This window comes from Liolophura sinensis, chromosome 6, assembly GCF_032854445.1.
Source record: "Liolophura sinensis isolate JHLJ2023 chromosome 6, CUHK_Ljap_v2, whole genome shotgun sequence".
Classification (NCBI taxonomy): domain Eukaryota; kingdom Metazoa; phylum Mollusca; class Polyplacophora; order Chitonida; family Chitonidae; genus Liolophura; species Liolophura sinensis.
Window position 1 is genome coordinate 46166553 of NC_088300.1, and position 119488 is coordinate 46286040.

The 119488-nt window shown below is 39.4% G+C and overlaps 4 protein-coding genes across 7 annotated transcripts; 2 read left to right on the plus strand and 2 right to left on the minus strand.

Moving 5' to 3' along the window:
• Positions 1-1073: 1073 nt before the first annotated feature.
• On the minus strand, positions 1074-63870 carry LOC135466472 (rho GTPase-activating protein 39-like). 4 transcript variants are annotated; one of them, XM_064743966.1, is made up of 17 exons: positions 63753-63832; positions 62520-62582; positions 59047-59148; positions 27711-27849; positions 21994-22113; positions 17943-18020; positions 14496-15792; positions 11772-12076; positions 11319-11354; positions 9554-9667; positions 8797-8869; positions 8251-8398; positions 7760-7889; positions 7369-7482; positions 6744-6901; positions 5700-5961; positions 1074-5061 (listed from the first exon to the last, which is right to left on the minus strand). In XM_064743966.1, exons 1-17 carry the CDS (start codon positions 63767-63769, stop codon positions 4867-4869), a joined length of 3351 nt encoding a protein of 1116 aa, XP_064600036.1. In that variant the 5' UTR covers positions 63770-63832; the 3' UTR covers positions 1074-4866. The 4 variants fall into 4 exon arrangements, with proteins under 4 accessions (XP_064600036.1, XP_064600035.1, XP_064600037.1 ...); XM_064743965.1 differs by lacking the exon at positions 11319-11354 and having other exon boundaries at positions 9554-9724; XM_064743967.1 differs by lacking the exons at positions 11319-11354; positions 62520-62582 and having other exon boundaries at positions 9554-9724; positions 63753-63870.
• Positions 63871-64067: 197 nt separating this feature from the next.
• LOC135468238 (glucose-induced degradation protein 8 homolog) lies at positions 64068-71126 on the plus strand. Its single transcript, XM_064746380.1, has 5 exons — positions 64068-64145; positions 66016-66142; positions 67291-67487; positions 68706-68903; positions 69292-71126. Exons 2-5 carry the CDS (start codon positions 66022-66024, stop codon positions 69454-69456), a joined length of 681 nt encoding a protein of 226 aa, XP_064602450.1. The 5' UTR covers positions 64068-64145; positions 66016-66021; the 3' UTR covers positions 69457-71126.
• A 5803-nt stretch (positions 71127-76929) lies between these two features.
• Positions 76930-81601, minus strand: LOC135468715 (dual specificity protein phosphatase 2-like). The gene is made up of 4 exons (XM_064747112.1): positions 81004-81601; positions 79079-79194; positions 78088-78316; positions 76930-77581 (listed from the first exon to the last, which is right to left on the minus strand). The coding sequence occupies exons 1-4, from the start codon at positions 81419-81421 to the stop codon at positions 77187-77189; spliced, it is 1158 nt and encodes a 385-aa protein (XP_064603182.1). The 5' UTR covers positions 81422-81601; the 3' UTR covers positions 76930-77186.
• Positions 81602-105018: 23417 nt separating this feature from the next.
• LOC135466694 (dual specificity protein phosphatase 1-like) lies at positions 105019-115687 on the plus strand. Its single transcript, XM_064744338.1, has 4 exons — positions 105019-105511; positions 109267-109403; positions 111226-111445; positions 112375-115687. The coding sequence occupies exons 1-4, from the start codon at positions 105148-105150 to the stop codon at positions 112770-112772; spliced, it is 1119 nt and encodes a 372-aa protein (XP_064600408.1). The 5' UTR covers positions 105019-105147; the 3' UTR covers positions 112773-115687.
• The last annotated feature ends 3801 nt before the right edge of the window (positions 115688-119488 follow it).

The following is a 119488-nucleotide window of genomic DNA, read 5'->3' on the forward strand; positions in this document are numbered from 1 at the left end:
CCGATATTCACTGAAGGGCAATCATTTGAGCTACCCTAATACTTCAACCTTTTTTAACCGCCTCTGCAACCAATACTTTGAAACAATTTCAGAGAGCTATAGGGTGTAGAGAACTAATTTGAACATCTTTATGAAGCTTGCAAAGGTGACAAAGGCGAACCATTTTGGTATCATTTTGATAATAATTGTATGCTTAAATTCCACTGAAAAACTAGCGCTTTAGTGGTAGAAAGGGTTGGAGATTTACGGTATTCCTCTTAAAAATATAAGAATTGATTTAATTAGCGAGTACGTCTTTTTTACCAAAAATCTGCAGTAAAATATGGGGCAAAAGTTTTCACATTAAGGCTTGTTAGCCATTAAAAATGGCAGACTTTTCAGTCCCATCATTTTTTCAACCTGGGTAAAACTTAAATCAATAGATTTGTATGTTTGCTTTCAATCTAGTAACGTGAGAGTGTCTTCTTCTTGTAGGCCTTTTCCAGTGTTGAATATTTGTAGTTATGCTTCAATGGCATCCCAGACACGTAACACAATTAGATACTGGCACTGTTCAGGTTGTGCTTTGGTAAAACTTTTGTAGCTTTCTCAAAAATCCTGTTCACTTGTGGCACAACCTAGATAACCTCTGATACAAAAAGTTAGAATACATATACATTAAAGTAAAGTACTGTCAAAACCCTGTAAAAGATTAAATGGCATCTACAATGTATATGGAAAATTTAGTAAACTTTTCATAATTTTCCAGGAAATTAAGACTTTTTATATGGTACAAAACATCCTTAAGTCCAGGTTATCCTGAAAACAATCATCAGTGATTTAACACTAAAGTTTTATTAAAGTGACCCTGACCAGCACCTTTGCCACACTAGAAAATACTGCAATTGTCCGATTTATGGTCTTTATGGCCTGTGATAAATTAAAAAGTCTCAAATCTATATTATAAGCCAATTATAAGCTTGTAGAATCACCTGTCAACTGTTGGCCACGTACCAATAACGACATAAAAACACCTCAACTCCAGCCAATGTGGATTAACAAGTTCATAACAAACAACAAAATGCCCAACAGCATACTGTAATTACCAAATGTATTTATTTGCATTCAGCTACTACAAGTTGGAAGTTTTAATAGGCCTGGGTCCTGGGGCATGCCAAAATGAGGATGAAGGAGGAAGCGAGAGCAGAAGATAAGACAGAATTCAAAGAAATGACTTGGAGAAACAGAAAATAGCTAAAAGAATGGCCATACAGAAGCAAGTCAAAGCATAACAAGCAATGGCGCGGAAAAGCACTAAGAGAGACTCAATGTTGATCAACAGTGCAAGAGGGTAGTGGGGAATATGCAATGCCGAAAATCATACCTTAATGGATCTAATGATGTTTCACACTAAACTCAAAGAGTAACTGTTCAATAGTTTTATACTTTTTGTCGAAAATTAAGGTGTCAGCACCAATATGAGTGACTTAAAACAGTTGAAACAAAGGGCATGTACATACATAGTTATGTACAGAACAAAAAGCGTACATTTCATGATACGCTCACACTTAAAAAAGAATGGAAAGAAAAGATTTGTCATAGGTGGGTAAAGATTCTTTGTGGTAGGGTAGGAGGGTACACGGGGCTTGAGGCTGACAGAATGGTTGACAAGCTCGTCTCAGATTAATAGAATGGTTGACAAGAGCATGACTGTTTGGCATTTACATAATGGTCGACAAAATCTGCTATATGGGGTTAACAAAATGGCTGCCAACATCTCATTTTGGGGACCTATTTTATCGGGTTAACAGAGTGGTTTACAAGATCTGGTTTATGGGCATATCAAACATGGTTGACGAGCTGTGCTGCAAGAGCTGTATTATATGTTTACCAGAATAGCTGACAAGATCTGGTGTGTTGTGATATCAGAACCGTTGAAAAGAGCTGTTGTGTGGGATTAACATTGTAATGATTTATTTATTTAATTGTGTTTTACAGCATACTCAAGAATGTTTCACTTATACGGCAGCCAGCATTATGGTGGGGGGGGGGGGGGGGAACTGGGTAGAACCCTGGGGAAACCCACAACCATCCGCAGGCTGATAGGTGTTGTAATGGGATATGGAGATTGGAGCATTCAGAGTAAGCCAGTGTATTAGGTTAGGAAAAAGGTTCACAACTTGTATACTGGGGTAAAATGGGTGAATGTGCAATAGGGAAAGGGGTGTAAAATAGTGGCATACCTCAGTTCCACAGCCATGACGCTGATCTGTCATACACACTAACCTCACAAATAAATTAGTACAATAATTATGAATAAAGATCTGCGTGGTATACACAGCCTCCCCCCCACCCCCCTCCTGCACACATGTTATCTTACAGAGTAACAACAAAACATACATACTTACTTACATACATCATACCGCTTGTAAGCGCAGGAGAGAGCCTACAGATGGGCGTCTCTGTCTTGGTTACAACTATATCAGTGATTCTAACGATACAATGTGTGGCCAAGTTTAATGCATGAGAGGGTGAAGATATACTGATGTGTACGTATAAATATACATTAACTATACAGTGAAATATACAGTATATACAATAATAAACAGTGGATAATATTTTTACACCTATATACATGCCATGTAAAGCTTAGCAAAACAAGATAAAGAACACGGTAGCAAACGGTAGCTCAAGCAGGATAAAGCAGTAATTACCATCAGCCAATCAAAGCACTAAAGAGTTGCAGCAGCCAATAAATAGAACTCGACCAGCTTAAATTATATGTATATGTAAGTTACATACATGATTGATTAAGCTTAGCAGATTAAAGCTGGTACAATAAACAGTTGTACTGATAAAGCTAGGAGCGTAGATACAGTTAATAATTCTGAGAAAAACAAGTGATACAAGTTTCTGTTTGCATATACCTTAGCAGAGTATATCAAGAGACAGTTTTCAGGACTTGCCTTGCTACAAGGTAGACTGGGCAACACATACGTACTGGACAGAGAAATAAACACGATGCACCTGTTATAAAGGTATAATCCAAACAATCAAGAAAATATGGATTTCTAAAAAAAAAAAAAATTATAGTCAGATATCACTTTCATGTTTTCTTGAGATCATATATATTTGGCTATTGCGTAGCTGAAGAATAAAACTGTCAGGTGATAATGATTTTAATAATATCAATAATACATGGAACAGAACCCTGATGTAACCCTACTAAACTAACAGCAACCACACGGATCTGTAAGCAACCACACAGAATTATGTGTAAGCAACATACAGATCTGCCAGTAACTAGGTGCTTAAACATTACTCAGCCCTCAGAAAAAATTCTGCAAAAAACAAAAAAAAAAGTCCAGTTACGTACATGCACTTGTTCCGTCATGTAAGCTGTGTTTAGTCGGTAAGCCATTAGTTTTTATGATGACACTTCTGTTTTGCAATTGCCAATTTAGCTAATTAAGCTAACAACCAATAATTAAGCAGAAGATGACTTAATTGATTCCTGGTTCATGCCATTCGTTAACACTGCCATCTAGTGTGACTAGGGCCTGGATTACACACCAGGTGTCTTTTCCAATAAACTCTGATACAGATTCGCTAATCTTCATGTTTGGAAGTCAGTGACATGACATGGTACAGCAAGAGAAACAGCTTGTCAAACCTAAAGGGGAGATAACCATGTTTGATTAAAAAACTACTGTATGGCAAAAGATAGCCTGCCAGATGGTGTGAAAATACTGATGGTGTCTGTCGAAGCCACATTAATGACACATTTACTGACCACTTTATGCCATTTCTTCTCTCTCACTGTTGTAACTGTGTTTAGCCAAGCTTAAGAGAAATACCTATATAAGCAGTTTCTTCTTGTTCAAATTGAGACTGTATAAGGTACAGTGCATCTGCCAAGCTACAGCCCAAGATTTAATTCTTTTCTAAATGACATTTTGTTTCGTGAATATGCTTGCTGTAAATTAGGCTAAGAAAGATTTCCTTTCTGAAAAAACAAAGAAACAAAATAAATAATGTCAATAAGGAACAAATTGTTAGGATATATCTTCAGCTACAGCACACTGCTTTAGTTATGCCATGTAAATATCTCATCCAAAGTTGAAAGTCACCGTGTCTCTACAAGCAAACTAAGCCTTTCCTTTATAATGCAAATTTTATAACATTTATAACAATTTATAAACTTTAGATACATTTACAGTATCTTGCACCTTAGGCTGATAATGGCGTACCAGTTAATATGATGAAAAACTAGGATTCTTTGTGATGTGGGGCTTGGCCTACTTAAGTTATCAGCTTTTGCTGTTTCATGTTAATTCAATTCACAACCATACTTTTATGCATGCCACTCAAAACACATATACAACACTCTCTTGTTATACTGTAGGCAGTAAATATGTGTCGGTATTCTCTACAGTACCACAGCGAGTTAATAACACAATAACCTTACATTGGCATAAATAATTCTCACATTCAACAACTGATGATATACTTCACACAAGAGACAGTACAGCCTGTTTTATGTTCCAGTGCACTTTTTAACATATAACACATGGGTTGTTTCCCTTTGATTATATTTGTAATATAAAATTTGCAGCCCCAAAGCCTGTAACTTGCCAACATGATCGGATGTTCCTGAGAACACTTGTGCTTAATAATTGATAATATTCCACACTACCGTAATCACACTGCACTTTATGCCTAAAAATTTTCCCACATCGTCCAAAGCAGTCAAGGATAATGATAATTACACGGTAGCAAGACTTTCAGATGCCAGTCATCCAACACATATGAGTTATGCATACACATCATATAAGACTCGGTAAAAATCTTTGCGCAGCAACAGTTCTCTATAACATTCAGCTCCTATCATACAATCCCGTCCATAAAACTGGTGTCCAAATGTTGGATAAGAGTTCTGATGAATCCCATTTCTTTCCGTGTATTCTCAAAGATAATTTTGGGATCTTCACTTTCACAACGCAGACAGTTGGGTGCCATTACCATGGCTAAATTATTCACGTCCATTTTTGTGACGCTGGCATTTTCTGTAGCAGCAAATACCTGCAAAAGATGATAAACATAGCATAACATAGTGACAAAGGCAAAATCTCTACATGTAGATAAGCAAGATCAGTATTTTCCTCCCTTAATGAGGGTAATGCAAACTCTCACTGGAAATATAACCTCCTTTACCACATGATAGAAGTTAAGCCGATCAGCCTGGGTGAGCCAGGTTATGCTCCAAGAGACATTTTTACAAGGTTTAGCCATTACCAAGTGCTAGTCCACATGGTGTAATATTAACTATACCACTTCTTTGAGTCATGGACAGTAAATAAGATTTCCTTAATCAGTGTTTTTTCCCCATCCACCTGAGAATACTTTTAATGATTTATCAAAGGTATAAAAAAAATCCTCCACGAGAAGTTTATTTAGCTACTGTTTGCACTGCTTTGCGGTACATGCTTATGTGGAGGACTCAATAGTAAGCACTGTTGAAGTCTCCCTAATTTCTCAACAAATTTGACTACGTTCTTCAGCATATTGGAAGAATTTCTCAGATCCACTTACTCATAATATCTTTGATGTTCATACATGACAATCTCTGATTTCAAAATCAGATTTCAAATCTGATTTCAAAAGTTTTCACTTTTGGTCAAATCTGTTCAGGATTTAGGGTGTACTTGAAATAGTCTTACCTGTAAAAATCTAATTAAGTATGATAATACAAGTCTGTTGATTTCTGGGAGCTGATTGATGACAGCTATGGCGGCCTCAGGGTTTGCATAGCTCTCTATACAGCTGTCATAGAAGGCTGGGGGTATGAGGGGGACGTAGAGCTCGCGATACCACAGCTTGAGCAGGGAGGCTGGGATGTGAGGGTCCGGGCAGTCGTTAGGCGGGATCCACTGGTCACAGCGTAACTTCAGGGCATTCACCTCGTCTATATCACCCGGTACCCTGCCAACAAAAACGATGACCTTGTCAACACAAAAATGTCAACAGCTTACCAACCCGGACAGATTCTATTTTCATAAAACTTCCTAAAGAAAAGACAAATCTAGAACAAATAAGTGTATATATTGATAATATATCCGACATAAGGCTTATAAAGTATACCTTTCTAGTTTTGTGATGTTTCATAACTGAGATATTCCATTTCAAAGTAAACAAGATCAAGCAAATTGAAATAGTTGAAAGCATGGCATGCTATCAGCTTTATCTAATCAGTGGTGAATGATTTCTGTAACATGCGATCGGAATGCAGCTGTTTCCCGAATACTGTTCTCACATTTAGCCACATGAACATGGGGTACAAATGACATTGTGTTTCCGGTTTCTCTAACACGGTGCATCCCATGGACTCGTAAGAATTTCGGATTTATAGAGGTAAGAAGTAAGTCAGCAACAAATAATTTTGGCCCATTAGGGCTGTTCTCAATCAATGTGTAAATCACAAAGGTTAAATTATTTGTTGTCTTTTCTTTTAACACTTTGTGTAAACGACAAAGTCTGGGTTGTGGTGCCATATGGTGACATGCGTTGCAAGAAAAGTTATGCAAAATTGATTTTTTTTAGTTTTGTTAAAGTGGACCCAGTCTTGTAAACCTGTTCAATTAATCTTTTTATTTTTAGGGCATATGTTTCAATTTATAAATGCACTAAGAACCTTTGAATTAATAAAAACACTGAGAATGTGTAGTTACAAGCAAAATATGTAGTAGGTATATGTATAGACTGACCTGAATATGCCTTCTGTCTGAGCACCATTAAGCTTGAGCACTTCTTCAGAGAGTATTGTTTGTATCCATGGTAACCGTCTGTCTGGGAACTTGTCGCTTTGCATCAAGAGTATATCATCAAGTGTGTTGCCAAACATTGATGGGTGAAATATAGACTTCTGTAACACAAACAACGTGAAAAACATTTAAATAGTTATCGGATCAGGGCATTATGCCATATGCGAACAAATTTCATTCACATGTAATATATTTACACAGGAGGTCAACTTTCTGGATGGAGAAAATCCACCATAACACTGACAAAACCACAGCCTTCTACTAGGAGCTGGTAGTCATGAACCATGGCCTAATGTTTAGAAACACTGATTCTGAATTGCTAGGAAACACAAGGTTCAAACTCAGTCCCACTGATTGAGGGTTTATTTATGTATTTATTTACTTGATTGGTGTTTTAGGCCATACTCAAGAATATTTCACTTATACGACAGCGGCCAGCATTATGGTGGCAGGAGAACGGGCAGAACCCGGGGGAAACCCACGACCATCCGCTAACTGAGAATGCCTTGGTGTCCCTTTACCCCATGCTCACCAGCCCATATATAGACTGAAAGAACTCTAGACAAACCTTGGCCTGCTCTATTTCATCCATTGTAGGTTTGCGCACTCCTCGTTTGGCTCCTGTGGCCTGAGCTCGCTCTAGCCTACGATGACAGTGATCTGCAAAATGACTAATTGGCACCTGAAATATAATACAAGCAATACATCATTAATCTTTTTCAGTTTACTAAAATCCTTGATGAATTGTACAGTAATGAGCCATTTTGATACAATACAGTAGCCATGGTGATCTAGAAACAGATGTGCTTGTTGCAGAAATGATAGGGCCCCCCCCGTTTCACATACACAAACATTTTTGTACTGCTTCCCGAAAATTCTTTCACCTCCAACACAAGGCCATATATAACTTAACCAAACTGAAGGCTGGTGGTTGAACAAGGAGTATTGCCTCTACTTACATTGGGTAAATCACAGTTTGGGTCAGTATGTCGTGATATGTAACCCTCCAGGTAGGAATGGAATTTCAAAGATGGTGGGAAAAACGACAAACAGATGGCCAACAACTCCCAGCCTTTCTGTAAGCTTTCCCTGCAAAACAGGAGACAAAGAACAATAATTCAGACCCAGAGATCTATAGTTTCAGGCATGGAGAGCACTGAGTGAAATAAACATCTGTTAATACTAAATTTATCTAGGATTTCTCTGATTTTCCTTTGTTCCTGCAATCATGTCAACAAGAAAAATTGCCAAGAGCAGTCTACATTTTCCACAAATTAGATGATCTTCAAGTTTTATTTCCACGCCTTTCTCCACCATTAGAAAAGGAACTATTCTGTTCACAAAATAAAAATTTATATTGCCGTGGCCTAGAAGATTTTTGACACTGTGAGGTGCAGGTATTTCATCGATACTACAAGAAATCAAGAAGGTATATCTGATACCGACTTACTCTTTTTTGTTCTCAGTTGTCTGACGACACAGCTGGATGAAGATTTCGTCTCTGATGATTGGAGTGCTCCACCCCTTGGTAACTATCTCTAAAGCTGTGTTTATCGTTGGAGACTTGTTCTTACGATCTCCCATATAAACCTGAATCAGTGCTAAAAAGTCAAGGGAAATAACCAGGCAGACAAAAAACAGGACATAATATATGCACATTTTATGGTTTGTACTCTTGAAGAATTTATTAATGTATAATGGATTCATTCACTTTTCCATCAAGGTTTGTTACTTTTGCAGATCTCTCTCAAAAGCAATATATAAAAGTACCAGAGTTATACTGACTGCAGATAAGGCACAAACATCATGTTGATCATTAGCAATCAACAGGTTTATTCACAACAAATGGAATTTCCAGGGAAACTGACTTTCACAGATGTACAATACTCATTTCTCGTTTCATTAATATCCAAGCTGATCACTTTCCTTTCTGCGCATAAGTGTGCAATACAATAATTTACAGGTTATTCTCATTCAGTACATTAAGAAAGGATATTTTTGAAGATTTCACAGGCATCTTTTTTCACGGCCTTATCATTTGTTCGAATCATTGGCTTCTGTATTGGGTCCTGCGAACAGACAATATATAGCATGTGAGTTTTTGGCTGCAGTTAGAGGTCACTTACACTTCAATGATCTATCTTTTAAATGGTTTATGACTTATACAAGAATTTCCACATTCATAATACCTGTAAAGACTGTCTATGAAGAAAACATAGCTGGAAGAGATCATTATGCATGACCAGCAACCTGACAAATCTACTGACACAAAGCCGGCAGTTCTAACACTGACAACCTGGAATTACACCACTGAGCCAAGAAGAACCTTCAGGTATGCATACTACTGGTCCACTTGTACATTCAAACACACATGTACATGTATTTGCTTATGGCGCCGTCTATAGCCACTGCCCTACAAAGACACTGCTGTTAGGCCATAAAAGAATGTTGGCAGAGGATGAGCCTTTCCCCTAAGCTTAACCCACACCAAGTATGGTCAAGGACCTGAACTACTCATTTTGCCTGGTTGTTCTATTGATCTTTGAAGGGTGTTTTGAGGTTTGTTTAGAAAAAATAAACAATACTCCAGTGACAAACTGTAAGATATGGCACCAAAAGAAAGGTTCATACCATTTATTTCACTCTAAAAGTGCATTTCTGTATGGCAAAATCTTAGGTGATTTTACCAAAGCATATTTGGCTGTAAGGCACATGTGCCTCCTTCCCCAATGTCTCCTTGTAGAGAAGCTCACCTTAGACCAAGCCAGCATGTTGGCCAACGATACCTTCTTCCCAAAAAGACCCTTCTTGTGACGATTCAGGTTCTGCTGTGCGTAGTTTTCAATATCACTATCTGAGTGAAGCTTCTGATGGGTCAAAAACAGGCTGACAGACCTCGGAGACGAGTTCGTCCCCGATCGGTTCTGCCAGCAAAACAAGCAAACACTTGTCAGTGAACAGGTACATTTTGACCTTGTAGTATACATATATATTTATAAATTAAACCACCACTTAGAATAACTGTGTCTGCACAGAGGCATCCTTCAGTTTATTGGAAATAAAACTCTGTCTTAATTGAAAAATCACTTATACCTTATACGCTCAGTTGTGGAGTAAGACTTCTATACAATCTGTTAGAGGTATGGAATGTTGCAGAATTACTAGTACAGGTAAATCATGAAGTGTTTGCACAAAGTTTAGAGTATAAATACAGGCACAAAAGGAAATAAACACAAAACCAAAATACACACACACACACAAAAAAAATGCTTGAAATCAGGGAATGAGTTTAAGTAAGTCTTTATGTGACATGCATATTTTAAGTATCTCTCTCATAGCCCCCGCACATGTAAATGCATGTCAAGTAACAATCTCAGAATCAAATGCACATCAAGCAAAACTATCCTACCCACATTCACAGGTCAATTAACTCCTTCCTACTAACATCCAAAAGTCAAGCAACTCTCCCATACTTGCATCCAAAAGTCAAGCAACTCTCCCATACTTGCATCCAAAAGTCAAGCAACTCTCCCATACTTGCAACCAAAAGTCAAGCAACTCTCCCATACTTGCATCCAAAAGTCAAACAACTCTCCCATACTTGCATCCAAAAGTCAAGCAACTCTCCCATACTTGCAACCAAAAGTCAAGCAACTCTCCCATACTTGCTTCCAAAAGTCAAAGAACTCTCTTATCCTTACATGCCCAGATCAACAAACTCTCTCATACATGCACAGGTCAAGCAACTCTCCCAAACTTGTACCCACGGGTCAAGCAACTCTACCAAATTTGTATCCAACTCATTCACACTAGCATCCACCAATGAAGCAACTCTTTCATCCTTACATTCACAGACCAAGCCACTCCTATATTCGTACATTTACTCAATTCATTCACATCAAGTCCCACAACCAGTCACAAAGAACTAGTCTCTCTCTTAAGTAAATGTCATTTCAGCTATCCAATACCAATTTACTTCCCCAAATAAAATTTATACGAGAAAATCATAACAAGCATAGCTCAACAAATAAATCAATTATTTTTAAAAAACTCTTCCGCAAGAATTTACATAAATGAGAGAGTATACAGTATGCTGTACTTACACAGTGCATGATTGAGACAAAAAAATAGTGAGTCACTGGAGACTAAACTACCATGCGTCAATCCAGAAATCATTTATCTTCTAAATCGACTGAGTACATATGCATATAAAGGGAAATAAATGTAAGGCATGAGACAGAAAACAGATGGCAAAAACAAGGGCATGAATGGACAGTTATGTATGGAGAAGGGACTGGCTTATTGTCCAGTGGGACATTGCTGTCTTGACTATACTCACGGCTGAGGGAACAATGAAAGCATTGGAAAGCGAAAAAACACCACATTCCCAAGAAATGTACACTGAACAGAGGAAAACACTGGTAACAAGCACACGTATGACAAACCACTCCCACATATCGAAGCGAAGTACAATCAGCCAAGCTGACAACAACATTACTCAAGTCAAAATATACTTGCAAGCAACAAATCCAAGTCGATAGACTGCTCAAGGATCTAAGCAGAAAAACGAAGAGGAAACAAAATGAAGACGTTTCACTGATGAATTCATTGGAAAGCTGCTATGAATGGAAACAATATAAGACGATCACTTCAAAATAATGAAAAAGTACAAAAACTAGTGGCCAAAGGCTAAGATGTCAGCAATACTGCGAATCCCAAAAGGACACTGATGGGGTACGGAAACATACCACCAAAAGCGAACAAAAACCAACAGCCAAACACAACCTGATGTGATGTAACAACGCTGGGGCAACCATGTTGACTGGAACTTTTAAAAGGAAATTCATATTCTTTTCAAGGTGATGTTTAAAAAGCACAATGGTTGAAAGAGTTGAGAAAGTTTGACAATATATCATTAGCAGAAGAGCGATGAACCAGAATTAAGTTGGAGTGACATGATGTCTCTCTTACCTGTCGATGGAGGGAGCCTGTGCTAGGTGACCCCGCCATGTTCACCTCTGACTGTGATGCCACCACCATGGACAGAGGGCGCTGCTGAGCTATATCCTGTTGCAGTGATTGGCTCTTCTCCAGCACGGGTGTACATACTGGCTCTGCCACTTTAGCGTACGCCTCTGGTTTGCGCCGCTTGAGTGAGGCGTGCTGCGTCTCAATGGGTAGGGGTGGTGGTGGAGGTGGCTTGCTGTGAGATTTAGGGGAGGAGGTGGAGAAGACACTGCTGCTGTCCGACTCCCCATAACCCTGGTCAGGCGCCACTGGCAACAGAGACAGTCGATAAGATTAGTAAATCCTTGCCACAATCTGAATACACTGTTAATGTAGGCCTAATGTACATGTACTGATCTACATGTCTAGTATGGTCCCATAACAACATGATAATCACCAAAACACTCAAGAAGCCAGCACCTTATGTAGTATGGAGTATCTAGAAACCGTTTCAAATTTCCTATACTCCCATATCAGTTAAATACTGCAATCTTTTGGTACTATTTTATCCCTGACGCATGTAGTACTTTTTAAAATATACTTTGTAATTTTTTTTTCATAGCTACATGTACAAGAGATCCAAAATGAACTAAGTTACATGTAAATAATCATTAAATGAGAAGAATTCATTCACTTCAAGATGTGACATATGGCTCTTTAAGGCCTAATGCTTGTAAAATCGAAGTGGAGTTAATGAAAAAATTAATACATACAAGCCACCATACCAAGCATATAAACATGTATCTAAAACTTACTGACATAGATCTATAGGACAGAAACAGAGACTTGATTCAATCAGTACATGTAATTGTAATTCTAACATACTGTACCTCTACATATACACATGAGTACACATGTTTTTCTTCAATCTGGAAGTGTTTACAATTTTTAGAAAAACAATCAACAGACACTAAAGCAAAAATGTATGATCCAACAAAAGCATTATTAATATCTTGATTACATGTATCTTTTTAACTTGCACAAATATCAAAACTGTCAAAAAGTAAGATGATTTACTGATGATACCTGATGGCCTACAGCTGTATCTGACATTTGAGTCCCAATGAAGGACACCACAAACCCATGTCAACATCAGTACTGTTAGCTTACATATACTTGCCAGGTTTTTTTTTTTGGCAATATAATAGGTAAAATTGAAGGCAATTTATGGCACAAATAATCTGATTAAGAAGATAACATGTAGGCTTTGTTGGTACATGCATACTTAAGGGCTTCATGGAGAGAAAAATTGCACAGTCTAGACAGTCATAATATGTTTAAATAAACATTGTGTTAGCATGTGAAAAGGTTGAAGCATTTCAGTCCATGAAGCTGTTTCAAATGGCAGAATAGACTCACTCACCGTTGTGTTTAACAGTACCCACACATACATGTACACAGTATCAAATCAGATCACACATGTAGATCAAAAATGTCCCCAATGCCCTACAGCATGCTCTCAGTAACAGAGTCAATACAGCAAGTATGCTTGAACATGAGGTACTGAGGTGTACAATTAAATGTGGTATATCCAAAACTACCAGTACATGTATGTCTGCTCAGACTTTGTTGATAATAGGGAGGACACTGACGACGCAAATGACAAGGGATAAATGCATCTCAGCAAACAATCTACATGTACATGTATGAAATAATATGAGATGCCAGATATATGGCTATATTAGACACTTGTACATGTAACTATTGTTATCTACACTGACACTCCTGTTATCATAAAGTCAGGTCACTAAACAGGTCCTCATCACAAGTATGCAACCTGCCATGCTGCACATTGCAGTGTAACAGCAAATACAGACACAGAAAACTCTGTACTTACTAACTGGCTGAAATGATAACAGCCAACAGTTGGATTTGGCCATTTTATCTTGCCAGTATTAACAATTTCTCTTTCTGCTTGTGCTCTGTACCTGTACGCCTGTATACCTTGTACTTCGAACTGTTCTTCTGACCCATAAGCTACACCATGCCTCTGACAACAGGAGCTTTTCATACATCAACAGGTGGCCAGCCTTCACCAGAGTGTAAGTACATGGTGTACAAGTACATAGCCAGATCTCTAGGCATTATACTTCAATTTATAGTGGGCTATTTACAACACAAAATGTAAAAATCTGTATCAAAAAGTACTTTAAAGTGCCCGTACCAGTGTTTGGGTCCACGGTACATTAATATGCCAAATAAAATATACATGTATCAAATGTAATTCATGTATCAATATACCTATAACTGTAACCACTACACTGAAAGCATGGAAATGAGCCTAATGATGGTGGTCAAAACTAGACAAAAGTGGGTAAGCTTGCCAAGTTAAGGCAGTGTACATTTCAACTGGAACTTAACTCATTTCTCATACCTCTACTATGCTGCACATCCAAGTAGAAACTATTAAAGAGTACATGACTATTTCAAATACATACAGTACTGCTATATGAACATCCACAAAAAACACGTAATAGGGCAAAAATGCAAGTAAGTTTAAGTTACTCTTTTCAGCCAACATTTTATATCTGATATCACTCAATGCATTTATTTTGCACCAACCGTTGGTCTACAGGTATAGTGTAGTGCACTGATGACCAAACTCCCTAGAGGCCAGTCAACAAGTGTAGCACGAAATGCAGCACATAACTAACTTGTCTTAATTTCCCAGTTGTCCTCTGTACTCACCTTCAGAGTGGAAGCTGGCTGTCTGATTAGTTATAGACTGTCCATTGAGAGGTAAATTTTGCCTATTGTAATACTCCTCGCCCCTACGCACACTGTCAATGTAGCGGTCATCACGGTCCGTAATCTGGCCCTCTTTTGACCGCTGCTTCTCCTTGATCAGGCTGCTGAGGTGGTCCTGTTCGTGGGTGGAAGGAAGGTTAGCGTACTCGGGTTCCGAGTTGGAGACAGATGCAGAGCGGTGAGACATTTGACTACCCGCCCGCTCCAGTGGGAGATCGTGTTCGTTACTAGTCCTACTCGAGCCTTTGGAAGATAAACTGTCATGAACAGACACAGCACTGTCCTGCATGTTTCGTAAAGAACCCTGTGAAGAGTGAGTGTCAGACATATTGCGCAGGGACCCTTGGGAAGAGTGGCTGTCCGAGTGCTCCCGGTTCCGCGAGGAGGAGTGCGACGTTTGACTGTCCGTCCTGTCATGTCTGTAGCCACGGTTTGACGAGTGTGACGTGTCACTGTCAGACCGTTCGTGACGGAAGTAGTGTCCATACATCTCGGGGTACTCTCCCATATTTGAGGCCTGCACCCCTTGGTGAGACACACCCTGATCTCCCTGCCCTCCCGACTCATACCCTAAACTCTGCTGGTCCACATTAATCCTCTTGTAGGCCGTCTGTCCATCCCGTCGGTGGACCCCAACATAAGCCGGGTTAGTTCGCGGGAAGGACCGTAACTTTGGCTTCGAGAGCAGACTGTGAGGGATAGGGCTGACATCCCCCTGTTGGTGGACAATGTCCTGACTAAACGCGATATACTCCTCAGGGCGGTAAGGTTCACGCGCAGGGCCATATGTCTCTGAGCCACTAGTGGATGTGTACATGTCTTGCCCGTAACTGTCTTGCCGCCCATGGCTGAGCTGACTGGTGAAGCTACCCTGCATGGAGTAGTTATCAGGGGGAGGGAAGCCACCCATAGGATCACTAAAACTACCGCCACGTACATGGACAGGTCCATACTCCTCCCCTGATGACTGCTGGCTGTGCCGCAGGTAACCATCCTGTCGCCGTGGCACGGGGCTGTCTAGGGTAGCCGACTGGACAGACTTGGCCCTCTGTGGCCGCGGAGATTCTAGCGCTCGTCGCGGCGATTCGAACGACTCCCGCCTCAAGTTACCCGAAGGCTGTGGTGATGGCTGACTCCCTCTCCTTCTATGAACTCTATCCCCATTGGCCAGATCATAGTTGTCATGGCGACCAGAACTGCTATGGGATGAGGTAGAGTCTTGTCTTTGATAATGCCTCTGGAAAATGTAGACAAAAACTTATCAACTCTGTATTAAACAAGAACACATAATGGCCTAATGATAATTTCACCATAGTTCTTGTTCAAATTCTAATAAAACTTCATATGACATATTTTCCTTTAATATTCTGCAAAAAAATATTCTGTGATTACAAAACACATAAACGTTGGTCTAAATTTAAACAGAAGACTTTTCCTTTGTACCTACTATGCAAACTGCTAAATAACTGAAATAATTACACTTGTGATAATTGCTGATAATTATGATTCAGATCTGCCAAATAGAGATGATAATTGCTTTCACATGAACACACTGTCCGCAGTCTATAGCTTTCAATGACCCAACAATTAATATTACATAAGAGTACATCTAAATCGGTGGATAGACAACATAACAAATTAGCACAACCTACAACATGGCTGAGGACAGCTGACTGGTCCATGGCGAGAGATAAACAACAGAGATAAATAGCTCACATTACCATGTGGACTAAATGAACTCTATTTTGTGGGTAATGTGTTTTGTATATCTGATATCTCCTCATTGAAGACAAACCATCGTTTTGCAAACAGCAATTCAGCATGCTAATAATTTTCTTGATATCAGATACCAGTATCACATATGAAATTGTCTGAACAGTGAGACTAACCAGGCATATTTTGTCCCAGGAAACTGTCTATTTGGTTGTCAACCAGTGCAATACGGACTAATACCCAGCAAGTTATCTGAACAAACTGAACTTATCTTTTTTTTAACAACACAATTCAAATGCCTTTCCCAATGGTTTTTGTTGTTTTTTTTTAAATTAAGAATTTATTCCCTAACAAGATTCATTTTTGTATAAAAATAGAGTATTCATAAGGACAAGCATATAAATTTTAGGGTCATTTTTGGTATTAATTTGCCAGCTTCCAGTGGCTGCACAGTCAAACATTGTATCTCCACACTACCACTAAAGCTCCCTAACTGACACAAGACATGGTGCATGTAACAAACATTAGATAAACAACTCCATAGCAACCTTCTATTCATCGGAATGATTGTCATGGTAACAGTTACATGCATGTAACCCTATACATGTATGTGCTCTGCGATAAGGGCCCCTCTGTGGTAACTTTACCTGTTTATTATACAGTGAAAAACTGCCATCAATACTAAAAGTCCTTGTTATTAAGCTTGTAAATCTTATACGGAAACTAAGCTTGATAAGCTTCTATAATAACATCCTCCTCATATTTTGACGCTAGAGTTCTAACCACATGTATTACACAGAAGCACATTATCGTGGAAAATACAGAAAACTGAATTATATTCATCCAGAACCAAAAGCAGCTAGTATAAAAACCAGACAAAAACCCTGCAGTCAGTGAATACCGGTACAGCAGGTGCTGTAAGTCTAGTTCAGCTGTCACCTATCATTTATACATCAACTGTTTAACTGTTTGTACAACTGGCTACCCTGCAGACAATGAGTCTGCTGCTCAGCTGGTATACACTGGTGGGACATGTACAGTGTTATTATATCATCTGACCTTACAGTGCAGCAGGATAAGGGATGTGGAATATTACAGTTCACACCTTCTGTGTACATGACATTTAACCCCTCTAAAAGTTGGATTCCTCCACCTTAACCCAGATGGATCCAGCTGTAGGTATATATACCCTCTACATTCTGCTTCATACAGCTGAATAACAACTTATGCTGTTCCATATTATGTTCCTATTATATAATTCTCCAAACGCCCCACAATGTCAGCCTACTCAGATAATTCATGTACATGTATACTGTATACATGTAACTGTTACTTGTGATACACAGTGCATTAATACAATTTACATGATTTCCAAATCATAATCCTAAAATGCTAGATTTTTAGATGCCTTTATAGATGTTTCATGAGAATTTATTTGAAATAATCATTACATATAATTCAGACATATTTGTTAATAAACTGTAATTGAGCTGACATTCTGCACTTGAACTAAAAAAGTGAAAAATAAAATTTTATTTGCTTGGAGTTTTACGTTGTACTGAAGAATATGTCACTTTTATGATGGCGACCAGAATTACGGTGGGAGGAAACTGGAGTAAAATGTTAGCTTATGAGGTCTTACTGTACACATGCAAATGTTAGGATTCTACTCACATGTCTTCTGGAGGTGTGTGGACTGGTCTGAGACTGGTGTGGAGACTTGAGGGATCCGTGCCGCACATGCTCCCGTCGCTTCAGGAAAAACACAAATAAGCCATAGATTAATGGAAGGGTAGAATCAGGGCCACGATGAGGAGCAGGAACTCGGTGAGAGGGGTGGGCAGTGGGGGAGGGACGACAGGGCTGTAAAAGCCCGTCAGGTAGAGGGCCGCGTTTTGGATGACATCCATGACAACTGTCAACTGTGTCGTCATCCTCACACAGGGACGTCTGTCAGTGTCATTGTCTGCTTACGCAGGTCCCTGTTGTTACCCAGCTGGCGCCCCCAACAACTAGTGCTGCTACACCCAGACTTCCCTCCTAGCTACAGGTGGCTGCTTAACCCGCATTGTTCACCAACAGCTGTACACAAGTCTATCTGCCCCACAACAAATAGTCATCAGACTGGGCCATGCGGCGCAAAATTTCCTGTTCCAAATTGTCCAGAAATGTCGAGCGTGGTCGCAGTCAAGGCTACAACTTCACACACAACAAGCTAAGCACAGGGTGACCTGCACACTCAAGACAAGTCACCACAGACTGTTCACACAGGCTGTACACTTGCCTCCTGGGTTCCTGTTGGTGTATTTTATGCAGCCACTTGCTAGTATGGTACTGCAGATAGTGATGAGGCCAGGCTTGAGTTGTACAAGTCGTCCACTAGGACATCCTGGTCACTAGGTGTCCTCAACAGATAGAAAGCACGATCTAGCTACAACAGGACTAACTTAGTTCAGGCCACAGCACCTCAGCTGCTCCATGATCAATAATTCTCAAGTCAGGGACAGAATCATGCAATGTGACAGCAACTGACAATTGGGTCAGCTTTATTAACAGGACGGCAGAACTGAAGTGCTGTGTGGGGAGGACTGGGTAGGGGGATGGGGTTGCACGATGGGTGTCACTTTCTTCTAATTGGCAGAGTAATTATGCATGGGCCTCTAGCAGATGGTTCATGGATTTAGTGAGCTATGCACTGAATTATTCCATACTCCACATACATGTATCTATGATAAGCCACACATTATCACTTGGTAGTGTACAGGATAAAGGGCAGCTGGTGATGTGAGACTAGCAGCATGCAGAACCATCACATTTATCATTTTAACCACACTAATTGCTTCTGTCATAATGCAACATGCTAAACACTACTTCTGGGTATCTTAAACCTCACTTTGCTTAATTTATTATTATTCCAATATCAGAGAGAAGCTATTCTTTGTGTTAACAACAGGCAAAACAGCAGCTAAAAAACGTTTTATGCTAAATTTGCTAATGTGGTCATATCAATTTGTCAATTTCCCTCATATACTTTACACCGCGCTTTTTTCAAAGATTTAGTCCAGAAATCCACTCTTTAACTAATCACACGGTAAATTTTTTTAGTTGTTACGATTTTAAATTTGATTTTTAATAGTTTGGGTTTATAATTTTATGTTCATTAGTGTGTAGGTGTAGAAGCAGATCCATTTGCCTGTGATTTGCGCTTTAATCTGTGAAGTGTGTGGTGATCACGACATCCCTTAACTCACTTCCTGAGTCATAGCTGAGGGAAATCCCAGCCCCTGAGCTTCATAGCCTATGCCAGGAGACGAAATCTGCACGAACTAGATTAGGTTTATATGTACCATACCACCACATGTAGTCTGCTGATTTAAACATGTGTTGTGTACATGTACGTGCAGGACAGAATAAAAATACAAGTGCAATGAATAAGCTGTATGTTTTAAGCTTTGTTTCTGTCATACATGTATTTCAGCAGGCCTGTCTCAAGCTGTCGTCCCTCAACTATATGTCCATGGCTATAGTGCAGTGCTGATCTAAATGGAACTACACTACATACCTATAACAAATCAACATCAGAAAATTGTGGAACGCAGATGATGTATCTAGTAATTAGTATTTTATCAATTACAGATTTGAGCTAATCTGGGTGATTTACTCTATACCCGAGGCAGGGGTCAGGTTTATGGGTGGTATAAACTGGCATTAATCATGGCACCTCATGGGTCAGCAGCCTGTTAACTACAGCTACACACCAAACAAATGAGGAAATAAATATAGCTATGGATGAGTGTTTGGTGTTTAAGGTTGAAATTAACAATTTTTAAGTCATATGATGAGTCATTAGGTGCGTGTACATATATTATGTCCTCTTATGGCAGGGTGAGTCCATCCTGCCGAAGTCCTGCCTCCACTGAAGTATCACACTGAAGACACCAGATATTACACCCACCCAGTCAAATTATACGGACACCAAGCTAACCAGTCATGTTTCCTTATTCTAACCTCTCACCGCTGAGAACCAAGCGAGGCAGCAGCAGGTACCATGTTTTTTAACGTTTTTGGCATGACCTGATCAAATTTTGATCCTGGGGGTCTCATGACTTCAAAGTGGACGCTCTAACCAGTAGGTCATGATATCTGACACATTGTAGTAATGGGCCAATGCTGTTATTAATCAAAATACATGCATAGTAATTATTAACGATCTAAATGAACATCTATATGTAGATGTACCACCCTTTTTAAACTGCGATCCTTACAATGGGGCACCATCTGTGAGGATTTGAAACGGGCCAGGTACAGTATGGTGGATTGGCATTTTGAGGAGGGTGAGGAAAGAGATAATAAGAAATAATATTGTCATGACTGCAGGTTAGGGTGGGATGAAACAACTTCTGTGAGATGTTGGATGTAATACTTTCCTTTAAAAAAATTTTCTTGGGTAAACCTGGCCCGTCAGTTGGGCCATTTTCAGAAGGTCGTTCAAGTTATGTCCAACAAATATATTTTAAAGCTGATCTAAGTCTATGAAAAATGTGAGTTACAAGATAACTTCCAGCCAAAGTCTTTTTATAAATCTCTGAAACCGTGGAGAAGAGTGAACTTTCCATTCACAGCTTTCAATACATGTACTTTAAGTGTAAAGAAATCACTCAGGCAAGAGAACAGACTATTATTAAATAGTCCATTATTCTACCACCAAAAAACTGGAAACAAAAGACATGCAGCTTCAATTAATGGTCCTTTTATGTGAATTTGAATAGTTTTCAATTTCTTTAACTAAAAAATTTGTCTTTAGACTGAACATTCCCCAGATCACAAATCACATGTATCTTTACACTTGATAATTAATCCAATCACACAAAGAAATGTGTATAAAAAAGTAAAATGTATTGCGATTTTAACACAAATCTACAAACGTACTTCACTTGTGTTTATGTGACCTACGTCAAACCATATGAGCTTGCAGCAAATCTGTCAAGGAGATTAAAGTGTCATTAATCAATTACTCCCGGCCCATACTATGTTACTTGGAAAATGATATAAAGTGATACACTGTATGCTTTACCTTCAGCCTGGAGCAAACTAGGCTGTTTACCAAAAGGATCTATCTACATGTACTTCCATCAGCACATTTAAAACACTAGGACTACTGAATTCAAAAGTGCAATTTTTGTAATGGTAATTCGAAGAAATGAAATCCATTTGTAAAACAAGTGAATCACAAAATGTATGATTTGATGATAATAATCTGTAAAAGCTGAACGAGTTTCTGATTGCAAAAGTGAAGAAGGAACTCGATAACACATCTGGAGGGGTACAGGGGAAGTAATTCAGGAATTATTTTCATGCTGCAAGAGTTAATTCCCTTGTCTTGTTTATGAAAAACTGCTGTAAGAACAACATCTTGTATGCTTTATAAATACTGTTATACTAAAGTCATTTCAAGTCCTGCTTTCACAAAAACAAAATTTTAAAATAGGTGTATAAAACCGATTAAAAAAAGTAGAATTAAAATTCATTAAAATTAGTGTAACTTACACATATATATAAATTCAAAGCTAAAGTTTGAAAAATGTCAACGTACAGCGGCACACACTCTGAACACTCTGGTCAGGGATTATATAGATGAGAAACTCCTTGAGTATGTTTTAAACACCAATGAAATAAAGCCATAAATACAACTGAGCAGTATGGCAGTGTCAGTAAGCAGACTCACCACACTGGAGGGAGTTCTGTTGGCAGACTGTAGGGTGGCTGTCTGTGTGGAAATTTCACGCTTACAATGTGGCACCGATTTATCACCATCTTCTCGCACTTCTGTGTTCTGTTTCAGAGTCTGCAGAGACATAAGTAAATTATCCAAACTAGAATTACACACAGCTCATAACATTACTTTTATTTATTTACATATATACCAGACTGTGTTTTAACACCCAACAATGGCAGTCAGATATGTGAAGAAAATACATGTACATGTAGGAATGCCAGAAGTATACCATTGACCTTTGGCAAGCCAGTAAGAATCTTTCCTATTTGTGACATACAGATTCTAACCCTCAGATCGATCTAAATTTGTGTACTATATTGATGGCAGGCAAGTACTCTCAAGTACTCTCGGTTATCTTCAAGAATACTTCCCTTCTATCACTTCGACAAAGGAACCAGCAAGGATCACTTGATGGATGCATACAGTAAGACCATCACCTTCTTGGGCATTGTAAACAGTAAACAATATCACTTAATATAGTTACTATGTTAACAATCTGTTGTATTATACAAAAAAAGGGGCCTCCGTGGCTCATTCGGTTAGTGCGCTAGCGCAGCGTAATGACCCAGGAGCCTCTCACCAAGTCCAGCTCATGCTGGCTTCCTCTCCGGCCGTAAGTGGGAAGGTCTGTCAGCAACCTGCGGATGGTCGTGGGTTTCCCCCGGGCTGTGCCCAGTTTCCACCCACCATAATGCTGGCCGCCGTCGTATAAGTGAAATATTCTTGAGTACGGCGTAAAACACAATCAAATAAATAAATAAATAAATATACAAAAAAAAAAACACTGTAAATTTCCAAACATTTGGATATCTGAACATTTGAGTTACAATTGCTTTGGAGCGCAGGATTCCCATAATGTAGCAATATATGAATCCTACAACGATCAATCACCCAAGCAGGATTCCCATAATGTAGCAATATATGAATCCTACAACGATCAATCACCCAATATACATGTACGCATTACTCAGGCAAGCTTCAGCCTTCACCCAGTCCATGACCTTACAGATATGTTCATTTAGGAATGATGCAGGTGCAACACCACATTAGCATTGTTTCCGTCATACTGTGGTGAGAACAAGTTGGAGCCAGGCAACCTGTTACGGTGTTCAACATGGGAGGAAAAAAAAGGAGACAGGCGCTTTGTTCATCTAGGATAGAAACTATATTCATGAACAAAGTTCCTGATGCAGATGGCACACATTTTGTAGCCCTTGTTGAAAAGTAAATAAATAAATTAATAAACAACATACTGTGTGTGTGCTCTTTTCAGACTTGTGCAACAGAACAGCGGGTCTATGATGTCTGACTGAAATAAGCCTATAAAATGACATGGACAGCTGTGCAGATGGCTATATGTAGATCCTTGTTGAAGTTGAAACCTAAAATTTGGCGCATCCCTTGGTGTCACAACACCATTTGAAAAGATCTGAATATTTATCACTTTATATGTTATCCACATAAAACAGTAAACAGTACCGGGGAAAGAACAATCAGCTAAATCAATTCACTATTATACTCTAGACATTCTACAGTTTTCTTGGCAAAAAAACTCACGTCAGAAGCACTGCAATGTTCTGACTATGTACAGATTAAACATGGACGAAACACCTGGTATTCTGTGCCACTCGTGGTTAACTTGTTAAGCTACATGTATTTCCAGATAACAATAAAATCGGCAGATCTTAGATTACACACGAATGACCAGCTCCAGTCAGCAGATGGCGCCGCACTGAATATGATGCAGTTTCAAATCTAAGCCGATCTGCCGCAATTTGCCGAGACCCGAGTGGGATCATGTTTAAATGGCTGCTGGAGAAGAAGCCATTCCCTGCTGCTGATTCACACGTGTTATTAATGCACACTGATCCTGCTCTATTAACTCATCGCTCATTCAATTGCAAATCCCATCCGGACGTAGCCTTGTATTTCTCTGCACTGGCTGAATAGTGCTGGTTTAAGCTAGGCCCAGCTCTTGAGACAGCACTTTACTCTCGTTTCTGATTGTTTCTGATGCAGCTGCAATACATAGTCCTGCAATGCTAATAACACTTAATTCGAAGAATAGCGTCACAAGAATCTCAACAGATTTTCACTTTAAATGTCCCAATACCACATTTACTTTTTTCATCCAACTTTTCAGGAATAGACATTAAAATGGCCCCATTCGTGAAAAGTTATGAACACTTGTCTTTGTAATAGTTTACGCGATGTTTTGTTCGTGAACTGTAGCAATATTAACCTCAAACTTGGCCAGTGGGACAACAAAATTCCGAAGCCATCAGACTGGATACGCGTACAGCACGCGTGGGAGCTTTAGAAACAACATAAAATAGTCTTCATGGTCAGCCAGAGGTATGACCCAATCAGACCAGAACAATACAAAAACTGAAAGCACATCAGCCTGCCAAAATGAGAATTAGAGGCAGTCAATGGGGACGAGACAGATCAAGCAAGCCCTCGAACCTTAACGACCAAACAAATGACTTGCCAGGCTGTCAAACCTGCTTCTATTGCCATCAATATCTCTCTTTAACATGGCATATGAGACAGAACAAATCCAATTCTCTTCATCTAAGTAGTCAAAAAGAGCAACGACAGGGCATTCCTTTACCAAAGCGACTCAAGTACTCAAGTGCTTGAAGATAAAATAGGAATAAGGTACATGTACATCATATCACAATTATATGGAATAATAATTAAAGCTAATTGATTTACTGGACTAAAATGTATAAAAAGACAAAATTTTCTATGTGTACATGTATGTACCTCACTTCCTCACAGGAATAAATGAATGAACGCATGATTTGAAGTTTATTGTCACAATAGCAGCATTAACAATATGTGGAATAGCTAAACCAAATTCTTCATTGCAATAAAATGTATGTAAACATTAGAAGACTTTTATATGACAACCTTACTTAAACATCCCAGAAAATGACATGCATTTTCATTCAACAGCTTTTTATTTCCCTGGAGACACATTTTTACTCTATTCTCCAAAAAAAAAAAATAAATTAAAATAAAAAAAATAACTAAAGATAAAGATTAATTGTTCGCTACTTACATTATCGGGGAACATAAACGGCCTTACTGTTGGGTGGTGGAATGCAGACTTCCTGTGAGATTTTTCACTACTACATGTATCAAAGGAGGAGATTGAAATCTAAAGAGGGTCAGTGTTTAACCACAGAATGCCATTTACCCCTTAACTACCCTCTTTAGAAAAACTCATTTCCTGGGGTGTCGGCCTGTGCGCTGGGCAGCCCAGTCAGCTGTAATGGCCTGAGTCATGTGGTCAGCCATAACTGGACAGTCATAGACAGGCTAATTCAAATACAAGCAGCCTAACAGCCTGTAACAGCCTGACTGGCGCCAAGTCTTGTCACTGACTAGCTGTTACAGGAGCTGCACTCACTCCTGCGTTAAAAAAATTGGTATTTGACATGACAACTTGAACACTCCCCTGCACAACCATATACTTGGAGCAATAACGTTAAATATTCCACTTCCTCTCAAAATGGCAAGATTATCAATTTTGGTACCAGTCTGTACTTTAGATCTGCCTGCATCTCAATATCCTTTTCAGGAGGCCACAGTGCAACTGAGCAACAAGAGTGAGTGAGTGTTTGGGATTTGACTTCGTACTTAACAATTTGTCAGTCATATGACGACGAGGGAGTCCTAAGAGTGCATGTAATGTGCCTCCTTATTGCAGGGTAGATTTCAACCACTTTTTTATCTAGTGCTGCTTCACTGAGACCACTTACCCAAGGCAAGTAAGTCGTCCCACCCCAGTCTTTGTACTATCCCCTTTATGCTGAGCACCAAGTGAAGAAGTTACAAATTCCTCTTGTAAGGTCTTAGGTGTGACTTGACCCAGGACTGACCCTGGGTCTACTCTTCCCGAAGTGGATGCCCTACCAACTGTGTTATCGGAGAGGTATGAGCCATAAGATATAACAAGTACAAATATTTGTAGGGAAAGTGAGTTTATCATCAATGTAGGTGACAGGGCACATCATTGATCACAGTAGGCTGTATCTAAACTAGATTGTGAAGTCACCTTCAGGGATCTGCTAGCTGCAGCTGGCAGCATTTTGGTGGCAGGGGGAGAGCCAAAGATGAGAAAAGCCTGTCACTGTGACAGAATTTCTAGGGAGTGATAAAGCTGTCAGCAAGCTGTGATAGATAACCCCTGACAGTGTAGGGCAATCATGGGCTCACCTCGGAGACGATCACTGTATTAAACCTGATCAATACACTCCGATTACTCATCATTCAATGTTTATTGGCCAGCTTTAGAATACTGATGCTGGTCAAATCTTGACGTAAATTTGGACACATTCTAATTCTTGCCTCTTGAAACCTGCATCAGCCTGAGTTAACTAATAGTCAAAGACCAGCCTGTAGTAAATGAAGAGTGCCTGGCCTGAACACCTAGATGTACTTTACATCTCAATCCTACACCATAACCACTCCTCATAAAGTTCCATGTAAAAAATAAAAATAAGTCTCTAAGTGCTGAAATCAGACATTTCAAAATTTCAAACCTCCATTAATTCCTCCATAAACTCCTACATTAAGCCAATCACTGCCAGCCTTACAAAGCCAGTGGGTTGGATTTTATAACGAATATCAACATACAATTTATGTGATGACTTATTCCAACTTTAAAGCAGTTTATTACAGTTAAACACTGGCCAATCTCAAAAAGAATGCTTTGTGAATTTTAGTTTAGCTTTCATAATATGACTATGTTTGATATCTGAGTGTAACCTGCTAAAAGTAATACTGGTCAAAATAGCAACTTCCTTCTGAAAACTTTTTTTGTCCTGCAAAAATATTGGATTATTTCTCACATTTATTTCCTGAACAGCTTGCTGATTTCTGGTCCCTTTATTCACTGCCAGTGTGCTTCAGTTGTAAACTGACATGCTCCCTGATAAAAACTCATCAACACATGAACTGAGAGCCTGTCATGGTAACAAGGGGAAGTAATTGTCTCTTACCAGCCAAATCAGCCAGAAAATATATTCAACCCTTTATGAGATCTGCTCCCAGGATAAAACTTTCCCAGAAACAAGAAAATGCAATACTGAAGGCATAGATGCCTAATCTTTTCACAAACTGCATTTAAAGGAAAAGATATCTAAAGATTGAAGTAGGCATCACTAAATAGACCACTTAAAAGTATGGATAAATATACTTTTATTTATTTTTATAGATTTTTGTGAGGAGAGTTAAAGGCGTTCAAACATTTGAATTCTAAGATGGGCTTTGCCATACTGTCAATATAGCTCATAAAGCCCACCATAGCTTTCAAATATTTGAATGCCTTTCAACACTCAAAAAAAAAAAAAAAAAAAAAATCTGAAAAAATAACTCAAAGTCTTTTTACACATAGTTTTCAGTTGTCTATATGATGAACCTTACTTCATATTCTGGCTTTCAGAAAACTGGTCTGTTATATATATACATTATGGGGAAATCCTCCCACATGTATATTTTAACCTTCAAAAGAGATCTTATGCCCAACATCCAAACAGAAAGGTATCTTCAAGATATGACAATAATTAGATATGGTAGGTCATGTAGGGGAAATACGTGTTACTCCTTACCAACACAGAACCTCTTCCTTATCTAAGATGAACATGAAGGTTTACCTGTAATTTAGCGAGGGGGATGATGTCACAGTTCTGGGGGCGGTGCCAAACTGTCTTCTGACTGGTGGCATTGTAATAGTAAAACCTTGATGTGTTAGGGTCAAACAGCTCCCACCACTGGTTGTCATCGGTCTTCTTACTGTAAACAACAACAACACACATTCTAGATAAATTCCATCATGTATAAAGAAATAAAGAATGGCATGTGACCTGACATGTGTATACCAGCAAATAAACGCTGGTATAGGTTAACTTGCAAAGGGGAATAATGCCAAACTACAAGCACACAACTGAAATTATTGTACTGATATTAAGGGTCTAATACCTAGATTTATCCAGATTTTAAAATCAGTTGTCTGATTCCTAATTCTTCTAACTCAGAAAATCCCCTCTTCCTCCCCATCCTTACTCAGATGGCTAAAAACTATGGTTCAAAACATAAAAAATACACATTTAAGAATGTATGCATATCTTCTTACTTTTATATATAAATACATCTTTACACCATTTCAATTCATGAACTGAGGCATACTACTTGATCATGGAATCAAATTACAGGTACATGTAGTATATCATGCCAGCCACCAGGATACAACTACATGAGGCTGCATAATATGTCATTCTTTAAGACTACATGATAACTGTATCCCTCATATTGTTTTGCACTTGACCACTGTCAATATTCAAGGCTTCAGCTGTCAAGGGAGGTCACCCTTTCCACATTCGGCTACAAGAGAACTCAATTACAGCCAGCCAGCATCAAACAAATTACACATGGGTCATCTGATAAAGTGTCCCAAACTTTGTGGACTGGAAAAAGGGCTGGCAATGGGTTCCCAACAGAAAAAAAGCCCACTGAGTCCAGCGCCTGTGTTTGCCAACCAGTAAATTGGTTTTGCACTGTCCGCACAGCCCTATTAATAGTGAGCGTCCTTATTAATAGTACTTGAATGACTAGTCCTATCCAGCCTAGACACCACGCAGTCTGAATGATAATAGTGATCCTCAGTAAGCCTGCCACTCAACTGTCTTCCTCACACAGTCTATAACATGTACATACAAATCAACATAAAGTTCAAACTGTTCTGCAATTTTACCATTCATAAAAATGTTAGGAACTGAATAATTGTGAAGACCATAAAAATTATAATTCCATGAAGGTATAATAACAATTCAGTGCTAAAACAAGAATTCAATTACATGAACAGTGAAGTGAAGTAATTACCCAGAAATGTTTTTATTTTTTATCCACACAACCACTACATTACCACACATAAAAAAAATCATCTAATTTATCTCTGGGCTGAATTTCCTCAACTCGTTGCATCTTTCACCCAAAAACACTACCTCCCCCCCACCCCCTCTTATAGACCCTTGTGATAATAACTTAATCAAAGTCTTCATGGCTAGATGAATAAACACCAGTATTGCCATTACAGTCATAAATAGAAGTTCTCAATATGGAAAAAATAAAATGAGCAAGTTACTCAACAACGAATAAAAAAAAATAAATATCCTTCATAGTCATAAAAAATATATTGCTAGGCAATAAATGAGTTTTCTGTACAGCCTTGGAATGAACAAAGCCATGTTGATGTAATTCTGTGTGGTAGACGAAGCTATAATTGACGCATAGTCTGACATGGGGCTATAATAGCCCTAAATAAGCCAGCCTATTAACAGCATTCCACAGCAGGATTATTTCAATACTGAATTGATACGCATCACGTGGCTTTCCCTGATCAGGATTCCTGGGACAGATCCATCAGTAGTTACAGTGAGGGAAGATGTTATCCTGTGTTGGGATAGTTCAACTAAAGATACCCAAGGATGACATGGAAGAAGGGTGCAGCACTGGGGCAGGGGGCAGCTATCAGAGTCCATAATCTGCTGTAATTGTGTTAGCCCTGAGCTCCTGCTTAGATTAACTCCCTTCATAGACTTCATCATCCAGTGGGTACCAGTTTATCTAACCAAGTATCAGACACAGCTGTATGATCCATAGCTGTCAATCTCCTTCCATCTGTAAGCTCACTTCATATCCTTACACCCCATACCACTAGCCCTCGTAGCCAATAACACATTTATTAATATCTTTGCACAACACAACACATTAAACAAAAATCTCACTTGACATACATCTGTAACACTTATGGTTGAGGCTATTCTAAATGTATCACCACAAGTGCCTGCATATACTTGCATGTACTATGTAAAGTAAACCAATGCCAGAACATGGCAATTACATATGAATAACAACTTCTTACTTATTCAGATAACAAAAGTTTTGATAACGATACTAATATAATTACCCAACGAAGCTTCTTGTGTTTCATGTGCAGTTTATTTACTGGTTATTTAATTAGATACATGTATATATCTACAGTATGCATACATGCACAACTACTGTAAATCATCACTCTTTTCAATGGAGTTTTTTTCCAGTGGAATTTATGCATGCATTCATGAAAATGACGCAAAAAATGATTTGCTTGTGTCATTAAATAAATATGCAAAGCTTCATAAAACTGTGCAGATTATTTCCCTATGCCCCATAGTTCTCTCAGAATCTTTCAAAATGTTGATTGCACAGGCTGTTGAAAAGGTTGCTTTGGTTATTCTGCACTGTCTTTCTGGTTATAACAGAACATGCATTTTAGCAATGCACTTCCACCCTACACATATTAGTCTATAAGTCATTATATTGTCAGGGCAACAGAACATGTACATACAATAGCCTACATTCACCATATTTTCAGCCCTAAGGGTTAAGCCAATATAGTACAGTACATCCACCATATGCTTGGCTGTCTAAGTCATCATAAAGTGGTCACAAAAGCACATGCAATAAGTGGATTAATTCTCCAAAGGCTACACCATAACCTGGTTTGAGTTTGGGACCAGGTGTTGGCAGAAGGTTTAAATGACTGGTCAGTACCAAGTGGACAGCAGATTTATTGACCATAGCTATGGTCAGCATTCATCACTCTGACCACAGCTGTTCCCTCAGGATGGTGATCAGACTGGTTACCATGGCACCCGCCTCTGAACTGGGGAGATCAGTACTTTAGCCAAGGTGTTTAATACTTGTACACAAGTCCAGGACAATAGCATCATGGAGACCTTTTATTGCTGTCACCTACATGTACACCCTGCACAGCTGCTAAGATCTATGTATGTCCAGGGGGCAAACCCAGTAGGGGCTCTGTGATGTTGGGTTACTAGGCCACATGAAGATAAAAACTCTATCCCAATGGCTTACTGGTTCACAAAGTTTACAGTAAATCCTCCTCCCCCAATAGAGCCCCCCACATCCTCCTTCCCGAAATGGAGGCACAACATTTCAAATGTACATCTCACTGTCAATAAATACTGAATGTGAAGGACTTTCCACAAGAAGCTACACTTAAACAAGAATGTCTTTCTTGTCCCTTTCACATGTAGGAATAAGCAGGTAAGTGTGAAAACAGAAACTGCACACCCTGTACATGTTCAAAATATCCAGGAACAAGTATGTTTGCCTCCATTCTGTATTTCTCAAGGTGTGTATACATGTACATGTACTTGTAAATTAGACTTACTTCAGCAAAGCACATTCTGCTCATGTTAAGGACAGACAATTATTTTCTACATGGCTATCCCCCAGCTGTTCAGGAATGGAACCAGAAGTCAATATTTTATAAGCAGTGATGATTAATCTACCTTAATAGTCTGCATGTGAAGAGAATTGACGACGGTTCTCAACCTTATTAAACTTTTTCTAAACCTTTTTTCATGATTTTTATTGTCTTACATATACATGTATTTAATTTATTATACTGTTCATCGAAAACTACAGCTTAAATGTAAATTAAAACCATTTCTAACATCAGAAGTTTACACATACTCATCCCTGTCTAGCAGTCCTCTACTTTGTGACACCTTAACCAATGAGCCATCACAGTGAAATGTGATATAGTTTGGACATACGTACAATGTACTGCTAGGATTTCCGTGAACTATACTAATCACACAAAATGAAAGCATGTGTGTCATAATATGAAGGAATGACATCTACTAAATTTAATTTCAAATAAGCTCTGAAAGAATGCTCTTCACAGCCTGCCATAGGTTTTAACCACACATGTAATATTTTTTGGCTAGGGCTCCTCTTAAAGTGAACATAACGTCAGCCACTAAAGCTGAATTAATTAATTAAGTGGTATTCCAGAAATGTTCTTAAAATATTTACAAAATTCCACACCACTTATCAACAAAATATATATAGCAAACAATCGCCAGTACCTAGCCACTCATTTGGTGATGCCATTTTGCCATGTTACAGCTATCTAGAGTGACGTCACAAAACCCTGGAGCTTTCACGTAACTTTGGTATTAGCCAATGTGACAATGAGAAAATACAAACAAAAACAACTTTTAAAAGAAAAAAAAAACAACCAACCATCCAAAGAGTGTCACCTCTGTGTTAAAAGGGCCGATGTTTCTTTCAGTTTGGCGCTCAGTCAGGGCAATGTTCGTGGACATAGGTGTCCTGTTTTAGCGGTCCTGTTCTTCCTCGACCTGCATGGGTGTAAGCATTTGGCCTAGCTGGCTGAACCGACTTCACAGAATTTACCTAACATAGCAGGGGCTTCTAATTGATAACAGTCCCCTTCATTCTGATTTTGGGAAGATATTTTCATAAAAAAAATCTGACTTTGCTAAGGAAAAATAATGCAAAGTCACAATATTTTTCTTCAAGCAATGACTCTCCCAAGGTAGTTTTCTTGCCCTGACCAGTTCCTGCAGTATTCTGCCATTCTCAGTTCCCTGCTCCTAAATGTGTGGTTCAAAATGCATCAGTTTAACCCTTAAACTAACAACAAAATTCAATTTAGTGCATTGGTATCTGTCTATCCATTATAAGAAACCACACTGACAATCGAGAGCTAATAGGTTTTTTGACATGACAGCCAATTATGAAGTGATGCTTTCAGTGCTAATGATTGGACAAGTTCATAAGGGCTTCTACAACATGGCTACTTGGAGTGAATTGTCTGTCAATGCCATATTCCCAATGCTGAACTTCATCTTCTCTGTTTTCAAAACTTTAAATCATTTTCTTACATATTTTTCTTTGATAACTGTGTCCTATATCATTTTTTTTATGTATACATAGACTTGGCAGACTTTAAGAGTCACATACACTATACAATCATAGTGCATAAATGGCTGTAGGTGACTTTGTTAGGATAACTCCAGGGCCAGGGGGTTATTGAATAGATAAGAAGGCAGCCAAATGGAAAACACAAAAATGTAGTGTCTAGTCATGCCTAAGCACAGTAAACAGCTGCAAAGAGCCCTCATGCAAACCTTAGGTGCAAACTCTTAACAGAGCTACCTTTGTGCCTGTCACTGTAACTCCTAATACTTTCAGGCTAGGCAGTGTTCACTCAAAGCTTTAGCACACTGTAAATCGTGGAACACATCTGGTTTTTACACACTGTCACAATAAAAGGAACAATATCTACACCATAATTATGCACTACTCACAATACAATATAATTGACCACTTGTGGTCATACGATATGTCATGCGGTTTTGCTTTGTATACAGCACACCATCAGTTACAAGTACCACAATAACAAGACTCTAAACCAATGGCTGAGTGGGTTTTCTAAAGCCATGAGCCTCTCACCAATGCAGTCGCTCATGCTGGTTTCCTCTCTGGCTGTACCTAGAAAGGCCTCTCAGCAACCTGCGGATGGTCATGGGCTCAGCCAGGTTTTGTCCCACCTTAATGCCGCCGTTGTACGAGTGAAATATTCTTGAGTACAGGTATATAACACCAATCAAATAAATAAATAAAGATAAATAAAGATTTCAATAAAAATAACATTAAATGAAGCAAGCAGACCTGATAATGGTGTCAGTTTGGTACATTATAAATGAAGTGCTATAAACAAAAAAAAATTAAAATTCATAAAAATTACCTTGCCCAGTGCCTGCTCAGAAAACACAGCCATGGGTCCTAGGATGCTACAATTGTATTGGTGAGTTTGCTTTAACAATTATTTTTCAGCTAGAAGTTAACATACCTAAAAAATAGAACTAAATCTGGTAAAAGCATCTTCAAAGGGTTATGGGTTACCTTTTTTCCAAAACATTCCCCTTAGAAGTTATGGCTCCACTGCAATTCATCAAAACCTTAACAAGGAATTGCCTGCAGGCTTCAAAAAGAAAATCAGCCTCTCTACCCCCCTTTGATGTCCACAATATAACCAACATCAGAGAGTGTAGATTTTCAGGTACATTGATACAAGGAGGCAGGCTGTTCAGACCCTGACAGCTCAACATGGACATGTAACATGGCCACAGGGCCAACACAAATGTGTTCCAACCTAGTCCACCCGGGTTTTTGGTCATCAGATTTTCCATGTACCTCGTAAGGGGCAATGGTTTCTTGCCACCACATGCCACCCCACATCCCTTTCTTGAGTTCACAAATTTAATAAATATGTAAAGATATTACATGAATTATCCATAGTTACATATGACAGAACAGCTATACCACAAAGATACTTTCACACTTTGACTAAATGTAGTATCTATAGGCTTTAAAGACAGCCTCCGATCTTGAATATCAGGAAAACCACCGGGCCAGTGTGTCATTAAGATGTATGAGTATCTATCTACATTAACATCTGTTCAGTACAGCCAAATGCAAACTGGAGCTACACCATTTACAAACGAAATAGCTGAAGATCACAGTTTGTCCATAAACCTTTTAAAGTGGTCCGAAGAAGTCAGTGCTGTCATGGATGTAAATCAAACTTCAGGGGAGTATAACCCTTTCTAAACTGTGAGCACCTTTGAACTCTGGCCTATCACACTCGAGACCACGGCTCAAGAGTACCTTGCTACTCTTATAACTAGACACTGCCACTTGTAAGCTGCCACTCTGCGTTTCTGTCACACAACACACTTAACTTCACCAGAGCTTCCACCCCAAATTAACCTGGGTTAACTGATATAAAACATGTGTTCTGTTTGCCATCAACTTGTCTGTACTGTACACACGTACATGTATGCATGCTGGTTAAAACTCAGCTTTACACTGATGCCTCTGTGAAACATTATAAGGGTGGTCCACAGTAAACATGCACACAAAAAGTCTTTTGACTTGTAGAGTTTTCTACATTCTCAGCGAGTATGATGTTCCAGTTCAGCTGAACGTACCGTGCATATAACCAGTAATTAACCTAAGACAGGAGGACTCACTATGAACTCCTCAGAGCTGCCAACATCGGCCCAGTGACACTGTCATCCTTAATTGCTGCACACTGGAATGCACCATCCAAATTGTGCAGACAAGAAAAGGATCTCAAGGTAGCTGTTTGCATGTTCAATCACCTTAATTCCTGAAATGTTTACTGAAAAAGATCCACTTTTGACAAGACCACATGGTTCAACCAAACATGTTTACAAGTTTTTGCAAATGTTTCACTACAGGTACTGTATAGAGAGATCTACAGGTATGCTTTCCACAAGACAGGGGGAAAAAATGCAGTTAAACATTCTTGAATCCAACGCTGGTTTTTCTGTCCCCTTTACATGGTCTGTCAGATAGCTGATAAAGGGTAACAGTTACCTCCACACACTCACAGACCTGAACACAGTTGCCAAGGTAAAACTTGTTCTGTATAACCTTATACCCCACTGAAACAAATATACATATCATCCAACGATCTTTATTTCCACTCAATTTTGTGGCCTTTATATGTAAGATTTCATCCTATTTTATTGTGGTCTATCCACCTTCTATACCTTACACACATTTATTCATATATGTAAGAAAACAGAGCTGCCTACATGTAACATGTCCGCATTTTATGTATTCAATTTATTTGGTTGGTGTTTCATGCCATACTCAAGAATATTTTATTTAACAAAAATCTAAATGAGTCACTTTAATGGTCAGACGACTGATTTAAGAAGATATCTAAAACTAAGAGTACATGTACATGCAGAGTCATAAGGGCTCAAGCTTGCTGAATGATATATGTTCTTCATCATGTGCACATCTTTAAGTGCACTCCAATGAGGTTGCCTGTACATGCCGAGAGACTTTCCACAGGATCTGTATGGAATTATTCATGATGGGAACAAGCAAAAGTCTTCAGCTCAACACAAGCCTCTAATTTTGGCCTGTGATCAATTGAGCGGTTAGCATTTTAAGCAAATGAAAACTGTTTGATTTGGAATTCTTTACAGATCCCCAATATGTCATGGTATCAGTATCAAAACCACTTTGGTAACAGGCCCACGCTACACTGACAGAACGTCTTCCATCTAGACAACTGAGATTGATTTGTTCAGTCTTCCCTTCGTCTCTGAGACCAAGATATCTTCCGCATTTCTGTAAATAAAATATGGTCCCTGGCCAACTGATGCGAGCTTATCTACGGAATAGTCTGCCACGTCCTCCTCTCGAAACCCAGATCAACATGTACAGTCTCCAGATACTCTCCCCAATTACATCCACAGTTAATATACTGAAGGGAGATTAGAGAAAGGAAAGCACCCAAGATTAAACCCAACACCAACTTCTTACAAGTGGTGGCCAGTTTTTTTTTGTACAGTGCCAGACACTGCGCAGTTCCCATTACAGATCCACCTTTCATACCGATTTCACTGCCACAAAGAATTCTATTCACCACCCATGCCACGCCAGATATTGTACACCCAAAAACACTGTAGGTATCTAAAAAGTACACCCTAGCCATGGCACAAGTCAGTCACCTGTAGGGAGGGGTGCAACACAGCCATGGCAGGAATAAGACAAGAAACAGACCTGAACTGATACCACCCCACAGGAAGTTAATACTAGCTAGTAACTTAATGATTGCCACAACAGCCAATAAGTTGTATAAACATTAAGTCATTCAGTTTAATGTCTTAAATTATTCCTAAACATCCTCAAAGCACAAGAGCACACAGTGTATGCCCAAATACTGAAGAAATAATAGACTCCTTTTATCTATTAAGGCAAACCTATTTCTATATGGAATGTATGTATGGAAACGAACCATTCCTAAGAATATAAACTAAAATCTTGTGTACATGCACAAGAAAGCTTAAACACTATATTGTCACTGCTCTGCAGCATCTGCACAGAGTACATATCATTTTACCAGACAGACACATCCACTGGAAAACAACCTGGTTTTCTCACTGTAAGACGTCAGGTAAACAAACACAATATTATTACTTTCTCCAAAGTAAGCAAGTTTTTGCAATACACACAACCATATAGAACCTACATGTATATTACACGGGGCATGCTTTTGTCAGAAGGGGTGGTGCACAAACCATAAGGGAGACAAACATGTTTTTTTCTGCAAGATAAATTTTACATGTATTCCAACTCTGTGCTATTAGCATTTCATCAGTTCCAAAAGTACAGAGTTCAGTAGGCAATCTAGGATTAAATGAGAAGATATGAAAAACAATGCTTAAAATCTTTACAAACTTTGAGTCCAGTACACATTTGTTTTCATAAGAGTGTTTTCAAATATAAAAAGACAATGTAATTTATGTTACAATATTGAATTCAAAAGATATAAAGTACACTGACAGATCTCTGAACATAAGTACAGAATACAATAGCCATGTTATCAATGTCTCTTAAAAGTTAGTGTAACTTCAGCCAAAAATCTGTTACACTTGCTTCACACTGTTACAATTTGGGAGAGACGCTGTAGGAATGATAAGACCTCTGAGTATTTGCACCTGTAATGTTACACACCTGGAGCTGGTCTAATCAATGCCCCCTAGGACCCAAACAGCCCTAGGGCATCAACTCTACAAAAGGTTACCCTCTACCGGGAACCCTTTTGCAAAAGGTTATAGCAATAAACATGTCAGGCCCATTCTACCCCAGGGCACTGCAATATCTGAAGACGACCCTTTCTTACCAAAGAGGAAGTATTCAACTTTGTAAGAAACAACTGGCCTGCGTGTATCATACTATCCATCATATCCACACAATTGCTGAATTTGATGCTCCCAGTTTCAACAAAAATCACCATCAGTTTCAAATTATTTTGCAATAGCAGGTTAAATCACAAATTCGTGCTCTGACAAGCAGCTCTGTAAATTGGCTCTGTCTATTTTTGTAAGTGTTTTGCATATATGTGTACAGACTTTGTGCAGATTTTTGTTGGGCTGACTGCGATACTTTGCCAGCATATCTCTATATGCCCATGTACATTAATGTTCATATATACGTACATGTATCTTGTCAAGACTTGTCATAAGCACACTAACATTGGCAAGGCATGCTATGCATCCTCAGTTATAGCAAAAGACAGACGTGCAGCTCATATACATGTACCATCACCCCCAGGTGACAACACATCTATTTCAGAACATTGGTGCAGAGCCTGGCGAAGGTGCAGACATCTGCAGACAGGTTAGAATTGAGCAATACTTGAGGTGATGCCAGATGAAGATACATGATAACGGATGAGGCACTACTACATGTGAGGGCGCTAAAAGAGGGAAGCGAGAGAGATTTAGAGAGGGTGTGGAGCAAAAGGAAAGGGGCACAGATGAAACCTTATTGGGTCACATCAGGTACTTCCTCACTGTCACACTTTGGAGGCTCTGGACTCCCCAGTGACAGCTGCTCTTCCTGAACGCTTCCACAGGCTCGCTACAGTGTACATGTATCATATCCACAACAATGAAACTAGTCAAAAAACATGATGCCTTGACACAACCAAGAAAGGAAAGTCTAAATATAGCTTCCATCAGACCTTTTTTTTTTGTACATCTTTTTTTTTTTTATCTCGCATTGAGTTTCAGTACCTGCAGAATCTGGTGTATGGTTATGTGCTAATAGAGATGTGTATGTACTTGAACATTTTCCATACACATCAAATACTTTATATCATTTAATCTCATCAAAATCAAGAGCACCATCTTTCCTAATTTTTTTTCCGTGCCAGAAAAGCACTTCATCACTGTAACTGACAACCCTTGTACTCATATTCTGTCTCAGTTATATAAAATACAGTTTGCCTTGCCTTCTATATCTAATAATCTACAAAAGATCTGTGCCCCATCAGCCCTTTCAATCCAGAAGAGATACATATATATGTACCATACAATACCTACATGTAATAGACTAGCTACTATCCATGTGACTTACTTATGACAAACAGGGATGAGAGGCTATGCTGTTAGACAAGGTTCTTACAGCACAAATCCCATTATCAGACAACAGCAACAGGGGGTAATACCTCCACAGGTCTTACTACACAGAACAACATCTTGGTGGCGTTTGTGAACAAAGTACGCAAACCACTCTTCTCTAAAAAAGAAATTTTTTTTACAGTACATGCATTGTTTGTTAAAAGACAATGTCTAAGAAAGCACATACATGTATACATTTCATATTATGTACAGCAATGGTATTCACAGTTGTTTTGTTTGAGTAAGTACATTTATCAGCTCAGAGTGACCCAACAAACCTGAGAAGATATCCTGTGTATAAGTAAAGCGAATGGACAAGCTTATTAAGCCCACTCAGTTTTTATGCTGATTGGTTTCTGCTTGGGAAAAAGAGCAGTCTGGGGATCGAGCACCTTGTACCAGCTGGGAGAGCCAACAGAGAAATCATTAGAAAACTTACCAGGGTAAATTGCATCAGGGCAATTTAATAACGATGTAAGCTTCTAATTAAGCTACAAATGTCTGCTTTAAATATAGTCTAGGGAACGACAAACGAGCCTCCATACAATGGATCACTCTATTGCATGCACCCTGATAACTAACTTTGTGCAACAGCCATTGCTCTCTGTAACCTGTTCTTACTCAGCCTCGAACTGGTTTTTTGGAGATCAGCTCACTCTTCAGGTATCTGCTACTTTAACAAGATTGTTTCCACACACCTTGGTTTTCTGATTACCTACACAGCAGGTGAAAGAGAGAGTGGTGGGAACATATACAGAAGCATTAGAAAAACTCCCCATGTTTTGATGCCTGAACAGAAGAACTCCACATATGATCTGAGCGTTATGAGAGACGCCCTGATAATGTTGACTTCGGCAAAGAAAGAAAATGTGCCTTCTGGAATATGATGGATTATATGCAAGTGTAACACTATGTGCTAACTGTACATGAATAAACAACACAGTACAGCAATTTTACTTGAAACGAAGCCAACCAAATTGCTTGAATACATAATGTAAAATGTTCACCAATAGTTACAAGTACAAGTTTATATATACTGCAGTTTAACTTGTGTGTATTCTATATTATAAGATATTGCTGTCTAATTTGCAACATTCCTTTGATTGCAATCACTATACATACATGTACAAATGCATCAAAGTCTGAGAAAGTTTATCAAACCTTCATGTAGGCCCACAGTATGTGAACTAATAGTTTACAAGTTATTGGTAACATTATGCTGATGAAGCTGTGCGAAAATTAGACCAGAGGCTTACTGCCGTAAATTGGGGTCTCACAAGACACATAATTTATTTCCATAACTTCCAGATAAATTTCACTAAAAAGTCGAAACTGAAGCAATTCATGTATTAATATGACGCATCAGCATCAATGATATGTCTTCTCCGAAATTAAACTAATTGTAGAATACTGCCACTAAATGGCTGCGGGGACTTAAGATAGCTTACTGAGAATGTCTGTATACTGATGGCATGTACATCCAGTTAAGAACACTTACCGCCCCAGACTGTTAAAGCGAACAGTGCTGCGACTGTTGTAAGTCTGGTACTGGACAGACACCTCAGAGAAATACCAGTACTGGTTGAGAGGAACAGTACTCCCCATTGTCCTCGAGCCTACTTTGATCAGTAATTACAACGGTAGTCTCAGGTCAGTGCCTGTTCTGGGAGGTAGGCCGAATTGACCAGTGTACCAATGTGGTTTGAGTTATCCAGGAATTAGCTCAGATCCCTTCACAAGCCAAGTTCATCCTCTTGGTCACAGACACTGAATTCCTGGATGATGGATAGCTTCAACGATGTTGGCCCTTTGTCCCTGCAGCCATCTCCCCACTTCAGTTTACAAGATTCTAACCTGGCCAATTAACCAGGTGTAGCACCTGATTTCCTCGAAAGTCTGTCGGAAGTCCTTATGGTTACCTTCCCTGGCAGGGAGACAGGAATAGATGCAAAGTTAGCACATGGCAGGTCTGTATGTCAGATCTGACCAGCACATGGCACTACTTCCTTACACTTCAGTCATATCTTACATTATAAACTCACTATCATCTTCAGGCCTGGTCCTTTGGTTGTAGTCTGGGAAACCTTAGCCCAGAAAACTTAACGAGTTGAGCACACCTTCGGTGACATAAGAGAACTCAACCAGTCTGACTCAGACTTCAATTGGCATAAGAACAGTTGGACCAAAGAAATTCATATATACCTCGATCATAATGAGGCTTGGGTGTGTGGGAGCTCCTTTGTGCTTTTAAGTCAGCATTTACACCCATGTATATCACAAATGATTACCTAATCTGAGTCTTTCACCTGACCTAATACTTGCAACTGAAAACTTACAATGATCTTGCAAGTGAAGTAACTTTGAACAGAATCAAGAAACTATTGTCTTTCTATATGCGAGCACCCTACTACAGAGCCTCTTAAATCCAAACCAGTCTAGCTGTTGATGGGAGAGGGACAGTTCACATCTGGCTGGGAGTCTTCAGTAATTTCCAGTAACTTGAACATGAGCTATCAGGCTAAGATTTCCTTCCTCCAGGCTTAACACATCATCCTATTGCTAAGAGATGCTCACTCAGTATACAAATCACCAGGGGGAAAAAAAAAATACAGAGACAGACAACCAAAAATAAATGTTCTTTGAGACCTTTCTTGGTATAAACATACACACCACAGCAATTGCCATGGTAACAATTGGCAAAATGACATCAACCTTGGTGAACGGAAAAAAGCATCATGAAGATTGTAGATTTGGGTGTACATGTACCTCTACATTCAAAAATCGGAAGGAATTAACAGAAAATACAAAAATTAAACCTTCACAATATATGTGAATGTATTCAATTTTTTAAAAAAATTTCAATTCGATTCATTTATTTGATTGGTGTTTTACGCCATACTAAAAAATATTTTACTTATACAACTGCAGCCAGCATTATGGTGCGAGAAAACCGGGTTTTCAATTTGAGACTGCTCATATATGAATATAGAAGTGAATAGTAACCTCCTTACATGTAAACTCTGGCTTGACAAATTATTGTTTTTCATTATCGATTTTGGATACAAATATATTCACATTGCACAACCACTTTGCAAAGTATTTGTGGCATACAATTGTTTTTGTGTAAAAATGATATGGAAACCTTGGTAAAATACAGTAAAATGCAAATTATTAGGACATTTTCTTGGTCTAATGAATGAAAGGATTGTCACATCATTATGTATGTAAAATGTTCTCAACAGGTCTAATTACTGTAAAAAATTATTTCACCCTGTAGGCCTGTTGTGGTGTCCATAAGATTTTCTGTTTTCACCTAACCACATTCCAACAAATCTCTACCACGTTTCATATTGACTCCCAGCTAACACAGCCCCAAAGCTGAACCGTGCTCAGCTTTAGAACTGTAAACACAAGCACAGGTGCTTCATCCGCAGGGACGACTCCGTGGAGCTGGGTTTTACCTGTTTACAGCGGTTCACAGCATGAGGTCTTCATATACAGCGGGATTACCAGGCATGCATCAGCTCACAAGCCAAATGATCGGTCGTATTAATACCAATGGACCTCATCCTCAAAGTGTAGAACAGCATGCAACTGAGAGCCACAACATGGGCATGAAGAGTTATGCGAAATCTTTCCCCGGTCAGCATGTTATCTGATGTGAGCAGTTTATCTTAGCTTAATTGCAACATCCAACTCGCGGAGCAATTAACAGCAGATTAGTGTCATCATATTAGCCAGGCAATCTACAGTAGCTATAATTAAACTGAATGGAATGCAATATTAGTATTGGTGTTCATTTATTTCCTGATTCATGTAATACAATGTACAAGCAATTCACACCTGTCAGTCCAAATAAAAAATTAAAGAACATAGATTGCTGTAAGGCATATTTACTGCAGCAGACTGGAAGAGCCACATGTGTTTTTCAGCATAAAGTCAGATCCCACAGGTACAAGTATGTTGATATTATAAACGTGATAAAAGCAGATATGCAATACAATCAACAGAAACAGGTTCACATAGAGTGTGAATGAGGAGCTCTAATCCATCTCTAAATCCATGCAACTATTGTGTACATTTGTCCAGACATCAATTCAGCACTCCACACATGTGGCTGGGACATGAGAGTATATATCCTTTATTTCCACAAGTACCGACAATTACTCAGGGATTTTCCTCAGACTCATTCATAAAACATCTTGTCAACCGGCTGTAGTGGTGGGAAACCTACCCACGGTTTACAGAATGTCAAGTAGATCCTAAGTGGAGCACAGAGTCAAGGTATAATGTACATGTCTTAAAACCACAGTTCTCACAGCCAACAGGGCTCAACAATGTGTTTTCCCTCAAAGTGCAGCCAAGTTTATACCCAGAAACTGTGTTATGGACAGTTAATTTGGGGCATAAGTCCAAATGTAAATGTCTTTAAAGATATATCTTATACAGGAGATGCTAAATGCAAATTATATTAAATACACATGTAAACCAAATGGCACACCAGTACACAGACTTTTGAGGACTGTATCACATGTAGCTGAATGCGTAGTTTTGTTAAAATATAAAATGTCACTTAAAATCAGTTACAACTTCTCAGCACCTGTGTCAAGAAGATTGACATTAATGTAAATAAGTTGTAAAAAGGCAAAATGTGTGGCATACACATACATGTTGACCTGTAATAAAGAACGTTCAAAATACAACATTGCACATGTACATGGTGTACTGGGACAGACTGGAAGGTTATCCATAGAAACAGAAACACATATCAGCAGTATGGTCACTATAGTGATGAGTTATTCTAGACAGTCATTCAAACCTAGACTCATCATGCCTCATCAGACCTGGCTGCATCAGTCACCAGACCTGACCTCTTAATACACTGCTCAGACCTACACCAGATGGACAAACAGATGAAGAGCTATACATATAGTACACCGACTGACTGACCACTTCTTCAGTGACTGGTCACCCACCAGGAAAGCTGTAGTAAACATGGTTCAGATCTGGTTCATCATCACGTACTAATGCAGTAAACATGCTTTATTTGTAGTAAGTTTTGGTTTAAGAATTCCCCTACAGGATTTTGGTATTCTAAATCCAGGATGCTTTTATTTATATAATGCCATACTGAAACATTTTTCACTTACAAAATGGTTGTCAGTTTTTATGGGTGGAGGAAATCGCCATAATTTTATTATTTACTTATCTGATCGGTGTTTTATGCCATACTCAAGAATATTTCACTTATACAACAGCAGCCAGTATTATGGTGGAAGGAAACTGGGCAAAACCTGGGGGAAGCCATAAGTTATAACTAAATTGTCCATGTAGTGCCCTTCAATGGAAGTTAGATGGTGTAAAGTTACATGTTCATAGGTTACAATGGTTTTTCATGTGAAATCATACCATATATAAAATCCTTCATTTCTTACTGGGTAGTACATCTATGTACATATGTGTAGTAGAATTTTGTTGACGGCAAGAGTCACAAATATAAATTCACCCACTTAACATAATTCATTCAAACCGCTTTATTTCTGAAGAAGAGTGCAGTTTGTTGGGATGTTTATTGTAACCTGGCTGGCCAGGCTGGATCTGTGTCTGGAGGGTCAGAAGTGAACGCATCTTAATTATCTGTCTAAGAGATGATCAGATAATGGGTAGCTATCCCCTGACTTGTGTAGCTGCTTGAGACTGGATACTGTCTGCACAGTTCAGGAGGCCATAGGGCCAGGTCACAAAATCCCAATCTTGTCAGTACTGATCAATCTTTAGACAGGGTCATGCAGGAAACCATCACACTGAGCCATCTGACCATAAACAAGTCTAATAAACTAAACAGCGATGAAGTCTGAGACAATGTAATAATAATAAATCACCACAGAAATCATATATACAAAATTAATACAGCAAACTTCACAATAACTCTAAGTGCCCTTATGGGATGGATGAATCATTCAGAACCAAGCAAACTGTGTCACCCAAAATGCTGAACTAGGTGAAAACAGTAACATACATGGATATTAACACTGTCCTCTTGTTGAGAGTTTCAACTCATTACATACAGTGCCCACATATATATTGATATTAATAGTCAATCAGGAATATCTATTTTTAATATGTACATGTACGTAGGACTTTACCACTTGACAACTGGAATGACAACATGCCTAAGTTTAGACAATAGAAAGGGCACAGAGACCACATTATGTGCGAACAAGACATGACTTCACACAAATCTCCTCAGCACCAGGCCAGTAAAAAGCAGTTTATTTTTATACCAATATAGAAATCCTGGATACGGCAAAAAAGATCAGCCAAACAAAGAATGCAAAGCATACACTGCCTCCATTCTGAACAAGTCCAACAAGTTTCATGTAGTGTAAGTCAAATAGATCATCATGCTTAGTTAAATTTGAGAGGCCACCATAACATATAAATATACAATAGTGGAGGAAGAATCATATCAATCATGGCAAACACTAATCATGTATGAGGAAGTATTAAATATGTGTGAAATGACACATACGATTCTGTTATGAAGAATACATACCATGTTGGGGAAAATGTTAACAGCAGACTAATGTGAATGACACAGGAATATTCTTCACACCTTACAGATTCATGAACGCTTAACTCTGTGTTATCACTATACTGATGTACATACAAGTATATGTACTTAGGCTTAACAGTTCAATGTCTGACCCAGCTTTTCACACAGCTGTTCCAACAGATTCCTGCACTTTTACCTGTATGTGTACATGTATGCAATATTGCATCTGATTGAGCTGTCCCAAAAAAACTCTTTCTTGGGCAAAAGCCCATCCTTTCAGAAAAAACCGGGTTGGTCAGCAGGTAATTCTTGTTTTTTTTTTCGATTCAGTCTAATGAAAGAGAAAGGAATTTTAAACTAAGTCCCCGATGAAAACTTTCAAGTGGGACCCTTTTTCAGATTTAGCCCAGTGAATATGTACATGTATTTTTAACAATGGGTCTTGGCTGGTGAAATTCACAGAAATGTACATGTCCAGTAATTAGGTTCAGCCTTAAGACACTTCCTGGTTGTACCTCAGCTCTGAGTCTAGGTAAGATACACACATGTATCACTGTTGAAAACTCTTGTTCCAAGCTTAGAATGGGCAAGATGGCGATCAGATCACTGACAAAAATGTCACATTCTACATGATACATGTATTTGCTTCAATAGTTGGAAGGTCATCATGACCAAGACACCACAAGAACATACAATCATAATCATTCTGGCCAGGCATATGGCAATCTGGACCTTTCCTGCAATGGAACATCTATCTCTCACACAGGAAAACTTGCTGATAAACAAACCAAGGTGGGCTAAAGAGAATCTGAAACTCCATAGCCTTGTGGTTAGGTAAACAGTAACAACTTTTACTCAGCTCTCTCAGATATACAGGTTGTCAAATTTGCCAAACACTATATATCAGGCCAGTTAGGTCTGGTCAGGCAAGCACAGTGTATGTGGAGAATATACATGAATGTTACTTCTGGTGTAGTAGTACTACACATACACTTGCACATATATATACTCAAGTGAGGAAGGGGCCTCCGTGGCTCAGTTGGTTAGTACAGCGTTGCACTATTACAGCGTTGCACTAGTACAGCATAATGACCCAAGAGCCTCTCACCAATGAAGTCGCTGTGAGTTCAAGTCCGGCTCATGCTGGCTTCCTCTCTAGCCCTACGTGGGAAGGTCTGCAGCAACCTGCGGATGGTCGTGAGTTTCCCCTGGGCTCTGCCCGGTTTCCTCCCACCATAATGCTGGCCGCTGTTGTATAAGTGAAATATTCTTGAGGACGGCGTTAAAGACCAATTAAATAAATAAATAAAATCAAGAAAGGAAAAATCTTTAATCAGTAACAAACATTGTGGCTGGATTTGTGAAAAGACATATAAGGACTGTCACAGAGATGAGAGTATCAAACACCACTGCAAAATATGACGAAAACATTTTCCTGAAAATGTAAAGATTTCAGTGGAAAACTACATGTAGTTGATGTTGCAATAAGATGTCTCACATTGACGATGTAATTAACTTTTCTGAATGTAGACAAATACGACAACAACAAAGGCTCCATCATGCCATCAGAACATCTCTCTAGAGACTTCTTCAACATTTATCTCATGAAAAAAATCTTACTCCAACATTTACTTGGTCTAATAAGCAAACAGTGAGTTAGAGATTTCAATTTCCGCTTTGCTATCTGCCCAAAGTACTTTTTTGTTCATCCTCTCATTCTCATGTGATCTTCTATACTATTATACTACTTTATCTGGGGCAATTTCGTAGTTTTTTTTTTTCTGACCAAAGGGCTGAACCTGCGTACCAAACATTATTTCCTTCAGCAAAGAATGTGTCCAGGCAGGCAACAGTCAACAAACTGCTAATCCTAGAGAAGTTAGATAGGCTTGCTTGAATGGGGGTTGCTGGGTTGAAACAGGGACCAGTGCTAAGCTGGGCCTATCAGTGTGGATACAGGTCAGCCCTCTGCCGACACACTTTGAGCAGCCATGGGAGGCTGGTCTGGGGGAATTTCTAATCAATATTGGTGGCCAGTCCGCTACAGCTTCATCCCTCAGCTTCCATCAATTAGCCAGGCCAGGGAGAAAATGCCCACCTCTTAGGGAGGGAAGGAAGCCCCAACAAGTATGCCCCCAGACAGATTGAACAATAACCCAGTAACAAAGACTTGCAGACAATAATCTAACAGAAGGCATTCATACAGTTTTATTATTATTACATATACAAAACAACAAAACTATGAAAAAAAAATGTTGTTCTTTTTTTAGACAAAATTCTTACTGGCAATGGAAGAAAATTAGTTTCTCTACCCAGTTTTCTGCAAAAGAGAAAGTGCAGAATATGAGAAAGTTTTAATATGGAAATCAACCGAACTGTAATGAAATAAAAAATAAATAAATCCAAAATGATATTTGAGTATGCGTTACATGTGGGATCAAGTCACAGATTTGTTGAATTCCACCTGAGATGGTCAGTGTACATGTACCTACTTCAGCCAGTGCAGACTTACAAAAGCTTTCTGGTACAGGTCAGTTCCTTGATCATTTTCCTCTCCTTGTCCTCTCTAATAAAATAAATCCTAGCTTGAAACGACATTCATCACTCTGTGGCGATGTCTCGTCAGCACTCTATTCTTTTCCCCAATCAACAGAGTGGAGAGTAATGATGGTGGGTCATCAGTTTACAGCCTAGTCCAATCTTCAGCATTAATCCTGAACGTTTCCTCTCCGGCCGTGGCACTGCTGCAAATAAAGCCTGTCGTATTGATGACTTGGCTTTTGTAAGAAGGAGAGATTGCAACTTGGACAAAACCCTTGTACAATGCGAGCAAATCTCTGACAAAGGGCCCTAAAGAAATCACACCGGGCTAAATGCACATACATAGAAGATTAACACACTCTCTGCTTTTAACTTCAACAGTATTAAAACCTAAGAGAAGTAAAAAGTGGACAAAACGGGTCATAAAAATTACTCCAATGTAAAGTATGGAACTAAAAACAGTTCAATGCAATGGGAAATGAAAAAGAGTATGTAAGTGTATATTGCAACTGCAGGAAATGTATCATTTAAACTGTCTGTGTTAATTTCCTGAATTAATGTTTAGTGCTTGTTGTATTATACTTCATGTGGCAGATGGAAATGTATGCCACCATATGATGTATGTGCAACTGAAAAACTTCATTAACAACTCCATTATATCTAGAAGCTTTTGTACAAGCTGACCCTGGGTAAAAACAAACCAAACAACAGGAGAGCAACTTTTGCAGGATTGATCCATTGTGATTTTCTTAGGCAGAAATGAGAAGTGTTTGAGGTTTCCAATTCACGGTGCAAGAATAATACAGCAAATCCTGGTGTCCCATCTTGTTAGTGGAGAATCCCTACTTGACCTCACTGGAGGTTAAAAACTATACAAATGTGGTTGTGGTTAGGTGGAAGGCTATGTTTAATAGGTAGGGGAAATACTTGGCACTTCCATTAGAGTGGATTTGGGGCAGTATACCAACATGCTGATAGGTCATTTAGACTGTGTTACACTTCCATGTACTCAGCCCTATAATAAGAGTCACATGGGAAAGCCTTGTACCCCACATGTGCCAAGGGTACACCAAGAATACCACCATAGCGCTTGGAGAAACAGGAAGAACGCAAATCATCAGAGATCACTCTTCGCACAATTAATTTTTTTGCATCGTTATACAGAGCTTCTTCAATAAAATTTATTTATTTCATCAGTGTTTTACGGCGTACTCAAGAATATTTCGACAGCCTGCATTATGGTGGGAGGAAACCATGCCGAGCCCGGGGATGCCCATGACCATCTGTACATTGCTGGCAGACCTCCTCACATATGGCCAGAGAGGAATCCAGCATGGGCTGGGCTTAAACTCACAGTGACTGCATTGGTCAGAGGCTCCTGGGTCATTACACCGCCCTGGCATGCTAACCACCTTAGCCCTCTCTCAAGGAAAATATAACACGCTATTACATGCACGTAATTTTCTCTGGTCAGGCAAATTAATTTTTAGCCATAAAAAGCAGAGAGTTTGGGATCCATAATGTGCTATAACATGTGCTGAAAATAGGTTTGGACATTCATTTAAAGATGGCCCCAAGTGCAAGAGTTACTGTACATCAAAGCAACGCCTGATTCCAATATACGTTGTACTATGTCAATTGGTTGTTCTCAACTTTTCTACACTACAGATTGAAAAAACTTCCACCTGAATGATGTTACATGTACCCATGAGCATGAAATGTGACATCACCTTTAGGAATGTTGCTTTGGAAAGGCTGATTGACAGCAAACAACAACTGGACTACTGTAATGTTATGTTTTCACATTAACTACATGTACATGTAAGCTGTTGCTTAAATTGGTAAAAACCTTGACAGAAATAAGACAAATGCTCTTGCTGGCTTACAAAATCTGAAGGGAAAAAAAAAAGGTCAATTTGTTGGGTATAAGGCATACTAATCTGTGTTCAAGTCAATAAATTGTTGCTTTTGAATACAAAATTACATGTACACCTTCAGAGCCAGTCCATTATGATGACATATACATGTAGACTAAAAATACACAAATGTATGCAGTGAAGTACATTTACATCATGGCATCTCTACATAAGGAGGGTTTCTGTAAACCTGCATCTGAAGTATTGGTAATCCATAATTTCCCAGAGGTCATTTAAAATGTATTTCTTTTCTGAATCAGATATTAACTCCTTCACCACAGGCATAACTCCAATCTTCACTGGTATCTGAGTAATATAAAAATCAAATGCATAATGATACATATAGGAAATAAATCTTCTTTATCACTGTTGATTGTATTTGTCCAACAGTAAGCCATTTGCACCTCCACCTACTCAAAACCTACACATCAAGATAAAGTATTCCCACGTTTCATCCCAACTTGTAACATGAAGAAATGCGCATTGAACAGCTCGGGAGGCTTACCTGACTATAACTAATCACAACTGACTGATTTCCATCTATATCCCCAATAACAACAAAGGCCAACCAAGTGTTTTTTGTGTGTGTGTGTGTGTTTTTTATAACTATCTATTGCCTACGTGAGGGGTTTATTTTTACATGTAAACACTGTGAAAGGGACAATCAGCGTGAAGCTGGGTCCAGAGGAAAATGCAATAATGTCTTGGAACGGATGATCTAATGTTACATCATGGGACAACATGCATCCACACAGGGTAATTAAAAACACATCCAAGCTGCAGAATCTTCCCACCCAAAGACACCCAAGCTGGGAGGTGGTATGGGCAGAAGACTCTGTGGTGTTGCATTCCTTGCCCCCTGTTGTATCTGATCAGCCCTGCTGATGGAAGGCTGGCACAGTAACACAGGCTGGGGTTGACAGAGGTAGCCAAACAATGAAATCTCCCTGCCAGCTGATAACATTCCTGTTCAGTTCTACTGGGGTTTGCCACAGCAACTCAGCATGTTAGGTAGGACAGACTTGGCTTTCATCTCCCCCAGGTTTTAATGTGTCAGACAGGACAAAACATGTCAGCAATCCAGGAAAGTCCACAAATGAACACAGGTGTTATCTCATCCCTACATTTTTAATTGGCCAGCAAGAGGCCATCAAATCTTCCGGGTACATCTTCACCTGCTTCTGTACAGCTAGATTTATATTCACTGTATCAATTTTATGTTCTAGCACTCATGTACACAGATGTATCTGACCACCTACCAAAAGCCTTGTAACATAACTAAATCTCACCTGTTAACTGTTTCAGTGGTGTTTAAGTTGGCTAATTGACATATTAATACACCATAACACACAAAGCCATGTATCTCTGGAATCTTTAACCTAGTCAGATGCGCATGTATGAACTGTACTTAATCACCAGCATGCACTTTACCTGCATGTAATATCCCCTAAATGGTTAATAATAAAGAAATAATTAATTTTGGTTTAAATCGTTGAAGAAAACATTTCAAATTATCTGGAATTTACTGTTAACAGTTATGCATTGTATGATGTAATTAGCTCTGTTAATATATACATGTACACTGGTCCTCGAAGTATCGCGCTCATCCGGACCCAAAAGATTCATATCCTGTTATAATCGAATCCACGCAAAATCGAATCCTGACAAGGGAGATAATTTCTACTGGCTGGAATAAGCAGAATTCTGAATGTGACTGACGACAGTTGTACAGTATGATACAGAATGTACACAAGAATTTGAGGTACTTGTGTTGACTGAGTTACCAGGTTTAATAAAACAATAACAATTATAAACATTCTGGCATGTCTTCCAATAAAGTCTTGAAATAATGGAAGATTATCACGTGCCAAGTGAACTACCACTGCTTTATCCATGAATCGAGAGCCTGTTATCTATCACGTGCGAAGTGAACTACCACTGCTTTATCCATGAATCGAGAGCCTGTTATCTATCACGTGCGAAGTGAACTACCACCGCTTTATCCATGAATCGAGAGCCTGTTATCTTCGAAAAGACCAACTTTAGACCTGTATCACAAGGGTATATCACAAATTATTTACTTTTTTTTTTAGGGAATAATGTATTTGAAGAGAACAAACCTCAAGCCTTGACAATGTGTCAGAAAACAAAGATGGCAGCCATACATTGTTACATCGCTTGACTGGTGACAGCAAATCTGTCGCTCAAAGTAAACACAAAGGATGATTCTTGCCAAGTCATCGTAGGTTGGGCGAAGGCCACTCCAAAATACATATATTTCCATTTTATTTACATGTGAACTAATTGATAATGTTTTTCAACCAAACTCTCCACCATTCGGTGTTTTCATAAATGTACTGTAAACTGTAAAAACAAACGGACAGTGCCATGTACCAGAATTCATAATTATCCACAGAATGTCGCACCAAATTATCTAAACACGTATGCAACTACTGAATTTCATCAATGAAGCTTTACTGTTAGAAAATAAAAGTAAACAACTTGGAGTCCAAGCAGCATCACATGTGGAGCTTGATAGCATCCATCAAGCATTAAGGGGAGCAATTCAGCTCAAATCATGTTAGTTCCTAGACTCACACTCGCACATGTCCCATTTTTTACCAAGTACGGTAAGATTACAATTCTCGGCACAGTTTTTATTTGTTATTTTACGAATTTACATTGATAAAAACTTGATATCACTGAAATCTGGTCAAAAGTGATTCTTAGACGTACTTGGGACAACAATTTTGCCCTTTTTCCCTGTGAACATTTGATACTGGTACAAAACGAGAGAAAAAAAGAAAAAGGAAAAGACACCACACCATCACATTAATTCCGATTTCGCAGCAAATCGATCCATGTATATTTGAGGAAGCAGTGTATATGCTGTACAAATAAATATTCCAAACATGCCACATTAATCTTGCAGTGATTTTAAATCAATCATCAATTCTGATTCAATAGTGAGTGAGTGAGTGAGTGCTTGGGGTTTTAAGTCGTACTTAACAAATTTTCAGTCTTGTTCATCATTCAGACTACAAACGACTCCTTATGGTGCATGTAGGTGTAATGTGCCTCCTTGTTGCAGGACGGATTTCCGTCGCTTTTTTATGTAGTGCTGCTTCACCCGAAGGCAAGTAAGCCGCCCCGCCCAAGCCATTATACTGATATGGGTCATCCAGTTGCTGAACTATCCCCTTAATGCTGAACGCCAAGCGAGGAACTTCCTCGTTTAAAGTCTTAGGTATGACCTGAAGCAGGATTGACCCTGGATCTACCGCTCCCGAAGTGGACGCTGTACCAACCGTGCTATCGGGGCTGGTCTGATTCAATACTAAAGTCGTAAGATAATTAAAAAGGCACTGATCATTTAGAGACCTGAATTAATAATAAACATGCAAATGTGCCTACAAAGATTATATGCCATACAGAGTGTTGCTATGCACAATAAAATACATAACAGTATTTACTCGTGTTGCTACAGATGATGCTCCATCCAAGGGCCAGGGGCTTGTTTTTTAAGCTGTCCCAAAATGAGCCTGGTGAAACTTCCATGACAACATATAGTTAAAACACACATCACCATGGTTGGTAAATGTGGCTAAAAACAGTAATGTGCACAGGGTTTAGGGTATGTCTTCAGGTAACCATTTACTCTCAGGTCAGCCAGGACTTTCTAACTGCAGCCTTCTCAGATGCCTCTCAGGCTACCTGGTCAAGGGCCACAAGAACTGGTCATTCTATACACAATGTGGAAGGAAAAACACACACATATAGTTGCCGAGGCCTCAGCGTATACATGTAGATCTACATGTCTAGCTTTCATATAGATAAGATGTAAATGTACTTTTCCTTGAAATCTACATGTATATTGATTCTGTGTCAAAACAGAAGTGTACAGTAAGTAATGGGAGACTCGGGGATAAGCTACTCATAAGGTCCAAATGGCAGTATGCATCATTTTCATCTGTGATGTTGCAGTGCGTGTGTGCTTCATTTTTATGAGCACATATACACCGATAACTGTGACGCAATATATCAAAGAACAAATGAGTTCACAGCTTTGGACCGTCTTGATACAGGCCGGAAGGAGTTTTACAAGTTCCCCACTGTTTCAATGTGAATGCATAGTTTTTGAGATCATAAAGACGTCATAAAGACAACACACTGACGTCTATTGAAAAATGACACTGCCACTTCATGGTACAGTAGGACTAGTACTAACACTGTAACATAAACGTTTAGAGATGAAAGCACATTTTTTCCTCTTTTTTGCAATATTTGACTCCAAAAACCACCCCCACAACATAATTCACAAAATTAATCTGATCAAGTTTAATTAATAGTTTTCTATGTTCTGTTCACCACAAGGCCATAATAAAAACAACGAACTGACACTACCATGTGGTAAAACAATAATGTCATGCCACAGAGGCACTTTATTCTGGTGTCATAACACTGTATCTCGAAGAAAAAAAATGCATGCACCTTTTTGTAAAACTGACTCAACTCCGGTTTTAACTTGAACTTTTTCTATTACTACATTGTAGATGCATGTTGCTCACTACGTGTGTATGCTGATCACTACATGTGTGTATGTTGATCACTACATGTACATGTAACTTACATTGCTCATTACATGTATGAATGTTGCTCAATATATGTCTATATGCTCCTCACTGCATGCCTTCATACAAGCATACATATGAACTTCACATGTGTCAGCGTCTGTACAATTATTAAATTACATGGATTTGTTAATAACGGATAATGGACCTGTGAAATATTGATCAATGACATAACATTCACTGAATGCAATCATAGCGCTTAGACAAATATCAAACCCAATCAATTAGAAGCTACATGTTGAACAACCATGCACCAGTGATTTGAATGGGTACCCAGAGTGCAACGCACTTTTATAATATAAACCTGGACACTATTTGTAATAGCGATCCTCAGGCATGTACATGTATACATACATATATATATATGTGTTTTTGTCCAGTCTACGTTGGTCCATGCTGGGGTTAACCTACATATATGTATATACAAACAGAGAGCTTGATCTCCACACAGGCCAGATCACTGGGGTCCTCATACCATTCCCCTTCCCTCTGATTACTATCACATGCTCCCTATCTACTGACCCCTGAATTAAGGCAAGCCTTATTTCCCATGCCCCTCTCAATTTTTCTCCAAACAGAACCTTCCATGTTAGACCAGATTTACCATTTTCATGCATGCCAGTAGAAGTGATTAAAACAAAGAGATTACAAAATGCCAATACTGTTTTTGTGCTTTCTGTTGGTGATCCATTTAATACATGTTCATCTATCTATACACTGTACTTTGATCATACATCATCATGTACAGGTAGTTACCAGAAAGCTCTAGACATCTGAAGTATTATCGTTTGTTTATTGTTACTTGTGGTTTAATCTGGCTTTGAACATTATTTCAGCCATATCATAAGGGTGTCCCGTTGTAGGCAGTTGGTCCCTTTGCTCACATATTCAATAGGATGCTTCGTTAGGGCACTATGCTAAGGACACAGACTCCCGGTCAAGCCACAGTACGCTATATCGCTAGGCCTCGTACATGTACATATTTAATACATCAGAGCACATGTATTTATTTATCAACAATTACCTGAACCTATGTAGCCCAACTCTATGCAAAACATCCAGCCCTATAGACTTTGCTACATGACACACGCTTTGCCTATTTTCTCAAGAACAGCCTGGACTGTTATTTCAGTCAATAATAGCTTTAATAATAGAGTACAAGACAACACTGATGGGTGTGAAACATGTATTTCAATTAGCACTTCCTGCCAAAAGTTTCTGGTTTGGTATTAAAATAAGATGATGATGATGCCAGCTAACTATGTCCAGGTATATGCTACTGTCTGGGTGAGGATGGGGAATCAGAGTGTGTGTGGTCTACACTGGCACACTTCTATCAAGTCCACAGCAAAAACCAGCAAATGTCTCCTGATAACCTTAAAATCCATTAAGCCTGTTCCCATGGTGACCAGGATAAAAGTAGATTTTATCCTTGAATGTTCCAATAAGCGAGCAGACAAACACATGTAGGTTCAATTGATAGGTTTCAGCCGTCTTCCTCTAGCTGCTTCGGCAAGTCTTCCTACAGATGAGTCGAGGCAGGTTTGGAGAGTAATTTGTCCCCACTGTGGAGGCATGACATCTATCCCCATGCCTTCAGCTTTGCTACTGTACTTTAGGTTTCCTTCTGTCCAATTCGCAGCCTGATAGACCAGGAGAGCAGTGGTTATATGTAAATCAGCCAAGCAAATCACCAGCAGTATACAAGATGATGGCAGGCCATATGTTTAACCACAAGAACACCATCCTCACTGTCTCTTCTGACAGCCTCACACAATAAACGGCAGGAGGCAAACAAGTTTTTGAGGCAAAATCCCACAACAACAGAAAAAGCCATAACCATGATGAATGACAACTGTGGCTGCCTTGACACATGTAAAAACACTGGCTGTCAAAAAAACTCTAAACCACTGGTCAGGAAAATTAATAGAATGCATGATTATGCCCAACATCTATAAATCTGTGATCTATGACAATGGTCGTTGTTAATCAATGCAGGTAAATATTGCACTCTGAATTTATGAACTCTCATCAAAAGGTTATGACTCATAAGTGATTAGAGTAGACACAGGTGAGATATAAATTCACAAAGGGCCTTTAACAATGAGTACCTTTGCTTCTACAGATTCATCTTACTGACACAATGGGCAGGCATGTACATGCACAACACATGCAAACTGTCAGGTATTGTAACATAGCCCTCACTTGATACTGTCAACATGGTTTGGTACAAAAATATCAGAATTTGTGACCTTACACCCCAACTGCTGATCACAAGTCTTTCATCACAGAAAAAACAACCAACAGAAGCCAGCGTGCATGCTGAGCACATTTATTTCAACAGCATAATAAGCGTAAACAATATCACCTTTAATTAACCTTAAAGCTAAATTGTTAATACAGCATGAAAATATACATGCACATGCCATGTTGTGAAAAAGTGTCTTTCTCACAAAAAAATATTAACTGTTCTCTAAAAAATGATCAATATTTAAAACATCCACATGTCTGCACAATCAAGGCTGTGCAGAGGTAAAACAAAGAAGCTGCCTTCACTGTCTACAGTTGGTGCCAGTACTATGCACTATGTAAGGCTGGCATGAGGAAATCTGGCCAAATCACAGCTGGGAGCCAGGCCCTTGAAATACAAAGGACTTGTACTCTATTACTGGCAGGAAATTCTTTAGTTTATCAGTGCTACCTGATATGTATATACAACATTGTGAATAATGTCCATGAATCTGGCCAGGCACAAATGGTTTGACAAAAAGCACACATCAGTAGGGTAACCACCAAGAAATAAAACCCATGTTCCAAGGCAGGTTACAAAGGCTAACTTCTGTCATAAAACACAAATGCAGTACTTTAGCATAAACGTAACCTAAGGCTATGTGGGAACTAAGACCAAAGTATTATATCTCAGCCTGGAGACTGCAAACCACGGTCTAGGCTACTCAAGCCAACTGGCTGAGGAAAGAAACCAATCCCTTTATATTCCAGGCACTGCAGCTTGCTCTCTACACACCAACCGATGTGTTCTCTGGGGGCAAAAAAACTCGCAAGAAAATGCATCAGATATAAGCTTGCTGCAGACTTTGCACACACTGCATCAAGCCAGGGTAATATCTGTATGAAGCATGCCAGTACAACAATAATAAGGTTATCAGATTACTCCATCAATACAGGCTGGACAAAAACAATAGATTGGTACAACAGGGCTGCATCACCGGCAATAAAAAAACAAGAGGATTATAGTATATGGACAGTGTATAAGACTAAAGACCGAGGATTTTTTTGCATCGTGAAATTATACATACACTGTATACGTACTTGTATGTATAATGAATGCTAAGGCGGGATTGTGCTCTTTACATGTGGATGTAGGTTATGTTTTCCTTATGTTGTAAATGTACCTTATGCTTATTTATGTGGAAATTATAACAATAAGAAAAATGAGGAGCATTCAAGCTGTTCAAATGATTACAGGCCAGCACTGAGGCAGCACACGTCCTCCCCTTTACACATATATTTCGGATCATATGTACACACACATCATTGATGTGACCCACAGTGTACACTGTTCCTATATGCAGAACGAATAAATATACAAAATGTACATGTATCAATATAACACTGAAAGATAAGCAGGCTGAGAGGACTTATTAAGCTCTCAAAAAAAAATCTCCAGAATGTACCAACAGTAAGTTCAGCACACAGCCAGTGACATGGGGTGAGGAGTGGGACGGGGTGGCCTGTCATGTCTACATGAAGTACATATATACGTTCATCGTGACCAAGTACCTACAATATACTCTGTAGGACATGCATGTACATTTAGCCCGAATTTGAAATCAAAGTGTCACTTCCATCTTTCCCCATCATTTCTCTATATCTCTTCCATGTCATTTTTTGTAGGAATAAGGCATCTCAAGAATCTCCCTGGCTAAATATTTGTTAGTTTATGTTGTCTGTATCCTTTATACCTGGTGAGCATTTTGTGCCTTGGTACAATGGAGAAACCAGGTTATCACACCATGTAATTCCTATATGCTCTAGCTCCAACCCAACAGTTTACAAGTACATGTAAGTACATGTACAATAACATAGAAAGAAATCCTACAGTCTTCTCAGTTATAATACAAGTTAACAACACATCCACCCTCCAGTGCACACAAAACCTGCTATAATATGACACTCTCGATGGCAAACCTCTATGTCTATCAAAAAAATGATAGACACAATAAATCTGCAAGAATATATAAATATATAATGATATGAACATCCAAATACCAGACGACAATGATCACGAGGAGTCATCACAGCTTCAAGGGAATTGCCTAAAGACTACAATGCACATGTGACAGCATGATAAAAGCTATAACCATGCTTGTGCACCCTGTTCACTGATAAAACCTGAAACTGGTCAGTAATGGGACTATGAGGAACAGACTTACATTTTGACACCCGGTGGAGGGTCCCAGACACACTCCCCTGTGGTAAGGTTGGCATACATATGCTCCTTTGTGCGGGGTTCGATAATCTCCACCCATTCCCACCTGAAAACAGAAAAAGGGCACTTATATCAGAACAAACTTTTTCAAGAGGAACTTACACATAACTTTCTCAGCACTAATGTATCAATGAGCCAGGTAGGATTAGCATGTACATGCAGATATATTTCATGAACATATCTAGAAGTTTTTATGCAGATAAAACAGGGAGGAAACATTGGCAATACATGTTCTATCTTTTATGCATGTACATGTATGTCAGTTGTATTACATATTAATTAGGGAGAAAGAAGAATAGAACAATACTACAAGTCACTGACAATCAATCAGACACATCATACACATCAGCATATAGGTATCTGGAGTCATCCTGGCCTGAGCAGAGATAAAAAGTCACACAATCTTAATACATGTACAACTACATTAGTAAATTGTATCTTGTGACAAGTTCATAGCTACATGTACCTCCATATTGTCATCTCTGAAAGCAATAATTACAACATTAAACTGTATCACAATGTGAAACCTTTATATAATGTATATGTAATACACAAACAAAATTACAAGAGGTACAACTAACAATTTACTGCTTCATCCACTACAAAACCAAAATGCAGGACTGCATTTACATGATCCTTATGTAGTCTATATTCAATTTTGTTTAAACATTTGCATTCTTACATATGTAATATTTGGCAATGTACAGACCAAAGCCTGTTGAATATTGCATGCTAAGTTAGCTTTGTTATGTCAAATGAAATAAAGATGGTAGATTTATCTGTAAAGAAAGTAATATTTTCGTTCAGAAATGGAAACAACAGAGATTTTATAGGGGAAGAGTTTACTAAAGGTTTGTATGAATATCATCCATATCACCTCACATCCTAGATAATAAGATAGCATTGAAATAAAATGTTATTAACAATCACTCCAATTAACCAAATTGTCATATAACTATCAGTGTTTTTTGTTCATTTGATATGACAGTTCACATTTGAATAAAGGCCAAACAATTCCCACATCTTAAGGCCAGGAGCATCTCTCTGTCAGTTCATAAGAATCATCAATCCTTAACACTGATGTGCAAACTGAGAAAACACATCCGACCCAGTTGACTTGGTGCATTCCATTCTTCACAGAAACTGGTTTTTCTAAAGTTATTTTAGGGCTGACTCATCTCTGAGCACATATGTGTTGTGTTTGCTGTTCTACAATGTTATACACCAATCCTCTCATAATTGCACCATTAATAGTCTTGAATAGAATCGGAGAACATACAGTGTCAGGCTGTTACACCGCAGGGTCTATGCAGGGGAGGATTTCCTCATGATAATTGGACCTGCATGTGTTTCTATGATGGATCACCAGTCAACTATATAGGAAAATACATAATGTATTATAACTCTCCTTCTCAAAGCCTGTTTAGCAGTGAGAAACGCTTAAAAACTTCTCATGATGGTCAACACTTTGCGCGCATGCCTTTGCCAAAGACACAGGGGCAGGCACTGAAAGTATGGTGTCTCACTGGTTTGACACAAGCATTAAGTCACAAGAGTAGTCCTTACAAAGTTTAGACTCTGATATGTATCCTCTACTCATCAACAGTCGACTGCCCCAGTATAAGTGAAAAATCTTACACAGCACAAAAAGAAAAACATTAAATTAAAATAAGAAATGAAAACAACCACAAGGACTGAAGGTGAAAAGGCTGTTTCCAAACCTATGTGGTTATATATAAGCATTGTAATCCTTGGTAGTCACACACAATTATTCAAGAAATTTCATGCATTTCATGTGAGTCTGTAATATCATGTAATGCTGTAGCATAGGTATAAATGTTTTTTGGTTTATCCTGCTTATTCACCAATGTTCTGTAGCACATTGTACCTCCATGCTCCTGCAAGTGGCTAGACAAAAACAAATGCTTCTTGCAGCTTTAGGGAGGTAGGAAATTTTAACTGTCATTCATTTCCTGCTGGAAGTGGTCTATATGAACATACACAAAATCTTTCTATACATTAACTTAAGTAATAGTACTGTACTACTGCTGTAACTTCCAGTCTTCTAAACATTTGGTATTACATGTTTAAAGTAAAACTACTTGGAGCAGGGCACGTGCCATGGCACTGCCACTAGCATTGATTTCAGTCCGCTTTACCAGGGAAAATTAGTACTCAAGACTTGTTGATTGAGTGATCCACAACTAAAACTTCTATCTAAAATAACTTAATCCAGTTTGCATAAGATTTCTGATAAACTCACATTAAGACATGTTGTGTTAAAAGGGCTTTCCTCCCATTTCATGGAGGTGGGAACTAAACTAAAAAGAGATGATATAATTTAAATTACATATACACCAACAGCTTAGAAATATTGCTATTTTTGTCCAAACTTTAAGTAGGTTTTAACTTGGGTTGATAGAACAACAAATCCCCAATACTTTCCCAAAGAGCAACTTTCAGTGCTATTTATGCACACTTTTAATTTGATTTTGAAGACAAAACTACTTTGGTTGCACTCATAATCTGCTTGAATAAACACCTTGCAAACATGCGAAAAGGTTGAAGAATTACAGTAAATACATAACAGTGCTGGACAGTGTTGACATTAACCATTTATTCTCAATTACAAATTTATCCTAACAAGAAATTTTGCATGTAAATGTACAGCCACAGAACCAAGTGGAATATAATGGTCACTGAAATTCTTGATATTAAATTTCATTTACAGTACAAATGTGGTATCTGCATTTTTAAATATCACACCTTACTTCAAAGTTCACGGTTTTATTAAATGCACATGCATACATTGGACTACAAAGACTGTGGTCTAACATCCAATATTCTCTGACTCTGACTTGTAAAACACAAGATTTACCTGTAAAGACAAATTAAGTCTGCATCTTGCACGTTTTACTCACGATAATTGTCCCCCTATCCTCAAGGAGTGTAAACTAATGGAAAAGCCAGCACAGCAGGGGAGACTCTGTTCCCAGTGAAATTTTAGGCACAGACATCTTAATCCACAGCATAACTGACAAAATTTACCTATATGGTATATATATGTACATATATATATATATATATATATATATATAACCTTTAGGTTACACACACTCAGGGGAGTGTGCTGTGGTCAGGTGGTTAACTAAGGTACATGTATTTCAAATAGCTGACATAACAGATGTGGGTTCAAACTCAGTCTTTGACAGAGTATTTGTAGATTACCCAATTTCCATTCCTTCTAATGTTCACAGGACCTTGGTGAGAATAAGCAGATGACAATGCCCACATGGCCACTTGTACATTCAGTCTAATGTTCGTTGAAGATTAGTGTTTTCCCCCAATATAATGTGCATATCTGTATGTTACATGTGAAAAAATTTGTCAACAACTTGCTAAAGGCTGGTGGCTTACCCAGAGCACTGTCTGTGCTTTCCTCCACCTGTAAAACTGACCGCCATCATCTTTAAGCGAATTCTTAAGTCAGAAAACAATTACATAAATCAATCAATCAATGCACTTAGGCTATAGAGAAGCCAAATCAGTACATCAGGAGTCTTGCATGTTCACGCAGGTTTAGGTGAGATAAGGTGATTGCTCTTGCAAAGTACCACAGCTAAAAAAAAGTGATTTTATGATATGTGCCTGGGGTGCCAGACCCTACTATGCAAGATGTATATTTAATCCAGCAACCGTGGAATCATGCCTTTTACCTATGTTGCACTCTGTCTCGTCTAAATCTGCATGAGCTCACAAGACCCCTGAAATGCCAATTGGGCTTATTAATTACACAAAGTATCCTTCACAAGCTTGTCACCAGGCATTTTTGATCATGAATAGTAATTGTCACTTAAGTTTTAACACAGGTAAAGATGTTTCATCACATGCCAAACTTTAACTGGCGATATACCTTCTTACAATGTCACAAAAGTCCCAGTACTAGTGACTGAAACCATACTTTATTTGATTATCATTACAAAATTTTTGTTGGTGACTGGAAGGGTGAACGTTACAACATGGATTTGACCAGTCTGAGGTAAGTGGAGTGGTTATTCAGGCCGCCACCTGAGTGCCACCATTTAAATAAGGGCGCTGGTCTCTGACTGTATGTTGAACAGCCATGAATATCGTGCAACCAAATATTCCTCACCCAACTGTCGGTGTACTCACACTAGATTCCTTGGTGAAGTAGGCCTGTCACATTTTGATATCACCATATGGAAATTATATTTACAACAATCCAAGTGAATACAGTAATTCTGATCCATCAGTAGTACACGTACATGAACTGAGTGATGGAGAAGAGGGGAAAAAGGAGACATCCATTCACGACCGTTCTTTTGTTATGTTATCCTATCATTGTTATAAATATATGTCTACAAAGCGTATAATCGCCAAAGGACAGCCATTTCCTTTGATTTCAGTACAAAAATCCTGATATCTAGGTTCAACACCAGCTGTCAGGGAGTCCACCACGCTACCACATCAGTGTCAGACATCTCGCCCAGCCAACCACCATGCTCGCACAACAAGCACTCGTTTTCCAGCCTGAGAGTCTCGGAGACCGGTTTCCACAATCAAAACACACATCACATTCCCTTATTTCCGACGATCAAATGGTATCAGAAACTCAGAATCCACACTCACCTGTCTGCCATCTTCATCCGTGGTCGTTGTAACAGCTAGAGTCCACGTAACACAATACTGCTGGTAATATTCACATCTTTGCGTCTCGCATAATATTACTACAATCCGCCATTTTGTTCTCGGCTCAGGCGTTGTCACGAAAGATGGCGGGGTTATCCGATCATTACCGAGCATCTGTATTTCATTATAAATTCGAAAACATTCCAAACCATTTTATCCTACAGCTAAATAATAGAAAAAGCTAGATTGAGATAACAATACGAAAGGAAATAAATCAGTTGAATCAAAGCGGAAGTACATGTATGAAATCTAACAGTTCTTCCAGCACAGAGTTATACACTTCCTGTTTGAGGAAAACAAAACAAATTTCTAAAGGTTCACTGGAGCACTTGGGTAAGTTAAGGCTGGTTTCTTATATTTTAGCCGTGTAACATATCCGTAGATATACAGCAGGGGGATGTTGAAGGTAACCATGTCCTATTTTAGGTCAGGAAGATGTTTAAACAACGTGGTTAGCGTTATATTGCCTGTCAGTTTTTTGTGGTCAGCGACACACTCATTGGCCGTCAGATTTGACACTGTTCACTAGGCTACTGAGTCCGTGAAGGTTTGTTTTTGGTTAACATTTGAATAAAATGTGATAGCAAGTGGACTTAAATTAGTTAAGATGTGTGCATAGAGGATTCATCCAAAACATGAATTAAAAGGCTAACTGTAAAAATTGAAAAATATTGGGGTTAAAAGGCAGGAGAGAGAGCATTTGTACGGAATAGGTTGGTTAGGCGGTGAGCCCCTTCTCAGATGTTCATTGTGAAAAGCTGGTTCTTCAATGAACTGACATCAACGTATCACGTATCAGCAACGTCAAGTTTGAAATTCCATGAGAGATTACATGAGTGTGAAAAATCTGTCTGGTCTATGCCTATGAGGAAGCAAGTGTGCCATTGAGGATGTACGGTGTCTATGTTCAATAATGGTTAAAGATCACTTGCCTTCCCCATTGCAGACACCTATAAAAAAGTTGGATCTGTACTCCTGAAAAAAAGATCAGGGTGTCAATTTTCGCTGCCCATCCATTAACATTATTCTGTAAGAGGGGTCGGAAGTTGGAGGTCACGTGACCACCCTTTCATGTCTTAAACCAAATGGCAACCCATTGTTAAAACATTCGGGAAAAGGTCACTTTTTGCCACTTCGCAAGCGACCAGTAAGGCCTAGTTCTACAAAATAAGCGCTGCAGAAATACTCAGACTATCTGGAAAGCTGAAAATTATACAAATACAACAGATACAAGATGACTGACTGCGACTCAAAAATAGGCATTTTCCAATGCAATAACATTGGGCGGACCCTTTTCTTCATTCACGCTGTTTGTTACTAAGGAGATTACATGGTTTCTAACTTCTGATCCGTCTTACAGAATAGTGCTTAAGGACTATTCGTGTGTTGACACTTGCACATACTGCTGCTAAAGCCTGGTGGTATTAAAGTGGATTTAAAGACCCATTTCATTTCGCAAAGTGCCTTGCGGAATGGACCTGGCAGGTTTTTGATTTCAACAATTAGTTGTTGAGGCAGGTAAATATCAGAAAAGATTGAAAATAGATGTCAATGTTTAATTTAATTGAACTACCCTGAAAACTGACTGTCTGACATCTATGGTTTGAGTGAAATCTTCTTGGATAAACCATTTAACCATAAATCGGTAAGTGAATAAATGTTGTAAAATGCTGTTCCATTGCAAGTTCTGCAGATAATGCTTAATTATTCACAAAATGTTCATAGTGTTATCAAGGCTTTCAAAATAAAAATTGTGTTCACAGCTCATCTTAAGTTTCAAGCTTTTATATCCCTGTTTTCTGTTAAAAATCTCAATTTCAATTTATAACAGAGAAGAGAAGTGAACTTCATAGGATTTATAAAAGACATTGAAAAATCGTTACATAATTCAAAACCTCTAGAATTAATGGAAATATCTTTTCAGCACCTTAAATATTGGCCAGCCGTGTTTATTGAATATACCTATCTGACTGTTGTAACTCGGTGTTTTTGTTGTATACATTCTTCAGATATGTTTAATTACTGGTATCGTGTTCAGTAATGGATATGTTTATATTGTTCTGTTAAGCATATTTGATACAAAACCCAGCAGGTGGGAAAGACTGAGCAAAGGGAGACAACTTGGTGCAGCTTTATGAGTATAACGTTGGTTATTTGATCTTGTTTGCAAGTAACACATTGCTACATTTTACTTGTATTTCAGAGAACAATGAATTACGGAGTTGATAAACCAGCAGAAGCAAGTAAAGATGAATGGCTTGAAAAACTACAAGGTGTTCATGTCACTAGAGCTGACATGAATCGACTCATCATGAACTATCTTGTGACAGGTAGTGCATATTATCTTGTATGTACTGATGTTGGCGTTATGGCAATAGAATCATATTAAGTGTATTAAGTATAAAATTTGAAATGAACAGAAGGTCATCTGAATTCCTGAAGTGGACGACCTACCATATATTATATTGTAATTGTCTGATCCTGTGTATGTCATTTGGAGCATGGTGTGATGATGTTCTTAATCCATTGATTAACTTCCATGTATCTTCAACCCTAGCGGACTCCAATATTCCTGTAAAGGTATCTGGTAATTTTTGTGTGTTTATTAACACCTGTACATTTTTATCCAATGTGAGAATGCAACCCCCCCTGTGCTCATGTCATGTCTAATCATTCTCAATCAGCCATTTGAAATGGAACTAAGGGTATTGGGTGATATGCTTGATCAAAACTCACATGGAACTGAACTTGATCTTTGATATTTGTATGTACCCACACGATGCTAATATCTCAAACATCACATGCCAAATACGTGTGGGAAATGATTGCAATATAGCATTTTTGTTATCCGTCTTGGACCACAATTCTTATTGTGGTGTATCTCCTAATATGGTGCCCAAATATTGATGATTCAAATGGTAGTGACTTTTTTTTGTTCCAAACCTTTTGTTTGTCACCTAGAATTCTGTTGCATTGTATGAATGGCCAATCATAGTTCGTCCCATATTGTCTGAAGAAAAACCGTAGGATTTTTCTTTGTGTCTGTATATTTTTTATCGGCCTGGTCAGTAGTTGTCAACCTGATTTGCTCAAGCTTGGATAAACTCACTTCATGCATGCCATCTATGTAGTAAATCACTTCAGTTGGAATTTCAAGCTATGTTCATTTCTGGCAAAATTCTGGACTTTAAAATTTTACCTTAAAAGAAATATTTTACCCACACAGCTTCAAATGCACTTTGAGAAACATGTTTATGTTTGGATAGTTTACAAAAAGTTTAGACATAATGCCTTCATCAGTTTTGGAACTGAGTCCCATTTCATCATTTAAGGAATTGATGTTGCTTATTTAGTTGTTCTCAGTGGACAATAGAAAATATTTGGTCATTGACTCATTTCACTTAAGTACAGGCTATAAATTGTGACATTTTTGTATCCCTTCCATTTTATGATTACCATTGCTATGAAACTGTTTCAGAGGGATTTAAGGAGGCAGCAGAAAAGTTCAAAATGGAGTCTGGTATTCAGCCGCATATCGACTTGGACTCACTGGATGATAGAATCCGAATCCGTGGTGCTATACAGGAAGGAAAGATACAGCTAGCAATCTCATTGGTGAATGACCTTTATCCAGAACTCCTGGACAATGACAGATATCTCTTTTTCCATTTGCAGGTAACTTTTTTCAACATTTTAGCAACTCATGGGCTGTTGTAAAATGCGTATATAATGCCAGGCAATCCATGAAATTTGTGGGACCATGTTGCCAATGGAAGATATGTTTTGACCCAGAGACGGGCTTTGAACTCATTGCAAGGACCACATTGTTGCAAGAAATTGCCGTTTATAAAAGGTTTTTATGAGTTTCTCCATGAATGCAGTTAAGTTGTTATGCTTCAGTCAAAGAGACACCACTAAACTTCAGTAAACTTGGCATCCAAATATTGAAAAACATCTGTATGCAGCTCACCATTACTTTAGATATTGCTGTAAAGCATTTTGATGGCAACAGTCGGTTAGAGTGTGTCAGTCAAAAACACAGGGGAATTTTACAGCAGGAGCAAGTATTTATCATGGCCCGTGTTGTAAAGATAAACCTTTAACTACTTTCAGTGGTTACAAAAAGGAGGGGAAAAAATAACACAAAACAAGTACAATGTATTCAGGTGGGCGTTAGCAAAGTTATCTCCCCTCTCACACCTGGAAACAGAAAACTGAACCAGGTTTGGCAGAAAACTGAATCAGGTTACAATGAAATTTGTCCTACTTTAGATGCAGGGCTCTCGAAAAAAAAATGAGGGCTATTTGAGGGGAAAAGTGGAAAGTCAAATTCCTGCCTACCGTGATTTTATCATCCTCTTGACTTGCTCAAAAAATAAATAGCAAAGTTTGCACCTACTATAGTAATATCTGTATTTATTGAAAATAACTGAACAACTCAGTCAGTTTACAATGAAACTGCCTTTGTATACAAAGCAATATCTAGAAAACAGGTAAAACAGTTTCATAGTTTGGACATTCTAGATATTAGACAAAATTTTGATAACTTAAATATGCACAGTACTGTTATCATGCATACATTGTACTTTTTAACTGAGTGAAATTACCTCTATTTGCTCTATTCTCATAAATTGATTTATCTTACTTCTTGTCCATATTTTTTGTATATTAGTGAAGTATGATTCTAGTTGGGGTGATCTAGACTGCCAAAGAACAAAGTCTTAGCACTTGACCACTGAGGTTGAAAATACAATTTGACCTCTTACCAACTTGTCTGTGGACTTGTCAGGAGTTTTGTAGGAGTACTTGGTGACAGTTGTGGTTTTCTCAGTGTTGAAAGCAGAGCATGGCCCATGGAGAGTTTTTGATTTGAGTATGATTTTTCTTTATTAGCAGCAACATTTGATAGAACTAATTAGAGAGAGGAATATTGAAGGAGCTTTAGAATTTGCACAGACCCATTTGGCAGAGAGAGGGGAAGAGAATCCAGAGATCCTGAATGAGCTGGAGAGAACCTTGGCGCTTTTAGCATTTGAAGAACCGGAAAGCTCTCCATTTGGAGAACTCTTACATCCTTCTCAGAGACAAAAGGTGAGTAACATTTTGTACGCTCTTACCATTTTAGGTATCACTTAGCTGAATGAATACTCAGTTTCTGTGTTTCTTAAAGCTGTGATCTTATCATCATGATAAATATTATAATTATGTGAGAACTTTGCAGTAAAGCACATTAACCTAACTAGAATTGTTTAATCCGATGTGTTTGACATAAAAATTGAGGCATGTGAAGGTCATAAAATATTACATTTAATGCTAAAATTTTTCTGGTAGGTTATCATCCTTTCATCCAAGGAAACCCCAAAACCCCTTTCTAAGATCAGTAGAACTGACAAACTGATTAACTTGGACATGTATGAAATCTGAAGTCAAATTCTAACATATGACTCCCTGTAAACTTGACACTGTGTTCCCTTTGCAGGTAGCGAGCGAGGTTAATGCAGCTATTTTAGATGAAGAGGCCACACCTAAATTGGCCAATTTGTTGAAACTTTTACTCTGGTCACAAGATGAACTGGACAAGAAAAAAGTGAAATATCCTAAAATGACAGACATTGCCAGAGGTTTTATTGAAGACCCTAAATGACTAGGCCGTGTGCAGCATTTGTAGGCAGAGACTACTTTTGGCCCATTTCCCCCGGACAGCAGGTTGATCCAGAGCTTGTAATACAGCTTTGTGTGCGAATCAAAGACAGATGCTTATGTTGTTTCCATTTGCAGTGGGGACTGTGGATTGTTTTGTGGAGTTCAGAAATCTGATATATGCTAGTCAAGTGTCATAGGCTGCTCGAGTTAAAAGTTATATGTACATCCTCTGACTCCAAAGAGTGATACTGTTGAAAAGGAATGATTAGTTTACATTACGGACTCATTCCATTTCAGACACTCATTTTCAAGGTTGACAAAGGCATTATGCATGATAATAAAACTCTTCTTTAATGTTGATTTTTCATCATTGTAATAAAATTTCCATGTGATGATCATTTTTATGAATTTTCATTGTTGACATAACTGATGTGAATTAAGGCATAAAAATGGAGAAATATATGCATTGACTTTTGCTTTTTAATAATGCCTGGTATTGCTGGTATTATTTTAGGACATTTTCATGGGATTTATAACAGTTGAGTTGTAGGTATATTTCAGTGTCAAGCTCAGCATGATAGCATCGGTATGATGCTGGAATCTTACCTTAATTATACGCACCGACCACTAGGCCGAGCGTACTATGTTATAGCGATTTTGTCTTTGTATTCGTGTCCAAGCTATGTCTAATTGTTTACTTTTTGGAGGATACATGCATGCTCAGATGATAATGTGTCACGACTCACATTTGTTCATTTCCGCGGTTGTCATGGTAACCACACAACCACTTTACTTTTATACTGTATAAATAGTTATGATGTCATGTCCAGGCTATAACTCCAACACTTTTTCACATAGAGTTTAAATTTGTGGAGGATACAAAGGTACCTAGATGACGATGTGTCGCTACTCACATTTGCCCATTTTCATGGTTGTCATGGTACCCTGATAGCCACTTTCCTTATATATATTGTATAAATGATTCCATGTCCGGGCTACAACCTTTTGTTGGACACATTTGTCCACTTGATCAGTTGTCATGATAACCACATACCTGTCATCAACACCCATGAAGATTCCCCCTCGGGTTATACTCACCACAATGCAGCTGCTGGTATTCCTGTATACATTTCAAACAAATGCATTTGTTGGGGCATATGTTGTGTTCACCTAAACTCTGTTGTCTTATAAGACATACCTGGACACGCTGCTTTAACAAAGTGCTTACATATAAAAACCCTTGCTGGACAAGTGGTGCGAGAATGTGGTCAACTTGGCCATGGAACTTCACATATATAAATGAAATATTCCTTGGTAGAAAAACACCAATCAAATAAATGCTGAAAAGATCCAACTCAGGGCTACGAACTGATTGTAAGTACTGTATTTAAAATACAATCTAGAAGATGAATGTCAATGTTTCACAAACATTCTTGAAATTTGTTGATTTCACAGGAGATATTTCCTATGTAGTAATATACACCATCAGAATGTCCAAACCAGGACAAAAGCTTGTGTCCAAAATTGACTAAAGGCCCCGCAGGTCGAAACTGATCTGTAACTCTGTTATATTGAATTAATTTGATATGATTAACAGCTTTGCAAAGAGAGTGGAAAACTGTTCAAAAATGGACAAAAACTGCCATAATTATGTGGGAAATATATATATAATCCAAAACTGTCTTTGCTTTGTCATGGTGGATTCATCTTCCAAATTGTAGTTCTGGAAAAAAAAATCACAATGACTAATGAGGACTGTAAAGCATTCTGGAGATGCTGCTCTCATAAGACCTGATACACTCGGGCTAAATGGTCGTAATTATAGCCATGTCAAAGTTCACAGCATGCAGAGCAAGAAAATGGTTATGATTGTGTCGAAAATGGACGTCATAATTTCACTGAAAAAGAAAAAAAAAAACGGCACGAATCTCAAATTTGACTTTCAAATATACCTACGTGTGTGAAAAATGTCAAAAACGGCCATCATTTTGTGGGAAATGAATTCTACTCAAAAGTTGAGCTGTAAGTCATCTTGTTGAAGCGACTCATGTAGGCTTGTACCAAGTTGAGCTTTGAGTCATCTTGGTGAAGTGACTCTTGTAGGCTTGTACCAAGTTGAGCTGTAAGTCATCTTGGTGAAGCCACTCATGTAGGCTTGTACCAAGCTGCAATTCATTACGATGAACCGTTTTGAAAGGAAGTCCGTAAAACCATAAGGTCCATACCAGGACGGTCTGAAGCTCCAACCTGATCTGTAACTCGCTATATAATGATTGAAAAGCCATGCATCTACCAAGTCTTAATTCAATGCAAACAATCGTTATGAAAAAAAAGTCTGGAAAAATGTTTCGTGGTCGACTGACGGCTTGTCAGAGATACAGATGACCGCGTTTCCATCACCTTATTTATTGATCATACAAGCTTACATTGTGGGACAATGGATGTAATGTAGATATACGACTACTAAACACTGTTTTGCGGAGACTAGTATTACTGACTGCCGAGTAGTTGTAGTTGATGACTTTCAAAAAGTTCTAAGACACAAAACATAGGCCTACATATGCCGATGGCATAGAGGTCGTGGACTCGTGGTCATCTGTAACAAAAGAGTTTCATGACCAGGCATGAAGTGTGCATTTCACTACGTGCACTGGATATTTGTATATTGTGCGTCCTATAGAGCTTCCCACGAATTTACGACTACATGGATTCGAACTCCGAAAGCTGAGAATCAGATGCATGACTATTAACCTCTGACTGTTTCATGAGTATATGATTATGTTGTAGCATTGTGTTAGACGACTACGTGAGACAGGAGACAAATCAACACGTGAGACAAATTCAGTACAATGTCCATTGAAATGAACCCGGCCAAAATTGTGATATGTTGGGCAAACAGAACGTAGGCCTACAAACAAAAATACAGAGTGACTTCCAGAGCTGCTCGTCTCAGCTTTTAAAAAAAGCTTTCCCTCGCTATGTTAAACGGGTCATCTATATGTTATACATGCATGGTTCTTGTGTAACAAAGAAGTCGAACTATACCAGAATATATGAGCATTGGGATTTTGCGGTCTTGATTCTGAGAACAAAGCTTCGCTATGTTTTACACGAGTTGCGTCCCTTAGTACGCATTGCATTTGGTTGCACAGACATGCATTTGCTTTAGCCCGGCATAGACGAGAGCTTAAGACGCGACTCAACTCAACCCAACTGGTCGTTCGAAGTCCCAACCACTGATAGCCCATACGACTCTAATACTGACTGGCATACCCGTAACGATTAGTGTACAATAACGCCCGGCATACATTAGAACTGAGGACTCCACTCAACTGAGCGTACAGAGTTGGCCGCTGATGGACAACTCGCGTCGACTACATCTGAATTGCGCTGTTATTTCGCACACATGAATGCTTGTAACTCATTTGTAGCATCGCGCAGTTGAAACTAAAATATATAAAGGTTTTCTGACGCCCCGCCATGTAGCAGCAGGATGACATCAAGCGATTTGATGTACGAAGTAGCAGTTCAAAATGTCAGGCCGACTGTAGTCACCTTGGTTCACAAATGGATTCATATTTATTTGTTTGATTGGTATTTTACGCCGTACTCAAGAATATTTCACTTATACGACGGCGGTCAGCATTATGGTGGGTGGAAACCGGGCAGAGCCCGGAGGAAACCCACGACCATCCGCAAGTTGCAGATAGACCTTCCCACGTACGGCCGGAGAGGAAGCCAACATGAGCTGGACTTGAACTCACATCGACCGCATTGGTGAGAGACTCCTGGGTCATTACGCTGCGCTAGCGCGCTAACCAACTGAGACACGGAGGCCCCCAAATGGATTCATAAATGGATTCGGTTGTTGGTTATTACTTTGGTAAGCTGCCGTCCAAAATTCAGCATTGGAAACATCCATCATATAAAAATCAGTGATTTACGGCGTCTTTAATAGCAGTCCCGTGCATGCACGCTCTTTTTGTAGTATTTTAATATAGATGTGTCATGCTGGCTCAGTCTCTGCGGTTCGTGGAAGGGTCTGTCAGCAACATGCGGATGGTCCTGGGTTTTACCCGGGTTCTGCCCGGTTTCCTCCCACCATAATACTGGACGCCGTCATATCAAATGTCTAACTTGATGCAACGTTACAGACGGACAGTGCAGACATCGGAAAAGGCAGGCCTAGGGTAACAATGCCTTAGGTCACAGGGTCAGTCGGCAGACCATGTCCAGGAGACTCATGTATCATGGGATTAGGGCCCATCGACCATTCAGAGGGCAGTTATTGACAGTCGAACATTGTCGCCAGAGGTTGCGCTGGGCTCGAATTGTACGCCGTTGGCAGCGACGTGACTTTCACGGATGGAACCCGCTTCTGCCTGTTTTGGGCCGCTGGCAGACAGTCGAAGAGTCTACTGTCGAAGAGGCGAACGAACGGCTGCACCATGCGTCCATGAGGTGGTACCGTTTGGTGGCAGCAGCGGAATGGTGTGTGGTGGGATTTGTGGAGAGGAGCGGACACCACTGGTCATCATCTACGGGAACCTAACAGCTCAACGTTACGTGGATGAAATTCTACGTCCTGTTGTCCTGCCATTCCTTCAACAGCAGCCACGTGGTGTCCTGTACCAGCATGTCAACGCCAGATCCCATACAGCTCGAGTTGTGCAGAACTCCCTGGACGTCAACGACGTCAACGTGCTAACGTGACCTGCACGTTCCCCAGGTATGTCCCCCATAGAACACCTTTGGGATATTATGAGGCTGAGTAAGACAACAGCCAGACCTTGCAGCCAACCGACAATAACTGGCGTTCGCTCTCCAAGATGAATGACAACGAATCCCACGTCATCTCATCAGACGACTGACTTTTTCTATGCGTCGGAGAGTTTTTGCATGCAGTGAAGCAAGGGGTGGCCACATGCGATATTGATTGGTTTTGATATGGACTGACTTTAAAAATAACTTTTTGTATACTCTGCCCATTGTTAACCAAGATGGAATGGCTATTTTTCTACCCCTGCTCTGTTTGTTCACTTGTAAAATGATTTAAGGGCTGCTTTGTCCATTCTTACTCAAGACTTTCAATATCTTTCAAGTCATTAGTCTTTTCAATATATTGAACTTCAGTCATCCTGTTTTTTGCTTTGGCAAAATAAATTAATTTGAACTCTTTGTAAAGTTTCTTTTGGCCGTCAGTTTAGATGTTACTATATAATTAAGTGATGTGGCTATCGGTGCATAGAAATGCTGCAAAAAGGAATGTGTGCATCATCAGAACTATATTGCCTGGTGATCTTAACTGCGTTACCGATAGTGAACAGGCAACTTCGTGGATTGTTTTGATACCATTTTGCTCATTATTCCAGCAGAACTGTACACAAGATATACGACATTTCACCAGACCAAAAAAAAAAAGCATATACATGTCGCTGTGTCTACAATTGTGCGTGGAGTCACCACATTATCAGTACACCGTGTCAAATAAGATAAGTACATAAGATAAGGTGTCATGGTAAGCATAAATACTTCACGTCCCTTCACTGGAACAGAAATGGTCTAAAATCATGAACAAGAACCCGATCAATCTCGGGAGTACCCCCAAGGCTCACATGGTAAGATGCAAATGCACCCCATTTGGTGCTAGGCCTCGGCTCAACCCGATATATTCCTCCAGATATTTTTTGTAGGGGTCCTGTTGAAGCAGTCAATCCGTTTCCGCAGTCTTATTATACTTTCACAGAAGGCCACTTCTTTTCCACCAACATTCCGTACAAGCATCTCTATACCTCGCAAGTTCGTCAGTAAACTGTCAAAGGTGGGTGGTTTTCCATCGGTACATCGCGGTTTTATACACCCTTAAATTGACCATCAATGTATAAGTGAAAAATTCTTGATTATGGTATTAACCAACAATCAGTCTATCAATCGGCCTGATAGAGATTCACATAATGTATATACATATAGAGCTATTTTGGACTGACAAGTCAAACTCTTGCCTCGGTATTTCTTTGTTCTTGTTTTCTTATTGGAAGGGGGCCTCCGTGGCTCAGTTGGTTAGCGCGCTAGCGCAGCGTAATGACCCAGGAGTCTCTCACCAATGCGGTCGCTGTGAGTTCAAGTCCAGCTCATGCTGGCTTTCTCTCCGGCCATATGTGGGAAGGTCTGTCAGCTACCTGCGGATGGTCGTGGGTTTCCGCCCGGTTTCCACCCACCATAATGCTGGCCGCCGTTGTATAAGTGAAATATTCTCGAGTACGGCGTAAAACACCAATAATAAAAAAAAAATCTTATTTGAAGGGGAGATGCTATATTTCCTCGTCCACCATGTCCTACGCTAGTTAGGATTGTTTTGTACAAGCAATACACGCTGAAATCTACCTATCAGCGACAGCATATTGTAAACAGTTTTATTCTGACTGGCTGCCACGTTGTGAACAGTAAATAAGTGGTGGCTGGTTGTGAATTCAAATGCCAACAAAAACCAAAACGTGAATCATGCGCATGAAGGACCCGGGCACGAATAACCTGGAGAAAAATCCCCATGCACCTTTCGCCAGGTATCAACAAACCACCTATGTGTGGAAACTGCGAATACCGCTGATCAAATATTTGTCATAAAAGAAGTAAATTTAAATGAACAAAACATTGTACGTAGGTTTCTCACTCGCAGCAACAATATCATGAAAAAAAAAGAAGATATTTGAGCCCTAACCAAAGAAAACAAACAAGGGACATAAGTGGTTCATAAAAAGAATATATTCCAATTGTCCAAAACCCGCCCAAAGCTTAAAAAAGTGTTTCGGGCAAAGATTCATAATACAGTACAGATCAATATAAACAGGGGGACAATATATAATATATATCTATATACAAGTTTGAAATAAATCTCTTGAATATATTATGGCAAAGATTGGTGTGCGCTTCCATTAAAATGCAATTGCTACACGTGATCAGAAAACGATGTGATTTTTTTTTTGCTTAAATGTTTTCGTGTTAAATGAAACCTTAAAAAGTGATTTGTGTGTTGACCACGTAGATGAAAAGGCCACAGAGTTATACAATCACAACCATAATTTAAATAGACAAACCACCTTACAAATAGGTGCTGAAAACATCGTTAAAATCCATGCATCGGACAAAAAATGTACAGTGCCATAAATTAAGTTTTCAGAGGTAAATATTATTTGCAACATTAAAAAAAAAAACAAAAAAGATTCAAATTGAGAAGTAAAGAGAAAATTTTCTGCGTTATTTCGACAATCCGCTCGTCTCTCCCTATATCCTTTTTTACCCTTCTCCTTTTGCATGCATTTTCTGTTTTACTTCAAATGCAGACAACTTTCAGTACTGATGGACCCAATACAATGTCCTTGCCTCTTGCTCGTCGTTAGACGAATATCTCCCAACGTCTGCACAACCGTCAGAAAAACAAATATTAGGGTCCCACCAGACATGGCAATCGTGTGAAGTGTCCTACTGACCATAGATGACGATTGCCACCTCTTCTCTGCGCCAAAACTTCTTCTTCTTGCAGGTCGTTTGACCCTGACAAGCGACAAACTTTGACCATTCGTTGTGCCACCGAAGCACATCTGGTCCCCTAGCAACATCGCGACTTGCGGTCACCGCTGGAGCTTGCTGGTCACCGCATTTCTTCCAGCTCCGAATTCAAAGACTTCGACAGGACGTCGGCTGCTTCATCCAAGGTTGGCATCCCAGCATATCTCAGATAGGAGAAAGCAATGGGCTGGACAAAAATGGTGAGGTGGGTGACAAAGGTGAAACTAGTGAACCCACAGACAAGCCACAGCGGTAGCCCTCTTCCGAGGGGCTCCAGAATCCTGTATTAGATGCGATCCGGCAAGGTGATGGCAATGGCCGCACGGGAGACCTAGCAGGGGACGGCTCCACCAAGTCAAGCTTCTGCTCAAAAGTCTGAAGCTGTCTCATAAAGCTCAGATTGGGCGAAACTACTCCACGTTGTTTGTGTATTCTGTCGAACGCTTCATCCATTGGACATTTTCGCTTATACATAATGTAAGCCATGCAAATGGTGGCCGATCTGCTGACGCCTGCCTGGCAATGGACCAATACCTTCCCGCCTCGCTCTCTCTGCTCATCTGGAAGGTAAACAGAATTTTAAAAAATTAGATAAAATTGATTTACTTTCTACTCAGTAATGCATTAATGGCACAGTTCGCCCAAGGGAATGAAAAGGGGTTTACGGGCATGGCCCTCAGCGAAGAGCTTTATAATTTTAAAGGCTGTCTTTATGAATGAACCATGTCCGTGTTCCAGATGGAAAGCCTCGTTCCTGGTCAGGCTCATAATGAATTGTAAACACGGTCCTTTCGATTACAGTTGATCTGTTTCAATACCCAGATTTTTCCCAGAATGGAACCAAGTCTGAATGGTCTGCCTACGCATCGCCTTGGATATGCTTCCATAAAATCGATGGTTCACTGGAGAATGTCCACTGAAGCCCGTTTTACGGAAGTTAGCGGAACATGTCCGTTAGCATTATACACAGCCTACGAGCTATTTCTGTTCTCGTAAATACACAACCTATCAGAATAATTCTTATCCTTTAACAGAGAGACATCCAAGAGCAGAACAAAATACTTACCAATAAAACTGATGGTTTCATTAAACCAGGGTGCCAGCTCCGTGTCTGTTTTATCGTCGACCGGAATGGTTTTGTAGACGAAATCCTCTGGGAAGTGGTTCACTAGCGTCTTAGACACGTTCACAATGGCCGTCACCCCAAGGTTCTTCAACACGGACTTCTGGGCGGCGTGCCGAGAATCGCCCAAATACAAATAAGACATCACTTCAGCCGGGCCAGTCTCCTCAACCTGACGAAAGAAATGAATACCATACCAACAACCGAAAATAGCTACAGTTCGTGTAGTTAGGCCACCATCCACATTGATGAGGGATGCTTGTACCGAAACACTCCGAGACCTGCTGTATATGCTTAATCGTTTCGACAGAACTTATAATAATACCACGGCAACATTTTCCCATCAGGATCAAATTCCAAAAGCAACTAGCCATCCTCACTAAACTTGTACGACCACATAATCGCTTATGAAATCAGGTCAGTTCGAGGACACTGAGCGCTAGTAGGTAGTTATTGTTATGCTACACATCAATCCTCACGGACACCAACACCGCTTGGGAGGTCAGTGTGTCCATGTTGCTATGCGACTTCACAATCTTCACGCAATAAGACCTATAATCATTGGACTATCAATATACGGTCTCAAAAAAGCACTGCGGCTTTGAACAAAGGTTTGTCCGATATACATACATAGGTTTATCCTCAATGTCTTTAATCCCAAACAATTTACATGGGAGAGATAGTAAACAGGAGAATAGATCCAACATAAAACACCCTGGATTTCAATCACTGGGTAAACCTATGTGGATACCTGGTGAGGTTTACATGCGTACATCAAAACGGAGGGTAATAGCAAAATAAAGAAATAACAGAAAAGTTTAAAGAATGTCTCTCTACAGCAAATATATGATGCACGAGTTGCACTGCCAATATCAATTATGCCAATTCCATTTATTGGGAACAACTATTTTCCGTATTTTAACAATGAACTTACATGTTTAGCATACGTTTCGTCCTTCGAAATACGAACGGTGGTCTCGAATTCCTTGCACAGTGAGGACTTCGAGGCGCACATCTCCGGGTACATCTGACGGAAGTGCGTGAACCCACCTAAACAAAGGAAACAACAAGCGGTTAAGAAAAATATAAGACTACAGCACAGTCCGCTTACCTGTACTAATAAATGCACAGAAATTTTTCCAAATCATGGACGTAGAATATTTTATCGGTGAACAAAAGCAAAATTTTCGCTTCTCAGTAAGCACTTCCTTGGACGATTCCTGCTCAGCAACGGACGGCAAGTCCTTGTATTGTCAACAACTACATGTGTGCCAGTTAAGAATTACCCGACTCCACAGACCAAAAACCTAAACGGTGCAATTTTAGGCCTTTCCTTTGCCGGGCATACCTAGCGGGGGTGCCTATTAGATCTTTTCCCACCCGAGGCCAACGGCATGTGGACACGAGAGTGCAGCGGATGCTTACCAAGCGGATAAACGAGCACATGAAACACTTCCCGGAAACAACAAGTGCTACTCGTGGTGTCCCGTCTGGAACATCCGGTGAAAGTGTAAGCAAATTACACAAGACAAATACATCAAATTTCTATATGTTCGCAACGCAACTATTTCACCTCAAAACAAATGGGTTTGCTTCTTTTAGGCTGTAACAAATACCAGCGAGTTTGAATAGAAAGCCTTAGAATCCTTCTAATTAGTACCATTACGGCATACTGCTATTTTGCATATAGACAAGTTTGTCATTTGACGCTTTCAACAGTTTGGCCTATTTAGAGTGGTAGGATTAAGACAAGGCGGAGTACTTCAGGGAGAGAAGCTGGTTGGAGTGAGGTAAGAGGAAGGCGGGTGGGGTGGGGAAGAGGAGGGGGATGGGGTGGGTAAGACGAGGGGGGATGGGGCAGTTAACAACAACGAGGCAAGCGATGTAAACATCATGCAACCTGGCGGGCTTAGTTTACAACTCGGCTGTTCCGTGTTTTCTCCCCAAAATCTTGCTTTCAGCTTGGCCTGCCGTCACGTTTCTGTCAAGTCGCCCCGGCCACTTGTGTAAACAGCTTATAAAGAAAAACTGTTAAACCTTGAGGGGTATCGACATTTCATAAAACTGCATCCGAATGGATTTAAGTTCCCAGGGCTTAATGTTGTTGTAAGAGCAAATATCTTAAGAAGGAAAGGATAAGAGGTGCCCCATGATGTCAAGTCAAGTTAATTAAGCATAACACACGTGTTGTACGAGACATAAATACTATCTGCACAGTGATAAAAGGCGTTCCGGGGGCTGTGGAGGAGGGGGCGGGGAGTGGGGTATTAACTGTGATGAATGTAATCCTAATTACTGTCCATGGGGTTTCAACACCGACCCTATGCCTTCATTTCATTCATGCTATCCGGATGTCTTGATTAATCAGACGTGATGAATAATATTAATCGGACTTGTTGAATAATTTGGAAAAAGACAAAGCCACACACACACACATATATATATATATATATATATATATATATATATATATATATATATATATATATATACTTGATATCCTTTATAGATTTTCTTATGCAATGAGTTTCTAATTTCATCTTTCCATAAAAGAGTCATTACATTTGGAGTCCTTTTTACGCAAATATATACGTCAAGTAGAAGTCATGACGACTACTGCGTACGCTTTTAACTATTTATTCTTCAGTTCAAATTAAAGAAACAAGCATACAAGCAAAACTAGGCCTTGTACGGATTCTAGAAAACGCGATCACGAAACTCATTCATTAAGTATACTGCTTTATAACATGAAGCCATATATATATATATATATATATATATATATATATATATATATATATATATATATATGAATTCCTTTTGAAGGCCGTAACGTTAAAAATAATATAGTAACCATACCTTGCAGAAATCGGAGAGCCTTCCCATCTACATGGCAGCGTAAACTCCGCAGGACTATCCCCAGGTTAGACTGCTGCGAGATTGATTCGAGCTCCTCGCTGTCTTCATCGTACACGACCACCAGGTGGTAATGGCCCGATATCAAGCGGTTCCGATGTTCTTCCGAAGGCAATAAGGTCGGTAAAGCCACCGTTCCCCGAGACCTTCGCTTCACGATGGGCGGGATCATGCTGTTACGGGCTCCCAAAACGTGGAGATTGTTATATACCAAAAACGGTCTGCAATCCAGTATGAGAATATTACAACGGGGAGAGCCTTGGGAGGCTTGCTGAATATGGCGGACGAGATTCTGCGAGCATATCTGCTGAATGTCCATACTAGGGCCACTGTGAGGCGAGCTGGCGGTAGCGCCATCCATGTTGTCTTCTAACAATGACGGCTTTCCCTGTGACACAGTGCCTTGTATGGCCTAACACGGCTTTGCTCAACTAAAAACGCCTGTGCACAGTCAGTTAGTTACTATAAAACACAACTCTTGACCTTGTCAGCAAATGTAGAAATTTTGAATATGTCAAGAGAGAGGTTGTCTTGCCGATACCTCAACACGGTCGGTTCACTCTTCTACCAACGGAGCCCCAGGGCTGTTTTATGAATGAAGCTCTAGCCAACTTACTCAGGACTAGTCCGCTTCCGCGAGAAAAAAATGTTCCCTTCAAATAATGCGCTTTGCGATGGAAAATAGAGTGCACAGTGTACTTTGCAAATGCCAAGCAGTGTTGGCTTTGTAAAACAAAATATATCGATTGAAACATCACCAGAAAATATGTACTCTCAAAAAGTGACCCATTTATGTCGTTCAGCTGTGCTGGTTGTATTCATGCGCAGCAGATGTTTTGTTTACCTCGGTCTACTTTGATTGATGGAGCTCATTCATAATTCAGATTGACAGACAGTCCGCTGGGCTAAGGAAGCACGCGCTGTTGTTGTCTTTAAACCTGTTTACCTTCGCTTTCCAGACTGAGCGGCTTCCGAAGCCGAGGGTACAAGGCAGGGTAATGTTAATGCGCAACCCCTCCCCACAGGAAAGCGAGCATCCGGAGCAGACACTGTTCTAAAGATAACAAGTCCCCTGGCACGAGGCCCTGTCATTTTACACGTTTGGGAGAGGGCGAGGTGAGCGGATGGCAACATGTAAACAACTGTCGGGGAAAGGTGTAGGTCTATATATGGAAGCTGGGAAAAGGCAGGGCAAGTGCTGGTTAGTGGCCAACAGTGCTACTATTGGTTCATGGAAGGTATACGGTTATTTGTAAACGTTGTGTACTCCGTATAGCCGATCATTTTCTCATCAATGGCGTCGAATCAAGGCTCGAATCCAGCTCTCTCCTGTTCGGTTGCGACTCTATATCAGGAGGAGTGTCGAGTACCTTGGAAGAGGACCGGTGTACTCTTGGCACTGCTTCGTGAAACTGTTGCTGTATGTATTAGTGGAACATTCCCTTATATATTTGTATGGCGTTATACAAGCACCAACCAACTACATATATACTCTTCTGTGGAAGGCCCTCGCTGCATGGTCAAACAGGCGGCACAAGCTTATAGATCACCGGTCCTTTTTCTACGGTATATAGTCTTGTGTTCGAATCCACATATCTCTTGCTCGGACATTCGTGGCATAACGTTAAGAAGTCCAAAAAGGCAATTTCTGAATTTGAAATACGATTTTAAAGCTAATTTTTACGCAAAAGGAATTAAAAATCTGTTCACCTCAGAAATGTTATCTTTCATTTAAAGGTATTAAAATTAAAATGTCTTTGTAGAGTCCGACACTGGGAGAGGTGCACTGGTTTCCTTGTCCCAGGAAAGGTGACAGCTAACATTTTTGAATACGGAGAAATACATTATAGTAATCAGCATTTTGTTTTTAAATCGTCATTGTTAATTACACCTGACTGATCTCTGGATACAACCATTACCCTACACGCAAAATCTAGTGGAAGATTTATGATTATTCAACTATAATCGAAATTAAAATCCAAAGTAGACCCATGCCCTCCACCTGGCCGAGTTCTATAGGGACATTAATTATAGACCATAGACTTGAATTTTGTTTGTTTGGATTTGACCTCGAGAACTTACAGGGCGTATATAGGTCGTACACGATTTCTCCACATGATCGAAAACAGACAACTACCTGTTTTGTTGTATAGTTCGTTTATAATCAGGGTTTTCATTTATAATTTGAGAAGGAGGTCAGAGGTCAGAAGTAGGCGGCTGAATTGAAAGTATTTATGTCACAATTACTGTCGATTAAATGGTCAGAGCATCCAAAGTGGACGGCAACAGGGATGGCGGTAGACAGCTGTGTGCAACCTGATACTTGTCCTCTTTGAACACCTTGCTATAATACTGTAACAGGGTGAGTAATAAGCGCTATCTACCTCCGAGCTGGAGGGAATTTCCATTTAGTCTGTAGAGGTAGAAACGTGGACTCGTAACCCAGAGATCGCTGGTTCAAATCCCCAGCTGGTAATCCCCGTCACAATACGTACCGTATTCCCAGTGGGTGTGGTATTTAATTGTTACACAATGTGGTTCGTTGGATCTTGTGTGGAGGAAATATTTTTGACACGCTAATTTGAGATATATGTTACTGGCTTGGAACTTTATTTGAATGGTATCTAGTTGGCTTTGTATTTTGATTACATTATACGAACATACTGAAATGTAAACATCTTGTGTGTTATATATCTGTATCAGTAGCCCTGTGTGTCATCCTGGTCATGTCCTCAGCATGACCTTATTAGTAGAAACAGACAGTGTCAAATGGTGTAGAACGAGTAGTTTGCCCGGAAACATGATACTGAATAGGCCGGATATGTCAACAATGTTAATTAGACCCACGCATCTTATACAACCTACATGGATACAATCTCAAGCAGCCCTAATGCTCCATTGACGTCTATTTCCAATAATTAACCCTTGTCTGTTCACGAGTTTCTTGCAAAGTTGACCAATGAAAGTGCGTCTTTTTCTTGTGGCGAAGCTGCAATGTGTAGGTCTGTATGTAACGCTGTACACCATACATGCGTGTCAATGCGCTACAGTAAATGTTGAGTTCACAAGTATGTTGCGAATTTAGCCATTGGAAATGTCCCTTGGCACAACTTCATTGTTTATAGGTTAGTAGCGCTATACACCAGGAACGTTCATTCACTGCAACAAATTATTGACGTCACAAGTTTCTTGCAAATTTAGCCCATGTAAATGCGTCTTTGCACAACTCCTGTGTGTATAGCTAAGTAGCGTTATACACGACGAACTTTCATTCACTGCAATAAATTATTTATGCCAAGCAAAGTTTCTGGCAAATTTAGCCAATGAAATGAGTCTTTGCATGTGAGTGCAAAGTTACTCCCACCAATAAATACTCTCTCTTCCGCTCTGAAGAAAGTCTTTTAAGATACACTTTATAACAAGCGTATCCAAGCCTAGTCACAACACATTTTATTGGAAAATAAGAACTATTGTCCCTGATCGAAATGGAGCAGTCATATAGTTCATTCATAATTCGCAAGGCCATCGGAAATGGCCTACGTGCATAGGTTATACAATGAGACTCTCCATACTATGATAGTATAACAAAATTGCGGAGCTTGTCAAGATGATATGTATCCCTGGTCTGTATGAAAACATCATCACGCACATAAGGCGTGTACACAGGACAGAGCGCTGGTATCTAGCTGCTTCACGACCTTCGTGAAATGGTAACAGGAAGTAAACATGTTGGTATAATGTCTGTTATCGGCTGACGCGGCATACATGTGAATAGTTATTTATGTAGGCCTATTTATTTGAATGGAATATACACTTTAACTGACCGGCGATATTTCAGCTGATACGTATGGACAACAACAGGTCCATGTGTACAAATGTAGGTTTCACCATATACTCCTGTCATCTATATATGATTCATTTACACATGCAGATTTACTGTTTATACGTGTACGTATATAGGCTTCCGTGGCCGAGGTGTTTAGCACTCCAGAACAGCACAATTGCCCAAGAGCGTCCCACCAAATGGGGTCCAGCTCATGCTGGTTTCCCGTATGGTCGTACGTGCATGGGAAGGTCTGTCAGCAACCTGTTTCCTGCCACCATAATGCCAGCCGCTGTCGTGTGTGTGTGTGACACCTTACGTGCACACAAGAAACACTTGTGTTGAAATCTAACACAACAATTTGTGTTGTTTTCATTCAACACAGAAATGTGTTACCCCAACACAAACATGTGTTAAATGTGAAGTACACATGTTTGTGTTGAACCAAAATTAGGTAATTCATGTGATACAACCTGTGTATTTTAAAACAAGTATTGTGTATAACATCCAACATATCATTCAGTTCTTTAAACACAAGTCCCTGTGTGAATTCAACATAAGATGGAGTTGTGAAGACATTTGTTTGAAAGAACACAACTTTTTGTTAATAGAAGTTAATACAGTTTTTTTACTATAAAGCAAAGGTATATATATATATATATATATATTATCTATTGACCCTACAGGGATGATAATGGGCACTGAATTTATGCTTAGAAGACACGTCTTTTGTTGAAAATCACGTGCTGCGGATACCATTTCTTGTTCCACTCATTCCGTAATCGCTATGTTTTACTACTTTAATGCAACAGGCAGGAATAACCGATCCACCCTACTCTGTATCTGATAAATAGATATATCATGTATGTATATATATGCTGGTCGCGTCGCGAAATATTTTAGAGTACGACGTAAAACGCCAATCAAATAAATAAATAAACCTATATTTATCATGCATATATATATATATATATATATATATATATATATATATATATATATATATATATTAACACTAAAATAACATGTCAACAAAAATTATTCACGGGTTAATCATGCGTGGACTGACTAATAGAGACAACAAGAAATACACGACTATGGATTTTCCACATTTTGGATCTGCTTTTGCTGTTATTGGCTGTCCAGAATACTTGTTATTTCAGTCAGACCATCTGGTGGCTTACACTTGTTTACATGTGTTTAGGATTCCATCCGATACGCAGGCTACACACACCAGCTGGCGCCTGTCGATAGAATCTAACTTGAGCGATGATGTCACATAAAAGCAAAAATATTGCCGACTTGCACTGTTTTATAAACAAGCGTAAAGCTCATTGAATTCCCCGGGGTAAAGTCCATATACTTACGATGTGTACTTTACAAGTGTACGAGTAACTTGCGTGGCCCATCTATATATTGTTGCATGTTTAAACATTAGCAGTGAATTTTAAATTAGTAACTCAATACTTTAGCAGGAGCTGAGGTTATCTTGTGTAATACATTGGAATATGCTGAGTACTTCTGATGTGGATATACACACGTGCAAAACAGCTAACCGGCAAGTCTCGCTATTTCGGCTGCAGCCTTCAGTCAGAGGCTTGTCAGGTACGTTTACCTGTCGTATGTCGGTTATTTAATGAAATAGTTCAAAATAGTTTCATACGTCTTGTAGAACTCGACAGATCGTATGGCTAAGGAAATGTAATTTGTCCGATTTTCAACCTAATTCGACGAGTCGATGCGACAAATCGCACAGTGTGAACACGACTAACAATCAACGGATGTTATGTAGACACTCTGTGAATGGTAACTTCTATCACGTCTGAGTGTATACTATGTAAACTATATGGCCAAACACAACAGCACTCGTGTTGAAACGTAATACAACAATTTGTGTTCTTTTCATTCAACACTGAGATGTGTTACCCCCACACAAACATGTGTTAAATGAATGCAAAAAACATAGGTTTCTGCCACAAGGTAGTATTAAACCAAACATGAGGTAATTTATGCATATCATCCTAACTTATGCTGATACAACAAAAGCTTGTGCAGTATTGTGTATAATGTCGAACGCATCTTGTAATCATTTTTTTCGATCTTTCAAAACCTTGTGTTCATTCATCACAAGATAGGGTTGTTCAAATATAACACAAGGCAGCTTTTATTGGACAGAGCACAAGTTTGTGTTCATTCAACACAAGTGATTTTTTTGTGTGTGCAGCAAATTGTCGTATATATGGTATGTCATGGGTATTGTCATTGGCCAATGATGTTATGGCACTGTCTTCTTGTTTATATATAGGAATGTAACAATCACCTTTAACAGCTTTATCTAACCAATTAGACAAGCATGGTTGCCGCATGGCAGCGTTAAACATATGATTCATACATTTCACTGACATTTTCCAATGAAAAATGAAACGGATCTGTAAAAAAAAGGAACATGAAAGTATTTTGAGAAGCCGGTTTTATTTTTCATTCTTCTTGTGTTTACCTTGATATTGTAATTCAGCTTGGTGCATGACGCATGAAGTCCCATAGCCACTGTATCATGTCTGTAGAAAAATAAGCGCAATACCGTGATTGTTTGTGAGTGTTTGTGTTTTTTTTTTTGCTCTGTATGTGTTTATGATAGCTCCATAATTTTACATCATCACTGGCCTTGCTTGTACGACAAATTTGCACGTATAAGATCGAAAATGCGTCCTATATGTTTATTCAGACAGAATGGCACAGACATAAACATGTACCTATATAAGGTATACGTCTGAGAAGTGTTGTCTTGTTTAGTGAACCCCGGCGCTGGTTGCCTGACCAGGTGTTTTCCCGCTGACCGTTGCTGATAATTTGTATCAGCTATCTTATTGCTGGATCCAGCATCTGGCGCTCGACAACAACACGGCCCAGATACATCCATGGATGGGCCTGCCCGGTGACTCATGGCTCTGCATACATCAACTTTGTTTACATCCAAATATCGGACAAGGTTTATCAATAATTGAGTGCCTCGTGCCACCGGAGCCATCCTAATGGCAGTATGGTCTTGAAGGTGACTGCGTGAAGCGGTCGGCCGTATCGATCCTCTGGCCAGCCAATCAGGAGCCGCCAGAGCAACCAAGCTTACATTGGCGAGCAAGGCGACGCGTGTGTATAGCTCGGTGTGATACGACCAGATCAATATGGATCCGCAGGACAGAAGGCCACGTTTTGGTTGAGTCTACCGTACGAATAGTTCGGTTCATAGGTTAATGAATGGGCAAACCATTAATGAATCGGTTCAAGGTCACAAATTATCAGTTGGTCAGGGAATCGATTAACGTGTTCACGTGATGATGTCAGTTTTCCTGGAAGAAATTATAATGTTTATCAGTCAACGCTATAGGTTATATATAGGGTAACTGTGTGACCTTATTACGTCGCGCTGAGTACATTTCCATCCAAGAGAATGGGAATGTTCGTCTCTTTGTTAAAGGATATATTGCAATCTTTACACTTTCAGACTGTTTCCAAAATGTATATGTATGTATATTTTTTGGTTTTAGCTTTTTTTTTCTCTTCTACAACGTCCGCCAGGTTTCTGAGAGGAAGGAACAGGAACATCTGGAATAAACCACCGGCTTGTCGAAATTAACTGACAAACTTTCCCACACGTGTGGTACAAATGTCACCCGCAGAGAAAGATCAATATGTATCGGTGGCATGTGATAGCCAACAAATGTATTTCATGTAATACGACCAAATACGAGCTCTGTCTTCTGCTTATTGCCATGAGAGCAGGATGGGTTGGGGTGGGGCAGGTATCTCCACAGTTGCCTCTCCGACTCTTCCGATTATTGAAAGGCAAGAATTCTTTACTTATAACCTGGCTGATAACACATAACTATACACACATGAACATATGTACAATTTACACATTTTTATTCATTTTTTGAAATTTAAATTTATTTTGTTATTGTTATTGTTGTTGTCGTTAACGTTGGAATTATCCACTCCCAGGGCAGCGTGCAAGTTGATGTGTAGAGTCACCCAGGGATAGGGAAGTTCTCGCTTCTCCACATATATGTGACAAGCCTCTTGGCGCAAACCGCAACCCAACCCTTCAATCCCCACATCCTAAAGGAAGAATTTGGGGGAGGGGTTTAAAAAGGGACTCCTATTTATCTGACCCCAAATTGTATGTATAGGCTATATATAAGAGTTACGGTGAACTCATCGAGGTTAAAAACTTAGAGCGAGTGAAACTCGGTTAGAAATTCAGTCATCTAGACCTTGCCTGATAATAGTCTTTGAAAAGATTTGATATCAAAGTACCGCACAGCTGTTGGGTTTATTCTACTGCTTGATATTCTGAATTTTTATTTTTCTTCGCAATTTCTGCACGTACAGCAGTGGCTTATATGTACATGAACTTGTGGATCGTCGTGAACTTCCCCCGGGCTCTGACTGGTTTCCTCCCACCATATTGCTGACCACCGTCGTATAAGTGAAACATTCTTGAATACATCGTAAAACATCAATCAAATAACAAAAGTATATATGTACATGTGTACAAACAGGATAAACTTAGCATGTATTCACATTCGTATACAAACAATTAAAACGTTTGCTTATGCACATAAGCGCAGGGAAGGTCTGTCAGCAACATGCGGATGGTCGTGGGTTTTCCGCAGGCTCTGCCCGGTTTCCTCCCACCATAATGCTGGCGCCGGCGTATATGTGAAATATTCTTGAGTACGCCATAAAACACGAATTAAGTAACTAAGTATACACATAAGCCTCTCTACTGTTGTTTTATTTACAACTGACTTGTTTATTCATCTACCTGGCCACTAGAGGCATTGTATAATATGTTGAGTGAGTGAGTGCTTGGGGTTTAACGTCGTTCAACCAGCCGTTGCATTTTCCCCTTCATGCTGAACGCCAAAGCGAGGAAGTTACAACTTCCTCTCTTTAAAGTCTTAGGTGTGACTCGACCCAGGATTGACCCTGGGTCTACCGCTCCCGAAGCGGAATAATATGTTGAAATTATCCACAGTTGTCATCATAAATAAACCCTCCGTCGTCCTGACATACAGTACAGTTGTCCAACATTTGGCTGTGTATATATAAACGTCTTCAGAGATCTAAAATAAATCATATCCAATGCAGCAGTACTGCTCCTGTATATACTCGTCCTATATTAAATACCATATAAGTATATATAGCAACAATAATTCGTAAGCCCTGTCCGTGTATGTCAGGTATAACATAAATATACTAGTATAAGACGTTTTTAGGGCTGTTAGCATGTGGACAATGAAGACAAAGTTAAGATTATGAGCTCTTTGTCGCATAAATCACATCCACGCGTTATTTTAGAATTGCAACATATACCAAAGGTTGGATATATAATGTGACCGTATACAATCACTATATGCTTTATAGATTGACTGATTGTTTTAACATCGGTTTTAAAATTATTAGGCTATCTCCTTATACCTGTAGTACACTCAAATAAATAATCTGTTAAGTGTAACAGAAAGTCTGATGTCTGAGTGATGCTAGAATCCCTTCTGTTATTGCAACAGATTATTGTGTTAATTAAAACATACATATTCTATTAATTCAACATAAAGATTCTATTAAAGTATCAGGATATTATGTTAAATTTGACACATTGTTTTGTTATAATAACAGAATACATTGTAGCATCACTCAGACTTTCAGATTAATTTTTTTGTACGTCAATTCCACTGTGTCTTACTTGGAAGAACCCCAAACATTTTTAGCACATTTGTACTGAAACCGGGCTGACGAGTAAAGTGGGCCTATCCCTGTACCTTGTGCGATGAAGTACCAAATTTACCTTTTTTTTCAAGTCTTATATGGAGCCATGTACTGATCTTCACATATGAAATTAATGGAAATACCTCATCATTGGAATGTTGTGTGAGAGCAATATACATATTCAGTCACAGGGCCTGTGTATGGAGAATCCGTGTCTGAAAGAGTCTTAGGCTGACATACAATACCTTGTGGCGTATTAATTGGTGTTTTGACGGCTGTTCCGAACAAGCCACATATCCAGTTTAACATGCGCCAAGTACATGTACTTCACCCATGAAAAATGATCTAGATTGAGCAAATCAGGCTACGTGGGAAACAGTCGTGTTTTATTCACATTACAACATCATGGTAACCGTATATATATGTGTATGTACATGCCTCCTGGCTGTACGTTATAAAATACTGTATTTGGGTCATGTTATATATTAAAAACCATGAATGATCATCGTGGCAGATCAGTCTGTGCACGTGTGTATACATAACGAGGATGTAAATAGATAGCGGATCGTAAAGCCTACACAAACGGATCCCTTGTCACTTCGAGGAAAATACGGCACATGCGCTGTGGCCTTCCCATGCAGCCCCTGGCGTGACAATCACATGACCAGGTTGTAATCCGCACGATGGCGTGGGCGGATACATAACCGTGGCGGCAATGGTGGGTTTCCGGGAAGCACATGAGGTAAATCCCGCCGTGCTCAGATTATAGCTGAAGTAAGCACCATAATCGGATAAGTGAATAGGACAGAAACAGTGGGGTATTTGTAGTAATTAACTGGATTTAATTACTACACGCTGAATACAACGCCCTGCTAAATATACTGCATGTGTTTAAAAGGAAAGATTTTCCTCTCTTAGGTCTAAATCCTATGCGGTTTAATTAATAGTAAGGTTGTTAAATGTAGTTGTTCATCCGTTCGTAGTGCTACTGTCGCAGGTTCCGAGCCTTTTCTGGCATAAGCAATAATTTGAAGTACAATTTTAGAATTAGTTTAGGGCCACTGAAATTAAAGTTTTGACAATGTCATAAATGATTTCTGTGGACAGAAAGTTTCAAAATCCCAGCTTCTAGTGCCAAAACTAATAATGAGACTTTAAACTTTGACTTGTGTCGGAAACGGCCCTGTGGAATCGGGCACACCACACCAAGTCAACCTAACAGTCAAAGCCACTAACATTACAGGCGATCAAGTTACTAGACGTTTTATCCCAACCTCAAAGCTATACATCTCTTTTCGGAGAAGCAGGAAAGTTAGCAACAAACCAATCGACAAAATCCACAATCAAACAACTGCGAAAAAAAATGTAAATTTATATTTGGGTTTTACATGAATTTTTCAGACATATGACGACGAGAAGTCAATAGGTGTGTTTACATGAAGTCTTAAAGCGTCTTCTTGTGGCAGGGCTGACGCCACTGAAGTATCATGCTGGTGACACCAGACATGACACCTCAGCTACACATTATACTGTCACTGTGTCAACTCGTCCTGTTTCCTTTCTCTAATTACTGAGCGCCATGCGAGGCAGCAGTAAGTATATTTTTAAAGTTTCTAGTATGACACCACACCAGGGTTTGACTTTGAAAATGATAAGCTGGCTACATAAATACTATGTACACGTATACACCATATATATTCAGCAGCTGATGGGTGTTATGACGGCTAATTACATTTACAGTTGCCAAGTACATGTTATGGCGACAGATATACACACATGCGTTTTCGGTTTTGGCTCTGTCAAACCGTGCCCCATGTTGTGTTGTGGGCGTTTGTGTCGCATGAAAATCGCAATATTGATATTTAAGGGAGCAAACGAAGCTTATACTTGTTTTGTTTTAACCATTCGTGTGTCTGTGTGTTTGTATTGATACATTAAACCTGTTAATTTAAAATCTGAGAGCGGTTGGTGTTTTATTTGTTACTCCGATGACAAAACCATCTCCTCAAGTTTTATTCTGCACATTTTTTTTTATTTTATTTGACTGGTGTTTTACGCCGTACTGAAGAATATTTCTCTTACAGGACGGCGGCCAACTTCATGGTGGGAGGAAACCGGGCAGAACCCTTCAGGGAAACCTACGACCATATACACATCCCCCACCCTCCCACCATGAAGTTGGCCTCCGTATAGTAAAACTTAAGGAGATGTACTCACATTTTTTTTTTTTAGTTTCAGAACTAAATTCTCGATGTGGAACACATATAGTATGCAACTTGGTCTACATGCAAATGTGGACAAAGTTCAGTTGTTGAGTATAAAGTAGTGCGCTGAACATAATCAGAAGTCTAGTTATTAGACTTTGTGCATAATGTATATTGAAATGCCACAAGTACATTATAATGAACGACGGCAAGGTATTTAGGTGATGTGGTATTTATCCGGTATAGTTACCAAGGTGTGGGATCGTGCATGTTGTCAGGACATAGATGCCATGAGGTTCACCTTCGCCATCCCACAGCTAGCCACATTATTTTGTGTATATGTTTGACGGGAGGGAGGGAAGGGGTGAATGCATGAGGGGAGCCACAACTGAATGGTTAAAGTGCTTTATTGTCTTTCAGTAGCTAGGTATTAAACTGTCTTTCAGAAGCTAGCTAATACCAGGTGTCCGCTGTACATTCCAGCCTGCAGACTAGAAAATTCTGAGCCTTCACAGCCTCCAGTATTCTAGGCTCCTTGGACCGTCGTATATTTATTTATTTGATGGTTGTTTCTACGCCAAACTCAAAACTTATTCACTTATATGATGGGGGTCAGCATAATATGGTCGGAGGAAACACGTGTAAACCACCGACCTTTCACAATTTACTGACAAACTGTCCCACATGTGACGTATACACATACGCACTCCATGTCGATTGACGACAAATGGTAACCTGTGGAAGACCTGTGTATTAACCATTACATTGCGCAAATGGCTACACTTTCCTCGTCGACCGCTGACTTTCACTAATTCCACACAATAATGCAGTGAGAGCGGGGTAAACTATACCTTGTTCAAGGCGGGTTTTGGGCCCATACCCGGTGTGTCCAAAACGGTTGAAAGGCAAACACTTTAAACCACCAGACCACGCCTCTTTCATTGTCAGATATATGTCAAACAGCCTTACATACAGCATTAAATAGCAATCAGTTATATAAATTATAACGCTGTCATCATTTAGAGTATAAGATGTCGACCTTTAATTGGAAACTATTTTTTCCTCAGTGGCGAAGAAAATTAGCACACCCAAAACACAGAGAAGTAACAAGTGAGGGAAGCACCATTAAAGGATATATGAAAAAGTATTATAAAACTTTTTGTGGCATAACTTATATTTCTTAACAGCCCGTCTGTTTTATGCATATTTTCCGTCAGCAATCGGAAATATTCGAACATGAGGTCATCGACGAACACGCTGGGAATGCGGGACCAGCTTAGCGCCCCCCCCCCCCCCCCCCTCCTAACAAAGTTGTCTGACAGCTATCATCCTTAACGTCACCAGAGCGGACTACTTAATTTCCGGACTGACCGCTAGGATGTTACGAAACCGGTAATATAATCCCATGTTTACGCTCCAAGCAGAAAGTTGAGAATCTTTTTTGTACTTTCCTATGTTAAGTTACATCATGTACCTCGTATCAGGAGATGAAAACCAAGAGTTTTGTGTATACAGAATCGACGCCGATTGTCTGACAGTGGAGATAGGGTTTCCGACCTGAGTTGAACTCGCAGCCTTGGTCACGCTTGAATAAATGTGTCATACCTAAACTTCAGCTTAGGCAAGGCATGGCGTGGATTTGCCTATCTCTCACACCAGCCGATCAGAATCGATTCTGTATCGTTTTACGATAACATAAAAGGGAATGTTACGGGAATTTGACCTTTCTGTCAGGCTTGTAACACATGTATCGAGTCAAAAGCCAACACCACACTAGATCAAATGTATGCAGCGTTAAAAGCATCCCACATAAAGTTCAAAAAGCCTACCTTTATATTTTTGTGATACTGCATAACCGAGATGTCGCCGTTCAACGTGAGCCAAATCTTGCACATTGAGAAAATCGAAACCGCTGCCCTGTTATCAGTTTTAACTAATAAGGCGTAATTTATTTCCATAACCTGAGAACGCAGTTGTTTGCGCTGACGTCACGAGAGCCGTGTTTTATTTATATAATTTATTGTCTTTGTTTTTAAGTCTTATGGGGAAGTTGAATGTATAGTCAGAGGCTGTATACTGAATGACTTGATTCCCCCGACCTCTCCGATTTCCTCCCACCGTAATACTGGCCGTCGTCGAGTAAATGAAATATTCTTGAACATGGCGTAAAACACCAGCGAAACTATTCTAGAGATACCTTAATCCAGATATTTCTTAAATACTTCTTGAACAGAATTATTTGTATTTAAATCTTTGAATTCCGTAATTCTTATTTGAATGAATGAATGAATCAGCAGGTTTAACGTCACGTGGGATGTTTTTTTTTACAGTGCATGAGGATACATAGGGAGACAAGAATGAACACAGAAAAGTATGGGCGTAAGAAAAGCTGTTTCTCTAAACCGAACTGAAGTATAGATGACGCAACTATATATTTAGCAACATGTAAAACCCTCGGTACTACATGATTTTCCTCAGGTTTTCGATTACAATTCGTCTAAAAATCAAAGAATCTACGTTGTGCAGACTTGTATTCCACCTAAATGTGAGTAACGCGACCTAGGAATACATGCCTGTTTTGGAGAATTGAAAGAAAGAAAAGAATACCTTAACAATATTTATGTGCACCTATTCTAATCGTAAAGAGTGTTAAATTTTGTTTTCAAAGTTTTGAGTTATAATATTAAAAAAAGGCAAATGTATCAAGGGTATGAAAAGGTGAAAGTCTATGGCATACATCATATTACATGGAGAAGGTGTGGGTTTTAATATCAGGTACATGCGGAAGCCCATAATTACACCGCACAAAGGCAACATAGCCGACGCCATTTATACCGACAATTAGAGTTAGGAATTTCTTTTCCAAGACATGGAAGGTGCGAGTTAGTAGATACACCGACGAACCTAATTATGTAGCATAAGCTTTGGGCTGTGACATAGACCGATGGCTGAACACAAAGACAAACTTTGTGATATAACAACGGCGTGGGCAGAGACGATAAATATCCGGTTCGCTACACCCGGCCATTAGAGGAGTATTGCGGGTATAGAATCAACTTCAACTCTAATCATGTGCAAACGGAACATGTGGCCACGGCGCAGCCTGATTTTCTGATACGGCACCCTGAATCAAAGTTATTCAAATTTTGGGATTTTAAGAAGATTTTGTTAAGGTGCTTGGCACCTGTCTCATATAAAAAGCTTGTGGTAATTTTCTGCGGTACTAAACCTAGAAGATAGTTTTACAAGCAAGGCAATTGTCATATACGAGTAGGGAATGAATGCATGCTTTTGGGTTTAACGTCGTAACAGTTTTAGTCATGTGACGACGAAGAGTCAGGTGTGCGTACATATACTGTGTCCTCTTGTGGCAAGGCGAGTCACATTATACTGACACTGGGTCAACCAGTTCTATTTCCTTGCCCAGCCTCTCAGAGATGAGCGCCAAGCGAGGCAGCAACCAGTTTTTTAAAAAGTCTTTTGTACAACCCGATTCGAGTTTTATTTACTAGTAGAGAGGTGACTATGAATAGCCATTTCCGCAAACTGAAATACGGCTTCATGTTGTACATATGGGCTATTGAAATAGTACAATAGCGGTTTCTTTCAGCTATGTCTGATCAAGGGATTTAAAGGTTATCTAATATAAAAATTTACAATCTCTATACATTCAAATCGAAGAGGTGACCCTAATGAAATGTTCGGTATAAAAGCAGAGGATATAGTTCAAGGGTGACCGTTCGACGTCATTCTGATACAGGTATATCCTTGCATGGTTTTTAGAATGCCCGTTATCTACAACAGAGCATTTGAGTACGCAGCATGCACTGCACCGAGATTCATGATCTGACTTGTCCGTGCTGCAATATTAGAGTATAGAAATCACCTTCGGCACATATACCGTTACTGACGTCAGTTTAGAGTTCTTCATTAGGACTGACTTGAGTCATTGAACCCCGGCCTTGCTAAACCGCACAGAGCTGTAAACACTACAGTGTGCGGAACACAGAAAGTCTTCAAGTAATGGTCTACAAATATGGGAAACTTTTGAGGCCGCTGACTTAATATTTATACTTAAACAACAAATATCTAAGTATACTTGTTATCGTCACTTGTTAAAGCACGGCTGCAGGTGTTTATACTTCACACCGACCTCCGCACCTATGTATAGTTTATGATAATCAGACAAAACTGTTTGAGTATTATGAATATCTTGCTCGAGAAAAAGAGTCAAAATAGAACTTGTCACTAGCTGGGTCAAGTTGAACCATGTCATAAATAAGAACATAATAAATGTGAACTCCTGTATAAGTATACATATTCCCTGCAACCTCTTTATATATACCCCCCTCCCCCCCACCCCCGCGTGAGAGTCCAAAATAGCTTTTTAGAATCGACGTACCATTACCATTGGCAGACGCTGATAGATAAACCATTAAAAATATATGGTGCATATGTATATATAAACTGCAATAGCCTTCCTGGATGTGTAGTTGACACAGGAACAATGCAGCGACGGATATAACAGGTGCTGAAGACCTTCACATCAGACAGGCACGAAAGGTTAAATCTGGACGTGTGGTTTGCCGAAACGCCAGTGTACGAAGGCCATTCTTTGAAGGCGTGATCGAGGCTCAACACCTCAACTCATTCTGCTCCAACGAATTGGTGATGAAGACAGAAAAGCTGTGTTGGAGGTGGACGAGTCCACTTTTGTCCAGGTTCTTTCTCCAGTGTTCCCACCAGCCACCGACTGTGGCTCTGGCGTTGTTTTCCTGCTTGAAACCCCCATGTTCTTGCAGATCAAGTTTCCAATCTGTTCGATCGATAGTGGCCAGGCTCTGACAGGCCGTGCAGGCATCAGCCGTGAATTATGAAAGACTATGTGAGTGGGCGACTTCGATTTATTTTAATAGATGCCTTTTGTCGGAAGAAATGGATTATGAATCATCGCTAAGGCTATAATCTATGCAGTGCTTCACCACATAGAATAAACTATATATGGCATATCGAATTGTACGAGACACGAGTGGTTCTTTTGGCCAAAAAAAAAAAAACACATTGTAATTACCACAGACATACTTGTACATTTTGTATCTCTAGAATGACAAAGGACAAAATGAGGAGAAGAATGCCATAATAATAACAGGAATTTTTTCAGTTATAGACAAAGAGTTCATTTTGTGCTAAAACCATTGGAACTGTCTTTCTAAAAAGACGTGGGTGGTTCGGGTGACGATTGACCCATTGATCCTATATAAAGTGTATAAAGAACAGTTAGATAAAGGAAAAGCAGCCTTCGCAAGGCAAGACCAATTAGCACTTATTATCGACTTACAAAAAGAAACATGCAAAATCAATGAGCCTGGATTGAAGGGGGAAAAAACACGAAGACTATTAGTCCACTAGGGGAAAGATAACATGGACACTAGGGGAATGATAACATGGACACAAAATTGACGACAGTTGTGGACGCATATCGGAAATAACGGCTAGTAATTGTCCCGAAGGTTTGTGAGCAACCTGCGGATGGTCATGGGTATCCTCTGCCAGGTTTCCTCCCACCATAATGCGTATAAGGGAAATGTTCTTGAGTACGGCGTAAAACGCCAATGAAATAAATAAATGAATATGAAACAGTGATTTAAGCACAAGCGTTCTAGTTCAAAATACTATTTTCAGATTCCCAACAAAACGTATTCCATAGGCGAGACAGATGTTATGAAACTGAAAAGTCATGAAACGATGATTTTTTGTTAACACAAACCGTTCCTGCATGCACAAAATATTGTCCACGTTCAGAATGTACAAAATAACGATGGTGACGATGATAGCTGTCAAAACATCTGTGTAGGGTATAGGGGAAGCTCGCCCGAATGGAGGCATGAAGCTGGTCCTCCGTTCCCAGTGAGTTCATCGCTGAAGTCATTTCCGGAAAAATCCCAACCAATGACGAAAAGCATGCAAAGAATTGAGTTTTTTAAACGTATAAAATATGCTTATATAGTCAATTTTTCTTTTCATTTTTTTCCCCGGCGATATCTTTCTTAACATTATCTTCGTTTCATAGCACCTTTCCTTCTATCCTTAACGTTGGCTCAAGAATTGTTGACCTTCATTTCCGAAGGAGGCCAGCTTTGTGAGTAAAGGAAACCGGATTGGACGGAGTACCCCCTGACTTTAAGTCGTAGCCTCATCAGCAAGCATGCAACACTTTAAGACAAGGAAACTCTAATCTGATCATAGGGTTCGGGTGGGGGGGGGGGGGGGGTCCACGACCCACAGGTGAGTGCGTGTGCGTGTGCCGTGTACATATGGTGTGTGGGTGGTTGTGCCCACCCGTCATGATCAAGGGTTATGGTAAAATAGAAGTGCTGTTAAACAAGTATATACTATGTACAGCAAAACATTACTGACAGGCAATATGTCACTCCCACGTTCCATGTGTAGGCTTATCAACGGTCTCTGTCGTTCCCAGAAGTACACAATTTACCCAGGTTATCACTCTGACTTTTTCATCTAAATATACCATTGTTCTATTTCTATTTTTCTATTTTAGCAATTCCAGTATATATATTTAGTATGATGCATTTTGTAGGGTATATATGCAGCTATATTTTCTTATTTCTATACCCGCTGTTGTGTATTAGTGAAAAAGTCATATGTCCACACCACGATTGTGCTTTTCATGCGCGAAGTGTCTACCTCTTCTCACTGGGAGCATGTGTTTCGTTCTCAAACTTTGCACTTCGTCCACAGAGAACAAATAATGCTTTGTAGCGGGTTATGGGGAGAAACTCGTGAAAGTTCACGAGTAAGTGCAAAGGTGAGCTTTATTTGACTTAGAATACACAAATATTTATACCTTCTGCTTGTCGTTAATTAGTTCTCACCTTCTGTTCTCTGATGCGTTTATTTGTTTCAAACTGCAACTGTTCGTGAACCTCTGTTGCGCACATCCGCCCGCCTCCGCCCCACCCACCAAAAAACTTCATCATATCATAACGACTTGGGGTCGTGTTTTTCCAATGTAAAACAAGTTTATGCCATTATATATACGTGGATATCCCATCCAAGCTGAATGTTATCATTTCGATGTAGTTACTCAACATGTCCACAGGAAAAGACACAAGGGAAGTAGTTTGCACCTGGACTCGACGCACATCTACAAAGTGTTACTAGTATTTTCCCCGCACACGGTCAGCAGCTGACTATATTGCGGCATTAACTCAATTAGCGGGTGTCAGGATCCCTTAACCAATAAACCTCACCGACGACAATATACTGTGAATAATTCTGTATACATCTAATAAACCAATAAATATATAAATGAAGAGTGAGTGAGTGCTTGCATGGGGCTTAACGTCGTACTTAACATTTTTTCAGTCATATGACAACAAAGGAATCCTTAGAGTGCATGTAATGTGCCTCCTTGTTGCAGGATGGATTTCCACGGCTCTTTTATCTAGTGGTGCTTCACTGAGACGCCTTACCGAAGGCAAACAAGTCGTCCCGGATGAGCGGGTCAACCAGTTGTTGCACTATCCCTTTCATGCTAAAAGCCAAACGAGGTAGTTCCAACTTCCTCTTTTAAGGTCTTAGGTGTGACTCAACCTAGGATTGACCCTGGATCTACCGCTCCCGAAGCGGACGCTCTACCAACTGCGCTATCGGGGCGGGAATAAGTGAAGAAATATGAGTTATGTTTAAAGCATTAATTTCTGGGCCTATTTTTGCAGTTAGCAATTAACCTTTGAGTGATTATGACTTCTTTAGTACAGGCTTTTATTTATTTATTTACTTATTTATTTATTTATATTGATTAACATATTGTTTATTCATTTATTATTTATATTGTTTAATGTCATATTCATGTACACAAATGATGCCGGTCATGCAGTTTTATTGGTGTAGGAAACCAGAGAGGGCCGGGAAAACCTATGACAGTTACTGACGAAACTTTTCCACGTGTTACATATACAGATTTACACACCATATTAATTTGATGTAAGACAAATGCGTCGTCAACCGCTAATTGTCACCAAGGCCACATGAACAGAGTGAGCAGGCATTACACATACTCCTTGCCAAAGATCGGCAATGAACCACACCTGGCACAACCAATCGATTTAACAGACAAGCACGTTAACCACCCAGTTAGGACCACCTCCCTACAGGCCTTCATACAATGTCATTTTTATTTTGATAAGAGCACAAGCAGTTAATTTTTACTTCATCTTTCAAGAGCTGACGTTTACATTTATTTATTTATTTGATTGGTATTTTACGCCGTACTCAAGGATTATTTTACTTATACGACGGCGGGTAGCATTATGGTGGGAGAAAACCGGGCAGATCCCACGAAAATCCGCAGGTTGCTGAATGAATGAATATTTATGGAGGCAAAAATACAACACTTAAGACGTTCAGTTTAACCGGAGTAAAAAGAGAATCAAAAAGCTTACCAATAAGTTGGTTAACTACATCACTCTGAACGCCCATATCACATTCTTATTTGCACAAAATGTGAGTTATACGAAATAGTTTATATTATATTATATAAATGTCGATGATGCATTACATGTATTAGGCAGCTTGAAATCGTTTACTGGGAAATGCAATAAGAACATTTTGGATAATCCACTAATTCATTAGACTGAAATGATTGCTGATTATAACGTCGGAGGCAAAAATATTTGACTTATACCACGACTATCAGTTTCATGGGCGGAGGAGCCAACCAGCTTTGAAAAGTATATAATCAACACACTTTTCCCACACACGACCCATTTAATGTTACTTGGTATTGGTATTGTTATGCCACATGCAGAGGTTCTCGAGAGGAGTGTAGTCAGGAAAGTGTCCAAAAACTCGAGGCTGGCATCGAGCCGGCATCTTGTATTTCAGAGCTATTGACGATTCCCAAAGGAATTGTGTTTTTCGGTCTTGTCATAAACAGGATTTCCTTGTATATGGATATTTAATGTCATTTACTGTCTCATATACTTCATAAAGAATTTATTTTTCTGATACTTGTATATATAGGTAATTATTTATTGACAATCTCCAACAGATGTCAGCCGTGCGCAAACACGTGTTCGCTCTCCAAGCATCAAGAACCAGGCTGTATAATGTAGACAGCTGGACAGCACGATAGAGCATGCGCGGTGGTTCATTTCTAGCGTTACATCGGATATGTGTCATGCACGGTACCTGTATATGCCTATAACTATTGGCTGTACATAATGTATATATTTACATTTTGAACAGCGCATGTTGTGGTAGAAATCATCATATCCAAAGATAAGCAGAGATGCTATCGTGCAAAATTCACACAGCTGTCAAATTTTTGAAAGGTTTGAAAACCTTGTGTTTGCTTAAGTTGTATTCATGAATTGAGGATGAGCCACGCCCACAGCTGTTGAGTGATCCTTATATGGACATGTTTACAACATTACTTTACCACGTGGCAATGGGGCTTAGGTCATGCATACAAACACACGATGTTCTTACCCAATCTCAAGTTTCCGCGTCGTCTAGTCTACTTGTCCTCATATAGATATATAATTTCAACACATGGCACGTCTTGATTTCAATATGTTGGAAATATTATATCCAAACTGCCGTCAGTTGATAGCGTTAACTTCTGGAATATGATTCCACACACATGTAATACTGTATACGCTGACTGACCTATACAGTGAATTCTTAAACATCTGAATTTAAATTAAAAGAAGTCCGTCTATAGCATAGCACACCGTTACATCGTAGGGTACTGTAGAAAATGCCGTTAGAAGCTCCTCGACAGACACCTGTACCATTCTGAATTTGTTCAGCTGAGGTAATCAAGCTGTATACTGAAAAGTTTAGAATAGATATACAGGTACATGTGCTATCTGAAACTCATCATGACAATTACTAAGAAGTCACAGTTGCATCAATCAGTGGTCAGTAATCAATTAAGGGCTGTAATGAATTTGCGACAGAAATCGTGAATAAGTAGCCGCCATGCATCTGTCTATGCATCTGTATAGACCACCACTGTAATCCAGGTGACTACATTTTAACTGTACGCAGTCTGCTGGCGTTGCAGTCTGGTAGGTGTGACAGAAGTACCACGTATATTTATTGAGTTCTACGAAGTTGTATAATGATCTTTATTTATTTATTTATTTAATTGGTGTTTTACGTCGTACTCAAGAATATTTCACCCATGCAAACGGCGGCGGCCAGCATTATGGTGGGAGGCCCGGAAGAAACCAACGTCCGTCCGCAGGTTGCTGATAGACCTTCTCACGTATGGTCGGAGAGGAAGCCAGCTTGAGCTGAACTATACCAAAGTACTAGTTTTTGAGACATAAAATGACAAACACATAAAGAATACATACGAAGGAGAATGGTCAAGATCGTATACAGAACATCAGTCTACAAACAGGCGGGCATAAATATCTCCACACGATTTGCCACGCTTTGCCACGACCCTGAACTTTTTAAAAGTGAAAGGTCGAACAGAGCATGTTTCTCACAATATGACCATATCCTATAAATAGCACTTATTCGAGGCAAAATTAAGGTGTTAAATAAAAAGTTTGTTCTTCAAGATTTATACAGACCATAAAAAGTCACCCGCAACAAGGTGTAAGACAGAAAAAGAATTATTCAGGCAAGCTCTTATTTCGATATATTGTGAAATTGTCTTCAAATGAATCCGCCTCGAAAAGCACTGCTCTACATATTATGGGATCGATAAAACCGGTTGTGCAATACTGGTATAATTCATTTGTCAGATCCTTCTGGCCTACGTGCTTGGGTTTGGGTTATATATATATATATATATATATATATATATATATATATATATATATATATATATATATATATATATATATACCTAGTTCCCGCCTACATACCCCACACTGGTACAGTTATAGCTGTGTGAAACTCTGTGCCCACTGATCACTATTCTCGGTCATCCTTGTACAGAGTAGGGTATTAATTACCTAAATTTACCTGGCGTCAATTAATACTTACTAATAATAAAAATGCTCCTCGAGTTTGAAAGAAATTTCATCGTCAGTCGGGGGAAAAAATGACACACAAGCATGGCGTATAATTAAATTTATAGCCTATCCTCTCCTATAACCCATATATTAAGACGACTTAACTCTGCAAATATTTTCTGTTTCCGTCAACGGAAGTCTGGGAATATTACATACATATTGACATAGCATTTCCAGTCTGCAGGTAGTGTCATCTTTTCCGGTCATCACTTGACACACCAATCGAGAAATTATTATAATGTCGGAATACTGAACCATATTACCTCACGATAACAGTTTTACAACAACAGTGAGGATACAAATATATATGTCGTTTCTTTTACAACGGCTCAGTAAATAAACAAAACATTATATATAAACAAAACATCAAGTAAACAAGATATTAAATAAATAAATAAATAGCAACCCAAACATAATGCCATAAGCGTATGAATGAGAAACTTTTCCTCCAAAGGGTGTTCAAAAATATTCCCTAAGACGTTGGATGAACAATTGTTCAGATATAGGTGCATGTAATAGTCCTTTGGTTACATTACTTCGACGACATTATTTGATACGGAGCCATGTTTAAAAGACACGGGTGTCATACAACGCGTGTTGGTCACATGTTGTGAAATAAGTAAATTTAAACTTGATTGCGACAGGCCAACGTTAGTACTAAGTTTATTGCTGACGATTGTTCCCATTTGAAACCTGGCCGTTATGATATACATGCGTGAAATTGTTCCAGGCTGTCAATCACATGCGCTTTATGAATGAAGTAGGTATATTTATAGGTTGCCCAGCCCACTTTATGGCATGATGTCAACAAACCGTCTCACTGCGCGGATTAATATATAAACGCTGGCTACAGTTATTGATTTTCTCCGTATTTGATTAAATACTTTATTGATACAAAATATGAACATCTCAATTATGGTGATTATTTTCTCTGTAGTGTGTGTATGGATGGTAGATTTAGGACGATAATCGCATACACCTGTGGATCTACTTTGTGGGTAACGATATACGGGTGTGAAACGGCCCATTCATTATACTGCCGGAATGAGGTCAGGGCTGCGGATGTGATAGGTATCCGAGTTGTAGGCTGGCGTATAAAACCTCTAGCGGGTCACTCCTCTAGGTTTACTATCCCTTTTACGCTAGGCTCTCTCGGTTCGCGCGCTATACAACCCGTAGGATTGTCTAATGAATGTGTAGCGTTGAGTGAGTGTACAGAAATTTATCCAAAATGGAGCGCTATTGTGGACTATCCGTGGAACAGTTGTACGGACTATTGGAGCCAAAAGAGGCCGTCCTCGTGTTAGACTGTCGGCCGTTTATGGCTTACAACACTGGCCATGTCCTCACAGCCTCGAATGTCCACTGTCCTCCCATACTGAAGAGGCGGTCCGGTGGTTTTGTGTCATTGGAGAACATTATACCATGCGAGAAAAAACGTCAACAGTTGCTTGCTGGACACTATGCGTATGTTGTGATGTACGACAAGGACTCGGTAGAACTGTCCAAGTCCTCTGCGCCAGACTCCAACCTTTTCTCTGTGATGAAGAGTTTCCACCAACAAGTACAGCAGGGAAACGTCTACTATTTGAAGGGTGAGTACGGCACAAAATTGTAAAACATCAAATGCGAATGATTTTATGTAGGCCTATATATATATATATATATATATATATATATATATATATATATATATATATATATATAGTTAGATGTAATTGAACTTCAGTGTGAATGTATACATATGAATCAGGTGTGTGTAACAGTGCTTTGATTTTTTTGTTCACCACATAAGCCTATATTTGGCACTATTCATCCATCTTCATATCTCATAGTTCTATTACCTCTCCGCACGTGAAAAACAAAATCATTCATTCGTGACAAACACCTCCATGTTTTCACAAATGCAGCATTAGCTTTAACTTTATCTCACATATATAAGCAGTAAAATAAACGTTTCTACCACCAGATGATTATATATGTAGGTACCTTAATGCTACACTAAGCACTTTTTATGTAACTGTAATGGTCCTTAAAAGTATCTTTAGTTTATCAAATACATGTACAAAGCCATGTGGGAAAATCAGAGGGGAATCGGAGGAGAAAAACGATGTTACAAGAATATCACTGATCTGACAGTGTCATTAAGTTCATTTTGCAGAAGATACTCTTTTTTTAGTAGGGCAATTTACTGGTCTTTGAGCCAGTCCCATGTATCATGGCATTCTGATGGACTGGCACTTGAATGAACGTGACGTCATTGTCGCCTACATGAAGTGACAATCATGCCTAGCTGCCAGGCCGATCTACTCCCGTCTACACGTAAAATATACCCTATGGCGAGCCGGTAACTCACACGTACGCTTTACGATGACTCCGTCCCACAGGTTTATTTATCAGTCTCTCAATGATTAACAAGCAGTAGAAATGTACATTTGAAAGAGAAAAAAATGTTCCTTGTTTTATATGGGAAAAAACAATCACGCGATTTATATAAACTGAAAGCAGATGACCAATTTACAATGTATATACGTCAGTTGTATGGGTAATGGTATTGCTGTTGGTGTCATTTACGACTACGTGAAAAAAAAAATTGTGCAATTTATACATGTAGTCAGTTAGTTCCAATCTGAACTATATAATATATAAACGTTAATTGTTACTGTTAAAAATTGACCATTTTGCATTTTTTAAAAGTGATACTCAGCAATAATAATCGATCGGTTCACACTCTTTAACACAAGTTGTTCGATTTTGGTATCCGGATATTGATTTTATGACTACCTGGTGAAATGTGTGCCCGTTCTATCTGCCGGGGTCATGTACTGACCCCTTCGTACTGAGGCCACTGACCGTTAGGATGTTCGGTTTGCTTGTCCAGTCTTACTGACCTCGCCTAGATGGAAAAAAAAACCCCCACACACACACACACACACAAAACCAAAAAAAACCCACCGATAACAAAATTGAAGCGTGCAGTGATCAGCAGGATGCGCCTGACGCATTTGAACTCCTTACGTCTACGTCTCAACACGAGACGTCCATCTAACCCTCTGGTCACAGCGTGCAAAGCCTCTTTACAGTTCCTAGCTTAGTCGTAAGAATAGAATCAATGTCACACTTAACTTACACAAAGCCCTCACACAGCGCAATCCTTGAGTAATATTATTGGTTGACGACCCTTGACATGTAGTTGAACTTTAGTTGTATGTTACTATTTCAGTATAACAAGGAACTGGTAATAATTAATTGGATAATTGAACTGGATGACAGTGAGTCATGTAGAAGTTACATAGGCGCACACAAACTTGATCAAATAAGTTTTGAACTATATTAATGGTGTGAGGATTTGCATGGCCTTTTCTAAACGTGTCAGTGAAGCTTCCGTCCACACTCGCAAGCAAAGCTCGTGCACTGTACTGGGTTTGTACGCGTGAGGGTGAGGAACGTGGATATATTAGCCACTTCCGACTGGGCGCTAGTGATTATACAGGGTTGAATAGACGCATTATGAAACACCGGAAACTGGCAGATCCGCTCAGCAAATGTCAGGCCTGTGTTTACACATTAGATTTCTCTGCTGACCATCATTATACACCGTATTTCCGAGCCGGGCAGTATCTGATAAGTACCCCTCCCCCCGCCCCTTTCCTTCCACATCCTTCCACTACCCGCACATATACAATGGGCACACACACTGATGGCCTCGTGGGGTCTAAATACTATAGCCCAATCCGTGTCACCCTTCCTTACGCTCGCATCCGTTGTCTTCTATATAAAAACACATCGTTGATTTCATCAGGTTCAAACAGCAGCAGGCCGAGCGGTCGTGTCCCCCAAGCTTACAACTAATCCCATCTCACCACTCACGTGGCGCGGACGTCTTAGAAAACCACGTCTTTAATTCTGTCTAACCGGATAAGTACCGCGTAATGTTAATCTTCCCTCATCACGTTCACTACCACGCTCCGGTTTTTTGCTCACCTTATCCCATAGCTGTATAGTCGATTAAAAGTTTTTTCTTCGTTTTTACCGTTATTACTGCGCCTTGTTAAAAATCTGCAAACCCACAATTGTGTTCACTATGCCATCGTTTTCAAAAAGGCCCAGTGTTCACAAGTAAACTACAGGAAGACCATAATTAAGAGCGTACAGTTTATGTCCTGCTTTAGTTGGATGCATCGTTAGGATTAAAAGTCAAAAGGGTATGTGTAGCCGGAAACGGAAACTGCGTGGCCAGGGCCGTTATCTCTCCCTTCTCAGACAATATATACCGACATAAATGAAATTAGAAAAAAAAAACACAGGAGATAATCGGGCGGATGTGAAGTTTGCCTGTGGTGATGTGTGATAGACGACTGACAATGTGTATCCCGGAAAAGCTAGCGTCACATTTAGCCCTCATGTCTTTAGTCTCAGTTGAATTTATTTGTTACCTTATATGTCTTAATCTGCTTGACGGGGTTTTTGTATAACGTAAACAGTATATGTACAAGATTATCGCCCGCGGCTACTTTCGCCCCGCAGTGTGTGAGTTTGAGCAACAAGCCTGCCCTTATACATGTACGAATCAGGGTGACCCAGTGACTTGAGGGGTAGGGAATCATAAGATCAGTGTAGATGTCATATACACGAGGTTAATCACACCTGTATGGTCTTAAGATCGTCAACAAACATAATGATATACAGATATATAGGGATATGTTCTACCGAAGATTTCATACATTCAGTACAATGCATATTATAGATTGCCTTTGGCTTAATGATATGTAGCTGCATGTAGAGAAATATTCAACCGTGGAAGTGATTCAGCTATACATACGTAAAGTTCATACAACACAATACAGTACACATTGTAAATCTGTTACCTAACGTAATGATGATGGATAGTGATACATGTATATATAAATGTGTATGTAGTGACATGTAGCAGTATGTAGTGGTACATATACATAATATATATGCTATATACTTAGATTTCATACATTAAACACAATTCAGCTGTCAATATAGACTAAAGACTACGCAAACATGGAATGAATCTAACGTCAAGAGATTGTTGAATTTTTGGTTCCCTGAATAGACAAGGGCGTTAAACAAATCTGACTGGAGTCAAGAAAGTAAAATTCTTAAATGCGATGTGAAACATGCACGAACCACATTGTTGATTGTGAGCGTTCGTAACCTTTCATTAGTATATCACGTTCAAATACACGATGGCATGTTCAAAACAATACATTATCCACTTGCAAATACTGTTTTATGAGTCATGTAGATATATTGATGTTATTTATTATCAAGTTTGTGACCCACCTTTCACCTCTTTGAACATCCTTATCTTCACTTTCAGGTGGATATAAGGCATTCCTCGAGAGATACCCCCACCTGTGTGTCAATCAAAGCGCTTCAGTGGGCGGTCAGTTGTGGAAAGAGGGCGACCTGGGGAACACCATGGTAACAACTACTGCGCTTGTAGTGAAGACCGAGGTTAGTATAGATAACTGTAATTGCTCTCCCGCTATATAGGTTTTAATCAGATACATGTATATATGTACTGCAGAGTCTGATATTGAGCTGTAACAGTGGATAATTGAACGACACGGGCGTGCGCGGTGTTGTGTGGCTTTGCTGTGTTTGCATTTTCCACCGTCTGAAATTGCTCGAGTATGTGCTCTATTATTGGGAGTATCATTGCATCCCGCAAAACGCCCACCATTTTTGGATCTCGTTTGTCCCCATGTGGGATTAAGTGAGATTTAGATTCTCTTCATATCTAAATTACACGAATATTTAATATTTGGCTAAGGCATTGATCAGGTCTAATATGCTGGACGCGATTGTCTTGTGACATTGTTAGACACAAACTTTTGTCGTGGGTAGCTTCTCAGAATCCTCTTAGGCCTAAAGAGTGACATGTATAGGGATCACATTGTTCAATAGTGCATGTATTAAAGTGTTCATAAAACTAAACAGCATTAGACCTGGTCCGGCTCATAATCATAACTACATGTATATTGATGTTTACGCTTAATGGCCAAACAACATCAACTAGTCTACGTGAAGCTTTGTTAAACACTCAACAGATCCCATGAAATATTTAAGCATATTTCATCGAGCCGTTACAGGTATAAGACCTTATTTCATGACCGTGTTAATACACCGGGTAATTGGGTGCATATGAAGCATACTGAGGGTTTGTATCTTTTAACACCATAGACCTGTGCGTTGATACCTGCATGGTTTTACTGATGAGATAACTTTGCTGGCAGCACGTGAGAGCGAGACAGCAGGCGTGGGCGGACAGGAACGCCCATTACGGAATAAATCTTTGAACGAAATCCGATATTTCCGGGTATTCATCTTCATAAAGCTCGCGAATACGTCATTAGGTCGTGAATACATGAAGCTCGTGTATGAAATAAATGCCTGTCGGGAAGCGAAGTAAAACTGCAGGCCCGAGCACAGATAAGGAGTCCACATTTTATCAGAAGATCCCTCAGTCTATACCTCACCTGCTCCAAATTACACATAGCCTGTATAGCACCTGATACACACGCATTCAGGGATCCCAGTATACATTTTCTCATCATTACATTTCGATGAAACATTCCAGCGTTATGTCACATTTGGCATACATTTGAATGATAGACGACTTGCGGCAAATGTCATCATTGCGGTCCATGTGCAACGCACATTAAAACGAATAAATGTCAAAGATCAGTTTCATACGGCTATGCTGTTGAGGTTGTATGATTAGGTTTAATTCTACCATACTTATGAGTTATTCATTATTTTTTTTTATTTGAAATCGTTACAACTTTTTTTGGTGTATAAAACATTTGCATTAGTTTTGTCATTAGGTCATAGATACATTGCACCAATTGGGAACAGTTCTTGACCTATTGTGGTTCTTAATCGCTTTTAAAGGATACTAGTATGGCACGAAAGGAATTGTAGGCTAACATTTAGAAGGCTTGTATTGGTAACGCGGTGTTGCATCTTTAATAACTCAACGTACACTTTTCGCATTAGAATCTGTAATATATAGCCAGGAAATGCAATTACAAAACAACGAGAATACTGTTACATTATTTTAACGCTTGATTGTTCTTGACAATAATTCAGAATTGGGAATACGCAGTCCTATTTGACTCCACCTTCGCGTCGAAAGCTGTCCCCAACTATCAAAGCAAAGGTGGAGTCATTATAAGATTGAGGAAACCACAAGTTTGTCTGTATAACTACACGTACTGGACAACTAAACGTACTGGATACCTTGTTCACCTTGGTTTGGTTTGATGGGTTTCAGGACGCTCCGGTGGAGATCTTACCGCATCTGTACCTCGGGGACTGTGCTCACGCAGGAAACAAGGAAATCCTGGACAGACTGGGCATCACTGCTCTTCTCAATGTCTCCAAAAAATGCAAAAACTATTTTTCACAAGATTTTCTGTACAAAACGATCCCAGTTGACGACAACAGCTTTGCTGACCTCGCCTGCTGGTTCTATGAAGCCATAGATTTTATTGGTAAGTATATCTGGGTATAATTTCCGTGTACATTTATTTGATTGTTGTTTTACGCCGTACGCAAGAATATTTCACTTATTATGGAATTATGGTGGGAGGACACCGAACAGAGCCCGGGCGAAATCCAAGACCACCCGCAGGTTTCTGACAAACGTTCCCACCTAGGACCGGAAATGAAGCCTCACCTTATTGGTGAGAGGCTTCTGGGTTATTGCGCTGCGCTGGAGTGCTAACTTCCACGGCCACGACGGCCCCATTTTAGTGTATAAACAGTGTGATATATTTATTTCGAAAAAATGCTTATTGTTGAAAAGACAGAATTTACTTGTGTAGGAAAACATCTCAAATGTAGATAGCATTGTGTGCATGTTAGTGGTATATCTTAGCGTGTAGTTGTCACCAAAACACAAATCTGTAGTATAAAGTTTGTTAAATATTGTCATTAGTTGAACAAGTCGCGCGTATTAATGAGTATGGCGTCTAAAATGCTAATGAAGTCAGATACATAGACAAATCTATGTCCAGTTAAATTTCTTTGGCTTTTGACCGCTTGAAATCCCAATTAATAATACTCGGTATATGGGAGTAAAGATGTCATTTGACGATTACGTGGGAATAAGAAAGGATTGACAAGGGCATTTATATTTGTATATGGTCAGTAACTGGATTCCTGTCGGTATCATGGTACCATTAGGTCAAGAGAAGACAGGATACAAATGTATCAAAGTTTCATACAACACTACCTCGATGCCTTACAGGCATCGGTAATATGTGTCAAAACAGTAAAGCTATAGGCCTGCCAGTTCCAGACTGATGACGCAAATCTTGTCAGTTGTGGGATTGATGTATGTGTTTTTCCACCCTGTTGATATTTCTTATGTTGATGTGTAATGCATTCATATTTCACACCTTGTTTTTCCTCTTTACAGAACTGGTGCGTCAGAATGAAGGTCGTGTCCTGTTACATTGTAAAGCGGGTATTAGCCGCTCGGCCACCATCTGCCTCGCCTATTTGATGTTTACCAAGGGTTACAGTCTGGAGGAAGCTTACCAGTACGTCCATAGCAGACGCAGTGTCATTTCTCCTAACCTCAACTTCATGAGACAGCTTGACGAGTTCGAGAAGGAGCTTCTGACTTCCCGAACAACCGTCTTGGCGTCTACCTTGTCGGCGGCCTCCACCGGGGTGACCAAAACGTTTACCTGGCCTTTGCCCTCGGTGACAATAGGTCAGGGCCGTGCCACGGAGTACTTGGAGTATAACTATGACTATTCACCTTTAAGCTCCCCTACCCTGATTGTCAGTTCATTGCTGACCCCCAGCTAACCTCACCCACGTACCGCAAGGCTCGATCGGGCCTGTGGTTATTTTCCCAAGGTGCTACACGTCATATCAACAACGTTGACTGGCCAGAAAGGTCGAGTTTCCGTTTCCGGATGTAAGTGTTTTACCTGCAACGGACGCAGTCAGTCAACTTTTCATGGTGTGCTATCTGTGATACATATAATTCTCCCAAATAAAGAACTGAGGTTACTTGTTTTCCAACAAGCTCAACAAGCCAATTCGTAAAAAAACAATTGACACAAGTGCCAGTGCGTTTGAGAAAAATATTCTGTTTATTCTAAGAATTCCCTACCGTAACGTTCTTTAACTGATGAATTCAGCCATGTTTTGTTATTTTTCTTTGTTTGTTATGCTATTGTTCTTGCATGCCTACAGTTTAATTTTGATCATCTGTGAAGTCATGCTTGCCCTTGGCCTCTGGAGCTGAAAGGGCGTCAATAGTATTAATCGTCAATCATATCTGTCAGTTTAATTAAGTAATGAATGTTTCAGTCAGTGATAATCTTTTCATTAATACTTTCTATTTAAGAATCATTTAGACATAACAGTTAATTACGTTTTGTATTCTCTAAATTCTGCTTAACATTCCAACTAGGGGGGAAAATATATATGTATGACTATCATACCTAGACACAGAAATGTACCGCTTTTACTTATATGGTGATGGACGTCCATCAGCATGTCAGTATATATTGGACATTACTGCATCAAGCCTATACCTGCCCTGCGGTTTGTATTCTGGGCTCTGGCCAAATACTCCATATGCCAGCGAGTGGGCTTAAGCCTTCATTCTGGTTTTTCCGTACAGGAGAACTGGAAGGTACAGTGACCGAGTGAATCTTGTTGGTGGGATCCACTATGTGGGACTCGGCATCGCTGAGATCAATAGGAGGAGGGGGCGTCTTTGGAGGCTGGGAGCGAGCTAGGCTGTGTTAAGACAGTCCGCCCACGCTCTCGCGTCTAGCCCTTACCACAGAGGACCGCCTGTATTAATGATGTATAAGGTCGCTGAAGTATTCAGGCCTCTCTGTTAGATGTGAAGGAGTGAAGCTGTCTTAAGCTCGTTCAAATCGCTCCGTCATTAGGGTTCTGTAGTGTGGGGCGTGTCACTCGATGACGCCACCGCGTCTTGCTTCAACCAGGTTAATCAAAGGCTCAACTAATCTCAGATTTTGTCAGCTATCTACTCGCACATCCCAGCAGACGCGATCTCATCATCTGTTCTTAGCCCTCCTGAGCGAAAAATGGCCATGACATATTTTTGATCATCCCAAATGTTGTGAACCTCCTTCGTTTAACTGTTTTATTCTGCTGAGGTTCATTGCCTCGATGACCAACCATAGGCTGCCGATCCTTTTTTGTTTTACTCATTACTATTCTCACATCATACTCGAAATTAACGAATTTATCAGTCAGTATTTAACAGGGTATGTATTCAGAATTATTGACTCAGGTAAGGTCGCAAAGTACGGCAAGATTCTTGTCTCGCATCACTCGTATTAGGCGTTTGATGTGTCTTAGATCCACCATGTTGCCATCATGGAATCCCACTGAGTTTTCGGCACTGTCGTGCGTCATTTAACAATGGTCATCTCTTTGAGACCCGTCTGTCAGTGGTGGACAACCTATCCGTGTTGGTAGTAACCCGACATTAGAAGCCATATATTGTTCGAAAAGAGGCCATACACTTCCGGTGATTGGTTGTACGTCGGGATTTATTGTTGACTGACGTCACGGTGGCTACACCACGAGGAGATAACGCTTATATACATTCCACAGGTGTGCGTTTAGAGAGTATCCGGAGTTAACAATGAGGTATCCTGTGTACTATATCAGCATGGTTAGAGCTAAAGTGACACCTAAACATCAGCAATAAACACGCCTTATCATATCGTAGCCACTCAGTATTATATATATCCGATCTCATCGGATTCACTCCATCTATTAAAGCCCTTTGCATACAAATACTTTATTGTCTAACGTTATGTGCACAGACTTTTGCTATAAAAAGTCGACCAAAGGTGTAAACTTGGATTAAGTATCATAACATGGTGACATGGTTGATCAAAGATGTAAACTTTCATTACACATGTATATCGTGATACAATGTCGACCTCTCGGGTGTACTGTCGTTATGTGTCCCAAATTAAAAAAGTGTAAACTCTCATCCTGTATCACTGATATGAATAAATATACTATTGTAGATACAAAAATGGTTGTGAAGAGTTACCTGCTGATTGTTTTTGTAATAAGAGGCCACTTTGAACTGTTAAAACGTTTGTCAGACTGTCAAGGACATTCTTAAGGTCACATTACCTATGTAAATGGCTGGCAGCCAAAGGTGTGTGTCGACCAATTTGGATAATGCAGTGTACGTGCTCAAAGTAAGATCAACTCAACTTGGCTGCATTTTCATTTTGTTTTAATATATCAGCATAAAGCTGTACTCCTTAAGTTAGGAAGGTTTTGATCCACAATGTATTATGTATTAATTACTGTGTAATTATGTATGATTTACTGTATTTGGAAGTTTTGGGAAGACATTTTTGTTAGAGACTATAGATACTGAATACATGACATGCACATGTCACATATAACAGTTGAAAGAAATCATATTCATTTATTTATTTAGCTGATTGGTCTTTTACGCCGTACTCAAGAATATTTTACTTATACGGCGGCGGCCAGCATTATGGTGGGAGGAAACCGGGCAGGGCTCGATGGAAACCCACGACCATCCACATGTTGCTGGCAGACCTTCCCATGTACGGCCGAAGAGGAAGCAAGCATGAGTTGAACTTGAACTCACAGCGACCGCATTGGTGAGAGGCTTCTGGGAATCCATTACGCTGCTCTAGCGCCCTAACCAACTGAGCCACGGAGGCCCCGAAATAATATTAAGGAATGATAATAAATCATTTTGTATTTGATTCTTATGTTGATGTGTCTCAGAAAAGGTCTTCTCTTTTGTTGAAGGCCTTGCACCATCTTGTCTGATATTTTGGATTGACTGATTGATTATTTGATTCCCAGAGACGGGAGGCAAAGATGATACACTGACAAGAAACTCTCTTGAAATTGTTTCCGGTGCATGTGTTTGTGGTATAGATAGATGTAAGTTTGTCCACATGTGTCCTCCATTACTGGCTTACCTGCGCGAACGTGTTTCTCCTCCCACACGCATGCAGCCCACGGGGGCTCGGGAGATGTGTGCTCTCTCAGGATACTGTGCTTCCGGTGTAACACAAGGTCTGAATGTCCATCTATTTCTAGATGGTCGTATATAAAAACACACACAAGTATGGTAGCGAAATCAGAGAAGTTACTGTAACCATATAACGCGAAGGTCTAAGGTTTGTGAGGATGCACCTCATTTGAATATCTTGTCTGAATATCGTGGTAACCGTCTTACAAAACATATTTATTTATTCGCTTATTTCGTTGTGAAATTACATCATATCCTTGATCGTGCGTGTAGACATTACAACACTAAGTAAAAAGGAATATGAATTTATGGTTCATCACATCTTGTATAGAAAGGATTTTGACGTCAATCGTTTCCCTCTATATATATATATATATATATATATATATATATATATATATATATATATATATATATATATATATATATATATATATATATATATATTGCGTTACTGAAGAGAAAAATTGAGCAAGACCCAAACTTGAGAAAAACTGAAACTGTCTTAAAATCTACTGGTGAATATAAGCTTTCCTGTATAAGATATAGGAATATATATGGGTTACCTAATTCATACTACATGTATTGATGCGTAACACTAACAACAAAATTTTTGGTGAACAAAAGCCTTGCATGTTCCCTGCATGTTGGTTCTCGGAGCGGTTAAATGAGTTATAAATAGTTATTAACACTCACAAGCGCCTGATAAGCTCGTTATTTCATGATATTCAGGTGGGATTTGGTGAAATTTAAAATTGGCATTACAGCCAGCAAAGACTGATTTAATGCTACCAAAGTGGTTCTATTCTGCTAGCATAAGGCCATGAGTAACGTCATGTGTGCGGAGTTTGATAAGCCATCAGCTAATTAACTATATGAGACAGCTGGCATTTAAAAAGTAAAAAATGATCAAATTGGGGAATGTGTAGGAGTGAATCAAAAGCTACCCATTTTGGTTTTAATGAATTTAGCGCTTTGTGTATTAAATACTATATACATGTAAGTTCATGTGTTTATTGTATGGATGTCTTTGTATGCATTGTACATATATGAATTTATTTATTTATACTGGCTTTTAACGCTGCACTCAGGAATTTTTCACTTAGATCTATATGCATATAGAGTCTACCTCGTAAACGGTCTCCCAAAACATTGCTGAAAAATTGATGATGTGGCAATAATCATTCATTTGTAAACGCTAGATTTGAGATGCGAGCTTGAATAGAGGCATACTTAAGATTAACATCGGTTTAATAGATCAAGCGTTGGTCGTTCCTGTGTCATGCAGTGTAATGTAACCGGGTAGGGTGTCATGTTTGGTGTCATCAAAATGTTTCAATGAGTGAGTGAGTGAGTGCTTAGGGTTTAACGTCGTACTTTTTCAGCCATATGACGACGAAGGAGTCCTTAGAGTGCACGTAATACATCTCCTTGTGGATTTCCACCGATCTGTGTAGTGCTGCATTTATCTAGTGCTGGTTCACTGAGACGACTTCTCGAAGCGGCCCCACCTGAGCCATTATACTGATACAGGTCAACTGGTTGTTGCACTTCCCCTTAATGATGAACACCAAGCAAGGAAGCTACAACTACCGCTTTTAAGATCTTAGGTGTGACCCGACCCAGGATTGACCCCTGAATCTACCGTCCCCGAAGATACACTCTCGTGGTATGACCGAAATAATGTAGAAAGCGACGTTAAACCCCAATCAAGCAATCAAACAAATCAACTGGCTTGTGTATGGCTATCTTCAATGGTAATTTAACACCAGAGAATGAATGAATGAATGAGTGATTGACTGATTTCCTTGTGGTAATGCCGTGCTTCAGATGCACGACAGCTGAATTAGAACATGCGACCTCTTTGGCCAATCAATCAATCAACCAACCAATCGACGGATCAGTCAATCAATATATCTATCAATCAATCAATCAATCAACTAGATATTAATAGGAAATAAATTGATTTCGTAATTGCGAAATTTTAACCCTGTACAAATAAATGTGTCGCCATTAGTTGGCTGTATGTGCATCTGTCGTGAGTTCTTGATTAATTGTCCGTCCCGCAGTCGCTCTGCAGCTTCCACCAACGACCTTTTCTTGACAAGGAAAGGTCAATCTGTCCTTTTTCCGATGTGAGTCGTCGTTACAAGCAGGTGATAAATTAGTACGTTGTCTAAAAATACGATCACACATGCATTCTTGCATAATTTGTCCACAGAAATATCATTAGGGGGTATCTCAACTGCTATTTAATGAGTGGATGAGTTGTACTTAGCACTGGAATGTCATGTGTGGGGAGATTAACGTCACTCCGTACAGCCAATTTCACCGAGGGAAATGAAAGTAGTTCACTGGTGTAGTTTTTGCAGCAATGAATCTACTCAACAAGACAGATTGTAGCTGGTGTCTTTCAATTAACGCATGATGGGGTTATTTCTCTTTAAAAATGCAAAAAGGTATATATAGTCTTTGAATTGGTTCTTGTATATGAAAATAAAATGTATATATGATTCGATTGTATATAGCAATTCTGTCACTGTATCAGTGTTGGATTATTAACACATGTAACCATGTTTTAACTTTATCCCACTCTTACGCTGTCTGTATAACGAGTTAATGGCTCCATACTGAAAATCAAATTTACACAAGATTTGGAATAGATGACTTAAGAAGTGCCGAAGCAAATTAAGAACTGTAGAAGATTTGAGGTATCTCAAGGGGATGAAAGTTTACGTCAGCCTTTCTATTTATATATAACCCCGTTTGCAATTTACTATCTTATTAAAACCCCTCATTAGGATGGGTTATTTCACATTATCATCTTCATCCACATGTACACACCTTCAGATTTTTGATACGTCCTTGTCAAAGAATGTTTCGATTCTTAAAATAAATCAATCGCCGTCACTTTTAATTGTATATATAAATGGTTACTGAGATATTTACTCAATTTTTTTTTCGTTCCCAAATGGAATGTTTAATTAGTGGCGTACACAGGTTTCATTATTTTTCTTCTACAATGTATATATATTTGAGAAGATCTCGAGTCTCTCGACTTCGAGGTGGACGCTCTAACAACTGATGAAGGCCACCGAAGTGGTGGTGTCATGCGCCAGGATCGGCCCAGCTTTTTCTACCACTCAAAAACCTGGCTACCTTACCTCATGTATGTGTTAATCATTCTGTACGATGTAAAACACCCAACATGTAAAGAAATAAATATATGTGTATATGTTTGGAAAACTGTTAAAATATATAATAACAGTATTACATTCTGCCATCGCTCAGACAACAGACTGTTTAAATCAAGTAAACATATTAAGGTTTTTGTATGGAACCACCTTAAGTTCTCGGTTATTCGAAAGACTTTTAAACACTTACCAGGAATTTTTACACAACAAATAAACAAGTCATTTCATGTGCCTTTCTTATTTGCGAAGGCCTTAAAATTGTATCTGGGTTGCACGCGACTGAAGGTATAATTTGTAAC

What these genes read in the sequence shown, in the direction of transcription:
- LOC135466694 (XM_064744338.1), top strand. Translation starts at nt 105,148, where the DNA reads ATGGAGCGCTATTGTGGACTATCCGTGGAACAGTTGTACGGACTATTG. An exon ending in CGCTTGTAGTGAAGACCGAG is followed by an intron (nt 109,404 to 111,225) that starts GTTAGTATAGAT and finishes GATGGGTTTCAG; the next exon opens with GACGCTCCGGTGGAGATCTT. An exon ending in TGAAGCCATAGATTTTATTG is followed by an intron (nt 111,446 to 112,374) that starts GTAAGTATATCT and finishes TCCTCTTTACAG; the next exon opens with AACTGGTGCGTCAGAATGAA.
- LOC135466472 (XM_064743965.1), bottom strand. An exon ending in CAAACTGTGATTTACCCAAT is followed by an intron (nt 7,483 to 7,759) that starts GTAAGTAGAGGC and finishes ATTATATTTCAG; the next exon opens with GTGCCAATTAGTCATTTTGC. An exon ending in ATGAAATAGAGCAGGCCAAG is followed by an intron (nt 6,902 to 7,368) that starts GTTTGTCTAGAG and finishes TTTGTGTTACAG; the next exon opens with AAGTCTATATTTCACCCATC.
- LOC135468238 (XM_064746380.1), top strand. Translation starts at nt 66,022, where the DNA reads ATGAATTACGGAGTTGATAAACCAGCAGAAGCAAGTAAAGATGAATGG. An exon ending in CATGAACTATCTTGTGACAG is followed by an intron (nt 66,143 to 67,290) that starts GTAGTGCATATT and finishes AAACTGTTTCAG; the next exon opens with AGGGATTTAAGGAGGCAGCA. An exon ending in ATCCTTCTCAGAGACAAAAG is followed by an intron (nt 68,904 to 69,291) that starts GTGAGTAACATT and finishes TTCCCTTTGCAG; the next exon opens with GTAGCGAGCGAGGTTAATGC.
- LOC135468715 (XM_064747112.1), bottom strand. Translation starts at nt 81,421, where the DNA reads ATGGATGGCGCTACCGCCAGCTCGCCTCACAGTGGCCCTAGTATGGAC. An exon ending in GGCTCTCCGATTTCTGCAAG is followed by an intron (nt 79,195 to 81,003) that starts GTATGGTTACTA and finishes TCCTTTGTTTAG; the next exon opens with GTGGGTTCACGCACTTCCGT. An exon ending in ACGAAACGTATGCTAAACAT is followed by an intron (nt 78,317 to 79,078) that starts GTAAGTTCATTG and finishes TTCTTTCGTCAG; the next exon opens with GTTGAGGAGACTGGCCCGGC.